We start from the raw sequence: 101,943 nt of genomic DNA on the forward strand, positions 1-101,943 counted from the left end.
TTCCTCTTTATGTATTGCTTTGCTGTAGGACCTAGGATCATGTCTGACACATAGTAGGTGCTCACTAATTTTTTTTTTTTTGAGACGGAGTCTTGCTCTGTCACCCAGGCTGGAGTGCAGTAGCGCGATCTCGGCTCACTGCAAGCTCCACATCCCGGGTTCAAGCCATTCTCCTGCCTCAGTCTCCCGAGTAGCTGGGACTACAGGCACCCACCACCATGCCCAGCTAATTTTTTTGTATTTTTAGTAGAGATGGGGTTTCACCGTGTTTGCCAGGATGGTCTCGATCTCCTGACCTCATGATCCACCCACCTTGGCCTCCCAAAGTGCTGCGATTACAGGCGTGAGCCACCGTGCCCAGCCTAATTTTTTTTTTTTTTGAGTCAGGGTCTCACTCTGTTGCCCAGGCTGGTGTGCAGTGGTACGATCATCGCTCATTGCACCCTCAAACTCCTGGGCTCAAGCCATCCTCTCACCTCAGCCTGCTGAGTAGATGGGACTATAGACATGCACCCCCACAGCTAACTGATTTTTATAGTTTTTGTAGAAACAAGATCTTGCTATGTTAGGCTGGTCTTGAACTCCTAGCCTCAAGCGATCCTCCGGCCTTGGCCCCCTAAGGATTACAGGCATAAGCCACTGCATCTGGCCCTCAATACCTTTGTTGAATGAATGAGTGACCTGAAAGGTTAGCCCAAGAAGTGTTCCAAGGGCATTCCATGCAGAGGGAGCCATGTGTGTGAGGGCTTAGAGGTGAGGAGCACTATTGTGTTGAGGATCTGTAAATAATTCTGCACAGCCAGAGAGTGGGGGCCTTAGGGATGGAGAGGGGAGAGGAGGAAGCAAGAGAGGCAGGGCCTCAGCAGCCAGACATCCAGAGAGGGATGGGGTGCCACCTGAGAGGGACATGACCAAACCTGCGTTTAAGATAAGAATTTTGCCTGGGTGCCGTGGCTCACGCCTATAATCCCAGCACTTTGGGATGCCAAGGCAGGCGAATCACTTGAGTCCAGGAGGAGTTCAAGACCAGTCTGGCCAACATGGTGAAACTCCGTCTCTACAGAAAATACAAAATATTAGCTGGGTGTGGTGGTGCATGCTTGTGGTCCCAGCTACTCGGGAGGCTGAGGTGGGAGGATCACTTGAGCCTGGGAGGTGGAGGTTTCAGTGAGCAGAGATCACACCACTGCACTCCAGCCAGGACAACAGAGTGAGATCTCATCTCAAAAAAAATAAAATAAAAGTTAAGGATTTGGAAGCTGTACTGTGGACTGGTGGAGAAACTGTGAGGATTCAGCATGTGGATGAGCATGAGCCATGCAGAAGAGACAGGGACTAGGGACAGGGTCATGGGAAGTTTACAGCTCCACTGTCCAAAACAGTAGCCACCAGCCACATGTGGTTATGGAGCCCTTGACACACGGTTGGACAGGATTGAGATGTGCTGTTAGTGTAAAATAACACTAGATTTAAAGATGTGGTATGAAAAATATATGTGTATATATACACATACACATATATGTATAATAGCTCATTAAAAATTTTTGTATTGGCCGGGCGTGGTGGCTCAAGCTTGTAATCCCAGCACTTTGGGAGGCCGAGACAGGTGGAATACGAGGTCAGGAGATCAAAACCATCCTGGCTAACACGGTGAAACCCCGTCTCTACTAAAAAATACAAAAAACTAGCCAGGCGAGGTGGCGGGCGCCTGTAGTCCCAGCTACTCGGGAGGCTGAGGCAGGAGAATGGCGTGAACCCGGGAGGCGGAGCTTGCAGTGAGCTGAGATCCGGCCACTGCACTCCGGCCTGGGAGACAGAGCGAGACTCCATCTCAAAAAAAAAAAAAAAATTTTTTTTGTATTATCTGTTAAAATGATATTTGGATATATTATTATTACTATTTTGTAGAGACAGGATCTTGTTTTGTTGCCCAGGCTGGAGTACAGTGGTACAATCATAGCTCATGGTACCCTTGAAATGGGCTCAAGTGATCCCCCTACCTCAGCCTCCCAAGTAGCTGAGACTACAGGTGTGAACCACCATGCCTGGCTAACTTTTTTTTTTTTTTTTTAATTTTTTTTGTAGAGAAAGGATCTGCTGTGTTGCCCAGGTTGGTCTTGAATTTCTGGGTTCAAGTGATTCTCCAGCCTTGGGCTCCCAAAGTGCTGGGATTATAGGTATGAGCCACTGCACCTGGTCTGGATATATTAAAATTAGTTTCACCTGCTTCATTTTACTATTTTTACATACTGAAAATTTTTTTTTTTTTTTTTTTTTTTTTTTTTTGAGGCGGAGTCTCGCTCTGTCGCCCGGACTGGAGTGCAGTGGCCAGATCTCAGCTCACTGCAAGCTCCGCCTCCTGGGTTTCCGCCATTCTCCTGCCTCAGCCTCCCAAGTAGCTGGGACTACAGGCGCCCGCCACCTCGCCCGGCTAGTTTTTGTATTTTTAGTAGAGACGGGGTTTCACCGTATTAGCCAGGATGGTCTCGATCTCCTGACCTCGTGATCCGCCCGTCTCGGCCTCCCAAAGTGCTGGGATTACAGGCTTGAGCCACCGCACCCGGCCGAAAATTTTAAAAAATTTTAAGTTTTCAGTAGCCACAGAACTTCTATATTGGATGGTGCTGATTCAGAGGTAGAACTGGCAGGGTTTGGAGGCTGGAGTACTGTGAGGGTGAAGGGGACCCCGGGTCTAATCGTAAATCTCTCTTCTCCAGTTTCTCCTTTCTAATGAGACCACTGTGGTCCAGAGGCCACAGGGGAGAGCCTACAGAGTGAGTGTTCAGTTCAGCATAAGCACACACACTCATATCTTCAAAGTAAGATCTATCTAGACATGAAATAGGCTGACTGAATAGACAGTGAGTTCTCTGTCTCTGCTGGTATGTAAGAAGAAAATTAAGCACCACCATTAAGCAGAGGAAAAGCTGGCTGAACTAGATATTTTCAAAAGATAGTCCCTGGGCCAGTTGCTGCAACATCCCCTGGAAACCTTTTATTTTTATTTTTTTATTTTTTGAGACGGAGTCTTGCTCTGTTGCCCAGGCTGGAGTGCAGTTGCACCATCTCTGCTCACTGCAAGCTCCACCTCCCAGGTTTAAGCCATTCTCCTGCCTCTGCCTCCCGAGTAGCTGGGACTACAGGTGCCCGCCACCACGCCCAGCTAATGTTTTTGTATTTTTAGTAGAGACAGGGTTTCACTGTGTTAGCCAGGATGGTCTTGATCTCCTGACCTCGTGATCCACCTGCCTTGGCCTCCCAAAGTGCTGGTATTACAGGCGTGAGCCACCGTGCTGGCCTGGAAACCTTTTAGAAATGCAAATTCTCAGACCCTATCCCAGGCCTGAATCAGAAACTCCAGGAGTGGGACCTAGAATCTGTATTTAAACAAATCCCACGGGACTAGGTGATGTTTCCTGCCACTTAAAGGTTTAAATGCGGCCAGGCACAGTGGCTCGCACCTGTAATCCCAGCACTTTGGGAGGCCGAGGCAGGTGGATCACGAGGTCAGGTGATCGAGACCATCCTGGCTAACACGGTGAAACCTTGTCTCTACTAAAAATACAAAAAATTAGCCAGGCATAGTGGCAGGCGCCTGTAGTCCCAGCTACTCAGGAGGCTGAGGCAGGAGAATGGCGTGAACCTGCGAGGCGGAGCCTGCAGTGAGCCAAGATCACGCCACTGCATTCCAGCCTGGGCAACAAAGCAAGACTCTGTCTCAAAAAAAAAAAAAAAAAAAAAAGGCTTAAATGCCTGCCACATAGTAGGTGCTCCAAAAAAACTATTCACTACCTTCTGTTTGCCTCCTACTCCCAAGTTCAGGTACTTCCCTCCCTGAGCCTTAGTTTCCCTCTCTGCACCTCCTACAGCATCTGATTATGTGTGTACCTGGTACAGGATGGATGAACCTCAGGGTGTTTCCTACCTCTTTGCCGTGGGCAGATCTCGGGGGACACGACAGAGCTGCCAGAAGTATAAGGCAGGCCCCAGCTCAGCTCCATCCTGAGGTGACCTCATTGCCCTGAGTGTAGTGGGTCATTCATGGGACAACCTCCTACTGTCCTGTGAGCACAGCTGACAGCCCAGGGGAGCCAGCTCAGCAGCTGAGCATGGCATCCAGCTTCCCTGCATTCCAGAACTGCCAGCGGGGGACTGCCTGACTCAGCAGGCATGTGTGTTCTGGAGACAACAGTTAGACAGCTCAGCCTCAGTCTCTCCATCCATAAAAATGGGGAGACACAACCCCTATCCATGGTGAGAATATTTGTATAAAGTGGTTAAGGCAGCGCCTGGCACACGTCAGCCCCTGCTATACCTTGGTGTTCTTGTGATGAGGCCATGGGGTCCTTCAGGCTGACTGGAACTCCCCAGTGACTTCCTAGGTCTGAGAACAATGCCCTGTAAGTGTATGGAGAAAAGAATGTTTACCTACTATGAGCACCTGGGAGCCATGAGGTTTTCTGTGTTTTTTTTGTTGTTGTTTTTTTAGACAAGAGTCTCATTTTGTCACCCAGGATGAAGTATAGTGGCGTGATTTCAACTCACTGCAGCCTCCACCTCCAGATTCAAGTGATTCTCCTGCCTTAGCCTCCCAAGTAGCTGGGACTACAGGCACCCAAAACACCTGGCTAATTTTTGTATTTTTAGTAGAGATGGGGTCTCACTATGTTGGCCAGGCTGGTCTTGAACACCTGACCTCAAATAATCCACCCGCCTCAGCCTCCCAAAGTGTTGGTATTACAGGTGTGAGCCGCCATGCCCAGCTACATGAATTTTTTTTTTTTTTTTTGAGACGGAGTCTTGCTCTGTCGCCGGGGCTGGAGTGCAGTGGCCGGATCTCAGCTCACTGCAAGCTCCGCCTCCCGGGTTCACGCCATTCTCCTGCCTCAGCCTCCCGAGTAGCTGGGACTACAGACGCCCGCCACCTCGCCCGGCTAGTTTTTTGTATTTTTTAGTAGAGACGGGGTTTCACAGTGTTCGCCAGGATGGTCTCGATCTCCTGACCTCGTGATCCGCCCGTCTCGGCCTCCCAAAGTGCTGGGATTTACAGGCTTGAGCCACCACGCCCGGCCTACTACATGAATTTTTATTTAGTCACCAGAAAGATGTCTGTGAGGGCAGCACCTGCCTTAGTCATCGTTGTTTTTTTTTTTTTTTTTTTTTTTGAGATGGAGTCTTGCTCTGTAGCCCAGTCTGGAATGCAGTGGTGCGATCTCGGCTCACTGCAAGCTCCGCCTCCTGGGTTCATGCCATTCTGCCTCAGCCTCCTGAGTAGCTGGGACTACAGGCGCCTGCCACCACACCCGTCTAATTTTTTGTATTTTTTAGTAGAGACGGGGTTTCACCGTGGTCTCAATCTCCTGACCTCGTGATTCGCCCACCTCGGCCTCCCAAAGGTCTGGGATTACAGGCATGAGCCACCGCGCCCAGCCCGTCATCTTAAAGCATCTGTTAAATGAACTCTAAATTGGAGAGTATTGTGCCCATTTCATGGATGAGAAAAATGAGATTCAGAAAGGTTAAATGATGTGCCCAAGGCCACATGACTGAGAAGTGGCTGAGTCAGGATTTTTACCCGAGTCTCCCTGACTTGAAACCTGGGACTCTTTCTATCCCTCCATGGAGAAACGCTAAGTTAACTCACAGATTTGGAAGCTCCTGCATGTGCCATTTAAATCCGTGTTTGAAGTGTTAGCTTCTGGTCCATGTTGGAATCCTTGCAATCTATGGTCTTAGAGAAACAGTGGCTGTAGCTGATGCCATTTGAGATGGAGCTTAAAAGATTCCTAAATCTAGATTAAGCCTTACTCACCCTGGGCCTCTGGGTCTCAGTTGTTTCACCTGTAAAATGGGTATAATGAAAGCTTGCCTTGGCTGAAGGCAGAAAGTTGGATCTTGTGATCCTGAGGGCTCTCCTAACCCTCAGATGCCTGTGTCCATGCACCTACTTTAAAAGGCAAGGACTAAAGTTAAATTTAAAGTTAAAGTTAGGCCGGGCGCGGTGGCTCAAGCCTGTAATCCCAGCACTTTGGGAGGCTGAGGCGGGTGGATCACGAGGTCAGGAGATCGAGACCCTCCTGGCTAACACGGTGAAACCCCGTCTCTACTAAAAATACAAAAAACTAGCCGGGCGCGGTGGCGGGCGCCTGTAGTCCCAGCTACTCGGAGGCTGAGGCGGAGAATGGCGGGAACCCGGGAGGCGGAGCTTGCAGTGAGCCAAGATCGCGCCACTGCACTCCAGCCTGGGTGACATAGCGAGACTCCGCTCTCAAAAAAAAAAAAATAAAATAAAGTTAAAGTTAATTTAAAGTTAAACCCGGAGGCAGGTTTACATATTTTAATATTTAAGTTTGTTTGTTTGTTTTCAGACAGAGTCTCACTCTATCGCCCAGGGTGGAGGGCAGTGGCGCGATCTCGGCTCACTGCAACCTCCACCTCTCAGGTTCAAGCAATTCTTTTGCCTCAGCCTCCCAAGTAGCTGGGATGACAGGCACCTGCCACTATGCCTGGCTAATTTTTGTATTTTTAATAGAGACAGCGTATTGCCATGTTGGCCAGTCTGGTCTTGAACTCCTGACCTCAAGTAATCCACCTCCCTTGGCCTCCTGAAGTGCTGGGATTACAGGCATGAGCCACCGCGCCTGGCCTGAAGTTAAATTAAAAAAATAATAGTAAAGAGAGAGTAGAGGAAAAGTTAATCCTAGTTCATTCTGATAAGTGCAAAACTAGTGATTTGTACTCAACAATCTTCTTATTGTTTTAAGCAGAAAAGTCTTTTTGACAAATAAAGTTAAAGAAATCTTATCTGATCAAAGTGGAATTTTTTTTTTTTTTTCTGCTTGAAGTAGGAGCCATGGGCTGTCGATGGGAACACCGGCCCAGCATCACCTTGGCCTTGCAGGCAGCCCTTGGGGTGCCAACGAAGAGCCCAAGGGTGCCAGAGAACCCAGTTTGACAATCACTGGAGGGCAGCAATACAAACAAACCATTGCTGGAGATCTGTTTGAAGAGAGACAATAAGGTCCACTAAATGGTTGCTTTGAGTTCTAAAGAAAAATGGTTCTGTTTGATTTTTTTTTTTTTTTTTGAGACGGAGTCTTGCTCTGTCGCCCAGGCTGGATGGAGTGCAGTGGCGCGATCTCGGCTCACTGCAAATTTCACCTCCCGGGTTCCCGCCATTCTCCTGCCTCAGCCTCCCGAGTTGCTGGGACTACAGGTGCCTGCCACCACGCCCAGCTAATTTTTTGTATTTTTAGTAGAGACTGGGTTTCACCATGTTAATCAGGATGATCTCGATCTCCTGACCTTGTGATCCACCCACCCGGGCCTCCCAAAGTGCTGGGATTACAGGCATGAACCACCGTACCTGGCCTCTTTCTTACTTTTTGAAACATGGTTGCCCAGGCTGGAGTGCAGTGGGCACCATCTCTGCTCACTGCAACCTCCACCTTCTGGGTTCAAGGGATTCTCCCACTTTAGACTACTGAGTAGCTGGGATTACAGCTAATTTTTTGGTATTTTTAGTAGAAAGAGGGTTTTGCCATGTTGTTCAGGCTGGTCTTAAGCTCCTGGGCTCAAGCAATCCTCCCACTTCAGTCTCCCAAAGTGCTGGGATTACAGGCATGAGCCACCATGCCCGGCCAGCTTGTTCCTTGTTATTGCAGAGTAGTGTGGATGTTCAGATTCTATGGTGTGGAGAGGCAAGTGCTGCGTTGGCCATTTACCCAGTGAGGGGCATCTGATTGTTTCCAGTGTGGGTCTATTATGAATAAAACTGCTATAAATATTCATATACAGGGCCGGGCGTGGTGGCTCATGCCTGTAATCGCAGCACTTTGGGAGGCCAAGGCAGGTGGATCACGAGGTCAGGAGATCGAGACCATCCTGGCTAACACAGTGAAACCCTGTCTCTACTAAAAATACAAAAAATTAGGCCGGGCGCGGTGGCTCAAGCCTGTAGTCCCAGCACTTTGGGAGGCCGAGACGGGCGGATCACGAGGTCAGAAGATCGAGACCATCCTGGCTAACACGGTGAAACCCCGTCTCTACTAAAAAATACAAAAAAAAAAACTAGCCGGGCGAGGTGGCGGGCGCCTGTAGTCCCAGCTACTCAGGAGGCTGAGGCAGGAGAATGGCCTAGACCCGGGAGGCGGAGCTTGCAGTGAGCTGAGATCCGGCCACTGCACTCCAGCCTGGGTGACAGAGCGAGACTCCATCTCAAAAAAAAAAAAAAAAATTAGCCGGGCATGGTGGCGGGCTCCTGTAGTCCCAACTACTCAGGAGGCTGAGGCAGGAGAATGGTGTGAACCTGGAAGGCGCGGCTTGCAGTGAGCTGAGATCACGCCACTGCACTCCATCCTGGGAGAGAGTGAGATTCCGTCTCAAAAAAAAAAAAAAAAAAAAATTCATATACAGGTTTTTGCATGAAAATAAGTTTATATTTCTCTAGGATAAGTGCCAGGAGTGCAACTACTGAGTTGTATGGTAGTTGCATGTTTGGTACTTTAAGAAACTGCTATACTCGATTGGGCGTGGTGGCTTAGCCTGTAATCCCAGCACTTTGAGAGGCCAAGGTGGACGGATCACCTGAGGTCAGGAGTTCAAGACCAGCCTGACCAACATGGTAAAACCCTGCCTCTACTAAAAATACAAAATTAGCCGGTCGTGGTGGCACATGTCTGTAATCCCAGCTACTTGGGAGGGTGAGGCAGGAGAATTGCTTAAACCTGGGAGGCAGAGGTTGCAGTGAGCCAAGATTGCACCACTGCACTCTAGCCTGGAAAAGAGAGAAACTCTGTCAACAAAAAAAAAGGAAGGAAGGAAGGAAGGAAGGGCCATACTCTTTTTCTACAGTGTCTGTACCCTTTTATATTCCTACCAGCAATGTATGAGTCATTTAGTTTCTCCACATCTTTGCCAGCATTTGGTGTTGTCACTATTTTTTATTTTAATCATTCTGATTGGTGTCATTGTGCGTTTTGCTAATGGCTAATGATACTTGACATCTTTTCATGTTCTTATTCACCATCTATCTATACATATCGTCTTTGATGAAATGTCTGCTCATATCTTTTGCCCTTTTTCTAATTGGATTGTTTGTAGTTTTGCTGTTGAGTGTTAAGAGTTATTTATATATAGCAGATAGTAATCTTTTGTCAGGTATGTGGTTTGCAAATATTTTCTCCAGTCCATGGGCCACCCTTTGACAATGCTGAACAGTCATTCTCTTACCTAGTTCACAGGACTCTGAGATACCAGCTGAACAGGCTTTCTTGAGGACAGTTCGCAGATGCAGAAACACAGGTCTAGAGGATAAAAGGACTTTCTCACAAATGCACAAGTTTAGGGGCAGAAGTGGGACCAGAAGCCAGATCTCCTGACCCTCAGCCTTGTGATCAGACCAACTTGTGGAACGAGATGTCCTCCCTTTCCCTCCCCTCTCATCCTGAATGGATGCTCACCACACAGCCACAGCTCTAGTTGAGCTTGCTGAAGCCAGACAAAGGAGAGGGATGTCTGCTCCTGGGGAAGGGCCAGTCTTCCAAAAGGACCCTATGTCCAGAAAATAGGCACTTTCCTCCAGGTGAGGGAAGATCTGACCCTGGAGCAGCTACTACAGAATGAGTTTTGTGGGACACCTTGAGGCTGGGGAGGTTAAGTAACTTGCTTGAGGTCACACAGTGATTAAGTGATAAAAGTTGGGGGGTCAGATACCAAATTTTTACAGTGCCTTCCTGTCAGCCCTGATACTGGGTTCTATAGGGGAAGGAAAATAGAGTCATCAGATGTAATCAATGGGTCAGAGGAATAAAAATTTGGCCTCCAGGACAGCAGGGGGAAAAGGCTCTCCTTGGAGAAGAGCAAGTGGGGACAATGATGGTGAGGGTGGGAAATGTCCTCTTTCCCAGGGGACTGTGGCATCGATGGAAGAGATGGGAAGAAGCAGCAGGTCAGGAGCTTTGGTCCACTTCTCTACAGTCAAATATGAGCTCTGAGGTCCTTAGGGTTTGTTTTACCTGCAGATCAGAGAATTGCGGTGAAAAGAGAAATGAAGTAACGTCCTTATCAGATGGGAGTTTATCTGAGTCCTAGGTCCCTACAGGCCTGGCTAGATAGAAATGTTCTCCATTCATAGGGCAAAAGAAGCATGGGCAAGACTCCTCTGAACTCCCCTCTCTGAGCAGGGGCCCCAGAAGGTGGTCTCCAAAGGGACGGGAAAACAGGACGACTAGGGCTGATACCCCACCCACACTTTTGGACTTAACAAAGAGGCGAGGAGGGTCAAAGGTCTGGTCTCATCTTGAGGATCTATTGTGAGCTAGTTTGTGTCCAGCATACAGTTGGAGCTTTTAGGGAGGAATATGGTGCAGCTCCTGTCTCCACACCCCTTATAGCTTGTCCAGGAAGCAAAACTTGTGGAAGTGTCATAATTACAGACTCAAGAGCCAAATGGAACACTAAAGACCATCATTGCCCCTCAGCCAGACACTACAGGAGCCACCCGTAGTTAAACAAGTTAAAAAAGCTCCACCTTCTGGAGCAAGAGGTGAGAGTGGAGGGGTAATAAAATGAGGGTGAGGCTGCAGCAGGGTGGAGGGGCTCACACCTGTAATCCCAACACTTTGGGAGGCCAAGGCAGAAGGATTGATTCTGGCCAAGAGTTCAAGACCATCCTGGGCAACATAGCAAGACACTGCCTCTACAAAAAATTCAAAAAGCATTAGCCTGGAGTGGTGGTGTGTACCTGTAGTCCCAGCTGAGATGGGAAGCTGAGGCAGGAGGAGTTGCTTATGAAAGGGACTTAGAGGTTACCCCATAGGCGTGGGTGTCCCCAAGCCAGCCCCTCTAATTCCTGGTGGTTCAAGAGATAATCATAGCTAGTACCAATAATACTGAATCACATAATCAGAAAGAATTTCCATTTTCAACGTGTCTGGGCCCTTCTGATTAAGAATAACATGGTGTTTATGACTCTGGAACCAGACAGCATGGATTTGGATCCTGACTATGACTTACCAGCTGTTTGACCTCAAGAAAGTTACTTAACCTCTCTGAGCTTTGGTTTCCTCATCCATAAAATGGGGATAGCAATTGTACCTACCTTATTGGGTTGTTATATTAACTTAGGTCACTTAAACGGCATATTGGTGACTATTACATCTAGGAGAAAGTCTTTGTGTACTGTTAAAAGTGTTTTTAACACGCTTTGCCCATTTTGAGCCCACGCTCACTTTTAGTAAAGTAATAGAATGTATCTCTGTGGAGATACACTCTAAATTTCAGCAGGCTAGTATCAGATTAGGATGTAATAATAACCTTGTTCCACTTTCTTGGTATTTTGTCTTTTTTTATAGTTATTTTCAATTTACGGCAGATAATACTGGCTTTCTGTCTTGGGTAGTAACATAAAGTTTCCTTTAAAAATAAATTATTTTCCCTGTTGGCATGGGGAGGGAGAGCATCAGGAAGAATAGCTAATGGATGCTGGGCTTAATACCTAGGTGATGGGATGATCTGTGCAGCAAACCACCATGGTACGATGGGGTTGTTTGTTTTTTTCTTGTGTATTTGTTTGAGTTCTTTGTAGATTCTGGATATTAGCCCTTTGTCAGATGAGTAGGTTGCAAAAATTTTCTCCCATTCTGTAGGTTGCCTGTTCACTCTGATGGTAGTTTCTTTGGCTGTGCAAGTACACATTTAACTTGCACATCCTGCACATGTACCCCTGAACTTAAAATAAAAGTTGAAGATAAAATAGTAATTATTAAAAAAGAAAAGAAATTATTTTAAGTAAAGATGTGAGTTTAAAAGTTACAATGTAATATTAAAACCTTAAATATTCCCGGGTGCAGTGGCTCATGCCTGTAATCCCAGCACTTTGGGAGGCCGAGGTGGGTGGATTACCTGAGGTCAGGAGTTTGAGACTAGCCTGGCCAAAATGGTAAAACCCTGTTTCTACTAAAAATACAAAGATTAGCTGGGCATGGTAGTGCATGCTTGTAATCCCAGCTACTTGGGAGGCTAAGGCAGGAGACTCACTTGAACCTGGGAGGTGGAGGTTGCGGCAAGCTAAGATCACACTGCTGCCCTCCAGACTGGGTGATAGAGTGAGACACTTGTCTCAAAACAAACAAACAAAAACCCTTAAATATTAAAATATGTAATAAATAATACAGGTGGTTATAGATGTGGCAAAAGTTCTGGAAGTGGTATGTGAATGAATGAAGTTTGGGAGCTTTGTTGTTGAGAGAAATCCTGGAGAATCCCTGTGGAGGTTTGAGCAGGAACACTCAGAAAAGAGCTGCACTATAGGAGGCCTGTCTCAAGTGGGGCCCAGCCTACTCTAAAACAGAGACAGGAGGCAGACAGTCCTCTGTCCTGCCTGGGGCTGAGATGGGCCAGGGACAGAAGGGAGGGGGAAATTCAGGAAATTTTGTGAATACTCATCTTTCAAACAAATTGCAAATAGACATCTTTGACACAGTCTGAACACTTTGAATATAGGGCATTGAGTTATTTGAGGAATTATTTTTGTTAGGTATGAAAATGGCATGGTGGTATGTAAAAAACAGACTGGGCGTGGTGGCCCATGCCTATAATCCCATCACTTTTGAGAGGCCAAGGTGAGCGGATCACCTGAGGTCAGGAGTTCAAGACCAGCCTGGCCAACATGGTGAAACTCCATCTCTACTAAAAATACACAAATTAGCCAGGTGTGGTGGAGCATGCCTATGGTCCCAGCTACTGAGGAGACTGAGGCACGAGAATCACTTGAACCCGGCAGGCAGAGGTTGCAGTGAGCTGAGATTGTGTCACTGCACTCCAGCCTGGGAGTTAAGAATGAAACTTTGTCTCAAAACAAACAAACAAACAATGTCATAAATTGGTAATGCAGGCTGAAGTGATCACTTGTGTCTAGGATTTGTTTTGAAGCACTTGAGCAGCAGAAAAATGTGGAAGAGGGAGAGATGAAGCAAGACTGGCTAGTGTTGGTCACAGTGGAAGCTGGGTGATTCGCTATATTATTGTGTCTAACTGGGTATATATGAAAGTTTCCATAATAAAAGTTTCCAAGGATGCAGTACATCACTGGATCCATGTTCCATGGCATCAGAGAGGCAGCACTGTTTTCAGAAATGTCAGGACTGTGAATTCCGTATCTTTGTTTAAACCCAGAATGAAAGCACTTAGTGACTGGACACCAGGACACTCCTTGCTATAAATGTTATGGAATCTCCGGTTGTGATTTCCTTTGGGCCTGGTGATCCCTTTCTAGAGCTGTCGGATCTACCAGCATAGTTCTCTTCTTTAGGAGGGTTCAGTAGTCTCTGGCCATAAATAAGTGGGGGTTGTTGACCTTTATGACAAATACAGGAAGGGAGGGAGGGAAGGAGAGAGAGGGAGACAGGAAGGAGGAAGGGAGAGAGGGAAGGAGGAAGAGAGGGAAGAGGGAAGGAAGCAGGAAAAGAGGAGGGGAGAGGGAAGAAGGAAGTGTTACCAAAACACCAGGGATTTGGTCTAGGCCCTGCTGCTTGCTGCACAGAAAGCCAATGACTGAGACAAGTATTGCCAAGGAATGAAGCTTTAATCAGGTGCTACAGCTGAGGAGATGGACGCTCAGTCTGAAATCTATTTTCCTGACTGACTAAAACCAGGGGTTGGTATAGTAGGCAAGAAATGTAACAATGTGTAAGAAAACAGGAACTTGGGAGGGGCAAGGAAGCAATCATGGTGAATGAGGGGTCAGGCACCTAGTGCAGTCACCTGGTTTCAGTTCTTTGATACTTTTTGTGAGAGGCCTGAAGGTCCTTTCCTGAGGAAGGAACTCAGATAAAACAAATGTAAGTTGCAAATTTTAACAGCAGAATGGTCAATTTCTATGTTTATCCAAAAACAACTGTCTGTGGGATTCTTGGGCCCCTTTCAGAAGGAAGAAAAGGAGCAGGAGGAAGGAAAGAAGATAAAAAGAAGGCTCTTGAGATCATCTTGAGACCTAAGCCCTAAGTGTTTGGAATGGGCTCAATTCTGTTGGAAGGAGACAGTGCCTTCAGTCTAGGGATTCTCCCAAGAACTCTGGGAAGTAACTCCTCTGAGCAGTCTGAGCTGAGCTCAAGCCCAGGCAGATGTCACAGGACACATTTGTCCCACCCACCCAATGACAGGAGCCTGAGGATGTGCACATGCAAGCATGTGCGGCGGGACTCCTATCCACTCCTCTGCCTGGAGAAAGCAGCTCCTCCTCAAGGCTTGGTTCATGAGTCCCCTCTCCCCCTTCCCTCTTCTGTGTTCCTGTATTAGTCAAGGTTCCAAGAGAAACAGAACCAATAGACTTTATGTAAATATACAGGAAGAGATTTATTGTGAGGGATTAGCTCCACAATTATGAACGCTGAGAAGTTCCATAATCTGCCATCTGCAAGCTGGGGGTCCAGGAAAGTCAGTGGAGTAAGTTCCGGTACCAGGAGCTCTGACATCAGAGGACAAGGGAAGGTGTGTATCCCAGCACAAGCACAGGCAGCAAATTTGCCCTTCCTCCATCTTTTGGTTCTATTAGGCCCTCAGCAGATTGAACGATACTTACCTGCACTGGTGAGGGCAGATTTCCTTACTCAGTCTACTGCTTTAAATGCTGATCTCTTCTGGAAACAGACACACCCAGAAATAGTTTTACCAGCAATCTGGGCATCTCTTAGCCTAGTCAAGTTGACACATCAAATTAGCCATCAGTATCTCTATGATTCTTCCCTCAGCCATAGCACACACTGCACTGTGGTAATTATCGGTCAGTTAATGTCTGCCCTACTGGGCATAACAGTAATAAAAATAACAACTAACAGCTACCATTCATAGCAGGCTTGCCCAGCTCTTTCTCACAAAGCAGTTGTTCTTAACCACATTTCTAACCAGCTTGCCTCTAGCTCCCCCTGTGCCTAGCGAATGGCTGGCTCTTTGGTAAACGTTTGAAGAAACACTCATCTCTCTGACTCTTGACTTCCCTCCCAGTCTGGGGAGCCTGCCACCCTCCCCCAGCAACTTGCCTGCCTCATTCACTCCCAAAAGGTGTGATGGAACGAGAGTTCCACCTTGCTCATGTCAAGCTACAAACATCTTTCTCCATCCCAGAGAGAAGTGGCTCAGTCTTATAAATAGCCCTAAGCTGGGAACTGAGAGACCCCATTTTGAGCTCTGGCTCTGGCTGTGTGATCTTCACAAAATCACACAACCTCCATGAGCTTGGGTTTCTTTGCAGGGCAAATGGAGAAACCCCTCGTCCCTTAGGGGAAGGCATCTGACAGTACTCAGCAAATGTTCCTTTTTCAGTTCTCCAGGAGGGTTAAAGAATTCTTTTGGCATCCTGCTGAGGTAGGCTGCGGTGTCACACACACAGCACCAGGCCCTGGGCAGAAGCCTCTGCCAAGACCTGGACAGAAGCCTCTGCTGAGACCCAGGAGGAAGAAGTGGGGCCCAGAGGGAGCAGCCTGGTTCCCCCACAGGGCCAAGCAGATTGACTTCTGGAGCAAGGGGCTGCATCTGGGGGGCTTCTCTTCAGGCAACACCTGAAGCCCTGACCATGGGCCAGTATAAATGAGGAGGATGGTTTGTTAGCCAAATCCACCTTCAGACACCTGCAGGATACCTACCAGCTGGAGGCTCTGGGAGTGAGCCAGCCCTGCCCCTCACTGTAGGGGTGGGAGATGATAGAAATGAACCTTTATTCCCAAAGTCTACAAAACACTGTCACAGCCATAGCTTTCTTGTATTCCTTGCTCCTCACCACATCTCTCAGTTCAGTCACTTGCTCGAGCGTCTACACTGTGCCAGGCACTGTACCAGGTGCTAGGTTGCAGGGAGGGTAAGTACCATTGCATTTAACAGCAAGGGGCCAAGCAGTGAGGCCAGAAGTTGAATGCAGGGACTCTGCTCTTAAAACCCCACTTCTTCCTATTACTAACTGTCTTCCACCCAAAGAAGGATTTCTCAGTCAGCCATGGAGACAGAAAACACAGCAGGAAGGGAAATTGAGAGTGAGACAGAGGAGACACAGGAAAAGGGAGTGATATGGTTTGGCTCTGTGTCCCCACCCAAATCTCATCTTGAATTGTACTCCCATAATTCCCACATGTTGTGGAGGGACCTGGTGGGAGATAATTGAATCATGAGGGCAGTTTCCCCCATACTGTTCTCGTGGTAGTAAGTCTCACAAGATCTGATGGCAAGGGGAAGACTGTTTTGCTTGGCTCTCATTCTTTCTCGTCTGCCGCCATGTGAGACGTGCCTTTCACCTTCCACCATGATTATGAGGCCTCCCCAGCCACATGGAACTATAAGTCCAATAAAACTCTTTCTTTTGTAAATTGCCCAGTCTCAGGTATGTCTTTATCAACAGTGTGAAAACAGACTAATACAGTGAATGAGAGGAGAAATCCACGAAGGCCTCCAGGAGGCTGTGACAGTTGGTTTTGAAGGTTGGTTGGGGGTTGTTTTTTGTTTTGTTTTATTTTTAATAACTTCTCCCACCCCCTAACAGAAGCAGCATCAATTCCTTACAGCAACTTGAGTAAAATACTGGTAAACAAAGAAATCAAAACAAAAATTTCCTGGAATTCCCACCATCCAGAAATAACCACTGTTGATATAGATGTATATATCCCTTCATCTTTTTTCTATCCACAAATACTTACTTTGTTACGAATGCGAGCTCAGGCTGTACAGTCTGCTTTATGAGGTTCTAGTTCAGGTTTCCCCCAGAAAGCCGGCAGGCTAAGCCTTCTTGCAGTTTCTTCCTAAGAGAGAAGGAGGGAGCAGCTGATGGAGGGGGGATATGTGAAGGAACCACACATACTCAGACCATTCACTTGGGTGGGGATTGCTTTCTGCCCTCCAACATCTGGAGGGCAGAACATGTAGACCAGACATGTTCTCTAATCCGGGAGTGCTGAATTAGTAAGACTTATGGGGCGGGTGTCTAAAACCACTTTCTCTAATCACCCTCCTCTCCATCTGTCTGCCTGTCTCTGTTTCTCAATTCATTCCACATTGTGAAAGGGAAAGGGGCTGTTGTTTATTAACACCCTAAATTGAAATCACCAAATAGTATAAAGAATTTGACATTTTAGTCAGTTTTTCTTAACAACTTTTTAAATGGCGGCTTTATATAGCTGCATCATAGTTTACTTGACCATTCCCAAGTGTGGACATCCAGGCTTTCTCCTCAGTCTTTTGAAATAAAATTAATCCTGTTAATCTGTGTGAAAGATGGGAGTTAGAAGGGCTGTGCGGAGCAGCTAGGCTCAAGGCTTGGCAAACCCTTTGTGTAAGTGACCAGAGATAAAGTGTTTTGAGCTTTGCAGGCCAGGCAGTGTCTGTGGCAGCGTGGTGGCGGCGGGGAAGCATTCTGGACACACAACATTGTTCCAGAAACCTAATTCTCTGCAAGTCCGGTTGCTGAAGCTGCCTGTGGTAACTTGATAACAGTTTTATCTGTAAGTACTGAACTTGTCATAACTCTAGGACTAACTTTGCCCACCACTATTGCTCACCAGCCAGAGCTTGCCAGCAGTTCCCCAGAACCTTACTGGTGCCAATGAACTTTTTCAAAGAGCAATACGATTCTCCTTTTAAAAAACACCTCCAAAGACTACCCAGGCTGTGTGTATGCCCCAAATTGCAGTTCTTTCTTCACAACTAAGACAGTTTAATTTCAGATATTTGTTTCTGCATTTTTATTTCCACTTTGACAACATTAATAGCAAATTCTAAATGTGTGGCTGTATTCCAAAAACAGGTGGCAGGCTAAGTTTGAGCTGTGGGTCACAGTTTGCCAAACCATGAACTACAACAAAGGTGGGAAAGAGCAGGATGTGTTGGGGAATAGAACATGAGAAAGCACAAAAATATACTCTGCAGTATGTATGTAGGGCAGGAAGCAAAGAGAGACCCATTGATGTCCACTAAAGAACTAGGTGGTATTAACTCCTTGTGGCAGAAACCGTTTCCCCTTCTCCATAGTAATAGCTGGGCACATGGCTACTAGAATATAGACTACACTTTCCAGTGCCGGAATATACACTACATTTTCCAGTGTGGCCAGTGGATTGTAACTGAATTATCTAGTGACAGCTTCTGACAATGTTGTTTAAAACACATCTGGCATATGATCTTTGTCCCTTTTTGCTCTTCCTCAGTCCAACTAGCTGGAAGCTAGTATAGAGAGCTCACAGAATGCAAGGTTATTATATGAAAGTCAGTTGTATTCCTTTTTTTTGTTTTGTTTTTTGAGACCGACTATCGCTCTGCCGCCCAGGCTGGAGTGCAGTGGCGCGATCTCGGCTCACTGCAAGCTCTGCCTCCCAGGTTCACGCCTTTCTCCTGCCTCAGCCTCCCAAATAACTGGGATTATAGGTGTCCCCCACAATGCCCGGCTATTTTTTGTTATTTTTAGTAAAGACAGGGTTTTACCCTGTTGGCCAGGCTGGTTTTGAACTCCCGACCTCATAATCCATCCGCTTCAGCCTCCCAACGTGTCCGGAATTGGTTCCTTCCGGTGGGTTCTTGGTCTCGCTGACTTCAAGAATGAAGCCTCAGACCCTCGCAGTGAGTGTTACAGCTCTTAAAAGATGATGTCTCCCAAGTTTGTTCCTTCAGATGTTCAGATGTGTCCAGAGATTTTTCCTTCTGGTGGGTTGGTGGTCTCGCTGACTTCAGGAGTGAAACAGCAGTGACTGTTACAGCTCATAAGGGTAGTGCGCACCCAAACTCTGACCAGCAGCAAGACTTATCCCAAAGAGCAAAAGGATACAGCTTCCTCAGTGTGGAAGAAACCCCAACGGGTTACCGGGGCTGGCTGGGGTGGCCAGCTTTTATTCCCTTATCCCCTGCCCACGTCCTGCTGATTGGTCCATTATACAGCGTGCTGATTGGCCCATTTTACAGAATGCTGATTGGTCCGTTTTTACAGAGTGCTGATTGGTGCATTTACAAACCTTTAGCTAGACACAGAGCACTGATTGGTGTGTTTACAATCCTTTAGCTAGACAGAAAAGTTCTTCAAGTCCCCACTGGACCCAGAAGCCCAGGCGGCTTCACCTCTCACCAAAGTGCTGGAATTACAGGTGTGAGCCACCATGCCCGGCGTGTTGCATTCTTATATACCAATAGTGTATAATTATAAAGTATATATGTGTATGTATATATATGTTATTTATTTATTTGAGACAAAGTCTCACTCTGTTGCCCAGGCTGGAGTGCAGGCGTGCAATCTCAGCTTACTGCAGCCTCTACCTTCCAGGGTTCAAGCAATTCTCCTGCCTCAGCCTCTCTCATAGCTGGGATTACAGGCACCTGCCACTACACCTGGCTAGTTTTGTATTTTTGGTAGAGATGGGATTTCACCATATTGGCCAGGCTTATCTTGAACGCCTGACCTCAAGTGATCTGCGTGCCTCGGCCTCCCAAAGCGCTGAGATTACAGATATGAGCCACTGTTCCCGGCATATATATAATGTATAACATCACCTATAAAAAGAAATACTTAGGAATAAGCCTTACAAAATGTGTATAAGATCTGTATATGGAAAACACCCTGATGAAAGAAATCAAAGAAGATCTAGATAAATGGGGAGATATTCTGTGTTCATAGGTTGTAAAGACTTACTATTGTTAAGATGTCAGTTCTTCCCAATTTGATCTATTGGTTCTATTGGTTCAACACAATCCTAATAAAATCCCAGCAAAGTATTTTGTAGATATTAACAAACCGATTCTAAAACTTCCATGGAAAGGCAAAAACCCTAAAGTAGCTAGCACAATACTGAAGAAGAGCAAAGTCAGAGAACTTACACTAGCTGATTTCAAGGCTTGCTATAAAGTTATAGTAATCAAGACAGTGTGATATTGACAAAAGAAATGAATAGGTCAATGGGAAAGAATAGAGAACCCAGAAACATCTACAAAAATATAGTCAAAGTTGGGCATAGTGGCTCACTCCTGTAATCCCAGCACTTTGGGAGATCGAAGCAGGAGGATTGCTTGAGGCAGGAGTTCAAGACCAGCCTGGGCAACAAAATAAGCTCCTCTGATTTCTAAAAATATTAGAAAAAAATATAGTCGACTGGCCAGGCACGGTGGCTCACGCCTGTAATCCCAGCACTTTGGGAGGCCGAGACTGGCAGATCACAAGGTCAGGAGATGGAGACCATCCTGGCTAACACGGTGAAACCCCATCTCTACTAAAAAATACAAAAAATTTGCCGGGTGCAGTGGCAGGCGCCTGTAGTCCCAGTATTTGGGAGGCTGAGGCAGGAGAACAGCATAAACCCGGTAGGCTGAGCTTACAGTGAGCCAGAATCGCACCACTGCACTCCAGCCTGGGTGACAGAGCGAGACTCCGTCTCAAAAAAAAAAAAAAAAAAAGAAAGAAAAAGAAAAAGAAAAGTTGTACTTTTTCTGCAAAAAAAAAAAAAAAAAAACTACACACAGATCTTACACCTTCCAAAAAATTAACTCAAAATGAATCACAGGGCCTGGCACAGTGGCTCATGCCCATAATCCCAGCATTTTGGGAAGGCTAAGGCAGGTGGATTGCTTGAGTCCAGGAGTTCGAGACCAGCCTGGCCAATATTGTGAAACCCCACCTCTGCTAAAAATACAAAAATGCATGCGCCTCTGGTCCCAGCTATTCAGGAGGCTGAGGTGGGAGGCTTGCTGGAGTCTGGAAGGCGGAGGTTGCAGTAAGCTGAGATCGCACCACTGCACTCCAGCCTGGGCAACAGAGTGAGACCCTATCTCAAAAAGAAGAAATAAAAATCATAGACCTAAATGCAAAACATAAAACTATAAAATGCGTAGAGGAAAATATAAGAGAAAATCAGTGTGAGCTTGGGTTTGGCGATGAGTTTTTAGATACAACATTAAAAGCATGATTCATGAAAGAAAAAAGTTGGACTTTATTTCTTTTATTTATGTATTTATTTATTGAGATGGAGTCTCACTGTGTTGCCAGGCTGGAGTGCAGTGGCAGGATCTTGGCTCACTGCAACCTCTGCCTCCTGAGATCAAGCGATTCTCCTGCCTTAGCCTCCTGAGTAGCTGGGACTACAGGCATGCACCATCACGTCCAGCTAATTTTTGTATTTTTAGTAGATACGGGGTTTCACCATGTTGGCCAAGTTGGTCTCGACCTGTTGACCTCATGATCTGCCTGCCTTGGCCTCCCAAAGTGCTGGGATTACAGGCGTGAGCCACTGCACTCGGCCCAAGTTGGACTTTATTAAAAGTAACACTTACTGCTATACCAAAGACACTGCTAAGAGAATAAAAAAATGCAGGGGCCCATTGAAAACAATATGCTAAGAATAGATAAGGCTCAAGGACAATATCTCTAGCTAGTTACACTTTTAATAAACTCCAGTAGTCAAGGACAGTATCTCTAGTTAAACTTTTAATGAACTCTAGTAGGCGCCAAGAAGGCAGACAAATAAGAAAGAGCTTAGAGACAAGGAACTAAACAGAAGGTTACATCTGGGTGCAGAAAGTTTGTTTTACATTGTGTTATTTTTGCTGACGTGGGGTTTATGGAATATAAATAAAGTGAGGCGGAGGCTCTAGGCGCGGCCGCCATGTTCTCTGTTTGTCTTTGTCTCTTGTGTCTGTTCATTCTCCACCACCCCCAGCGCGGTCCTCAATAAAAAAAGAAGGCACAGACTGAGAAGCAATAATTGCAAATTACATTTCTGGTAAAGGACTTACATCAAAAAATATACAAATAACTCTTAAAATTCAACAACAAGAAAAACAACCCATTTAATAATGGACAAAGATCTTAACAGATAGCTCACCAAAAAAGATATACAGATAGCAAATAGGCACATAATAATACTTAACCTCATTTTTTTTTTTTTTTTTTTTTTTTGAGATAGAAACTCTCCCTGTTCCCCGGCTGGAGTGCAGTGGCGCGATCTTGCCTCACAGGAAGCTCTGCCTCCTGGGTTCAAGCAGTTCTCCTGTCTCAGCCTCAGCGGGGACTGCAGGCACATGCCACCACACCCATCTAATTTTTGTATTTTTAGTAGAGATGGGGTTTCACCATATTGGTCAGGCTGGTTATGAACTCCTGACCCCAGGTGATCCACCCACCTCAGCCTTCCAAAGTGCTGGGATTACAGGTGTGAGCCACCGTGCCCAGCCAACCTCATTTGTTTTTAGGGAATTGCAAATTAAAACAACAATGAGCAATCACTACACACTTACTCTAATAGCTAAAATCCAAAAAACTGACACCACCAAATGCTGGTAAGGATGTGAAGCAACTGGATTCATTGTTAGTGGGAATGCAAAATGGTACGGTCACTTTGGAATACAGTTTTGGCAGTTTCTTATAAGCTTACCATATATATAGCTTTACCATAACTTCCAACCAGCAATCGCATTCCTAGGTGATTATGCAACTGATCTGAAACTTACCTCCACACAAAAGCCCGCACGTGAATGTTTATAGCAGCTTTATTCATAACAGCTAAACACTGGAAGCAACCAAGATGTCCTTTGATTGGTGAATGGGTAAACAAACTACGGTACATCCATAAAATGGAATATTCTTCAGCAATAAAAAGAAATGCACTATTGTTGATGATAAACACAGCCAGACATTAGTTAGAGCAGTGAAAACAGATTTTATTCAGTAACTACTGACAGCAGGGGAAAGAGCTGAGCTCCGTTCCAATTTGTGCAGAGGTGATTTGGATGTTTTAAAGGGAGAATGAGGGAGCCAGGAGAGCGGGTCTCTAGAATCAGAGAAGTGAAAAATTACAAAGGGTTGGTCAGTGCAATTAGGCCAGCTCTGTTTGTTCTATCCTCCCTCAGAGAGTGGGAGACAGAGGCCCTAACATCATGAAATGTTCCTGATGATTACATTTCAAAGGAATGGCTTTCAGGTCCTTGAGAAAAACTCTTCTGAGATATAAGAGTAACATATTCGCAATTGTAAGCTGTTTCTAGTACATGCTTTAAGAAAGGGAGGTCAGAGGCTTATCATGAGATATTGCCTAGAATAGACAGTAAGTTCTCCAGGCAACTTGAACTTTCTCAGGCATTTTAACAAGGTCTGGAGTCATTCTAGGGATATGTTCTTATGGTCTAATCTCTTAGTGCAGGGGTTTAGATGGATTGTTATATGCCAAGAGTTCTGTCTACCTCCCCTCCCCTCCCCTTCCCTTCCCTTCCCTTTTTTCTTTTCTTTTCAGACCGAGTGTCTCTGTGTTGCCCAGGCTGGAGTGCAATGGCATGATCTTGGCTCACTGCAACCTCCACCTCCAGGGTTCAAGTGATTATCTTGCCTCAGCCTCCCTAGTAGCTGGGATTACAGGTGTCTGCCACCATGCTCAGCTAATTTTTGTAGTTTAGTAGAGATAGGGTTTCACCATATCGGTCAGGCTGGTTTGAACTCCTGATCTCAGCTGATCCGCCTGCCTCAGCCTCGCAAAGTGCTGGGATTATAAGCATGAGCCACTGCACCTGGCTAAGTTCTGCAGTTCTCGTGGAAAGACATAGATGAATCTTAAATGCATATTACTAAGTAAAAGGTGTCAGTCTGAAAAGGCTATATCCTGTATGCTTCCAACTATACGACATTCTGTAAAAGGCAAAATTATAGGCCGGGCGCGGTGGCTCACGCCTGTAATCCCAGCACTTTGGGAGGCCAAGGCGGGCGGATCATGAGGTCAGGAGATCAAGACCATCCTGGCTAACACAGTGAAACTCCGTCTCTACTAACAATACAAAAAATTAGCCAGGAGCGGGGGCGGGTGCCTGTAGTCCCAGTTACTCAGGAGGCTGAGGCAGGAGAATGGCATGAACCTAGGAGGCAGAGTTTGCAGTGAGCCAAGATCGTGCCACTGCACTCCAGCTCGGGCGATAGAATGAGACTCCATCTCAAAAAAAAAAAAAAAAGGCAAAATTATAGAGACAGTAAAAAGGTCAGTTGTTGCCAGGGGCTCCAGAAGAAGGAGGGAGAGGTGACTAGGTAAAGCAGAGGGGATTTTTTAGGATGATGAAGGTATATACAGCAACTATATATAATACTCTAATAGTGAATTCACAACACTATGCATTTGTCAAAACCTATAGAACTTTACAGCACAAAGGATGAATCTTAACATCTGCAAAGTTTCTAAAATCATTTAGGAGGTCAGGGGATTTCGGGGTGGAAAGTAGAATGTGATGAAACAATGCAACTGTATTATAAATGTATGCAACAACCTCACTGAATGCAGGGTGGGAGAAAGGTGCTGACCTAAGTAATTCAGGCAGATCCCAAAACCGGGGCTCAGTCTGGGAGGGTTCTTAGCTTCACTCAGGAAAGATTTCAAGAGGGAGCCAACAGTGAAGAAAGCAAGTTTATTCGAGCAATGTTGTACAGCAAAATGGCTGCTCCACAGACAGAACAGGGCTATCTTTTTTTTTTTTTTTTGAGATGGAGTCTCGTTGCCCAGGCTGCAGTGGCGCTATCTCGGCTCACTGCAAGCTCCGCCTCCCGGGTTCACGCCATTCTCCTGCCTCAGCCTCCCATGTAGTTGGGACTACAGGTGCCCACCACCGAACCTGGCTAGTTTTTTGTATTTTTAGTAGAGACGGGGTTTCACCGTGTTAGCCAGGATGGTCTCGATCTCCTGACCTCGTGATCTGCGCGTCTCGGCCTCCCAAAGCGCTGGGATTACAGGCTTGAGCCACCGCACCCGGCCCCTAACAGGGCTATCTTATAGGCAGAGTGGCCTAGAGTAGCACTCCTGGATTGCTGGCTAGCTCTATTTATACCCACACTCAATTATATGTGAAATAAGGGGTGGGTTATTCACAAACTTTCTGGAAAAGGGGCGGGGCATCCCCAGAATCATATAAGGTAACTTCTGGGTCGTTGCCATGGCAGCATTTGTAAACAGTCGTGGCACTGGTGGAAGTGACATGCCAATGGAAATAAGCAGTGAGGGTAACTAGAGGTTGCTTTCATGGCCATCTTGGTCCTAATTGGTTTGGGCTGCCTTCTTTGTAAATCCTGTTTAGATAAGGAGGGTTGTGAAAAGAAGTCCTGTCGACCTCCTACCTCATAAGTAACTTTGGGAATGAATGGAATCTGCAAAACTAAAGACACAAGAAGATATACACAAGCACCATCCTCTAGTCTGTGAAGTTGTTTCCCATGGGGTACAGGTTAGCCATTGTGATATCACTATATATTCTCGTTGTTGGAGTAGGAGTTATAGTGAAACAAGGGGAGGAAGCTAGAATTATCCATTGGATAATGGATTCAAATTGGACACATCAGTATAAATTTGTGTTTAGCTTAATAGAGATACAAATAATTACATATAGAAATATATATAGATATGTGGATATGCATGGATTAGTATACATACATCTATCTCTTTGTCTATCAGCTGAGAGAGTCTACAAGCAATGACACCCCAGTAGGAACAATTATATCTAGCAGCCAAAACTTGATACCATTCTCCAGTAAAAGGAACCAGGGATACTTGGAGAAATGGCTGATTTTCAGGAAATATGCAAGATGAGCCTGAAGCATCTTCTAATGCCAGTAAATAAGGAAGTGCTCAAACACACACACACTCACATGCACACATGAGATCAGGATATGTCAAAGGAACACAGGAACCAACTGAAAGAGTTCCCAATGGCCAAAACTGGAACAATTAAAAAAAAAAAAAGTAAAGTAGTATTAGATTAGAACTCGAAGTATAAAATATCCATAAGTCCATACTTATATAAATAGATGGTTAAATAAATAAATGTGGGAGAATAGATGAATATCTGGTGCAGAACAATTTCAAATAATTTATGTAGATAATCCTCCCTTAAGGAAGTGGAGCATAACACCCCACTCCTTAGATGTGGGCTGCACGTAGTGACTTTCTTTTGAAAAGTAGAGTATGGAAAGGGAGGTGGGGGAAAGGAATAACATTATAGTGAAGAAACCTGACAAACACTACCTCAAGCTAGGTGGTGAAGGTTAACATCAACAATGATAATTCATGCTGATATTATGCACCCCAGATATGTGATGAGAATGATGATTTACCTCTGTGGTCTTCCTTGCAGGAGCTCATTACCCCAGGCTAACTATAATAAAAACATCAGACAAATCCCAGCTGAAGGTCATTCTATAAAATACTATAACAGTACTCCTCAAAACTGTCAGCATCATCAAGAACAGGGAGAGTCTGAGAAACTGTGATATGGTTTGGTTTTGTGTCCCCAGCCGAATCTCATCTCCAATTGTAATTCCCATAATTCCCACATGTCAAGGGTGGGACCAGGTGGAGATAACTGGATCATGGGGGCGGTTTCCCTCATGCTATTCTCGTGATAATGAGTGAGTTCTCACGAGATCTGATGGTTTCATAAGCGTCTCGCATTTCCCCTGCTTGCAGTCACTCCATCCTGCCACTCTGTCAAGAAGGTGCCTGCTTCTCTTTGCCTTCTACCATGCTGTATAAGTTTCTGAGGCCTTCCCAGCAATGCAGAACTGTGAGTCAACTAAACCTGTTTCCTTTATAAATTATTCAGTCTTGGGTATTTCTTCATAACAGTGTGAGAACAGTCTAATACAAACTGTCATAACCAAGATGAGCCTAAGGAGACATGACAACTAAAGGTGGTATCCTGGAACCAAAAAAGAACATTAGGTAGCCAGGCGCGGTTGTTCATGCCTGTAATCCCAGCATTTTGGGAGGCTGAGGAGGGCAGATCACTTGAGGTCAGGAGTTAGAGACCAGCCTGGCCAACATGGCAAAACCCCATCTCTACTAAAAATACAAAAATTAGCCAGGCATGGTGGCGCATGCCTGTAGTCCCAGCTACTCAGGAGGCTGAGGCGGGAGAATCACTTGAACCCAGGAGGTAGAGGTTGCAGTGAGGCAAGACTGTGCCACTGCACTCCAGCCTGGGTGAGACTCTGTCTCAAAAAAAAAAAAAAAAAAACCCAAAAAACAGACAAAAAAAGGACATTAGGTAAAAACCAAGGCAACCTGAAAGAAATATAGTCTTTTAGTCAATAATAATGTATCAACAGTGGTTCATTAATTGTGACAAATATACCATGTCAATGTAAAATTGTTAATAATATGGGGAACTGGATGTGGAGATACAGGAATCTTTCTATTGTGTTCACAATTTTTCCATAATTGTAAAACTGTTCTAAAATTAAAAGATTATTTTAGAAATGTGAGGAACAAAGAACTAAAAACTGGATAGAAAAATGGGAGAAAGATATTAATAGATAATTCACAAAAAGATATAAAAAGGGCCTCCATACATTTGAAAAAAATCACACTCATAATTAGAGAAATGCAAATTAAAACAACACTGAGGCCGGGCGCGGTGGCTCAAGCCTGTAATCCCAGCACTTTGGGAGGCCGAGACGGGCGGATCACGAGGTCAGGAGATCGAGACCATCCTGGCTAATACGGTGAAACCCCGTCTCTACTAAAAAATACAAAAAACTAGCCGGGCGACGAGGCGGGCGCCTGTAGTCCCAGCTACTTGGGAGGCTGAGACAGGAGAATGGCGTGAACCCGGGAGGCGGAGCTTGCAGTGAGCTGAGATCCGGCCACTGCACTCCAGCCTGGGCAGCAGAGCAAGACTCCGTCTCAAAACAAAAACAAAACAAAACAAAAAAAAAAAAAAAAACAACACTGAGATACCGTTTCTCACCCATAAGATTGACAAAGACTAAAATGCATGACAACACATGCATTTGCATAACACATAGGCTGTGGGGAAACAGACGTTTTCCTACATTGCTGGTGAGAATGCAAACTGGTGCAGCCCTTGTGGAGGAGAATTTGGCAGTAGCTAAGAAAGCTACAAACGCATTTACCTTTTGACTCAGTAATCCCTCCCCTTGGAATCTACCTGAAGATAAAAAACATGAGGCCGGGTGCAGTGGGTCACACCTGTAATCCCAGCACTTTGGGAGGCTGAGGCAGGAGAATTGCTTGGGAGGTCAAGTGTGCAGTGAGCTATGATCATGCCACTGCACTCCAGCCTGGGTGACAAAATGAGACCCTGTCTCAGAAGAAAAGAAATAAAATGCATGTTTATAAGGCTATTCATTGCAGCATTATTTATAATTACAAAATATTGGAAAAAAACTTAAATGTCCATAGATAGAAGAGTGGTTGAATAAACTATGACATCTCCAGCAATGGAGTACTATATAGTTGAAAAAATGGAGGAGATCTCTATGAGTTGATATGGGGTGATTTCCATATATACAGTTAAGAGGGAAAGAAAGCAAAGTGCAAAAAAGTATCCGTAGCATGCTACTGGTCGTGTAAGAAAGAAGAGGTTATAGGAAAATACACATTTCTGCTCACTTGTGCAAAAGAAATCTAGGAAAGGTAAACCAGAAATTAAAGAGAGTGGCTACCTACAGGGGGTATGTTGGAATGGGGTGACAAGAAGGAAGGTATGGAAGCGACACTTTACTGAGTATACCTTTTTTTTTTTTGAGGCGGAGTCTCGCTCTGTCGCCCAGGCTGGAGTGCAGTGGCACAATCTCGGCTCACTGCAAGCTCCGCCTCCCGGGTTCACGCCATTCTCCTGCCTCAGCCTCCCAAGTAGTTGGGACTACAGGCGCCCGCCACCTCGCCCGGCTAGTTTTTTGTATTTTTAGTAGAGATGGGGTTTCACCATGTTAGCCAGGATGGTCTCGATCTCCTGACCTCGTGATCCGCCCGTCTCGGCCTCCCAAAGTGCTGGGATTACAGGCTTGAGCCACCGCGCCCGGACAGAGTATACCTTTTTGGTTAGCCTTGACTCCAGGTACAATAGTAATGTTTCACATACTTCCCAGATAAAGAAACAATTAAAACCAACCAGAACGTTGGGAAAACCCAAGCTGGAATACAAACACTAGCAAATAAACCTAACTTGATTCCAAATGACTAACAGACCATACCAAAGGGACAGAAAAGACCTAATTTAAGTAACTGTGGAATATATAATTTGAGCTGGATTCTGTAAGGCTACAGACAAAAAGAACTGCATATAAATACTGCACTCTAGTTAGCAAATTTGTTTCTCACTGGGGTATGGGTTAGCAATCCTGCAAGTAGTGTATATGTATACTAGGATTGAACAAATAAGTAAATATAGATAATGAGAACAAGATTTATTACTGTAAAAAAAAAAAAAAGTTACAAATGGCCGGGCGCAGTGGCTCATGCCTGTAATCCCAGCACTTTGGGAGGCTGAGGTGGGTGGATCACCTGAGGTCAGGAGTTCAAGACCAGCCTGGCCAACATGGTGAAACCCTGCCTCTACTAAAAATACAAAAATTAGCCGGGCGTGGTGGCGTGTGCCTGTAATCTCAGCTTCTGGGGGGCTGAGGCAGGAGGATCACTTGAACTTGGGAAGCAGAGGTTGCAATGAGCTGAGATCATGCCACTATACTCCAGCTTGGGCAACAGAGCAAGACTCTATCTCAAAAGGAAATAAAAAGTTACAAACAAGAAAAGATAGAGGGATAGAATGAACCCTTTGGTGTTGGGTTGAAATCAGAGATCTCAGTATGAACTTGTGGGTTTTTTTATAGATAGAGATGTATGTGTATGAGAGTTAGTGTACACATACATATTTTATAGCTTTGTCCTCTGAGAGGACCTAGAAGAAATGACATCTCAGTAGCAATGAGCATAGCCAGAACCCAGATACTGGTTTCTAAGTATCACTTTCCAATAAAAGGAACCAGTGCTCCTTAGAAAAGTGGATGGTGATTATAGGGTTAGAACAGGGGAAATACAAGATAAGCCTAGAATATATTTTGTTATAAAAAAATAAATAAAAGAAAGAAAGGAAATGCTCCAAAAAGAATGGGGGCTTGTCAAAGGAACATAGGAGCCAACTTGAAGGAGCTCTCAATGGGCAAACCAAGAGCAATTTGAGGAACAAAATAAATAGTAATGTTATTGGATTGTAACCCAAAATACAGAATGAATATACAGGAGACCACATGTTTATTTGTTGATTTTTAATTTATTATTATTATTTTACCTCTGAACTTTTTATTGGCCTCCTGCTCCCCAAAGGGTACCCTGCTTCTGCTGGCTTAATGTTTCAGAATTTTGGCGTCGTTGGTCTCAGACACCACTTTGTCATCAACTATCTGGTGGGTGGTGGTTTTCTGGATGGTTTGCATGGAGTTGCTGCTGTCCAGGGCATCAAGATTGAAGTCCTCACCATCTTCCAGCAAGCAGCAGTAGGTGGCAAACTCAGCCACCAGCTTGACCTTGATGTTCAGCAGGGCCTCGTACTCCTGGGTCTGGCTGTCCCTCTGCCCAAGTCAGTTACTAGCTCTGACTCCAGGTGCAGCAAGATCCCATTGAGCTGCTCTATCTGCAGGGTGTAGCGGGCCTCCACCTCCCTCAGGCTGTTCTCCAAGCTGGACTTCAGATTTCTCATGGAGTCCAGCTCAATCTCCAAGGACTGGACTGTACGTCTCAGCTCTGTGAGCATCATCTCAGCAGCTCCAACCTCGGCAGACTACGTGGTGACCACTGTGGTGCTCTCCTCAATCTGCTGAGACCAGTACTTGTCCAGCTCCTCTCGGTTCTTCTGAGACAGCTTGTCATATTGGGCTTGGATATCTGCCATGATCTTGGTGAGGTCTTGAGATTTGGGGGCATCTACCTCCACGGTCAGCCCAGAGCTGGCAATCTGGGCTTGTAGGCCTTTTACTTCTGCCTCGTGGTTCTTCTTCATGAAGAGCAGTTCCTCCTTGAGAGCCTTGATCTCTGTCTCCAGCTGCAGCTGAGTGACATTGGTGTCATCAGTGACCTTGCAGAGCCCATGGATGTTGTTCTCCACAGACTGGCGCATGGCCAGCTCTGTCTCATACTTGACTCTAAAGTCATCAGCAGCAAGATGGGCATTGTCGATCTGCAGAACGATGCGGGCATTATCCACAGTATTTGCGAAGATCTGAGCTCTCAGATCCTCGATGGTCTTGAAGTAATGGCTCCAAGTCTCTGACCTGGGGTCCCTTCTTCTCCAGGTGCTCCCGGATTTTGCTCTCCAGCCTCTGGTTCTCGGTCTCCAGGCTCTGTCCAGGTAGGAGGCCAGGTGGTTGTTCAGGCTTTGCATGGTCTCCTTCTTGTTCTGGATGCCTCCCATTCCTGCCAGATCCCCAGCCAAACCTGCGGCCAGGCCCCCGGACCCTATGCTGCCCTGGAAGCTGGTGGAGCGGGACACAGAGATCCAGGAACCAGAGCCCCCAGTGCCTGCACAGACGCTGACCATGTTGCTGACCAGCTGGGCGCCATAGCTGGGCACCTGGACAGAGCCTGGGGACCGGCAGTTGGTGGAGAAGGTGGAGTGATTGCTGAAGCTCATGCTGTTCGGGGAGGAGGACGAGAGGACAGGACTCAGCTTTGCCGACTACCTATTATTATTATTATATATATGTATATATACATATATATTTTTTTGAGTGGAGTCTCGCTGTGTCCCCCAGGCTGGAGTGCAGTGGCTGGATCTCAGCTCACTACAAGCTCCGCCTCCTGGGTTTACGCCATTCTCCTGCCTCAGCCTCCCGAGTAGCTGGGACTACAGGTGCCCGCCACCTCACCCGGCTAGTTTTTGTATTTTTTTAGTAGAGACAGGGTTTCACCATGTTAGCCAGGATGGTCTCGATCTCCTGACCTCGTGATCCGCCCGTCTCAGCCTCCCAAAGTGCTGGGATTACAGGCTTGAGCCACCGCGCCTGGCCCTATTATTATTTTTTAATAGAGATGGGGTTTTATCATGTTGTCCAAGCTGGTCTTGAACTCTTGAGCTCAAGTGATCCTCCTGCCTCGACCTCCCAAAGTGCTGGGACTACAGGCATGAGCCACTGTGCCTGGCCAGAGACCACAGATTTAAATAAATAATTGAAAAATAAATAAATGGGGGAGAAATGACCATATCTTCCTTCCAGAAGAGTTTTAATTAATAAATGTAGAAGGAGACTGGATGCAATGGTGCACTCCTATAATCCCAGCACTTTGGGAGGCTGAGATGGGAGGATCCCTTGAGCTCAGGAGTTTGAGACCAGCTTGGGCAACACAGTGAAACCCTATCTCTACAAAAAATTAGCCAGGCATGGTGGCACAAGCCTGTACTCCCAGCTACTTAGGAAGCTGAGGTGGGAGGATCACTTAAGTCCAGGAGATCAAGACTACAGTGAACTGAGATCGCATTACTGCACTCTAGCCTGGGTAACAGAGCAAGACCCTGTCTCAAAAAGAGAGAAACAGGGAAATAGAAAATCACCATTCAAGAGTAATATTCATAAAAGAAAGATCCACCAATGGATGCTAAAATTAGTAGGTGGAATTTTGAGGAGAAATAGGATATTTTGGTCATCTCAAAAAACCTCCAAGATATTTATTCGGTGCAGTTTCTTAAGTTAATAAAATTTAAATACAAATTTACAAAAAGTATAAAATTATTAATTACAAAGAGAAACAGAGCAACTTTATAGTAGAGAAACTCAACCCAGACGCAGTTTAGCTAAGTGATCAAGATTAACACCAGCAGTAAGAAGACTTAGTGACATCACAAAGCCCCTGCTCTGATGCACTGAAGAAAGCATAACACTGCTTATGCTGTATTCTAGCCAAAAAATGCGTAACTTCAATCTAATCACGAGAAAAGCCTTAGACAAACCCAAACTGAGGGACATTCTGTAAAATAGCCAACCAGTTCTTTTAAAAAGTATCAAGGTCATTAAAAACAAGAGAAGGTGGAGAAAGAGTCACAGATTGGAAGATACTGAAGAGACCTGGAAATTAAATATAATGAGTAACCCTGAATTGGATCCTTCTACAGGAATAGGACATTGACGGAAAAATTGGTGAAAACAATTTTTTTTTTTTTTTGAGGCAGTCTCACTCTATCCCCCAGGCTGGAGTGCAGTGGCACGATCTCGGCTCACTGCAATCTCCGCCTCCCAGGTTCAAGGGATTCTCCTGCCTCAGCCTCCTGAGTAGCTGGGATTACAGGTGCCTGCCACCACGCCTGGCTAATTTTTATATTTTTAGTAGAGATGAGGTTTCGCCATATTGGTCAGGCTAGTCTTAAACTCCTGACCTCAGGTGATCCGCCTGCCTCAGCCTCCCAAAGTGCTGGGATTACAGGCATGAGTCACCACACCCAGCCCACACCTGGCTGATTTTTAAAAAATATTTTTGTAGTGAGGGGGTCTCACTATGTTATCGTCCAGGCTGGTCTTGAACTCTTGGGCTCAAGCAACCCTCCCATCTAGCCTCCCAAAGTGCTGGGATTACAGGGATGCACCACTGCACCTTGTTTGTTTTTGAACTTCATACAAATGGAACCACATATAGTATGCACTCCTGCATCTGGTTTCTTTTGGCCAATACAATATCTTTGAGATTCATTCATGTCATTGCACATGGCAGTAGTTCATTAATTTTCATTGCTATATAATCCATTTTATGAACTACCATAGTTTGTTTATTCATTCACCTGTTGATGAACACGTGGGTTGTTTTCCAATTTTTGGCTATTCAGAAGAAGGCTTGTCTGAACTTTTTTTTTTTTTTTGAGATGGAAGTCTCACTCTTGTCACCCAGGCTGGAGTGCCATGGCGGGATGTTGACTCACTGCAACCTCCGCCTCCGGGTTCAAGTGATTCTCCTGCCTCAGCCTCTGGAGAAGCTGGGATTACAGGTGCCTGCCACTGCGCATGGCTAAGTTTTGTAGTTTTAGTATAGATGAGGGTTCACCATGTTGGCCAAGCTGGTCTCGAACTCCTAACCTCAGGTGATCCACCCACATTGGCCTCCCAAAGTGCTGGGATTACCGGTGTGATCCACCGTGCCTGGCCTGAACATTCTATTGATGAACACATATCCATTCATATATCTTGAATATATGCCCTAGAGTGAAAGTGCTTATCTGAATACATCAAGGTAGACACATGCTTAGCTTTTGTAAATATGGACAAACAGTTTGTACCGATGTAGTTTTACCCATTTAAAGCTCCCACTACCATCATATAAGACAGTTCTGGGGCCAGGTGTGGTGGCGCACTCCTTTAATCCCAGCACTTTGGGAGGCTGAGGCAGGTGGATTGCTTGAGCTCAGGAGTTTGAGACCAGCCTGGGCAACATGGCAAAACCTGTCCTTACAAAAAATACAAAAATTAGCCAGGTGTGGTGGCTCACACCTGTAGTTCCAGCCACTTGTGAGGCTTGAATAGGAGGATCGGTTGAACCTGGGAGGTCAAGGCTGCAGTGATCTGAGATCACACCACTGCACTCCAGCCTGGGTGGAATGAGACCCTGTCTCAAAACAAAACAAATAACAAAAGAGTTCTGTTTGTCCTGCATCCTTGATAACCTTGTACACTTTTATTTATTTATTTTTTTGAAACAGAGTCTCGCTCTGTCACCCAGTCTGGAGTGCAGTGGTGGGATCTCGGCTCACTGCAAGCTCCGCCTCCTGGGTTCACGCTGTTCTCCTGCCTCAGCCTCCCGAGTAGCTGGGACTACAGGCACCTGCAACCACGCCCAGCTAATTTTTTTTTTTGTATTTTTAGTAGAGATGGGATTTCACTGTGTTAGCCAGGATAGTCTCGATCTCCTGACCTCGTGATCTGCCCTCCTCGGCCTCCCAAAGTGCTGGGATTACAGGCGTGAGCCACCGTGCCCAGCCTGTACACTTTTATTGCTTTAAATACTTCCTCTGTGTGGAGACCTTCCCCCGTCTATATCTCCAACCAGGAATTCTCCCCTGATGAAACTAATGCATTCAGTTGTCAACATGGCATTTTTCTTGGATGTCTAGTAGGTAATTTCAAGTTAACAGATCAATGTAGTTTTCAAGTCCTCCTTCCCATCAAAAGGTTTCTTGTCTTGACTTCCTCATCCCCATAAAAAGCACCACCATCTACTCAGCTGCTCCAACTAAAAACTCATAATTCCTCCCTTTTCCTTACCCATAAAAATATATGACTTGTAAAAACATATGCACTGACTCATAAAATTATTACAAAACTATTATGAAATAGGAAAAGACCTATTAAACTATGTATTTATTTCATTTTCTTTTCTTTTCTTTTTTCTTTTTTTCTTTTTTTGCTCAGTTTTTTGTGGTTCTTTTGCCCAGGCTGAAGTGCAGTGGCATGATCTTGGCTCACTGCAATCTCCATCTCCCAGCAATTCTCCTGCCTCGGCCTCCCGAGTAACTGGGATTACAGGTGCGTGTCACCACACCTGGCTAATTTTGTATTTTTAGTAGAGATGGGGTTTCACCATGTTATCCAGGCTGGTCTCAAACTCCTGACCTCAAGTGATCCACCCACCTCAGCCTCCCAAAGTGCTGGTATTACAGGCTAGAGCTACCAAGCCCGGCCTATTTCCCTCCTTTTTATTGAGGCAACAGTTACATATAGCAAAGTATAGCTTGATTAATTTTTACAAATATATACCTGTAATCATCACCCCATTCAACAGTGTGGATTCAATTAGCCAGGCATGGTGGTGTGTGCCTGTAGTCCCAGCTATTCAGGTAGCTGAGGCGGGAGGATGGCTTGAGCCCGGGAGGTGGAGGCTGCAGTGACCAGTGATCATGCCACTGCACTCTAGCCTGGGCAACAGAGTGATACCCTGTGTCAAAAAAAAAAAAAGTGAATTCAATCCTCAAATGAAACTGCTATATTCTATTTCCACGACATGACCTGAATCTTCCCATCTTCAGTACCATTCCCTCAATGCAAACCATCCTCATTCTTTTTTTTTTTTTTCTTTGAGATGGAGTCTCGCTCTGTCGCCCAGGCTGGAGTGTAGTGGTGAGGGATCTTGGCTCACTGCAAGCTCTGCCTCCCGGGTTCACGGCATTCTCCTGCCTCAGCCTCCTGAGTAGCTGGGACTACAGGCACACACCACCACGCCTGGCCAGGTTGGTCTTGAACTCCTGACCTCAGGTGATCTGCCCGCCTCGGCCTCCCAAAGTGCTGGGATTACAGGCATGAGCCACCACGCCTGGCCCAAACCACCCTGATTCTTGATTGTGTGGACTGTTCAGCACCAAAGAGATCTTTCTAAAAAACCAGGCCGGGTGCAGTGGCTCACGCTTGTAATCCCAACGCTTTGGGAGGCCTGAGGTCAGGAGTTCAAGACCAGCCTCCTGGCCAACATGGTGAAACCCTGTCTCTACTAAAAATACAAAAATTAGCTGGGTGTGGTGGCACGTGCCTGTAATCCCAGATACTCAGGAGGCTGAGGCAGGAGAATCGCTTGAGCCCAGGAGGCAGGGGTTGCAGTGAGCTGAGATTGTGCCACTGCACTCCAGCCTGGGCAATAGAGCGAGACTCCATCTCAATAAATAACTAAATTAATTAAATAAATAAAATAAACTGATCTGGTTGGGCGCAGTGGCTCACGCCTGTAATCCCAGCACTTTGGTAGGCCGAGGCGGGTGGATCACCTGAGGTCAGGAGTTCAAGACTATCCTGGCCAACACGGTGAAACCCCGTCTCTACTAAAAACACAAAATTCTGCCGGACGTGGTGGTGCATGCCTGTAGTCCCAGCTACTCGGGAGGCTGAGGCAGGAGAATTGCTTGAATCCAGAAGGCAGAGGTTGCAGTAAGCCGAGATCACACCACTGACTGCACTCCAGCCTGGGTGACAGAGCGATACTCTGTCTCAAAAAACAACAACAACAACAAAAACTGATCAAGTTACCTTCTTGCTTTATGCCCTCCAGTGTCTATTTAGTGCTCCCACATAAAATATGAACTCCTTGCCTTGGCCTGAGAGGTTTCAAGTAATCTGGCCCCTGTCTGCCTCTCTGTCCTCATTTCCTTAGTTGAAGACTGATCTCATTCCATTCCAGCCATAGCCTACCCTTCCTTCTTCCCTCCCTCCTTCCCTACCTTTTATTTATTTATTTTTTTGAGGTGGAGTCTCTCTCTGTCGCCCAGGCTGGAGTGCAGTGGTATAATCTCACCTCACTGCAAGTTCCGCCTCCTGGGTTCACGCCATTCTCCTGCCTCAGCTTCCCGAGTAGCTGGGACTGCAGGTGCCCGCCACCACACCTGGCTAATTTTTTTTTTTTTTTTGTATTTTTAGTAGAGATGGGTTTTCACCATGTTGGCCAGGATGGTCTCCATCTCCTAACCTCATGATCCACCCGCCTTGGCCTCCCAAAGTGCTGGGATTACAGGCGTGAGCCACCGCGCCCGGACCTTCCCTTCCTTTTTTTTGAAACAGAGTCTACTTTGTCACCCAGGTTGTAGTACAGTGGTGCGATCACAGCTTACTGCAACCTCTGCCTCCCAGGCTCAAGCGATTCTTCTACCTCAGCCCCCCAAGTAGCTGGGACTACAGGCATGTGCCACCACACCCGGCTGATTTTTGCATTTTTTGTAGAAACAGGATTTCACCATGTTGCCCAGGCTGGTCTTGAACTCCGCAGCTCAAGCGATCCACCCACCTCAACCTCCCAAAATGCTGGGATTACAGGCATGAGCCAATGCGCCCAGTCAGCCACAGCCTTATCTTTTTCTTTCTTTTTTTTTTTCTGAGATGGATTCTGTCGGCCAGGTTGGAGTGCAGTGGCGCAATCTCGGCTCACTGCAAGCTCCGCCTCCCGGGTTCAGGCCATTCTCCTGCCTCAGCCTCCAGAGTAGCTGGGACTACAGGTGCCCAGCACCACGCCCGGTTAATTTTTGTATTTTTAGTAGAGACAGGGTTTCACCTTGTTAGCCAGGATGGTCTCGATCTCCTCACCTCATGATCTACCCACCTTGGCCTCCCAAAGTGCTGGGATTACAGGCCTGAGCCACCACGCCCGGCCACCACCTTGGGACCTTTGCACCTGCTGCTCCCTCTGTCTGGGAAGCTCTTCCCTCAAACCTTTGCCCAGCTGCTTCATCTGTTGAGGTTTTAGCCCAAATGTCTCCTCCTCAAAAAGTGCCCTTCCTGACCTTTGCTAAAGTTGCCCCTCCACGCTCCAGGAACTGTCTATTTTATTTTCTGAAGAGCTCTTATTTTCCTTATCTAATCACTTTCTTCCTTCATGCTTATTTCCTCCACTAAAGTGTAAAGCCCCCAGAGGGCAGGGGCCATTTGTGTCTAACACCCTGCCGCATTGCATCCCTATTGTATAGATCTGCACTGTCCATTATGATAGCCACTACCCATAGTGAGCTATTTAAAGTTAAATTAATGAAAAATAAATATAATTAAGAATTTGGTTCCCCAGTCACACTAATTCCATTTCAAGTGCTCAATAGCCACATGTGGCTAGTGGCTATCATATTAGATACTATACTGCAGATGTAGAACATTTTCAACATTGCGGTGTTCTGTTAGCTTTGGTCTAGAACCTAGGCACCTCATAATAACAGGTGTTCAAGGGGGGTGTCAATTTAATAAAGATTTATTTTATCCTTATGAGTGAGAAAAACATAGCCCAAAGAGGTTGTTTCATTATCCCAAGATCACACAGCCAGGAAGCAGCCTAGCAGAGATTTGAAGCCAGGCTTGTCTGGTTCTGAAACACAGAATCCTTTTGTAAGGACTGTTGCCCAGGATATTAAGGGATCTGCAGTCAATCCTGACTCCATCCCAGATTCATTAGCTGTGCGACCCTCAGCAAATTCCTTTGCTTTTGGCCTCAGTTGCATTGCTTTAAAAAAATGAAGAAACTGACCCTGCCATCCTGAGGGTTGGGGATGGCAGGCAGGGAGCCTTGTGTGACTGAGTTCATTCCCCAGATCCTGTCTGGCTCAGGGGCGGGCAAGCATCGTGGGCGAGGGAATTGGGTGAGGGGTCCTTTGGTTGGCCTGACCAACTTTGGTTGATAGCTCCTGTTTCTTTTTTTTTTTTTTTTTTTTTTGAGGCGGAGTCTCGCTCTGTCGCCCGGACTGGAGTGCAGTGGCCAGATCTCAGCTCACTGCAAGCTCCGCCTCCTGGGTTTCCGCCATTCTCCTGCCTCAGCCTCCAAGTAGCTGGGACTACAGGCGCCCGCCACCTCGCCCGGCTAGTTTTTGTATTTTTAGTAGAGACGGGGTTTCACTGTATTAGCCAGGATGGTCTCGATCTCCTGACCTCGTGATCCGCCCGTCTCGGCCTCCCAAAGTGCTGGGATTACAGGCTTGAGCCACCGCGCCCGGCCGATAGCTCCTGTTTCTTGAATGCCCACAGATGAGAAAGCCGAGGCTCAGAGAGGTAAAGTAACTTGGCCAAGGCTACACAGCAGAAGAGGCAGAACTGGGATTCGAACCTGGGACTCTCTGATATCATGTCCTTGCCGCAAGACAGAGCTGGCACTTAGGAGAATAACAACGAGGTGGTGGCCAGGTAGTGAGCTCCCCATCTCTGGGGGGTGTGCAAGCCGGCGCTGCACTGTCAGCTGGGCAGGGGCGGGGGCCGGGGCCAAGACCACCGAGTCAGGCCCAGGCCCGCCCGCCTCCCGCAGCCGCCATGGCCAAGGCGTGAGCACGGGGCGGGGCGGGAGCTGCTATTTCTGTCTGGTGAGCACAGCCCGCGCAGCTGGCGAGGGAGGGGGCGCCCGCGCCGCCATATTCCCTCCCGCCGGCCAGCCCCGCGGCGCGCAGCCACCATGAGCACCGCCGCCTTCCACATCTCCAGCCTCCTGGAGAAGATGACGTCCAGCGACAAGGACTTCAGGTGCACCCCGCCTCTGGTCCCCCGCCTCTCCTTCCCGCTGTGAAGCTGGGGGCCTTCTTCCCCTCCCGAAGTGCCAGCCCATCCCCCATGACCATGCAGCCCCCTGCCTCTTCTCTCTTCTCCCTGCATTAAGCTGCGCCCCCTCCCCACAGACCCACTCCTGCCTCGTGGTCCCCACTGAAGCTCCGGCCGTTCTCCCCTAGTGGCGGTCCTGCCCCTCCGCGACTCCAGTCCCTGCTTCGTCTCCCACCGTGAAGGGTTCAGCCCTGCCTCTCATCCCCCATCAGAGCCCCAGCTCCGCCCCTCTGCACCCTGCCTCGGCCTCTCCTCCCTCTGTATGTCCGGCCCCCTTCTTCCCCTGCAACTGATGCCCCAGCGCCCCCATCCCCCGCCACCTTCAGCAAGTCCACAGTGAAGCCCTCCGCCTCTCTCTGGGGACCCCAGCACCTCCCTCTCCTCCGCATTGAAACCGGACCCTTCCCGGGACCGCTATCCCCTGCTGACTTTCTCACTGGCACCGTCAGTGATGCCCGCTTCTCAACATCACCCGGACCCCTCCCTCCCACTCTCCCTCCCCTCCTGGGGATTGTTCAGACCCAGCCTCAAGGAGGGGGCTGGGCTGAGTCTGGCTTTCCAGCCTCAGGTAGGTGATGGTTGGGGTGGGACCTTCTAGGTTTTGTGTGCCACTCCGCTTCCCCACTCCCTTTTTCCGTCTTTCCCCTCTCACAGCATCACAGAACTACAGGAATAGAGCTGAAAAGAATGGTGGAAACATCTGGTCCAATGAGTTTCCACCTGCATTCTCCGGGGAAACTGAGGCCCAGGGAGGAAAAGGGATTGGCCAGTGGTCTCATGGCCAGTTCTGGCCCCTCCAGCTGAAAGAAGACCTTGGAGACTCTGAACACTTTTTCACTCTGTACCCATTTTACAGATAGGGAAACTGAGTCTCAGAGGCATGAAGGGTGTAGGTTCAGTCACAAAGCCAGGAAGTGGGAGACTTAGTCCAAATCCAGGCCAGTCTAATACAGATGCCAAGATCTTAGTGAGGTCCTCTGATTCCAGCCCCCTGATAGGTTAGGAGACTGAGACCTGCTCTGGTAGTCTGACTCCTACTCTTCTCCTGCAGCTCATTCCTCAGTACCCCTCAAGAGTCCCCCACATGAATAGAGCCTGGGATCCAAGGTCTTGGCTTCAGATCCCAGCTGCCATCACTCACTGGCTGTGTGACCAAGGACAAGTAACTTAACCCCCATGAGTTTCCCTGTGCTTTTGTTTCTATAAAACGAGGGTAACAGAACCCATCTCTGAGAATTGGGGTAAGGATGAAAAAGATAGTACATGTGAAATGCTCAGGTTCATGGGAGGCACTGGGTCGGTGCTTAATAAATCGGCACTGCTATGATTCTGTGCACATTCAAAATCTGCCATGCCCTGTCCCCTCTCTAAACCTTCACTAGGGGGATTCTTTGCTCTCCCTTGACCTCCTCCCTTCATCTGACAGCTCCTATAATTCTCTGGGATGCCTCTTGACCCCAGGCAGGATTAGGCACCTCTCCTCAGCTCCCATCATGCCTCCCCTCATGTTTCTGCTAGATCACTTCAGCCCTGGGAGACCCTGAGCTCCTGGGCCACTGGGAGTATGCACTTTCTCTTAGTGCCCCAGCACCTGTGCTGGGTACACAGTAGGTGCTTAGTGAATGTTCACTGGGTCCCAGGCTCCCTACTGTGCACTCCACATGTAATCTCAGTCCACCCATGGGTGGTAGTGATTGTTCTTCCTGTTTTCCGGAGGCTTGGAGGAGTGCAGTGACTTGCCCAAGGTCACATAGCTGGCTAGTGGCCTAGGGGATTTGTGCTACTGTCTCTCAGGCCTCAGGTCCAGTCTCTGGGAGAGGGAGTTGGCCCTGCCAGCTAGAGCCCGAGAAGTCCTTTCAGCCTGTCTCTGCCAGTGACCTGGAGAACACTTAAAACCACCCCAAGCATGTGAGAATGGTGTCTATTTTTAAAGTCCGAATACCAGGGTGCTGGGTCCTGCAGACCAGCTGTCCAGGCACCCGTGTGGCCAAGGGTTTCAGCTGAGTTGCCTCTAGGGTTTCTCTGTAATGAAACAGACTATGTCCTCTGGTTCCTGGAGGGGGGCAGTGACTGCAAATGAGGGTCCCAGGTTGGGTGGAGGAGACCTTTGATTCCTGTTCTTCCTGGGCCCTGGCTGTATGGGCAGGAGGTGCCCCTTTACCACAGAGGCTCCAACAGTCAAAACGAGTACACTTGCGGGTCTTGTTCTTGAAAACACAGTAATAGTGATTGAGAAGCCAGGAGACGTGTGGTGGGCTGGTTTTCCGCCCAGTTTGCTGTTACCTTAGGCAGTTTGTGCAGCCTCCCTGAGCCTAGTTTTCTTACTACCTCATGCTAAGAGCTGGTTGTCCTATTGAAACCTCCCAAGGATACTATGAGGTAGGGCAAAGAAAAGTTCCCATTTTGTATATAGAACATATGAGGCCCAGAGAAAAGGAGGTAGTTGCCCAATGTCACCTAGTTGATAAATGGCAAGACCAGTATACTCACTTAAAGCCAAACTTCGGTGCTCAAGCTCTTATCCACCAAATTATATACTTTTCCTTCCCTCTCCCATCCCTGCACACATAACATGTATAAAATATGGCTTGCTTTCTCTGAGAGCTAGTGTCTGCAGGAACCAGGGGTGTCTGAAACGCTGAGGCATGCTTCAGAAGAGTTGGTTTCTGAGTTCCGGCTATCTGGCTGTAAATTCTGTTAAGGGCTAGCTCTCTTACTACCTCTACTCCTGCCCTCACCCTCCCCGACAAAGCCCCCTGCAGACCTGTTCTTTGTTGAGCCTGGAGTCCCAGAGATAAACCTGATGGGCCTCTGCCCTCAGTGAGTGTACAGTCCAATGGAGAAGATGCTCTGGTGGCCAGACTTGTATTGCAGTGTGAAAAGTGCTATAAAGGAGGGATGCAGAGTGCTCTGAAAGGATCCTGTCAGAACACTGTGTTTAGGGGCTGTGAATGTGGGGGTAGGGCAGGGTGGTCAGTCATCCCTGAGCTGGACATTGGAGTGCTGTGGCACGATCTTGGCTCACTGCAATCTCTGCCTCCCAGGTTTGAGTGATTCTCCTGCCTCAGCCTCCCAAGTAGCTGGGACTACAGGCGTGCACCACCACACCTGGCTAATTTTCCTATTTTTAGTACAGATAGGGTTTCCCCATGTTGGCCAGGCTGGTCTCAAATTCCTGACCTTAAGTGATCCGCCGACCTTGGCCTCCCAAAGTCCTGGGATTTTACAGGCATGAGCTGCTGTGCCTAGCCTGGAAGTCAGCATTTTATTTTATTTTATTTTATTTTATTTTATTTTATTTTGAGACAGTCTCTCGCACTGTCACCCAGGCTGGAGTGCAGTGGTGCGATCTCAGCTCACTGCAACCTTCGCCTCCCAAGTTCAAGTGATTCACCTGCCTCAGCCTTCCCAGTAGCTAGGATTACAGGTGCTCACCGCCATGCTCGGCTAATTTTTGTATTTTTAATAGAGACAGGGTTTCACGATATTGGCCAGGCTGATGTAGAACTTTTGACCTCAGGTGATCCACACGCCTCAGCCTCCTAAAGTGCTGGGATTACAGGTGTGAGCCACCATGCCAGGCCAAAGTCAGTATTTTTATGTCAACTCTCCCAGTGTTCAAATGTTGACAAGTAATTTAAATTTTTGAAAACACGTTTGCAAGCTGGACATAGCTGAGGGCTACTAGTTTCAGACCTCTGCTCCTACCCTCTTAATTTTGGCAGGAATGGTGCCTAATAATGGCCCCAGCCTCAACTTTCCATGGCTTCCAGCTTAGACTCCCACTGCAGTTTCAAATGCCTGGAACGGCATCAGGATTTATGGGGCCTGACACCAAAAGCCTGATTTTTCTGGGTGGGTAGCCCTTGCCTCTGATGCCCACCCTAGGTCAGTGAGCCAGTCAGCTATTGGTGCTGGTTTCCAAAATATGCCCATGCCCATCAGCATGGTGTAGGGCAGTGGTTTTCAAACGGTGGTCCCTGACCCTCAGCCTCATCCAGGAATTTGTTAGAAATGCGGATTCCTAGGCCCCAACTCAGACCTGCTGATTCAGAAACTCTGGGAATGGGGCCTAGTATTGTTTAATAAGCCCTGCTGGTGATTCTGATGCTGACTATAGCTGGAGATCCACTGCTCTAAGGGCAGGGACTGAGCCAGTTCTCTGAGGTGGGAGTGGACAGGGCTCGCCTTCCTCCATCTGTTTGGTAGGCCTCTAGCTCTGACTTGGACACAAGGTGTCTGTTCAACCTTCTGGCATCCCTTGGCCGGGCGCGGTGGCTCACGCCTGTAATCGCAGCACTTTGGGAGGCCAAAGTGGGTGGATCACGATGTCAGGAGATCAAGACCATCCTGGCTAACATAGTGAAACCCCATCTCTACTAAAAATACAAAAAATTAGCCGGGCATGGTGGCAGGTGCCAGTAGTCCCAGCTACTCAGGAGGCTGAGGCAGGAGAATGGCATAAACCTGGGAGGCGGAGCTTGCAGTGAGCTGAGATTGCGCCACTGCACTCTAGCCTGGGCAACAGAGCAAGACTCCATCTCAAAAAAGAAAACAAAACAACCTTCTGGCATCCCTTTGTCAGCTGTTGTGGGATGTGGATGATGTCATTATAATAATGGCAGTGCCATTTACTGAGCGCTCACCATATGCACTTAAAACCCCATGAGGCAGATACTAGTCTCATCCCCGTTTTCAGACAGGTAAGCTAAGGCTTGGAGAGGTGAAATGACTTGCCCAAGTTCACACTGCATAAATGGTCAGCAGCCACCGACCCTGAAGCATTATGCATTTAGCCAGCATGCTGGGCCATTCCTAGTCTGCCACCATGTGGCAGTTGGTGTCACACATGAGGGTCTCCTTGTAGCCCAACCATACCCACTGCCCAAATAATCCACTGTCATGTGGCACTTAACGACAGGGAGACATTCTGAGAAGTGCATCGTTAGGCGGTTTTGTCCTTGTGTGAACCTCATAGAGTGTGCTTACACAGCCTAGATGGTAGAGCCTACTACACCCCCAGGCTATATGGTGCGGCCTGTTGCTCCCAGGCTACGCACCTGTATTGAGTACTGTAGGCAGTTGTAACAGAGTGGTATCTGTGTGTCTAAACATAGAAAAGGTACAGTAAAAATAAGGTAGAAAAGATTAAAATGGCGTGCCTATATACGGCAGCCTCACTATAATCTTACGGGACAACCATCATATATGTTGCCTCTCATTTACCAAAACATCATCATGTGACACAGGACTGCATTTGACCTCGAATCTTTGTATTAAGGTCTACTTCTAGGGGAACCCTGAGGTACTGCCCAAATCCACCAGGGCCCAGGAGCTGCTCAGCAGTCCTCCTCTGCCCTCCCTGCACAGGTTCATGGCCACCAGCGACCTGATGTCAGAGTTGCAGAAGGACTCCATTCAGCTGGACGAGGACAGCGAGCGCAAGGTGGTGAAGATGCTGCTCCGGCTCCTGGAGGACAAGAACGGTGAGGTGCAAAACCTGGCTGTCAAGTGGTGAGTGTCAGCCTTGGTGGAGCAGGAGAAGGGGCCCTACCTGGTGTGGGAGCATTCTGGGGACCCCTGTCCCTTTGGGGTACAACCTCGCAGAGGGGACCTGCTGAGCAGCTCTTGTTGAATGGTACCTTAGTCTTGAGTTTCCCCAGAAGAAGATGCTGAGACAAGGATTCAAATCTATGTTTATTTGGGAGGTGATCCCAGGAAACATGGTGGAGGAGTAGGGAAGTGAGGCAGGAGAGGGAAGAGGACCAATCAAGGGTACGGTACAAAGCAAGTGACCACAGTGGGCCCGATGAACTTAACCCCATGGGGACCTCCGGGACACAGTATAGGACATGCCCCTTGGACTTTTCCCACTTAAAGGATGAGGGACCTGGGGTATTAGTCCACCAGCTCCCTGGTAGTCATTGGTTAAGGGCTGCTTCTGGGGTAGGAGAGGGTTGTCCACTTTCTGCCACCTCCAGCCAGAGAAAGCCCTCAGACAGATGTAAATGCTGGGAAGGTCAAGCTGATACACATCAAGGTGGTAAAGGCTTAAAGGCTGGGCACGGTGGCTCATGCCTGTAATCCCAGCACTTTGAGAGGCCAAGGTGGGTGGCTCACCTGAGGTCAGGAGTTCGAGACCAGCCTGACCAACATGGTGAAACCCTGTCTCTACTAAATAATAATTTTTTAAAAAATTTGCTGGGCATGGTGGCGCATGCCTGTAATCCCAGCTACTTGGGAGGCTGAGTAAGGAGAATTGCTTGAACTCAGGAGGCAGAGATTGCAGTGAGTCGAGATTGTGTCATTGCACTCCAGCCTGGGCAACAAGAGCAAAAACTCCATCTCAAAAATAAAAAACAAAAAAGGCTTAGGGCACACGGGATTGGGAGAGGCCCTAAAAGCCCCAGCCTTAGATCACTGTGAGGCTGTGATCCTGAGATGTTGGCAACTTATCTCCAGAGTAGAAAAAAACAAGACAAGGGTATGTGCAGAGCACGTGGGGATGCTTGGGTGGTAGGGTCATTCTCACACCCACACCTGAGAACCACTCGTGTAGGGCAGAGGTTGTCAACCTTGACTGCAGGTTAGCATCACCTGAGTAATTTTCAATAGAATGCCAGGGATCAAGGATCAACAGGGTGAGAGAATTGGGCGCTGTCTCTTCAAACCACTGTCTGCGAGCTGGGTCCAGGCATTCTTCTGGGGCATGTTAAAGAATTGCCCCGGTGGAGCAGGAGAAGGGGCCCTACCTGGTGTGGGAGCATTCTGGGGACCCCTGTCCCTTTGGGGTACAGCCTCGCAGAGGGGACCTGCTGAGCAGCTCTTGTTGAATGGTACCTTAGTCTTGAGTTTCCCCAGAAGATGTTAAAGAATTGCAACGTGATCCCAAGAGCAGAGGGAATTCAGTAAAGGGTTTTCTGTAGGAAGGTGACATGGACAAGTTTATGAGTTGGGAGTGTCTTTCTGGTCATGGAGTAGACTTAGGATGGAGTGTGGTTTCCCACCGGCAGAACCAATACCTTTTTATAACAAATCGTTTGTAATACTGTTTTCCTATTAGAAAATGAAATTTGTACATTATAAAACCTACGGCTACACATAATGCCCTAACCTTAACCATAAAGGCAAACTAGAAGGAATGTAGCTTATAGTAAAGTAGTGTGTGTTTCCGTGTATGCGTGCTGGGCACTGTGATGGTAGAAGTGATGAAGTCACGAGAAGCCTGCACCTGCATGTAAACTCATCATGAGTACTCATCATGAGTACAGATACCAGATACAGACAGGGGGTGTTGGGACTTAGGTTTCAGAATTGGAGGCATTGCTCTTAGTGGCTAGATTTTCTTTTTTCTTTTCTTTTTTTTTGAGACAGAATCTCACTTTGTCACTCAGGCTGCAGTACAATGGCACAATCTCAGCACACTGTGACCTTCTCTTCCCAGGTTCAAGCAATTCCCATGTCTTAGCCTCCTGAGTAGCTGGCATTATAGGCACATACTACCACGCCTGGCTAATTTTTGTATTTTTAGTAGATGCGGGGGTTTCACCATGTTGGCCAGGCTGGTCTTGAACTCCTGACCTCAAGTGATCTGCCTGCCTTGGCCTCCCAAAGTGGTGGGATTACAGGCGTGAGCCACCGCGCCCAGCCAGGATTTTCTAAAGTGAGTGACCATCTCCCAATAAAGTTTCCCAGAAAACAAAGTACACTTTTCCTTCTATTTACCTGAAAATTGCATTCTTAGAAAATCTAGAATGCGGTATATTAAAAGAATGTAAAAATATTTTGTGTCTATGTATAAACTGAAATGTTAGACTCAGATAATTAAAGGCCTTTTGCCTATACAAATGCCTATTGGGATGTTAGAATCTCTTGCGGGGCATGGGCAACGCTTTGTTTTGCATTGTTGTCTTTCTGTGGTTCCTGCTCCCCACTCCCTTAAAGGCCAGAAGTACTAACTCAATAGTTATGATGACCAAGGACACCCATAAATTGCCAAGGCGGTATTACTCCTAGTGGGAACCAGTGCTATAGGAGGTAGGTTGGAGGATTCCATCATTATGTGGATAGAGGAGCTATGGAGAAGGAAGCCGAGAGAGCCAAGGTTTGAAAAGCATGGTGCGCATGCCTGTAGTCCTAGCTATTCTGGAGGCTGAGGCAAGAGGATCACTTGAGGCCAACGCTTCAAGACCAGCCTGGGCAACATAGCAAGACACTAAAAAAAGAAATTAGCCAAGCGTGGTGGCTTGAATATGTAATCTCATCTATGTAGGAGGATTGCTTGAGCTCAGGAGTTCGAGGCTGCCATGGGCTATGATCACGCCATTGTATTCCACCCTGGGCAACAGAGCAAGACCTCATCTCAAAAAAAAAATCAAGAAAAAAGAAAACCATTGTGCACTGCAGTCACCTGAAGCCCTTGTTGAAACTCTGTATTCCCTGCCCAGGGATTCAGATTCAGGGGATGGAGCAGGGAGGGAGCTGGGGCAGAGGATGAGACTATAGCACCCTGGAATCTGCGTTCTGATGCAACTAATATCTGAGAACTACTCAGGTAGGGCAGAGGTTGTCAGCCTCGACTGCATGTTAGAATCACCTGGGGAATTTTAAAAGCCCGCCCTCCTCCAGGGCGCACGTGAAACCAATTAACTCAGACTCTCTGAGGGCATTTTTCAGAGGCCCAGGTGATGGCAACTAAGACTGAGAACCCAGGCGTCTAGTGCAGCTGTCTTTACACTTTCCTGTGCATTGGAATCACCTGGGGACCTTGTGGCACTACAGATCCTAGCTCAGTGGATCTAGGGTAGGGTACGGCCTGAGATTCCACATCCTGAACAAGCTTCCGAGTGGTGTTGCCGATGCTAAACCACTACCAAACTTTCAGAAGCAAGCCTCTAAGGCAGCGGTTCTCCAAGTGTGCTCCCTGGACCACCTACACTATCAGCCTCAACTGGGAGCTTGCTAGAAATGCACCCTGTTAGGCCCCATCGAGAAAGCCCTCCTGACTCTGAAACTGGGGGTGGGGCCCAGCAATCTGTTTTAACAAGCCCTCCAGGAGATTCAGATGCACACTCAAGTTTGAGCACCCTTGTTCTGGGGCACTATTTGGCCATTTTCTGAGATGTAAAACAAGAAGAAATGTAGGTTTGGGAGGTGCCAGGAACAATTTTGGCATAGCCAGAGAGTACCTCTTTCTGGCCAAACAGGGGCTCCCCTGGTGATCTGAGGCCTTTTCCTCAGCACATGTGGTCCCAGGAACATGAAGGGACATAAAGGGGCAGCCTGACTCAGGCTGAACCTTGGGACCTTGGACTCACCTTCCCACTCCCTGCTCAGCCTGGGTCCTCTGGTGGGCAAAGTGAAGGAGTACCAGGTGGAGACCATCGTGGACACCCTGTGCGCCAACATGCGGTCAGACAAGGAGCAGCTGCGAGACATCGCCGGCATTGGCCTCAAGACCGTCCTCTCGGAGCTCCCCCCTGCAGCCACAGGTACCCAGGTCCCCAGGACTAGGTACTGTTAGTATTTGTCCTAGTTAATGGTAAAAAACAAAAAAACACTGAGGCACAGAGAGTTGAAGAGACATACCTGAGGTCACTCAGCTGGTAAGCAGGGCAAAGAATTCAGGCCCAGCTCTGTTTAAGTTCATGGTTCTGTGTCAGTTAGGAATGCTTTTAGCTCAAGTGATGAAATCTAACCAACGGCAGTTTAAAGAAATCAGGGGTGGTTTTTCCTCACATGGCAATCCTGGAGGAATCAGCCACTCCATTTTTGTAGCAATTCATTTAGTAGCTCAATATTGACAGGGTTCAGGTCTTGCCCCATGTCCCCTCCCTTTATAGGGAAAGCAGACGTTTTCCCAGAAGCCCGCAGACGACTTCCACTTATATCTCACTGGCAAGAGCTGGATCACCCAGCCACTCCCAGCAGCAAGGGAGGCAGGAAAGGAAGTGTTTAACTTTCCCTGCCTCCCTAGAGGAATGGGGAAAAGGAAGAAGGGTTTGGGTGTGTGAGTGCCACCGAGCAGTTCGGCCATTGGCTCTGCAGCTCCCCTAGCTGTCTCCTTTACTTTGGCCAGACTCTGGGTCAAACCTGGGACCTCTGGAGCCCTGGCAAGATTCCCGGGGATCTGGGCTCAGGAATACAGCCAGAGCAGAGGCAGACCAGTGGTAAAGGCTGCCTTTCCCCCAGGCCAGGGCCTCACTGTGCCCACCTTGTTCCCTGTGCAGGCTCCGGGCTGGCCACCAACGTGTGCCGGAAGATCACGGGCCAGCTCACCAGTGCCATTGCCCAGCAGGAGGATGTGGCTGTGCAGCTGGAAGCCCTGGACATCCTCTCTGACATGCTGAGCAGGTGTGGGAGGCCACCCTGGGTATTGAGGAAGAGTGGGTAAAAGGGGACAGGAAGGGACTCAAATCACAGAGCTAGCACCTACTGCACAACAAGCCCTGTGCTCGGGGCTCCTTAATCATACCAGCAGCCTCGTAAAGGAGAACTCAATTGTCACAACTTTACAGGCTCTGAGAGGTGATGTGGTCACATGGTCAGTAAAACCTCCCACGACTTGAACACCTGCTCTAACCAGAAAAATGTCAAGTGCTGGCCTAGTGTTCGGAACATGCGGTTAGATCAGTCTTGGTTGTTCCTAGGGAGGAGTTCACAGACATGTATAAAACTGTGAATGGAGTAAGCACAACAGTTAAGGATAAGAACAGGACTGATGGGAGCTCAGAGGAGCCCCCAGCCCAGCTGGGAACGAGGAGCCTTCTTTTTTTTTTTTTTTTTTTTTTTGAGGCAGAGTCTCGCTCTGTCGCCCAGGCTGGAGTGCAGTGGATCTCAGCTCACTGCAAGCTCCGCCTCCCGGGTTTACGCCATTCTCCTGCCTCAGCCTCCCGAGTAGCTGGGACTACAGGCACCCGCCACCTCGCCCGGCTAGTTTTTGTATTTTTAGTAGAGACGGGGTTTCACCGTGTTAGCCAGGATGGTCTCGATCTCCTGACCTCGTGATCCGCCCGTCTCGGCCTCCCAAAGTGCTGGGATTACAGGCTTGAGCCACCGCGCCCAGCCGGAACGAGGAGCCTTCTAAAAGAGGGTGCTGCTAGAGTTGAGCCTTCGAGGAGGGGCAGGACTTAGCTGAGTTTGGGCAGGTATAAGGAGGATGCTAGAGGGGAGACTGCCCGCAGTCCGGAAGGCAGAGACAGGGGAAGACTTGGGGTCCCAGAGTCTGCCAGGGGTCGTGGGGCAGGCTGTAATGTGGAGAGGTGGGTATGGAGAGATGAGGTGGAGGGCTGACCAGGAGCCATGGGGTAGGGGTGAGTATTTGTGTGTTCCACTCTGATCTTTCTCTCTGCAGTGGAGAGTAGATGGGAGGGGATTGAACAGGCAGGGGACTGGTTAAAAGGCTACTATAGGGAAAGCAATTCGGGTTGTATTCAGGAGGTAGACTCCACAGGACTTGGAGTAGGCAAGAGAGGCGGGGACTGGAGGCTGACCCCTAGTGTTCTGCCTTTAGTAATTGGCGGGGGCAGACAGAGGTGCTGTGATGGGGTGCACTCGGAGCCAGGAGCAGGTGTGTGGGGAGGAAGGTGATGGATTCAAGCTGGGGCATGTTGAACTTGAGGTTCCTGGGAGGCACCCACTCAACCACACACTCCATGAGGGCAGGTCCCGGGAACAGTCTGTCTTGTTCACCCTGGCTTCCAGCACAGTCCCTGTCACTTAGCAGGTGAATAGACAAATGAAATCCAGGAGAGAGGGTTGGGTAGGGCATAGAAATAAGGGAGGGTGAGGTCAGTGTGTTTGTGTAAAGTGAGAAAAGGTCTCAGGATGTTTATGGGACAGAAAATGCACGGGCCTCGTTTGAAGTTGTGGATAGAAGCTGCTGAGGCAGGCAGGGGCTGTGCTGTGTGTGCGGAAGCCATTCTCAGGTGGTGCCTCTTGAGCCCAGAGCTCAGCGTCTCCAAAGGCACTAGGGAGCCATGGAAGGAGTTAAGCAGAGGAGTGACCAGGTTTGAAGTAGATTTTATACTGCTCTGGTCTCAGCGAGGAGGATGGACAGAGGGGGTTGGTATTGAGGCAAGGCCTGGACTTACAAGAAATAGGGACAGCCTTACTCGATCCTCCATGCTTCCCCCATCAGGTCCTTCTCCCTGGTCTGGGAGCCAGGCTTTGTACTGCTGAGAAGTACCTTTCTCTCTCCGCTTTCTCTCATGTAACAAAAGTAATTAAAATAATTCCTCCTCACAGTTGCAGGGCACCTCTTTTGCAAGGACCATTGAGTTGCCATAATCCTGGGAAGGAGGCCGGGAGAGAATGGGGAGAGGGGCGGAGCCTGGCCCAGGCTGCCCGCGGGGTGCGACCGGCCTGATGCCCCCTCGTGTTCCCCAGGCTGGGTGCCCCGCTGGGCGCCTTCCACGCTAGTCTCCTGCACTGTCTGCTGCCACAGCTGAGCAGCCCGCGCCTGGCGGTGCGCAAGCGGGCGGTCGGAGCGCTTGGCCACCTGGCGGCCGCCTGCAGCACTGACCTCTTCGTGGAACTCGCTGACCACCTACTGGACCGGCTACCCGGCCCACGGGCGCCCACCAGCCCAGCTGCCATCCGCACCTTGATCCAATGTTTGGGCAGCGTCGGCCGCCAGGCCGGCCACCGCCTCGGTAAGGGGGCGGGGAGGGGCAGGGCCTGGGATGGCATGTTGGGCGGAGCTTAGGGGCGAGCCAATGACTCGATAAGGGGGTGGAGCTTGGGGCGCCGTGCAGCGCGGGTGTAAGAGTGGATCGCCTCCTTGGTAGGGAGGATGGGGCGGGGCCTGGACTGACGTGGTGGGTGGGGCCTGGGGCGCGCTGCTTCCTCGGTTAGCTGGTGTGGCTGAAGCCCTTGGAACGCAGAGGTTGGGGCCGGGCACGGCTTGAGAGGTGCGGGGCGGGCCCTGAGTTCCTGCCTAGTGCAGATGGTTCAGAGAAGGGGGTTGGATCAACCACTTCTGAGACCTGGGGACTGCCTGGTAATTACAATTTTAAGTCATGCCACTAAACTGTTAGACAATATTCTGTTCTCCCACTTTGACAAAGATACCTTAGTAACAGCCCGTGAGCCAAGTTTGAATTTTTAAGAAACAATTTAATGTGCATACAATAAACCGCACTAAAGTGTACAATTCAGTGTGTTTTGACCTTTGTGTATATCCGTGAAACATTTCCATCACTCCCAAAAGCTTCCTTGTGTCCGTTTGCAGTCCAGCTCTCTCTGCCTTGTCCAGCCAGCCACTGGTCTGCTTTCTGTCACTATAGATTAGTTTTTTAGAAATGGAAAGCTGCAATCAGGTTTGACTGTATCCTCAGACACCTTGGAATTCTGACTATACCAAGACAGTTTGGATAGAACTGGCCTATGGTCAGCCTCTCCTAACCCCTGGCTCTCTCACTGCAAGCGGCCTTGCAGGCACACATGGGGACAACCCCAGCTGACATGGCCACACCCTGTCCCATTTCTCCCAAACAGCAGCCAGCCCTCAGCCATCCTTGGTTGCATGGACCCGGGGAAGAGGCCTGTGCAGGCTCGGACAAGGGGTCAGGATCCATTGGGCGGGAAACTCTGGGGTCCCCAGATACCCACCCAGACAGAATGGAGTCTAGGAGTGCTGGGGGTCTCTAGGTCAGCATGTCTCTTCTTGTACTGTGAGGAAGGATGTGGCTGGAGAAGGGCATGAGTGGGATGCTCTAAAACCTAGAGACCAGGCAGGAACAGGAACCCCTCTTGCCTGGTCTATTAGGGCAGTACCTGCCTCCCATTTCTCCTATCCAGGGACTTACAACCTAGTGAAGGAAATTAGGCCAGGACATGAATAATGGTTTTGATAACAGATACTACCTATCGAATGATTGCTTGTGCAGAACCTAGACTAAACTTATTTATTTATTTTTTTGAGACGGAGTCTCACTCTGTTGCCCAGGCTGGAGTGCAGTGGTGCAATCGCGGCTCACCGCAACCTCCACCTCCCAGATTCAAGCGATTCTCCTGTCTCAGCCTCCAGAGTAGCTAGGACTACAGGTGCACGCTACTGATACCTGGCTAGTTTTCGTATTTTAGTAGAGACGGGGTTTCACGTTGTTGGTTGGCCAGGTTGGTCTTGAACTCCTGACCTCATGATCCCGTGATCTGCCTGCCTAGGCCTCTCAAAGTGCTAGGATTACAGGGGTGAGCCACTGCGCCCAGCCTTGGACTAAGCTTTTCTAACTTTTTTTTTTTTTCAGACTGAGTCTTGTGTCTCGCTCTGTTGCCCAGGCTGGAGTGCAGTGGCACAATCTCTGCTCACTGTAACCTCCACCTCCCAGGTTCAAGCGATTCTCCTGCCTCAGTCTCCCAAATAGCTGGGATTATAGGGGTGCACCGCCACACGCAGCTAATTTTTGAATTTTTAGTAGAGATGGAGTTTCACCATGTTGGCCAAGCTGGTCTCGAACTCCTGACCTCAGATGATCCATCTGCCTCAGCCTCCCAAAGTGCTGGGTTTACAGGTGTGAGCCACCGCGCCCAGCCTAAGCTATTTATTTTTATTTTTATTTATTTATTTTTTTGAGATAGAGTCTCACTGTGTCCCGCAGGCTGGAGTACAATGATGCTATCTTGTCTCACTGCAACCTCCATCTCCCAGGTTCAAGCAATCCTCCTGCCTCAGCCTCCTGAGTAGCTGGGACTACAGGTGTGTGCCACCACACCCAGCTAATTTTTTGTATTTTTAATAGAGACAGGGTTTCACCGTGTTAGCCAAGGATGGTCTCGATCTCCTGACCTTGTAATCCACCTGCCTTGGACTCCCAAAATGCTGGGATTACAGGCATGAGCCACCGCGCCTGGCCTAAGCTTTTTATCTTTTTCTTTTTTTTTTTGAGACGGAGTCTCGCTCTGTAGCCCAGGCTGTAGTGCAGTGGCGCAATCTCGGCTCACTGCAAGCTCCGCCTCCTGGGTTCACACCATTCTCCTGCCTCAGCCTCCTGAGTAGCTGGGACTATAGGCACCCGCCACCACGCCTGGCTAATTTTTTGTATTTTTAGTAGAGACGGGGTTTCACCGTGGTCTCAGTCTCCTGACCTTGTGATCCGACCGCCTCAGCCTCCCAAAGTGCGGGGATTACAGGCGTGAGCCACCGCGCCCAGCCAGCTATTTATCTTTACATAATTTTTCTTCACAAAATCTCTGCCCAGGAGGCATTGTTATCCTTGTTGTGAAAATCAGCTAAGGTCAAAGAAATGTTGTGACCTGCCCAAAGTCCCATAGCAGTTGGGTGGCAGAGTCAGGGCTAGAACCCTGAACTATGAAACCTCTGAGTTGAATCTGCAGTGGTCAGGGCTATAGGTGTGGCAAGGCTGTGGGTGCGGGCTGGGGGAACTCCATGAGAGTGTCTGGCTTGGGTTCAGTGACCCACCTGGCCCTGCAGGGGCTCACCTGGACCGCCTGGTGCCCCTGGTGGAGGATTTCTGCAACCTGGATGATGATGAGCTCCGGGAGTCCTGCCTCCAGGCTTTTGAGGCCTTCTTGAGGAAGTATGTATGGTGGGATTGCCTGGGGACTTCTTTGGGAAGTTGGTGGGGATGCTGGCCTCAAAGCAGTAAAATTTCAGGACTCCCGTTGGGCCCTACCCCCTACTCCCATCCTGACTGGATCCAGCAAAGCATTCCTCATCCTACCCCACAGGTGCCCCAAGGAAATGGGCCCTCACGTGCCCAACGTGACCAGCCTCTGCCTCCAGTACATAAAACATGACCCCAACTACAACTACGACAGTGATGAGGATGAGGAGCTGATGGAGACAGAGGATAGTGAATTCAGTGAGCAAGGTTGGTGGATAGCCCATCGTTGGGGTTGGAGGGTGGAGGTGAGCACAGCCTTCCTGGGATCCTCCAGCCAAAGACAGTGGTCACATTTGATGCCCCTGTCCTGATGCCAGCTCTTCTTCAAGCTCCAGTCCCACCTGCTGTGACTGCATAGACCACAGTAATGATAGTAGTCATTGCTGTCATTTATTGAGCATTTGCTGGTTGTGTTCCTCACAATAACCCCAGAAAAACAGATATTATTACCCCGTGTTGCAGACAAGGACACATACTGAGAAGAGAGTGGCCTGAGATAACACAACTAGGAATTGGCATAGCTGGGCCTTGGAGCCAGGTTTGTCAGACTCCCCCACCTCGGCACTGCCACTGTGTACCCTTTTATGAATGGCTTTCGGGAGATAATGTCTTTAACCCAGCAGAGGAAAGCCCTGATGGTGGAATGGCAGGCACTGGCAGAGGAGTGAGATATCTCAGTGGGGGTGGACTTGATAGCTTCTTTCCTCCTGTGCCTCTGGTCCTGTCTGTCATTCAGATAGATTTCCAGGGCAGAGATGCCGCTAGGCCTGAAGGCAGGGCATAGATGGAGACGATGGATTTAGAGCCTGATGGGGTACTTGGAGCAAGATGGGATGGTAGATGAGATTGGACAGGCATGTGGGGGCCTTGAATGCCAAGCCAGGGAGGTGGGACACTTGTCAGTAATAGGAAGCTAAAGATGTGTGTTCATGGGTGGCCTTCTGTGGGGGTGACAGTGGTCCATCAGAGGGGATGGCTGCTGAGCTGCCCGGTGGCTGTGGCCCACTGTGGCTGCCCAGACACCACCCTGTGGGTCCAAGTGGTCCACAGAGTGGTATGGGCAAGGCCATGCTGGACTCTGAGCCTGTGCCTCGGGGCGCTCCCAGGCAAGACTGTCCTCCTCTGAGCCTCCCGAGTGCCTCCCCAGGTGATAGGGCTGGGCCTCGTGGGCCTGAATCTCAGCTCTGCTGTTTCTCGCTGTGTGCCCTGAGAGTCTCACCCCCTCTGAGCCTTAGTCTTGTCATCTGTAAAATGGGGCTCGGCACTACCTTCACTTCTGAGGTGATGGTAAAGACTGCATGAGCCCTTGACTTTCAGGGAGATTGTGGGGTAGAAAGCCACACAAACCCAGCATTTCCTCTTTATTAGTCCTGCCTGGAAGCCTTTGAAATCGGGACCCTTGAGAGGCAGAGATCAGGCGAGAGAAGAGGCCAAAGGGAGGCTCTGTCCCTTCTCCCTTCTGGAGTCCCAGTAAACGAAGCATCACATAGCGAAACCTGATGCCAAAAGATGAGTTTCGTGCCCCAAATTGATTCTTCAAGTCTACACGACGACTTGGAAGTCTGTTTTTTCCCTGGTACAGTCCAGACAATTAAGGGTCTGGAGGCAGGGAGGACTCTAGTTTAACTCCAAGTATTTCCTTAACTTGGAGCAATCCATTTCCTCTCTCTAAACCCCAATTTCCTCACCTCTATAATGGGGAAATAATCCCTGTCTCAAAAGGTCATCATGAAGCTAAAATAAGATTATGGGTTTGACACACTTAGCCCCATCTGTAGCACACAGTAGATGCCCGTTAAAAGGTAGGGAACGTTCCCCATAGGGTATCTATAAAAGCTGATCAGCAAAAGGTGAAGCACAGTGCCCGGCTTCCTCTCCTCCCCATCCCTTCTCCCCCGAGCCGCAGACCTGTCCTGGGAGACGAGGGTTCCACGTGTGTCTTGTTCCTGCCCCAGAGAGTGAGGATGAGTACAGCGATGATGATGACATGAGCTGGAAGGTGCGCCGGGCAGCTGCCAAGTGCATCGCAGCCTTGATCAGCTCGCGGCCTGACCTGCTGCCTGATTTCCACTGCACCCTGGCACCTGTGCTCATCCGCCGCTTCAAAGAACGCGAGGAGAATGTCAAGGCTGATGTATTCACCGCTTACATGGTACTGCTGCGGCAAACGCGGCCTCCAAAGGGGTGGCTGGAGGCCATGGAGGAACCCACCCAGACCGGCAGCAACCTCCACATGCTACGTGGACAGGTGGGTGTGCCTTCACCTCCACCCCTTACCCCCAATTTGCCCACCCAGCCACTCACTGTTAGTGTCCCTGGACTTGGAAACTCACCTGGGGAGAACACCCAGCTGTGGAAGGGAAGGGGTCCCCGGGGTGGGGGATGAGAGCCAGCCAGGCTTCTGGAGTGCGGTAGTGACAGCCAACCTGCCTGGGTGACCTTGAGCAAGTTGCTTGGTCTCTCTGTACCTGTAAAATGGATGTGGGAAATATGCCTACCCTCCAAGGGTCTGTGTGCAGTCACCAAAAGCCTGGCACAGAGTGAAGGATGAGTGCTTGGGAGATACCTTGATGCCGACATCCTCCCTGGGGATGTCTGGCAAAGCCTCCTGGTAGTGGGCAGCCTGGGAGGTTTCTCTGGTGGTCCCTGACCTTGACTTCCCCCTCCTGTCCACAGGTGCCCCTTGTGGTCAAGGCCCTGCAGCGGCAGCTTAAAGATCGGAGCATCAGAGTGCGCCAGGGATGCTTCAGCCTCCTCACCGAGCTGGCAGGCGTCCTCCCCGGCAGCCTGGCTGAGCACATGCCTGTGCTGGTATCAGGTAGGCTGGACTGCAACCAGGTATCTGCTGTTCTGGGCCACTTCCAGAACCCAGACCCCACCCCTGAGTTGAGCCTCCAATTTCTGAGAGAGTCTGGGACCCAGTCCCAGGCTCAGTCCCTGGTCAAGAGTCTCCAGTGGCCTCCCACTACCAGCAGTGAGAACAAGGCTGGTTCCAATGAGTTCCCTGGACATGTTTCCCTCAACCCTGGCCACTGGTCAGCGCTGACTTCTTGGAAACTTCTGTAGAAGAGTTTAGGTGCTTCAGTCCAGCTCAGGCACCTGTAGGTACCCCAGCCTTGCTTCCAGGGAGGGCCGCGTTGCATCAGAGGCGGTGGCCTCATAACCCTTGCACTCACCCTACAGGCATCATCTTCTCGCTGGCCGACCACTCCAGCTCCTCCACCATCCGGATGGATGCCCTGGCCTTTCTGCAGGGGCTGCTGGGCACCGAACCAGCTGAGGCCTTCCACCCACACTTGCCCACCTTCTTGCCACCTGTGATGGCCTGTGTGGCTGACCCTTTCTATAAGATTGCAGCCGAGGCCCTGGTGGTGCTACAGGAGTTGGTGCAGGCCCTGTGGCCGCTGGACAGGCCTCGGATACTGGATCCTGAGCCGTATGTTGGAGAGATGTCTGTGGTTACCCTGGCGCGACTCCGTGCCACTGACCTGGACCAGGAGGTGAAGGAGCGGGCCATTTCCTGCATGGGCCACCTTGTAGGCCACCTGGGTGACCGGCTTGGGGATGAGCTGGAGCCTATATTACTGCTCCTCCTGGACCGCCTGCGGAATGAGATCACCCGGCTGCCCGCCGTCAAGGCGCTTACGCTGGTGGCTGTGTCCCCACTGCAGCTTGATCTACAGCCCATCCTAGCCGAGGCACTGCCCATTCTGGCCTCATTCCTGCGGAAGAATCAGCGGGCTTTGCGACTGGCCACACTGGCAGCCCTGGATGCCCTGGCCCAGAGCCAGGGCCTCAGCCTCCCACCGTCTGCCGTGCAGGCTGTGCTGGCTGAGCTGCCTGCCCTGGTCAACGAGAGTGACATGCATGTGGCCCAGCTGGCTGTGGACTTCCTTGCCACAGTGACCCAAGCCCAGCCAGCCTCTTTGGTAGAGGTCAGTGGCCCTGTGCTCTCAGAGCTGCTGCGGCTGCTGCGTTCGCCCCTTTTGCCAGCCGGGGTTCTGGCAGCCACTGAAGGCTTCCTGCAGGCCCTGGTGGGGACCCGTCCCCCGTGTGTGGACTATGCCAAACTCATCAGCCTGCTCACTGCTCCTGTTTATGAGCAGGCTGTGGACGGTGGGCCTGGCCTGCACAAGCAGGTGTTCCACTCATTGGCCCGGTGTGTGGCAGCTCTCTCAGCTGCCTGTCCCCAAGAGGCGGCAAGCACAGCCAACCATCTGGTCTGCGATGCCAGGTCGCCCCACTCCAGCACAGGGGTCAAAGTCCTGGCATTCCTGTCGCTGGCTGAGGTGGGTCAGGTGGCTGGGCCAGGCCCCCAGCGGGAGCTGAAGGCAGTGCTCCTGGAAGCCTTGGGGTCATCCAGTGAGGACGTGAGGGCTGCGGCCTCCTATGCACTGGGCCGCATGGGTGCTGGCAGCCTGCCCGACTTCCTGCCCTTCCTGCTGGAGCAGATCGAGGCTGAGCCCCGACGACAGTACCTGCTGCTGCACTCACTTAGGGAGGCCCTGGGGGCCGCCCAGCCTGACAGCCTGAAGCCCTACACTGAGGACATCTGGGCCCTGCTGTTCCGGCGCTGCGAGGGTGCCGAGGAGGGTACCCGGGGGGTGGTGGCCGAGTGCATTGGGAAGCTGGTCCTTGTGAACCCTTCGTTCCTTCTGCCCCGCTTCCGGAAGCAGCTTGCTGCAGGTAGGCACACAGGTGTGGGCAAGGCAACCCAGCGCGGAGGTGGGCAGTTTGCCACTGAGCATCCAAGCAGCTGGGGCAGAGTGAGCTATTTCAAGTCATTGGGTACAAGAATCATGGTATCTATGCGACAGAGGCAAGGAAGCTACAGAGGAACACACAGTGATACCTGAGACTTAAAGGCTTCCTTCTATGGGACTGTGGGATAGAAGGGACAGAGTCCTTGATAGGTCCCTACCACAAATACACTTAAAAATCGCATGATGTTGACTAGGCATGGTGGCACATGTCTGTAATCCCAGCACTTTGGGAGGCTGAGGTGGGTGGATCACTTGAGCCTAGGAGTTTGAGACCAGCCTGGGCAACATGATGAGACCCTGCCTCTACAAAAAAAAAACAAAAAACCAAAAAACTCATGATGCCAACTTCATAATCCTTGATGTGGACAGTAGCTTAGTGCTGCACACAGAGGTCAACAAAAACAGTTTTCTGAGTAGCCATAGACTGCAACCTGCGGAGGGTCAGCTCTTTTTAGCTAGCCTGAGCTATGAGCAGATGTCAGTATGGACTGGGACAGGCTGACATGCCCCTGAGGCTTGGGGAGGGCTGGGCAAAAACCAGGAGGGGCAGGCGTTTTGGTTTGTCACGTTTTGGCACACCAGGTATCTTAGCTTCAGGAGGTGGAAAGCAGGCAGGTGGGGTCGTGGGGCTTCTAGGAAAGGGAGAGTCCCCAGAATGAAAGGCCAGTGGGCTTCAAGCTGGCCAGCTGGCCCCTTACGGAACCAGTGGATGCTCTGGTTGACAGAACACAGGTACAGTGTTTGGTACGCTGTGTGGTACCTACAGTAGTTAATACTGAGTAAGTTGAGAGCTGCTGCTGTTACTAGGTATGTTAGTGATTTCAGTTAAGGCTTTCTTGGGTTGCTGGGTTCATAAGAAGCAGTTGTCTGGCCTCATGACTGTAGATGGAAGAACATTGTTGAGAACACTATCTATTACATCACACAAAGAACCTTGACAGACGAGAGTCTTAAGATGCAGAGGAGCCCTGCTTTGCCTAAACACCTATTTGTTTCTGTCCCACGTATTCTGTTGAACCAGCCACCTGGTCACATTTCCTTTTTACCACCAACTGCTGGGAAGCTTAGAGCCAGATGAGTGGCCTGCTTCTAGTAGGTTCCTGGAACTTCCTAACTGATGCTGTCTGTACGTCTTCCTTCTAGTCTCCTCACCTCCCTGCCTTCAGTCGTCCTTGGCCTTGTTCTTGTTTTCAGTTCACTTAATCTTACTCTCTTGTGCCTGTCTTCATCAGCCACCCTAAATCTTCCTGGGAGCCAGTCAGGCTGGCAAGAGAAAGAGGTAAAAGCTAAAAGTCTGAGTTCAATAACTTCCATTCATTCATGCCTTAGCACCAATTGGTAAACGTTTCCTTGAGGCTGAACGTAAAGCCTGTGTAGTGGAAGCACCTTAGCCCGCTCGCTGCAGTGTGCTGGGGGTTGGGTGGGGAGCAAGGGGGGCAAGCCACTGAGGAGAGGTTCAGGCAGGTGGAGCATCCACCCATTTGTTTCTTTCATTAAGGGAATGTCCTCCCCCTCTTTATTCGGCTTCTCTACTCAGAAAGCAAGCAGCAGAGCACAAGTAAGCGAGCTCTCCATGACCGAGCCTGGAGATGATCAGAGTTCTGTTAGGCCCCCCTGACCACCAGCCAGAACGCAGGCCCAGGAGGAAGGGCCCAGCCAGGAATTCTGGATCTGCTGTGTGGCCTTAGACATGAACTTATCCTCTCTGAGTCTCTCTTTTCTCATGTGTCAAAGAGATTATTTTTATTGGTGATTTTAATACTATTTTATCATTATTAATTAATAGGATCATTGTTAGGACTCATTGAGATAACATGTCTGAAAAATCCCAAGGCCTGAGGGAAAGTCTTTGTCGGAGCAGTTCCTGTGTTGGTTATCGGTTCCGTGTTTGCAACCTGTGGTGTGGTTACCTAAGCACTGGCAGTCCTACTGTTTCAGCTGCAGCATGGAGGATTGAGGGGAGATTCAAGGCTGCCAAGGGAAATGGTAGAATCCACTTTCCCAGAGATGGGGAGGGGGTACAGGTCTGTCTTCCAGGGAAGCAGGGGGAGGAGCCTCAGCACCTTCTGACCTGTAAGCATCCAGGTTTGCCCCCTGCCCCTCACTGACTCACCTCCACCTCTTCTTGTTCTGCAGGTCGGCCACACACCCGGAGCACCGTCATCACAGCGGTCAAGTTCCTTATCTCAGACCAGCCCCATCCCATTGACCCCCTCCTGAAGAGCTTCATCGGTGAGCACCTCCCTGCTGCCTCCCCCACCTTGTTCAGTGCCCCCAACCAGTCCTTGAGCTTGGGCTGATGTTTCCTACCCAATAGCCAAGGGCAGTGGGAGACCCGGGAGGCATGCCCATGATGGGCAGCAGGGCCTGGCCCTCCAGTTAAAAGGCCTGGGTTCACATCCCTGCCTCCCTACTGCCACTAAATCATGGGTGGGCCTGGCATGTCCACCACACCTCTAAGCCTTGCTTTCCTCATCTGTCAAATGGACGTGAGAAACTCTTATTATCTGCATCTTCTAGAATTGTCCTGGGGGCCCATGGGCAACTGAGGGAGAAGATGCTTCATAAACATATAGACTCTTGGGAATGGAAAACCACCAGCCTCTCACATGCCTTAGCTTTTGTGGGCCCTAAAGTGGGGCAGGGAATAGTGCTCCCCCTGCCACCCTGCCCACTAGATCGCCTCTGTCTGAGGGATCTTCTGGCCTGAGGAGCCCAAGCAGCCTTCACTGTGAGGAGAGGAACTGAGACCTCCCAACACTTTGGGAGGCCAAGTGGATCACCTGAGATCAGGAGTTCAAGACCAGCCTGGCCAACATGGTGAAACCCCGTCTCTACTAAAAATACAAAAATGAGCCAGGCGTGATGGCGGGCACCTGTAATCCCAGCTACTCTGGAGGCTGAGGCAGGAGAATCACTTGAACCCAGGAGGCAAAAGTTGCAGTGAGCAGAGATTGTACGACTGCACTCCAGCCTGGGTGACAGAGCAAGACTCTCTCTCAAAAAAAAAAAAAAAATTAGGCATGGTGGCAGTGGGAGATTGCCACCACTAAAGAAAAAAAAAAGTGTTGATGCTCATCTGCCAGGGGCCTGTTGTGTGAGACCAAGGGGTCAGCAGATGTGACCACGTTCTGCACTGGAGAACATGTGCAGAAGTTCTAGCAATGTCATCGGCAGCAACTTTGTCCCTTGCCCTAGTGCAGTGGGCACGTGCCCCACCCCCCCAGCCTGATTTCCTCCATCATGAGGGAGCTGCCCTTGATGGGCACCACCAGCGATTTCACCTGGGGTTCCTGTTTGCTTTAGAACATTTGAACTGGTTTTTGAGCTCTCACTGTGTGTCACGTACCACATCGGACCCTTTAATATACCTCATCACAGTGGTGCTCACAGCTTCCTGCGTGGTGTGTAGGACTGGCCCCATTTTACATGTGAGGAAACGAACTCAGAGCGGGGATGTGAACTCGGGTCTTACCAGTTCCCCACAGCTGTGTTCTCACAGAGAATGGGGAACCTGGGAGCCAATGCGGCACCATTGAAAGGGGCCCAGAAGAGGCTGCTGGCTCTGAGCTTGCATCCTGTTCTGCTGGGAGCCTTCCTGCCCTTCCCAGTGTATCACATCAGGGGCACATGGAGGTGGCTTGTCCCCTGACTGGTGATGGTAACTTTGATCACCCAGTTCAGATGGATACTGCCAGGGTTTCTGTCTACTCTAAAGTTTCTCTTTTTTCCTTTGGAATGAATACGAATTTTTGAGTACATAAAATAAGTATTTTATATAAACATCCTTGTTCTCATCAATTTTTTGCCCACTAGGTTTAGCATCCACGGTTGTGTCTTGCCTGAGTCAATGATTACTGTGATATTTGCCAAATGGTGACTTTCTAGTTCCATTATTCTTTCCATAGTTATAGGTTTGCATTCTACTGTCTGGAAGAACTTTTTCTTCTCTTGCATTTATTTATTTATTTATTCATAAATTTATTTGTCATTAGACTCATGGCCTCTTCCTACTTCATTCTGTGGGTTATAACCTATTACTGTCTTTAATTTTGATGCTCAAGATTGTCTCAGATTTGGCCATTGGGAGCGCTTCAAGCTGGTTCCTATTTTCTATTGACATGTTTCCTTTTTTTTTTTTTTTTTTTTTTTTTTGAGAGACAGAGTCTCACTCTGTCACCCAGGCCGGAAGGCAATGGCACAGTCATACCTTACTGCAACCCTTGCTTCTCAGGCTCAAGCAATCCTCCCACTTGAGCCTCCCGAGTAGCTGGGACTACAGATGTGCGCCAGCCACCACGCCTGTCTACTTTAAAAATTTTTTTTGTAGAAACAGGGTTTTGTTGTGTTGCCCAGGCTGGTCTTGAACTCCTAGGCTTAAGTGATCCACTCACCTTGGCCTCCCAAAGTGCTGGGATTCTAGATGTGAGCCCCCGTGCCCAGCCTCCATCATTCTCTTAAGTGTATCCTTGCTTTTGGCACGATGAGATGCTCCAGATTCATCGCAAACCTTTTCTGCACCAGTCCTGGAATCAGCCATTTCTCCAAGGAGTCCTGATTTATTTTAGTGGAGAATGGTATTTAGAATCCAAGATCTGGACACTAGATGAGCCTATTGCTATTGGGGCCTCATTGCTTCTAGGCCCTCTCAGCAGACAGAACTAGAAAATGCACGTCTCTATGCAGAGACACAAACATGCACATGTATATCTGTGCTTCCAGATGCACATTCATGCACATCTTTCTTTGTCCCTCCTTCTTTCCCTCCCTGCCTCTCTTTCTGTCTTTCTCCTCCCTGTCTTCTACCTACCTACCCACCTATCTTGAAAACCTTGAGTTCATAGCTGCTTCCTATTGCAGTCTAGCCCCCTTTCCATATCTGTAACTCCTTTCTCTTACAGTAAGAAACCCAGCTCCCATTATCTACAAGATATTTATTTTCTTAATCCTGAAATACACAGAAAGTAGTCTGAGAATTGCTGACTCTTATCTCTGTGAAAATTAATATTCATGGGTAGTTTTTTTGTCTTCCGCTAGAGGGCAGCTAGTCAAAATACTCAAAGTGGCTTGGTTTGTTTTCTCCTTCATAACCTGGGTGGTTACGTGGATCATTTTAAATACAGTTTTGTTTGTTTGTTTGTTTTTGAGGACGGGTACGGTGGTTCACTCCTGTAATCCCAGCACTTTGGGAGGCTGAGGCAGGAGGATCACCTGAGGTCAGGAGTTAGAGACCAGCCTGGCAAAACCCCATCTCTACCAAAAAATATAAAAATTAGCCGGGTGTGGGCCAGGCATGGTGGCTCACGCCTGTAATCCCAGCACTTTGGGAGGCCAAGGTGGGTGGATCACGAGGTCAGGAGATTGAGACCATCCTGGCTAACATGGTGAAACCTTGTCTCTACTAAAAATACAAAAAATTAGCCGGGTGTGGTGGCGGGCGCCTGTAGTCCCAGCTACTCGGGAGGCTGAGGCAGGAGAATGGCGTGAACCTGGGAGGCGGAGCTTACAGTGAGCTGAGATCGCGCCACTGCACTCTAGCCTGGGCGACAGAGGGAGACTCTGTCTCAACAACAACAACAAAAAGCCGGGTGTGGTGGCACACGCCTGTAATCCCAGCTACCTGGGAGGTTGAGGCATGAGAATTGCTTGAATCCGGGAGACAGAGGTTGCAGTGAGCCTAGATTGTGCCACTGTACTCCATCCTGGGCAACAGAATGAGACTGTCTTTTTGATTCAAACAAACAAACAAATAAATAAATAAATACAGTTTTTTGCATTTTGGTTTTATATTTAGGGATTCCCCCATCTTTGATTTTCTTTCTTTTAAAGTATATAAAACATTAACAATTCTAAAGTGTTTCAACTATAATGGCTGGGCATAGTGGCTCATGCCTGTAATCCTAGCACTTTGGGAGGCTGAGGCAGGAGGATCACTTGAGTCCAGGAGTTCGAGACCAGTCTGGGCACCATAGTGAGACCCCCCCATCTCTAAAAAAATTTTTTTTCCCAAACCAACATGGCACATGTATACCTATGTAACAAACCTGCATGTTGTGCACATGTACCCTAGAACTTAAAGTATAATGATAATAAAATTTTTTTAAGTTTAAACTCTATATTATAGTCCCTTTTCTGTTACTATAGCAGAATACTACAGATTGGGTAATTTATAAAGAAGAGAAATTTATTCCTCACAGTTGTGGAGACTGGGAGGTCCAAGAACATGGCACCAGCATCTGGTGAGGGCCATCCCATGGTGGAAGGGAGGGCAGAAGTGAGTATGGGAGACAGAGAGACGAGATGGGGGCTGAGCTTCTCCTTTAACAGGAGCTCCCTCCCATGAAAATTGACCCACTCCTGTAGTGACGGCATTAATCCATGCCTCAGGGCTTCACCTTCACGACCTAATCACCTCTCGATACTATTACCATGGCAATTAAGTTTCAACATGAGTTTTGGTGGGCACATTCAAATCATAGCACTGTACAAGTCTGGGCACAGCGGCTTATGCCTGTAATCTCAGCAATTTGGGTGGCCAAGGTGGGTGGATCACTTGAGGTAAGGAGTTTGAGACCAGCCTGGCCAACATGGTGAAACCCCGTCTCTACTAAAAATACAAAAATTAGCCGGGCATGGTGGTGCATGCCTGTAATCCCAAAGTACTTGGCAGGCTGAGGTGGGAGAATCACATGAACCTGAGAGGTGGAGGTTGCGGTGAGCCGAGATCACACCACTGCACTCCAGCCTGGGCAAGAGAGTTAGACTCTGTCTCATAAACAAAACAAAAACATAGCACTGTACAAAAAGGAGTATCCTGAGAAGTGCTGGTGACTTGACCGCTCTGATCTTTAAGAACCTCACCTGCAATATCAAGTTAACATTCACAGAGTTCATCCTCTGTGCCAGGCACTCTGCTATGTGCCTTCAATGCATTACCACATTAAAATTTTTCTTTTTTTTTTTCAAGATAATGCTGAGGCACCACATTTTAAATTGTAAAAACAGTCCTATAGCATAGGTTCTATTATGACTCCCATTTTACAGATGAGGACATTGAGGCTCTCCAAGGCCCCACAGTTAATTAGTAGAGCTGGAATGGAAGCCAGGTCAGCCTCGAGCCCACATTCTTATCTGGTCTTTGAAGGGTTGTCTGTGCCTGGCACAAAGTGCATGTTCACCACTCCCAGCTTACCCCCATTCAGCCAGTTCTGCACATGCACAGTAACCTGATGGCCAGGGCGGTGAGGGGGGTGACTTTGTGCTGTGGCTATGTATCCCCCGCACCCCTCATGTTCTTCTGCCAGGAGAGTTCATGGAGAGCCTGCAGGACCCAGATCTGAATGTGCGCCGTGCGACTCTGGCTTTCTTCAACTCAGCTGTGCACAACAAGCCCTCGCTAGTCCGGGACCTGCTGGATGACATCCTGCCCCTCCTCTACCAGGAGACAAAGATCCGCCGGGACCTCATCCGAGAGGTGTGGAGCAGAGCTGGGGAAGCTGGGGGTGATGCCACCTCTCATGCCTCACTGGTAGGGCATTATTATCTCATCAGAGCAGGTGCTGGGGCCACATGCCTTGGGTCAAGTCCTGCCCTGACTCCCAGCTGTGTGACCCCAGCCAGGGCAACCTGATCATCTCTGAGCCTCAGTTACTCTTCGTGAGCACATGAGGGTGCTAACTGTGTCTGCATCGTAGGGTTGCTGTGGCAATTCGGTGAGTGAGGTCCTGTAAGTGTTTAGTACCACCGCAGGTGCACAACCAGCGCCCAGTAAATGTTGACGTTTGGCAGGTGTTCACTGAGCATCTGCACTGAGCCCAAGTGCCAGGACTTAGGGTTGAACTTGATTTGGTTTCTGCCACCAAGGAGCTCATCATGGCCCCCTAAAGGAGAGAGATGCCCAGTCTGCTGATTACAGACAGCCCCCTCCTTACAATGGTTCAACTTTACAATGGTGCAAAAGCAGTAGCATTCAGCAGGCTCCTCACCTTATGATGGGATTGCATCTGGAAACCAACTTATGATGGACCTATTGTGACATAATCCCATCATACACCAAGAATGCATTTAACTTAGAGCCCACCTGGTAAAGTAAGGATTCAAGGGGCAAAGGTTAAAGGTGATTTAATAAGTTTCAGCTATGGAATACTAGCAGCATTGAGGCCCTTTAAGCTGGGCTTTGAAGGGTGAAAAGGTGTTTACCATTAAAACAGGGCTTCATGGTTGAAAGCTTCAGAAAGGCCTGGGTGTCTTTTTTGTTGTTTTTTTGAGACAGGGTCTTGCTGTGTCACCTAGGCTGGAGTACAGTGGCACAGTCACAGCTCACTGCAGCCTCGACCTCCTGGGCCCAAGTGATCCTCCCACCTCAGCCTCCTGAGTAGCTGGGACTACAGGCGTGTACCACCACACCTAGCTAATTTTTTGTATTTTTTTTGTAGAGATGGGGTTTCACCATGTTGCCCAGACTGGTCTCAAATTCCTCCTGCCTCAGCCTCCCAAAGTGCTGGGAGGACAGCCATCATGCCCAACCTACCTGGATTTTAAATTCCAGTTCAGCCACTTACAAGCAGTATATCCTTAACCTGTCCAACTCAGTTAATTAACCTGCCCAACTCAGTTTCCTCATCTGTTAAATGGGATCAATAATATTTATTTTTGAGATGGAGTCTTGCTCTGTCACCCAGGCTGGAGTGCAGTGGCACGATCTCAGCTCACTGCAACCTCCGCCTCCCTGGTTCAAGAATTCTCCTGCCTCAGCCACCTGAGTAGCTGGGACTACAGGCATGTGCCACCACGCCCGGCTGATTTTTTGTATTTTTAGTAGAGATGAGGTTCACCATGTTAGCCAGGATAGCCTCAATCTCCTGACCTCGTGATCCGCCTGCCTTGGCCTCCTAAAATGTTGGGATTACAGGCGTGAGCCACCGTAACTGGCCAGTAACATTTACTTCTGATGGCATTTGTGATGCTTGAATGAAACGTCATCCATCAAGCACTCAGTACAGTGCCTACCACTCAGACAGTGCCTGCTCAGTGGATTATAAGAATAATTGTTCTTATTGCCACTATTATCACCAAGGGGAAAGGATACTGCAGGTTGAGCAAAGGCATGGAGACTTGAGAGTATAAGGCATGATTTGGGGCCGGCGTGCAGTGTGGAATAGAGATGTGGGGTTTATAGCAGAAACTAGAAGAGGTGTCCTTACACCCTGGGGCCATATCCCCAACCTTCATCCTTCCTGCAGGTGGAAATGGGTCCCTTTAAACATACAGTGGACGATGGGCTGGACGTGCGGAAGGCGGCCTTTGAGTGCATGTATTCACTGCTTGAGAGCTGCCTGGGCCAGCTGGATATCTGCGAGTTCCTGAACCATGTGGAGGACGGGCTGAAGGACCACTACGACATCCGGGTAAGACCAAGCCCCCTGCCAGTTCTATGTGCCCCTGTACCAAGTGATAGTCAGGCACCACTGGGGCCATGCTTATTTGTCCTTGCTCGCTACTCCAGGCACCCAGTGAAGATAGCTGCATTGTTGTTTTCTGATAAGAAAAGGAACCTGTGCCTCAGATACCTTTGGTGGGAGTCTACACTGGGCAGGCTCTTTGGAGGATGGTTTGGCAGCAACCAGAAAAAAAAAAATTGTCCAGGTGTGGTGGCTCATGCCTGTAATCCTAGCACTTTGGAAGGCTGAGGCAGGAGGATGGCTTGAGCCCAGGAGGTTGAGGCTGCAGTGAAACGTGATCGCACCACTACACTCCAACCTGGGCAACAGAGTGAGACCCTGGGCAACAGAGTGAGTCTCAAAATAAAATAAATAAATTAATTAATTAATTCCCAGATGAAACTTTTGACCCAGCAGGGCACTTTGAGCTGTGGAATACTAGCAGCATTGAGGAGCGGGCTGCATCTTTTCACGCTGTGACCTGAAAGAGCTCCAAGCCCCACTGTTGAGTGGCAAGAGCTAGTTCCAGAAGTCAGGGCCATTTTCTTACCAGAGAGAATGAGGCTGGGGCTGGTGGAACAGTGCGGAGACTTCAGTTTCTTCATTTTATATCTTTCTATATCATTTAAAATTTTTTTTTTTTTTTTTTTTGAGACAGAGTCTCGCTCTGTCGCCCAGGCTGGAGTGCAGTGGCCAGATCTCAGCTCACTGCAAGCTCCGCCTCCCGGGTTCACGCCATTCTCCTGCCTCAGCCTCCCGAGTAGCTGGGACTACAGGCGCCCGCCACCTCGCCCGGCTAGTTTTTTGTATTTTTTAGTAGAGACGGGGTTTCACCGTGTTAGCCAGGATGATCTCAATCTCCTGACCTCGTGATCCGCCCGTTGTGGCCTCCCAAAGTGCGGGGATTACAGGCTTGAGCCACCGTGCCCGGCCCATTTTTAAAAATTTTAAAGTTTATTCACATATATAATAGAAATCATTTCTAATTGTGGTGAAATATTAATAATACAAGTTACTATCTTCACTTTTTTTTTTTTTTTTTGAGACAGGGTCTTGCTCTGTTACCCAGGCTGGAGTGCAGTGGTATGATCTCAGCTCACTGCAACCTCTGCCTCCCAGGTTCAAGCGATTCTCCTGCCTCAGCCTCCCAAGTAGTTGGGACTACAGGTGCCCACCACCACACCCAGCTAAATTTTTTTTTTGTACTTTTAGTAGAGACGGGGTTTCACCATGTTGACCAGGCTAGTCTCGAACTCCTGACCTCAAGTAATCTGCCTGCCTTGGCCTCCCAAAGTGATGTGATTACAGGTGTGAGCCACCGTGCCAGGCCCCGTCTTCACTATTTTTAAGTGCACAGCGCAGTGGTATTAAGCAGATTCACATTGCTTTGCAGCCATCACCACTGTCAATCTCAAAACTCTTTTCTCCTTCCCAAACTGAAATCTGCACCCATTAAACACTATTCTCAATGAATTTGACTACTCTAGGATTCTGCCCTTGTAAGTGGAATCATACAGTATTTGTCCTTGTGACCGACTTGTTTCACTTAGTCTGATGTCCTCGAGGTTTATCCATGTTGCAGCACATCAGAATTTCCCTCTGTTGTATGTACAGACCACAATTTGTTTACCCACTCATCCATTGCTGGACAAATATTCCATTGCTGGACCAGAAGGTGTTCCCAGCTTCTGGCTATTATGAGTAATGTGACTGTGAACCTAGGTGTTCCAATATCCTTTGGAATCCTGCCTTCAGTTCTTTTCACTTTACCCACAAGTGAAATTGCTGGATCATAGGGCAATTCTGTGTTTAATGTCTTAAGGAACTGCCATACTACAACTTTATTTTTAAATTTTTATTTATTTGTTTGAGATGGAGTCTCACTTTATTGCCCAGGCTGGAGTTCACTGGTGCAATCTTGGCTCACTGCAACCTCCGCCTCCCGGGTTCAAGTGATTCTCCTGCCTCAGCCTCTTTGAGTAGCTGGGATTATAGATGTGCGCCACTACGCCTGGCTAATTTTTGTAATTTTTAGTAGAGACAGGGTTTCACCATGTTGGCTAGGCTGGTCTGGAACTCCTGACCTCAGGTGATCCACCCACCTCGGCCTCCCAAAGTGTTGGGATTACAGGCGTGAGCCACCACGCCCGGTCCCATATTACAACTTTAAAAAATGTGTACTGTAAGCATGAGTCACTTTTTTTTTTTGAGGCGGTGTCTCGCTCTGTCGCCCGGACTGGAGTGCAGTGGCCGGATCTCAGCTCACTGCAAGCTCCGCCTCCCGGGTTCACGCCATTCTCCTGCCTCAGCCTCCCGAGCAGCTGGGACTACAGGCGCCCGCCACCTCGCCCAGCTAGTTTTTTGTATTTTTAGTAGAGACGGGGTTTCACCGTGTTAGCCAGGATGGTCTCGATCTCCTGACCTCGTGATCCGCCCGTCTCGGCCTCCCAAAGTGCTGGGATTACAGGCTTGAGCCACTGCGCCCGGCCATGAGTCACTTTTTATAATGAAAAAGTAATACAAAGTAATCAAAAGTAACCCATACTTGTTTTAAAAGATTCATGAAAACAAATAAGCGAGTAATAATCATCCAAAAGCTTCCCCCACCCAGCGAGGCCTGCTGTCAGTATCAGTGTTTCCTGGGATGATGCATGTAGACCCTCATGCATCAGCCAACTGATAGTAAGTGGGTGCCACCACGCCGAGGTCAGTGTGAGAGGTGGGGTCCCTGCTCTGAAAGCCGTGGAGATGAGTGTATGAGATCTGTTTTCTAGAAATGGGATCACACCACACATGCTGTTTTTCCCCAGTCTTTTAACTTACATTTACTGTATGTTGTTTGCTTTGCTTTTCAGTATATATCAGTCCTGTCATATTTCACAGCTGCAGGAGTTCCCATTTCTGTTGCACTCACTGCTACACATGTAGATTGTTTGCACATTTTCACTATTTTTTTTTTTTTTTTTTTTGAGACGGAGTCTCGCTCTGTCGCCCAGGCTGGAGTGCAGTGGCGCGATCTCAGCTCACTGCAAGCTCCGCCTCCCGGGTTTACGCCATTCTCCTGCCTCAGCCTCCCGAGTAGCTGGGACTACAGGCGCCCGCCATCTCGCCCGGCTAGTTTTTTGTATTTTTTAATAGAGATGGGGTTTCACCGTGTAGGCCAGGATGATCTCGATCTCCTGACCTCGTGATGCACCCATCTCGGCCTCCCAAAGTGCTGGGATTACAGGCTTGAGCCACCGCGCCCGGCCGCACATTTTCACTATTACAGACAGTGCTGCTGTGAACACCCTGGTGCATTACTGATCCATGGTGTGATCGCTGGGCTTCTAGGGTGGAGTGCGTGCTCCTGCTAGAGCATCTGATGCGCGTGGTGAGGCTGCACCTCCTGCAGTGGGTGTTCCTCTGACCACTCCAGACTTGGAGCTCCGGGGATGCTCCTTCCTGCACTCCCTGTCTGCCTGTTTCCTCCTCGGCTTTATTATTGCTTTAAACTCTTGTTTCCCGCCAATCCCCAAGAAAGAGAGAAGAAGGTTCCAGCCCCAAGGTCTTGGTTGAGAAAGGGGGTTGGGTTTTCCAGTGTATGCCATGAGAACTAGTGAAAAATGATGGGGCACACAAAGCTGAACAGGACTTCCACCACAGGGTTCCGGGAGGCTCCAGGCGGGAGGGGTGTACTCAGCTTCTCTCATTTGGGTGTGCCTGGTATTAGGCATCTTGTGGGGCTCAGTAGATGCCCAAAACACCCCAGAACACAGAGTGAGGAGTTCTGGGCTGGCCCAAAGCTCCAGCTTCTCAGGATCGAGCAAGTCTGTTCTTTCTGTCCAGTCTGGCCATATCCTCTCATGCCTGCCTCAGGACCACAGGACAGGGCCTAGTCACCAGTGCAGCCTTGGAGCCCACTCTGTTGCCACCCCCTGGGGTGAGGAGGGTGGGTGTGACAGTTATAGAGCCCACAGCCTTGCATCATCAAGTCTTTAAGTGAGCCTTTAGAGAGGGAGTGACCACCACCCAGTTCACAGGGGAGACAGGGAATCTTGTCTAGTTCGAGGGCACAGGGTCGTGGAGGAGCCACGAGTCATAGCTCATGAAGTTCAGCACTGCTGCTCCTCGCTGCCGTGGGCTGGGCCTCTTCCTTTGCTGTAGGGTGTAGGGGTCAGCGTGTGGGGATGGGTAGGGCGTGGGGATTTCAGACAACCACTCTTTATGCTGTGCAAGGCTTCTTTGTGAGGACTTGACCATTTCCAAAATACATGACAGTTATTCTCCCACAGGCTGAATCTAGGCCTGCAGTCATGTTTAGTTGGTGTCAAAGTTTTTGTTCGGTTTTGAAATCAGGTGTCAACATTTAAAAATCGAGACTTTTGGCGCGGTGGCTCAAGCCTGTAATCCCAGCACTTTGGGAGGCCGAGATGGGCGGATCACGAGGTCAGGAGATCGAGACCATCCTGGCTAACACGGTGAAACCCCGTCTCTACTAAAAATACAAAAACTAGCCGGGCGAGGTGGCGGGCGCCTGTAGTCCCAGCTACTCGGGAGGCTGAGGCAGGAGAATGGCGGAAACCCGGGAGGCGGAGCTTGCAGTGAGCTGAAATCTGGCCACTGCACTCCAGTCCGGGCGACAGAGCGAGACTCCGCCTCAAAAAAAAAAAAAATAAATAAATAAAAATCGAGACTTTTTTTTACATGAAAATTGGGATTTCTTTTGAAAACAGTTCAGTGGCCCCAAGCCACATGTCTGCATTCCCACCTGGCCACAGTCAGCCAGAGCTGCCCCAGCAGCCCCCTTCACTCATCCCCAGCATCTGCCTGACTGAGTGCGCATCTGAGCTTGAGTACGACTCCCTTCCTGGTGCTTATCTGATCCTCCTTGGGTCAGCCAAGTGTAGTTGGCAAAGAAAGTGTCACCATTTGAGGAAACAGACCCAGAGAGGGAGAGACTCTATCTGGCAGGACTTCATGGTGGTCTGAACTCAGGCATCAGGTTTCGGGTGTGGGGCCTCTGCTCTTTCCCAGGGCTGGCTGCTGCTTTTGCTCCTGCACCATTTCACTAAGAACTGTCTCCTGTCTCCTTCCTCTGGGCAGATGCTGACCTTCATTATGCTTGCCCGGCTGGCCACCCTGTGTCCTGCACCTGTCCTGCAGAGGGTGGACCGACTCATTGAGCCACTAAGGGCCACCTGCACTGCCAAGGTAAGTCCCTGGCCCAGCCCTAGCCCAGGCCCTGGAGCACCTACTGAGTCCTCGGCCAGTTGTTCAGTTACCCCTTACTGAGCACTTCCTGCAGTGCAGGTGATACTGTGAAAGTGCTTCATTTAATCATTATCATTGCCCTATAAAGTACTTCTTACTGTCATTTTATACACAGGGGAACAGAGGCTTTGAGAGGTTGTTATTGGCCAAGGCTACACAGCCAGTAAATTGCAGAGCTGGATTCAGACCCACCTCTGTCTCTTCTTCCATTCATTAAACACTTCCTGGGTGCTGAGCCTCATGGGAGATACTAAAGATATAACATTGAGCCTGACAGGTTCCCTACTGTCAATCTCTCACCTCCTTGTTGGGAAGCTGGGTCACATGATTGATCTAGGGCAAAGCTGCCGCTAGACTGGAGTGCCTGAAGGGTCTGGAGGAGGGACCTGGAGTGGAAGCTCTCATGGAAAGCTGGTGTTGGGAGCAGAGCCTGGCACACCTAGATGGTACCTGGTAAATTACCTGTTGAATGGAAGAATACATTTGGGTTTTTTAAGAATGGGAATCATTACCAAAAGGAGAGCAGTGTTTTAGATTGGCGCTTAATGGCCGGGCGCGGTGGCTCAAGCCTGTAATCCCAGCACTTTGGGAGGCCGAGATGGGCGGATCACGAGGTCAGGAGATCGAGACCATCCTGGCTAACAGTGAAACCCCGTCTCTACTAAAAAATACAAAAAAACGAGGCGGGCGAGGTAGCGGGCGCCTGTAGTCCCAGCTACTCAGGAGGCTGAGGCAGGAGAATGGCGTAAACCCGGGAGGCGGAGCTTGCAGTGAGCTGAGATCCAGCCACTGCACTCCAGCCCGGGCGACAGAGCGAGACTCCGTCTCAAAAAAAAAAAAAAAAAAAAAGATTGGTGCTTAAAAAGGAGAGATACCCATAGAGTGGTGACTTTCAAAAATGAAATCTTCTGTGGATAAAACATTAAAATTGGTAGTTTATTCATAGAAACCTGCCTTGTAAGTTTACATTTTTAACATATGCTTACTATTGAGTCAATCCAAAAAAATGCTTCTATAGGGCCAGGCCAGTTTTGACAGTCTCTGTGGCCAAATCATTTCTAGTTTTCTCTGAGCTCTATGGCACCAAGAAAAGTCCCAGTTCTGGCTCTGTCACCCAGGCTGGAGTGCAGTGGCGCAATCTCGGCTCACTGCCATCTCCGCCCGCCTCCTGGGCACCTGCCACCACGCCCAGCTAATTTTTTGTATTTTTAGTAAAGATGGGGTTTCACCGTGTTAGCCAGGATGGTCTTGATCTCCTGACCTTGTGATCCGCCCACCTTGGCCTCCCAAAGTGCTGGGATTACAGGCGTGAGCCACCGCGCCCGGCAAAAAGTCCCAGTTCTTAAGAGGGGAAGTATACATGGCACTGCAGTGCCAGAACATTCTTGCAGTAGGATGAGGTGGCAGGAGAAGCTCTGCTCTGAGTTTCTACAAGAGCCACTTTTCTGGCCATGCAGAGGATGCTGTTGGGCATTGGGATGAGCGTGGATACATCCACACCCACAGTCCTTACCCATGATTCTGAATCTACCAAGCTCTGACAACCAAAAGCTTTTTAGGAACCTGTTTGTCACAAAACTTGAAGTGGCATGAGGCTATGATCTTTAATTCTCGCCAATGTACCACTTTTATACAAGGGACTTGAACATCTGAGGATTTTGGCATCCACTGGGATCCTGGAACCAAACTCCCATGGATACTGAGGGACACCTTACTACTCACAGTACTCATACATGTAGTAGAGTATTCATGTATTTGATTACACGGTATTGTACAAGACCCCCCGGGAATGTAATCTGCACAGTATTACCTTTCTAAAACCCACAATGTCCTGGATTCCAAAGCACATCTGGCTCCAGGGGTTTCAGAGAAGGGAGTGTGGACTTGTGTCAAGCTGTTTAATCCTCTTGGCAACTCTTATGAAGAGGCAGCTGTTAACTTATAGATGGGGAAATGAGGCTCAAAGACTAGTTACCTGAAGTCACAGCTCTTGGGGGCAGAGCCATTTGAATGCAGGACTCTGCAACTCCAATGCCAAGCTGTTATCCACTGCATTGAATTCTTTAGGAAGAGCCCAGCATAAGGAATTTGAACCTTAGTCCCTAAGCAGTGGAGGAACTGCTGAGCTCCTCTGCCTAAGTGGGAGATGGTGGGGGAAGAGGAAGCAAACTGCAGGAGGTAGTTTGGGGTGCTTACTCTCCGGCTGCATCTGTAGAACAGATTGGATTGCGGGGCAGGGACTTGAGTGCGGGGAGGAGGCTGCTAGAAGACCATCACAGTGATCCATTCGTTCAGTCTAGTCATATGGTGCTAAGAGCTGGTTTTAAGCACAGTATAGGCTGGATCCCTGCAGTCTGTAGGAGGTAAGTATGGGAACACAGTACTTGCCACTGCCAATCAACAAAAAGTGAGCACTTTAGATTGGCTGCTCTGAGGCCCCTCAGGCTGTACTGAAGCTGATTTGAATGGCAAAGAACCTCTGTGGGGAAACTAGCCAGTGTAAAAGCCCAGAGGTGGAGTTAGGACATAGCTGGTGAGACAGAAGCCTTGGGAGACCTCGCAGCAGGGATTTATGTTGGGTAAGATGATGGGGCAAAGAGGAAGCCAAAGACCGGTGAGGAGGCAGTGGTGCGGGCCAGGCTCAATAAAGGATGGGTGCTTCTGCTGTTTCCTACTTTAGGTCAAAGCTGGTTCCGTGAAGCAGGAGTTTGAAAAGCAAGATGAACTGAAGCGCTCTGCAATGAGGGCAGTGGCTGCCCTGCTGACCATCCCTGAGGTGGGGAAAAGCCCCATCATGGCCGACTTCTCTTCCCAAATCAGATCCAACCCTGAACTTGCTGCCCTCTTTGAAAGCATCCAGAAGGATTCCGCTTCAGCCCCCAGTACAGACTCAATGGAGCTCAGCTAGTTCCCCCAGCACCGAGGTGGGCCCCCACTTAAGAGAAAGAAGCCCACCCAAGCCCAAGGCCTCCCCATCCCCCACTGCAGGTCTCTACTTTTGCCCTTCCACCATCTCACAGGGCCCTGCCGCTCCTGGTCAGGGCTTACAGTGCCTTCTCTAGGGACCCAACTCAAAAGGCCCCCAGCTTGAGCTGCGAGGCTGCCAACAGTTGGGCCCCTTCCTTAACTCAGGACAGTCATCCAAAGAAATAGGGTGAGGAAGTTTTCCAGTGACTTCACACTGTATCCCTCCATAGTCTGTCTGGTTCCTTCAGAGGGTGTCTCTGCCTCACAAACTAGTAGCATTTAGAAATAGGCTGTGCTGTCAGCTGTAAAAGGTCAGGAGGCAGCAGACACCACTCTGGTTTCTTCACTGCACTCAGCAATGCCTGAAGTTAGTGCTCAGGCCGGGCATTTCAAAAAGAAAAGATACTTGAGTCATTCACATTTTAAAATTCAAAATGGTTCATTTCTAAGTGGCAGTGATGAATCAGAAATTTGGATGTTTCTTTTCCAGGGAGGAGAAATGGGTTGGGTAGGGAACTGGACAGGTTTGGACCTCGTTTCATTTCTAATTTCAAAACACTTATTAGCAAATTGGGCAACAAGGAATTACACATCTTCTATGCCACCACCCGGGCAAAACCAGTTGGTTTGTTTCCTTCTGAGGAAGGTTTCAAATGTGTCTAGTGTTTAGCATTGAGGACAAAGAAATGCAAGTAGCAGGCCCAAGTATTTTCTGTGACATCCTAGGTTAATAAAGATTAGATTCTAAGTTACTTTTCTCTACACAACTCGTGTCTAATTGTGAGACCAATATCTTGAATGCACTTGTCAATTTGTAAGAAATCCCAAAAATGAGGCTAGGTGCGGTGCCTCACACCTGTAATCCCAGCACTTTGGGAAGCTGAGGTGGGCGGATCACCTGAGGTCAGGAGTTTGAGACCAGCCTGGCCAACATGGCGAAACCCTGTCCCTACTAAAAATATTAGCTGGGTACGGTGGCAGGCCTGTAGTCCCAGCTATTCAGGAGACTGAGGAGATTCAGGAGAATCGAGTCGCCTGAACCCAGGAAGCAAAAGTTACAGTGAGCCAAGATCAAGCCACTGCACTCCAGCCGGAGTGACAGCATGACAGTCTCCAGGAAAAAAAAAAAAAAAAAATCCCAAAACACCAGTTTACATTATAAATATTTATGACTAGGTTTTGAACAGGAGACAATCTGTAAGATGCCTATATACTAGAATGAGACTAGACCTAGAAAAGCTTTGTTATAACCAGCACAGCATTTCTGGTAGTTGACTGGATGGTTACGGAAAAACATCCTGTAAGCATTTCTATCTTGTAAGTACCACATCCCGTATCCCTCATGACCCATATACACTACGTAAGGTGCCTGTAATCCCAGTACTTTGGGAGGCTAAGGAGTTCAAGAGCCTAGGCAACATGGCTAGACCATCTCTACAAAAAAACAACTTCAAAAACTACCCAGGTGTGGAGGTGTGCATCTGTAGTCCCAGCTACTTGGAAGGCTGAGGTGGGAAATCACCTGAGCCTGGGGAGGTCAAGGCTGTAGTGAGTGTGCCACTGCACTCTCAGCATGGGTGAGAGCAAGACCCCGTCTCCAAAAAAAAAAATCGGGGCCACATGTCACTAAATTCTAAGAGTACCAGTCAAGAGGCTCAATTGTCACCAGTTAGGTCCCCGCCTTGGCAAACTGCTGTAACATACCTGAAGCAGCAGCTGGTGGGAAGGTTACAGGAGACTGAAAGTGCTTTTCCAGTAACCGTGGTGGATTACCTGGAAGAGCAATTTGTACATCATCCTGTTCTTTCTGGACAGAAGTTACAGGATGCAATTTAGGCATCCCATAACAATCTGTTTAAGAAATTCATCTGGGTATTTCCATGCATATTTTCTCAATTCTCACAAGCATCACATGGAATAACCTGTCACCTAACTTTACAAAGCAAGGTTAAGAATGACTACTTGTGGCTTGGGACCCACAGCTTCTCCAAGTGTCTTAGAACCTACCAAGTCTGTGCCCCTCATCCCCAGCCTCAACTGTGCACTTGAGGCCACGTTCCCCTGTTCAAGGACCGAGTGTCCTTTACAAATCCCCTCCAAATGGGAGATTCCAAAGGGGTGTGAGCAAAAGAACAATCTCTGTGACCAACTAAGTTAGCCAAGAAGCTGAAGACTTAAAACTAAGGAAGGAAGATGCCAGATGGCAGTTTTTACATTTATTTAAACAGAAAACGTGCACACCAGCTGTCTACTCATTTTCTTCACTGCGCAGCCTGGCATTGGGGTTGGTTACTCTGATGGCCAGCTGGGCGGCTCTTTCCACGATGGCTTTGCGGTTCTTGGAGGAAACATTGTGAGCAATCTCGGCACAGTAAGATCTGTAAGAGAATCAAGTAGGTAAGGAGCAAGACAGCCCTGAACACACTTGGAAAATTCCATTAAGAAGGCAGTGAGTTCCAGCACCAAGCTAAGAGAGGGCTGCTTGGTATGTGGCTGTGGAATGACACCTACATGCCCCCAAATCCTGACTCCCAACTCTATGGTTCCCTGGTGATGACAAGAACACTTTCATTTACAAAGTACCCTCACTGTTCCCTGTCATCTAATCCTTACAGCAGCCTTGTAATCCAGGCATTACCTCCATTTTACAGATAAGGAAACCAAGGCCTACAGCAAGCAATGGACAGGGATCCAGGGTGAACCCAGGCCCACGCTCCAGGTTCAATGGTTCTCCCCCAGTTGCAGGGTGCTTTACCTTGCCCTTGAAGTTTCAGAACTCTGCAAAGTGGTCAAGAGCAGAACCCAAGAGTCTGAATGGAGCCAAAAGCACCCAGTTTGACCGCTGAGGATACAAAGCAAGTAGAAGCAACAATGCTTAAAGTCACCCAGTCATAGCCATGCCTAATACCTGAGGACTTGGTGTGCCAGATCCAATTCTAACCCATTCCTTACAACTTTTTAAGAGGCAGCTACACTGTGCCCCATTTGATAACCAATTGGCCTAACAAGCACACTTCAGTAAGGAGGTGATTTATGAAGCCACCCACAGTGGGTTAAGAACAGACATTCCACTCCTGAAGCATTTTCAGCAAAGCAGCAGCAGGACTGTGAGGAGTGATTACATGAGGCAGTGGACACACAGCTCTTTTCAAGAACCCTGCCTTAACAGCAAGACAGCAAATCCAGACAATTCTTGTTTTACATGAGTCCACTCAAATTCAAAGCAACTATGTTTTTAAATGTTTCTATGTTTCAAAGGCTTAGGTTTATATTACACTTCTCATCTGTCCTTTTCAAAAAACTCTCCTGTCCTTGTCCATCTACATATTTGATAATTACAGAGTGTACCCACCATTTTAAATGTGTCCCCCTAGCTTGGGCATTTTCCATACTACAACACTCCAATCATTTTGAATAGACCCACAACATTCTATCCAGCACTCTACAATTCTCTCATTATATTTTCAGTTGTTTCCAGTGGTACTGCTGCAATGACTAGCTTTTGTTTCCCTGCTTTTCCATTCCTTAAGGACAAATGCCCAGAAATGGAACTTAGAGATCAAAGGTCAGAGATAACAGAGTATTTCCATGGATCTTAGAAAGACTGCCAAGCTGCACTTACAGAGCATATGGCAACCAGCCAACATGGGCACTGCAACTGAGTAATCATGTTGGCCTGTTACAGTTCAACTGTGGTTTCAGTGTCCACCATTAATTCCTATGCCCATCTTTTTCTAACAGAAATTTTCAGCATTTCAACGCCTGGTTAAATTTCCAGCCTTGGAAGGTAACCACGTTAGAATACTGCTCTTGTTCATTTTTATTACTTATATCTACAACCACTGTAGATAAAAGATCTTTGTAAACATAAACATCCTAGTTACTCACACACACTCCATGTTCTTTCTAGTTTACTTAGGAAAATTCAGCTTTTTGGCTTTCATTTACCAATAAGTGAAGAAAATAAACTGTCACTTCCCATGAGAATTTTTCATTCCACTGCCTAGTTTTGGTCTAAGCAGGTCACCAAGTCTCTTATACACAGAGCTCACCAAGTGTCTAACTTACTCAAAATACCTAGAACTAGCTGGGTGTGCTGGAGCATGCCTGTGGTCCTAGCTACCAGGAAGGCTGAGATGGGAAGAGACAGCTTGAGCCCACCTTGAGTTTGGGGCTGCAGTGTGCCATGATCACAGCTGTGAATAGACACTGCACTGTAGCCAGGGCAACACAGATGCTGTCTGTCTCTCTCAAATCAAACCAGGCCAGGTGCAGTAGCTCATGCCTGTAATCCCAGCACTTTGGGAGGCTAAGGCAGGCAGATCACTTAAGGTCATGAGTTCAAAACCAGCCTGGCCAAGATGGTGAAACCTCATCTCTACTAAAAATACAAAAATTAGTCAAGTATGGTGGTGCACACCTGTAATCCTAGCTACATGGGAGGCTCAGGCAAGAGAAACGGTTGAAACTGGGCGCTGGAGGTTGCAGTGAGCTGAGGTCATGCCACTGCACTCCTGCCCCGGCAAGAGAGCGAGACTCCATCTTAAAAAAACAAAAACCAATAAAACCCACCTAGAACCAATGCCCTGCAAACTCTCCATGCGCTTTCACTTCTACACCTTTGTGTAAGCACTCTCTGCCTGCCAAGTTTCCTCCTGTTCTCCACCTAATCCAAACTTGGTTGGTTCTAAAGCCCTCCTGTCCCCGAAGATACCCCTTACCACAGCACAGACTAAAGGGTCCCTTAAGGCCTAAGGTCCATGTTTGATCTTCTCCCTACCCTCCTTGTAAGCCAAAAATAAAATTCAAAGGCCCCCAGCGACCATCTGAATGCACTCCCTCCTTGAATAGGGTACTTTTGGTTTCCACAACCTCTTACCATAGCCAAGACATTCCTTTCTAGTGATAACCAATTCCTGATGAGAAACAGAAAATCTATTCAAAACCTGGAACTGCCACCTTTCTGGACTAAACCAATGTATGCCTTAAGTGTATTTGATTGATGTCTCATGTCTCCCTAAAATATGTAAAACCAAGCTGCTCCCTGCCCACCCTGGACCCATATTCTTAGGGTCTCCCAAGGGCTGTGTCCCAGGCCATGGTCAACTCATATTTGGCTCAGAATAAATCTCTCCAAATATTTCAGAGTTCAACTCTTTTGGCTGACACCTTCATAAAGAAAGCAACGTTCTGGAAACAACAGCCAAAGGATATTGTAGTAGTGGAAAGTGGTTATTATTGCAGTGTTCACAAAGCAGTCTTTTCCTGGTCTTGGGTCTCTACACTTAGAAGACCAAGTCTCCTCCCTCCAGTAAAGGAAACACCTTGAACTCCCCAACTTCTTTACTCCCCAACAAGCATTCTCTAAAATCCTGCAAGGAACAACTTCAGATTCCCTCAGAAAATGTACAACCCCTCCCCGCCAAAATGCATCCCAAGAGTTTCTAGAGTTCCTGCCAGAAGTGCTCACACAGATGCAAACTTCGGATCCCTGAAAACTAGAGGTGGGCCCAACTCACTTGTTGCACATCAGCAGCACTTCCAGCTCCTTGACATTGTGGACCAGGAACTTCCGGAATCCACTGGGCAGCATGTGCTTTGTTTTTTTGTTGCTCCCATAACCAATGTTGGGCATCAAGATCTGGCCCTTGAACCTTCTACGAACCCTGTTGTCAATGCCTCTGGGTTTCCGCCAGTTCCGCTGAAGGAAATAACACACAGGTGGGTTAGCGTCTGTGCAGAGTGCCAACTCTTCCTTTGGGGAGGGCAAAAGGACCAGATGAAAAGGAAGTATGCCACACAGTAGTTACCTTTGGTGACAGAACTTCACTATTTCCTTACTTTTTTGGTGGGAAAAACCACGACCTCGTGGCTTTAGCCACTAGGAATGCAGGCACCCCCACCATTCCTACTCCCAAGCAATGGAGGAGGCACCAATGGGATGCGAGGGGACTGTGTAGATACTGAGATGGCGAGCACAGCTGCAGACACGGCTCTCAGCACCTCTGAGTTTTCCTGTCTATAAAATAGGGATCCTGCTGTCATAAGGCAACCCAAAATACACGACACAAATGCAAAGCCCTCTAAACACATCGAAACAGCCAAGTGTCCCTTCTCATTTAAATTTCACTTAACACATCAAGAGATGTTAAGTACCAGCACTAGGGCACAATGGGGGAGACCTGTATTTCTACAGAAAGCTCTTCCACAAACCAGTTCATCCGTCAAAGGTAATCCCGACTAGATGATGTCAGAAACTGACAGCCTGTTGGAAACTTCTTTCTTCACCCCACACCCATTTCCATCCCAGGACCACATACCTTAATTTTGACATATCGGTCTGACTGGTGCCGGATAAACTTCTTGGTTCTTTTTTTGACGATCTTGGGCTTCACAAGGGGTCTGAGGGCGGCCATGATGCCTTTTGGGAAAGAAGCAGCCCCTGGTGAGGAAGAATCCTGGAAGGAGGCTTGGAAGGAGGCTTTCCCGCCCAAGGACTGAACACTGTCGCAGAGTGTCTTCCAATCGCCAGCTATGGAGCAAGCTGGGAATGGAATGGGTGCCTCTGCCAGGCTTGCTTTCCCTCCCTTTCCGAAGCTGGCAGAATACTAGGCACTCTCCAGACGCGATCCCAGGAGGTCAAAGGTCAACTCAACCACTCAGAGCCCAAAGAATGCCAACAGCTGAGCAAACCAAAACCGACCCCAAGACACTCTCAATTTGCAAGGGGCAGCAAATCCCACCTCGCCAGTGTCCGAACCCCGAGATGGCCTTGTCCATCTACTTGGACCTGAGTCTCAGTTTCCTCACCTGTAGAATAGAGATGACACTGCACGCTGAATGCCTGCAGTGCCTGTCACAGGGTAAACGTTTAATAAAGAAAACCTTCTAATTCCCTAGGGAGCTGCTGCGCTACCACACCCTTAACACACACAAAACCATCATACCGTCTAAGATGCCTCAAACCTGGAGATCTTGCAGTATCAACTCACACCTTCCTCAGTGTGGTCTTCAGAGCCATTCATTTATTTCCTACAGCAGCAGCCCTTCTGTTCGCAGCCATCAACTGGCACAGAGTGGGTACTCAGTGAACCACGTATTCAAAACGACTTTGCCTTCTGGCCCATGATATCCTCGAAGGCAAGGTGGGGGCAGTTGCATCTTATTTCCAGAGATACTACCAGAATTTCTGCCTGCAACTGAACCAGCAGCCGCAGCAGCCCTAGGGCCAGAGACTGCAGCGGAAGAAGCGGGCCATGGCAATGAACGAATACACGTGGGCCGACATCGGTGAGCGCTGGGATCCACAGATCCCAGCTGACGGCTGTCAAGCTGGGACACCCCTGGTCGTCCCACGGCCCACAGGAGACCCCGCAGTCTGAGCTCAACTAGCACCCTCCACCGCCAAGGAATAAACAAGCAGCCCGCAGCTCTGACTACAAGCGGAGAGCAGGAGGCTCTGGGACGCAAAGCCCCATCAACCCGGGCTGCTTCGTTCTACTCCTGTACACGCCCCAGTAAGCTGACAATAACAACACCCAGAGCCACTACCGCGCCGAAGGGGAGGCCGCCGCACCACTGGGCGACGGGGCCAGATGAATCCCGGAGGAATGCGGATGGCCACGGATTAAGACTTACCGAGGAGGAGATGGCTGCCACCTCCGTAGGCAGCGCCAAGGAAGAGAGAAGGGACAGTGGCACGCAAGGGCCGATGGGACGTAACCCCCCTGGGTCCTGGCAGGGAAAAGGCAAGCACTTCCGGTTCGGCTCTTTCAAATAAAATAAAGACACGTTAAAAAATAATGCCGCAAAAAATTCTGAGTATACATGTTTTAATAGACCGTAATATCTAGGAATATGACTGAAAAATGTATTCTACCTATCCTTGGGTCTACGTAGAAATTTGGAATTCTTTCTGAGCGAATAAGACCTGGTGGAGGGAGGAACTTACTTCCGCCAGAAGTTGAAGCCAGTCCGCTTTTGGGCTATTTCCGCCCGCGTTTCTTCTACTCCGAAGTGCGCCTCTTAGTGGTCAGAAGAGAACAAGACAGAGACTTCCTAATAATTTCGTCACCGAATTTAGACAGTAAATATAGTAACGAAACTGTAACAGCTGACATGCGATGGAATTCACTATGCCTACCACAATTCTATAACTTACCCCTATTATGTCTCCATTTTGCATATGTGGAAGGTGAAATTTGGAGACTTGACTCCAAACTCCATGCCCTAACCATTATGCTAAATGGCCTAGTTTTTGTTTGTTCATTTTTTAGAGATGAGGTCTCACTTTGTTGCCCAGACTGGTCTCGAACTCCTGGGTTCAAACGATCCTCTCGCCTCAGCCTCCTGAGTAGCTGGGATTACAGGCACGAGCTACTGCCTAGTTGTTTTTTGTTTGTTTGTTTTGTTTTGTTTTTTGGTTTTTTTAGACAGGGTCTCCCTCTGTCACCTAGGCTGGAATGCAAAGGCGCCATCTCACGGCTCACTGCAGCCACTGCCTCCCAGACTGCCTAGTTTTTAAAGTTACTCTTGATTCGTTTTGCTTAGCTTTTGTATTTAAGATTATTGTGAAAATTGGCAGAGCATGTTTTCTGAACACCATGGTTCACACCTGTAATTCCAATACTTTGGGAGTCTGAGGCGGGAGATTTGCTTGAGCCCAGGAGTTCAAGAACAGCCTAGGCAACATAGTAAGACTCTGTCTCTACAAAAATAAAATAATTAGCTAGGGCTGGTGGCGCATGCCTGTAGTCCCAGTTACTCGAGAGGCTGCGCTGGGACGATCATGTGAGCACCCAGGGGTTCTAGACAGCAGTGAGCTGTGATAATGCCACTGCACTCCAGCCTGGGTGACAGAGCAAGGCTCCATCTCAACAACAACAACAACAAACCTATAAAGACAAATAACCCAATTGAAAAATGGGTAAAGAATCCAAATAGACATTTATCTGTGGCCAATGAACACATGAAATGATGATCCACATCATTAGCCATCAGGGAAATACAAACTGGAACTGCAATGAGGTACCATTTCACACTCACTAGGATGGAGAAATGGGAATCTCTGTACAGTGCTAGTGCAAATATGAAATGGTGCAGTCACTTTGGAAATGAATAGCAATTCCTCAAAATGTTAAATGTAGGGTTACTATATGACCCAACAAGTCCACTTTCAGGTATATGCTCAAGAGAAATGAAAACATATGTCCACACAAAAGCTTGTACATGAATAATCACAGCAGCCTTATTCATAATAGCCAAAATGTAGAGACAACCCAAATGTCCATCAACTGACGAATGGATAAATAAAATATCATCTGTCATTCAATGGAATATTAGTCAGCAATGAAAAACAAGGAAGTACCAGTACATGCTACAACATGGATGGACCAGACACAAAAGGCCACATATTGTATGTCTCCATTTATATGAATTATCCAGAATAGGCAAATCTTTAGAGACAGAAAGTATGTTAGTCGTTGCCAGGGCTGAAGAGAAGAAGGAATTGGGATAGACTACTAATGGGGTTTACTTTGGGGTGATGGAAAAGTTCTAGAATTAGATGGTGACGATGATTGCACAATTCAGTGACTATACTGAAAGACACTTAATCGTACACTTTTTTTTTTTTTAGACAGAGTTTCACTCTTGTCACCCAGGCTGCAGTGCAATGGTGTGATCTTGGCTCACTGCAACCTCCGCCTCCTGGGTTCAAGCGATTGTCCTGCCTCAGCCTCCCAAGTAGCTGGGATTACAGGTACCCACCACCACACCCAGCTAATTTTTGTATCTTTAGTAGAGACAGGGTTTCACCGTGTTGGCCAGGTTGGTCTCGAACTCCTGACCTCCAGTGATCCACCTGCCTCGGCCTCCCAAAGTGCTGGAATTACAGGCATGAGCCTCTGCGCCTGGCAATCGTACACTTTAAATGGGTAAATTGTACAGTATGTGAACTACATCTCAAAAAAGTTGTTATAAAGAGTAATAATACAGGCATAGCTGCAGAAAAAAGGACAATCTTTCAACTGAATAAATTCAGCTTTGTAAAAGACTTATTTATTTATTTATTTGTTTGTTTTGAGATGGAGTCTCGTTCTGTCACCCAGGCTGGAGTGCAGGGGCGCAGTCTCGGCTCACTGCAAGCTCTGCCTCCCGGATTCACGCCATTCTCCCGCCTCAGCCTCCTGAGCAGCTGGGACTACAGGTGCCTGCCACCACGCCTGGCTAATTTTTTTGTATTTTTTAGTAGAGATGGGATTTCACCGCGTTAACCAGGATGGTCTCAATCTCCTGACCTCATGATCCACCAGCCTCAGCCTCCCAAAGTGCTGGGATTACAGGCATGAGCCACCGCGCCCGGCCTGCAAAATACTTTTTAAAGAGATGGAAAAAAGAAGCTGAGGGGACCCATTGAGCCACAGCAATAACTATACGTGCAAAGGAGGGGGGCCTTTGGGAGCAAAACCATCCAGTCTCCATCTTGGCTGAGGAGCCCTGACACACTCGTGCGCTCCTGGAGCACTTGGGTAGGACTAGGGGAGGTGCCACTGACTCTAGGAGCTGAGGATTGGGCTGTGTGAAGGGGGAGTAGGGAGATGCAGAGGCAGAGAGGCCTGTGTTCACCGTGGGATGACACAGGAGAAAAGACTGGTCAGCTCTCTGTCTTCCCAACTCCCTCTGTTAAAGTTGGCGAGAAAAGCCCTTAATTGTATTGCATTGGCTATAGATTCGGAAATGGTTTTTCCCTTGGTGTGTGTTCTTTTTCCTCAGATTGGAAAGGATCGGGCACTGGACTTTGACCCCTGCTGCATCAGCTATTTTGCTAAAGGGGAGTACGTTTTGCTGGGGGGTTCAGACAAGCAAGTATCTCTTTTCACCAAGGATGGAGTGCGGCTTGGGACTGTTGGGGAGCAGAACTCCTGGGTGTGGATGTGTCAAATGAAACCAGATTCCAACTATGTGGTAAGAAGAGGAAGTTTGTTCTGTGGGGCCATGGCTTGAAGAGGCACTGAGCAGCTGCCATGTCTCGAGACATATCACTGGGGTTTGTGTCTGACAAATGGGAGTGCAGACTTTCTCCAGAGAGCTGGGAATTGACAGTTCTCTCACCCTGCAGGTGGTCGGCTGCCAGGACGGCACCATTTCCTTCTACCAGCTTATTTTCAGCACAGTCCATGGGCTCTACAAGGACCGCTATGCCTACAGGGATAGCATGACTGACGTCATTGTGCAGCACCTGATTACTGAGCAGAAAGGTAAGAAGCAGGTCTAGACCTTGGGAAGAGGGACAGGTGGAAGCAGGTGGAAAGGGCTGCTGACAGGGCACTTGAAATGACAGGAAAGGTTTCTCCTTGGCCTTTTGAAAACATGTTAGCCACTGGGTCTGTGTCTTGGATTTTTGTTTTTTTTTTTTTCGTGGGGGAAGTAGGGATGCCAATCTCCTTGACGATCTCATGAAAGCAATAAACCCTCTCTGAAAAATGTACCAACTCAAAATTTTGCACATAATTTCAAGGAGTATGTGAATTTCCTGAGTGAGGGAGGATGATTTATGACAGGTTGGAGCCAAGTGGTTGACCTACATGGGTCTTTGTGGACCTTTATCCTTTCTGGTCAGAGTCACTCAGGGGTGCTTCTCCCTCAGCCCAGTATCCACTTGCCTCCTGCTGGGTCCTTCTGCCAGAGATGAGCAGCAGAATTGGATTGGCACAGGCTTAGTCAGAAGATCAGGGTTCCAGGTCTAGCATAGTCATTCCAAGCCCTAAGACCGCAGTCTCTCCCTCTGTCCACTTAAGTAGCTGTGCTGGTTAAATAGGCTCAGAATCCACTTACTTCAGGTGTATTCATATCTGGATGTGCTGGCCTTAGTGCACTGCTGGGTGCCTTTGCAAGGGATTCAGGTGGGGGGTTGTCTTGTAGATTCAGATGAGTGTCCTTTGGTCCCCCAGGGGACCATATCTTTTTGAAGATTCTGGCTGTGGAGGTTGGGGCAAAGCCTCTTGGACAGCTCCACAGTGTCCCCCTCAGGGACATTTTCTCCACCTGGTCTGTAGTGGGAGTGTAGAGCCTGGTGTGTACCAGAAATTACATGTCTTTCCTGTTTGTCAAGGAGGTGGGCAGGGAGCGGCCAAGGTGAGGTCAGTTACTTAGGCAGGCCTCCGATCACCAGGGGCCATAGTGCTGTGCAGGGGAGTTTATATTTGTATCCAGCAAGTGATGTTAACAGTGAGTTCGTTCCTCCCTCCCTGCCTCCCTCCTTTCTTTTCTTTTCTTTGCTTTGCTTTGCTTTGCTTTTTTAAGATGGAATTTCGCTTTGTTGCCCAGGCTGGAATGTAGTGGTACAATCTCGGCTCACTGCAACCTCCGCCTCCTGGGTTCAAGTGATTCTCGTGCCTCAGCCTCCCAAGTAGATGGGATTACAGGCACCTGTCACTATGCCCAGCTTACTTTTGTATTTTTTAGTAGAGATGGGGTTTCACCATGTTGGCTAGGCTAGTCTCAAAATCCTGACCTCAGGTGATCTGCCCTCATTGGCCTCCCAAAGTGCTGGGATTACAGGCATGAGCCACCGCGCCCAGCCTAAAGATTTTACAATGAGAGTGTCTCACTTTAATTGCCAGTAGTTTAAAGTGATAGCTTTTTAATTTCTCTGCCTTCCATTTAGTTAACAATCTCTGGCTAGAACTAGATTTTTTTTTCTTTGACAGTTTAGATTAAATGCAAAGAGAACACCGAGAAGATTGCCATCTATAGAAATTGATTAGCTATCCAACTAATCCTCTGCTATAATTGTATTCAGAGGACTCATTAGACATGCATTACCAGGTAAAAGAAAAGATTGTCAAGAAGTTTGAGTGCAGCCTCCTGGTGATGTGTGCCAATCACATCATCCCATGGCAGGTGGCTGTGCATATATATATGCGATATCTATAGTCCCAGTATGACAAAGTGCTCTGCAATACAAAAAAGTATTCTCCAGTTTATGGCTTATGACATGCTAATAGAGTCTGGTTCCTCTAGATGTCAGGAAATGAAAGCCAAAGAGCAGCCACTTAGTTTGAGGAAACAGACTTGTTTTCTAGTGACCAGTGTTAAAACCATGAGGTGGGCGCCCTACTGTTGTAGCGAGCATGAATGGAATTCACCCCAACTCCTCCAACATGCTGCTGCCCACCTGGCAGAGGATGATAATGCGATTGGCACACACCACCAGGAGGTTGCACTCAACTTCTTGACCAGTTGGGTCAACTCCCCCAACCATTTTGGCACCAGGAATGGGTGGAAAACAATTTCTCCACAGATGAGGGGAATGGTTTCAGGATGACACTGTTCCACCTCAGATCATCAGGCATTAGATTCTCATGCAAGCTGGATCCCTCACATGTGCAGTTCGCAATAGGGTTCTCACAGCTATGAGAATCTAATGTTGGTGCTGATCTGACAGGAGTCAGAGCTCAGGCAGTAATGCTCACCCACCACTCACCTCCTGCTGTGTGGCCCAGTTTCTTTTTTTTTTCCTTTTTTGAGATGGAGTCTTGCTCTGTCGCCCAGGCTGGAGTGCAGTGGCCAGATCTCAGCTCACTGCAAGCTCCGCCTCCCGGGTTCACGCCATTTGCCTGCCTCAGCCTCCTGAGTAGCTGGGACTACAGGCGCCCGCCACCTCACCCAGCTAGTTTTTTGTATTTTTTAGTAGAGACAGGGTTTCACCATGTTAGCCAGGATGGTCTCGATCTCCTGACCTCGTGATCCGCCCATCTCGGCCTCCCAAAGTGCTGGGATTACAGGCTTGAGCCACCGCGCCTGGCCAGTGTGGCCCAGTTTCAAACAGGCTGTAGACAGGTACTGGTCCTTGGCATGGGGGTTGGGGACCCCTGTTCTTGACCTTGATCTTCTCCTTTACCCAGTAATGCATGTCTGGCGAATCATCTGAATATATATATATATTATTATATATATACATCTGAATATATATATTATATATTATATATACTATATATTATATTATATATAATATATCCTCTGAATATATATTATATATATATATATAAATTTTTCTAGAGATGGGGTCTTGCCATGTTGCCCAGGCTGGTCTTGAACTCCTGAACTCACGCTATCTGCCTTCCTTGACTTCTCAAAGTACTGGGATTACAGGTGTGAGATACCATTCCTGGCCAGCTTGTATAATTTTAGTGACTTAAAACATAAATTGGTGTTCCATGGCTGGGCACGGTGGCTCATGCCTGTAATCCCAGCACTTTGGGAGGTTGAGGCGGGCAGATCACCTGAGGTCAGGAGTTCGAGACCAGCCTGGCCAACATAGTGAAACCCCATCTCTACTAAAGTAACAAAAAATTAGCTGGGTGTGATGGCACATACCTATAGTTCTAGCTACTAGGGAGGCTGAGGCACGAGAATCACTTGAACCCGGGAGGCGGAGGTTGCAGTAAGCTGAGATCATGCCATTGCACTCCAGCCTGGGCAACAAGAGCGAAACTTTGTCTCAAAATAATAATAATAATAATAATAATAATAATAATAAATGAATCGGTGTCCCACAAAATGAAGATACTTTTTTTCTGATAAGAATATACACATAAGATTTATGTCAACTCAGTAATCATTCAGGAGGTTTTACTTTCTGAGAGATTTTCTTTAATGAAAAAATTTTCTCAAGTCAGATTCCTAGGGTGTCTAAGTCAACACCAAGAAAAGTTTGGAAAGACTTTGAGAGAAGGCCAGCCCGGCATCTTTCTTGGAAGCAGAGGTAGATTTGGTTTCACATAGCCCTGCTGGAAGTGATGAAAGGGAAGAATTCTTTAAGAATCACTGTAGTGTTTACTTTACATGCTAGGGACATAAATTTCTTTTTTAAAAAAGGAATCACTGTAGTGTAAAATACTATTAAAATTTCTCTAAAAGTCTAAAGCTGGGCTGGATATGGTGGCTCACACCTGAAATCCCAGCACTCTGGGAGGCCAAGGCAGGAGGATTGCTTGAGGCCAGGCATTCAAGAGCAGCCTGGAAAACAAATCAAGACCGCATTTATATATTTTTTTAAAAATTAGCTGGATTTGGTGGCACTCACTTACAGTTCCAGTTACTCAGGAGGCCAGGGCAGGAGGATTGCTTGAGCCAGGAATTGGAGGCTTCAGTGGGCTATGATGGCACCACTGCACTCTAGCTTGAGTAAGTTTCACCTGCTGCAGACCTGTCTGTGTCTATGCACACCTAAAGTGCAGGAAGGAAATTATCAGTTTTGTCATCCGAAAGGGGAAAAGAGATGGTCAAACCCGGCCTTCTGCTTACTTCACAGAAATGCCAGAAGAGCCAGCAGAATGGAAAGTGCTTGGATCTTTGGGGATAAGCCTTGTGGCTTGAGGAAGCATGTCACCAGAGAAGACAGATCGAAGGCTCCATGCCCAGGGCCTGGCTGGCTTTCTGCTGGGCTTACACCATTCTTTGCCTCTTTAGGGCTTTGTAGGTGGTCAAGGCTGGTTTTCTAGAATGAACTTCCCCCCAAAGTTGGAGCCCCTCCTGACTGGTTTACCTCGACTACTGCAGGGCTTCCCAATGTTACGGGAAGATTCGGTCCCCTTACTAGGCTCCTCCTTGTTCTCCGCAGCAAAATCGATAGTCGGAGGGGCCTGAAGTAGGGAGCAGCCTCAATTACAAGGGGTTACCTGGTGATATCGTTTGGCTGCATCCCCATCCAAATCTCATTTGGAATTGTAATAAACCCCAAGTGTCAAGGGCAGAGCCAGGTGGAGATAATCGGATCATAGGGGCAGTTTTCCCCATACTGTTCTCGTGGTAGTAAATAAGTCTCACGAGATCTGATGGTGGAGTTCCCCTGCACACGCACTTTTTGCCTGCTGCTGTGTAAGATGTGACTTTGCTCCTCCTTTACCTTCTGCCATGATTGTGAATTGTGAATAGCCATGTGGAACTGTGAGTCAGTAGCCTCTTTCCTTTATAAATTACCCCGTCTCGGGTATGTCTTGATTAGCATTACGAGAACAGACTAATACAGTGAATTGGTACCTGGAGTGGGATGCTGCTGTAAAGATACCTGAAAATGTAGAAGCAACTTTGGAACTGGGTGATAGGCAGAGGTTACTGGTGGAAGGTATCCAGGTTCTTGGCATCTTGAACAAATAATTGGACAAAATGCACAAACAAAGCAAGGAAAGCAAAAGCAGAGATTTATTAAAAACGAAGGTACACTCCACAGTGTGGGAAGTGGGCCTGAGCATCAGGGCTCAAGAGCCCCCGTTACAGAGTTTTCTGGGGTTTCAATACTCTAGAGGTTTCCCTTTGGTTACTTGGTGTATGCTCTGTGTAAATGAGAATGGAGTGAAGTTACAAAGTCATTTACTCAGAGTGTGTCCAATGTAAATGAAGAGGATGTTACTTGGCGTGTATGATCTACCTAAATAGGATGAATGTGAAGTTACAAAGTGTAAATGGAGAGGATGTTACTTGGAGTGTGTGGGCAATGTAAATGGAGATGATGAATGTGAAGCTACAAAGTGTAAATGTTGTAAATGGAAAGGATGAAGTGAAGTTACAAAGCCATTCACATTTCGTTTTTTTTTTTTTTTTTTTGAGATGGAGTCTTGCTCAGTCTCCCAGGCTGGAGTGCAGTGGCGTGATCTTGCCTCACTGCAAGCTCCGCCTCCCGGGTTCACGCCATTCTTCTGCCTCAGCCTCCCAAGTAGCTGGGACTACAGGCGCCCGCCGCCACACCCGGCTAATTTTTTGTATTTTTAGTAGAGACGGGGTTTCACCGTGTTAGCCAGGATGGTCTCGATCTCCTGACCTCGTGATCCACCCGCCTCAGCCTCCCAAAGTGCTGGGATTACAGGCGTGAGCCACCGCGCCCGGCCAGCCATTCACATTTCTGTCATTGCTGAAGTGCTTCCATTTGATTTAGTTCTAAGAAGTCAGCATGGATTGGCCTTATGTTCCCTGCCGCCAGGCCCTATTCTCCTGCCTCATTGGAACAGTTTGCAGGGCTCAGAAGATAGAAAAAAGTGGGAAAGTTTGGAACTTTACCTAGAGACTTGGAGGGCTCAGAAGACAGGAAAATGTGGGCAAGTTTGGAACTTCCTAGAGACTCGTTGAATTGCTTTAACAAAAATGCTGATAGTGATATGGACAATAAGGTCCAGGCTGAGGTGATCTCAGATGGAGATGAGGAACTTATTGGGAACCAGAGTAAAGGTCACTCTTGCTACGCAACAAGAATGTTGGCATTTTGCCCCTGCCCTGGAGATCTGTGGAACTTTGAACTTGAGAGAGATGATTTAGGTTATATAGGGAAAGAAATTTTTAAGCAGCAAAGTGTTCAAGAGGAACAAAAGCATAAAAGTTTGGAAAATTGCCGGGCACGGTGGCTCAAGCCTGTAATCCCAGCACTTTGGGAGGCCGAGATGGGCGGATCACGAGGTCAGGAGATCGAGACCATCCTGGCTAACACTGTGAAACCCCGTCTCTACTAAAAAATACAAAAAAAACTAGCCGGGCGAGGTGGCGGGCGCCTGTAGTCCCAGCTACTCGGGAGGCTGAGGCAGGAGAATGGCGTGACCCCGGGAGGCGGAGCTTACAGTGAGCTGAGATCCGGCCACTGCACTCCAGTCTGGGCGACAGAGTGAGACTCTGTCTCAAAAAAAAAAAAAATAAATAAATAAATAAAAAAAATAAAATAAAAGTTTGGAAAATTTGCAGCCCAATGAGGCAATACAAAAAATATCCATTTTCTGGGGAGAAATTCAAGCTGGCTGTAGAATTTGTATAAGTAAGGAGAGGCAAATGTTAATCACCAAGACAATGCGGAAAATGTCTCCAGGGCAAGTCAGAGACCTTCAAAGCAGCCCCTCCCATTACAGGCCTATAGGCCTAGCAGGAAAAAAATGGTTTTGTGGGCTAGGCCCAGGGCCTCCCTGCAGTGTGCAGCCTAGGGACTTGGTGCCCTGCATCCCAGCTGCTCCAGTGGTTAAAAGGGGCCAAGGTACACCCTGGGCTATGGCTTCAGAGGGTGCAAGCCCCAAACCTTGGCAGCTTCCACATGGTGTTGAGCCTGTGGTTACACAGAAGTCAAGAATTGAGGTTGGAAACCTCCGCCTAGATTTCAGAGGATGTAAGGAAATGCCGGGATGTCCAGGCAGAGTTGTACTGCAGGGGCAGAGCCCTCATGGAGAACCTCTGCTAGGGCAGTGCCAAAGAGAAATGTGGGGTTAGAGACCCACACAGAGTTCCCACTGGGGCACTGCCTAGTAGAGCTGTGAGAAAAGGGCCCCTGTCCTCCAGACTCTAGAATGGTAGATCCACTGACAGCTTGCACTGTGCACCTGGAAAAGCCACAGATATTCAATGCCAGCCTGTGAAAGCAGGCAGGATGGGGTGAGGGTGGGGGAGCTATACCCTGCAAAGCCACAAGAGCATAGCTTCCGAAGGCTGTGGGAATCCAGCTCTTTCATCAGCATGACCTAGATATGAGACATGGAGTCAAAGGAGATCATTTTGGAGCTTTAAGATTTGGCTGTCCCACTGGATTTCAGACTTGCATGGGGCCTCTTGTCCTTTTATTTTGGACAATTTCTCCCACTTGGAACAGGTGTATTTATCCAATGCCTGTACCCCATTGTATCTAGGAAGTAACTAACTTGCTTTTGATTTTACAGGCCCATAGGTGGAAGGGACTTGCCTTGTCTCAGATGAGACTTTGGACTGTGGACCTTTGAGTTAGTGCTGAAACAAGTTAAGATTTTGGGGAACTGTGGGAAGGCATGATTGGTTTTGAAATGTGAGGACAGGAGATTTGGTAGAGGCCAAGGGTGGAATGATATGGTTTGACTGTGTCCCCACCCAAATCTCACCTTGAATTATAATAATCTCCATGTGTCAAGGGTGGGGCCAGGTGGAGGTAATTGAATCATGGGGGTGATTTTCCCCATACTGTTCTCATCGTGGTGAATAAGACTCATGAGATCTGATGCTTTTATAAATGGGAATTCCCCTGCAAAAACTCTCCTGCCTGCCACCATGTAAGACAAGACTTTGCTCCTCATTTGCCTTCCACCATGATTGTGAGGCCTCCCCAGCCATGTGGCACTCTCAGTCAATTAAACCTTTTTTCTTTATAAGTTACCCAGTCTCAGGTATGTCTTTATTAGCAGTATGAGAACAGACTAATACACTTGGCCACCACTAGCCCAGAGGTGACTTCCCGTCAATTTCAACTCACTCGGTCCCTGAGAAAGTAGAATGGTTCAGGGGAAAGAGAGGGTACAGCGTTCAGGCTGACCTGGGCTTGGGTCCTGCCTGCATCCCTTACTGTGTGATCTTAAGTAAGTTAGTGAGCCTTTCTGAACCTTGATTTCTTTTCTCTAAAATGAAATTAGTAATTGCCCCTCACGGAATTGCTACAGGAATAAACAAGATACCATAGTACCTAGCTCAGTGCTGGGCACAAAACAGGGCCCAAAATGTTACTTCTTCTCTCCCCAGCCTCAACTTCCACCTATGGTGGGGGTGGGTAGCAGGCCCCAAATGTGAATCTGTCTGAGTCTAGAACCATATAAGTGTGGAAGGGTGTGTGCTCCACCGTCCCCACTGCTGGCTGTGTAGCAGGCTAGGGGAGGTGATTCTCAGCCCTGCCAGGAGATATTAGCATTCTCAGCTGCGACATTGCCTGCTGGCTTTTCCTCTTCTCCACTGCCCCTCCCGCTACGCATGAAGCAGCTATATTGCTTCTTTTCTCATTATAAAAGCAATCCATGCTCATTATAAAAAGATTCAGACATTATAAAATATCCTAGGTAGAAAGCCGTGAGCATCTGCTGGTCCCTGGGGCTCCAGGGCCGAGCAGAAAACTGAGGTACCCAGGGTGCCTCCCAGGAAAGCTCTATTTTCACAATGTGTGAACTGTAAATGCAAATGCAAGATATTCTTTTCAAATCTTACAAATTACTCACTTTTTTTTTCTTATAAAACACAATAGATGGGCTGGGCACAGTGGCACATGCCTGTAATCCCAGCACTTTGGGAGGCTGAGACGAGTAGATCAACTGAAGTCAGGAGTTTGAGACCAGCCTGATCAATATGGAGAAACCCCATCCATGTTGAAAATACAAAATTAGCCAGGCATGGTGGCACACGCCTGTGATCCCAGTTACTCGGGAAGCTGAGGCAGGAGAATCACTTGAACCCTGGAGTCAAGGTGAGCCAAGATCGCGCCGTTGCACTCTAGCCTGGGTTACGATAGCGAAACTCCATCTCAAAACAAAAACAAACAAACAAACCAAAAAAACCCACACAGATGTTAAGACAAAACAAATCCAGGCAAACAAAAAAATTATGCAATTCCACCTACCCAGAAATACTGTTAATCGTTTGGAGCATATTCTTTTTTTTTTTTTTTTTGAGACAGAGTCTCGCTCTGTCGCCCAGGCTGGAGTGCAGTGGCCGGATATCAGCTCACTGCAAGCTCCGCCTCCCGGGTTTACACCATTCTCCTGCCTCAGCCTCCCGAGTAGCTGGGACTACAGGCGCCTGCCACCTCGCCCGGCTAGTTTTTTGTATTTTTTAGTAGAGACGAGGTTTCACCGTGTTAGCCAGGATGGTCCCGATCTCCTGACCTCGTGATCCACCCGTCTTGGCCTTCCAAAGTGCTGGGATTACAGGCTTGAGCCACGTGCCCGGCCTGGAGCATATTCTTGTAAATGTTTTTCTGTGTATAGAGATGTATATTTCTTCTGTAATAGAAGTGGAATCCCTTTGCTGATTCTCCACTTTCTATATAGGGATTCATATTTCAGGAGAACATTTTTCAAAAGTAACGCTTGCTTACTGAAAAATTCCAAAAACACGCAGTTGCATGGTGGGGCTTGCCTCTGTTCATTTCTCTGTGGTTCCCTTTCCTCCTTTTCCCTCCATCCCACTGTAAGCAATTTAGTGGGATTCAGTCTTTAAGAGGATATTGGGCTGAAATGTGCGAGCACTGCCCAAGCCCAGGGTGGTTCTCACAGGATCCCCACCATCCCTGTCCCCCAAGAACCAAACGCCAACAGTGTGGCCTGGAACACCCAGTGTGAGGACATGCTCTGCTTCTCTGGAAGAGGCTACCTCAACATCAAAGCCAGCACCTTCCCTGTGCACCACATCCACCAGGAACTTGCTCTCCCTCAACTGCACCAAACCAACTCTGCTTATTCAAAGTTTTCTCCCAAGACTGCCATCCTGACCTCAAAAATAAATGCAGTTTGCTGCTCCCTGACTGTAGCCGGCCAAGAGGAGCCAAAGGGGTAGCCTGGGGCTGCCTCTGCCAGGACCTTAAGATTCAGCAGCAAGGCCGGGTCCGGTGGCTCACACCTGTAATCCCAGCACTTTGGGAGGCCGAGGCGGCAGATCACCCCAGGTCGGGAGTTCGATACCAGCCTGACCAACATAGAGAAACCCCATCTCTACTGAAAATACAAAACTAGCTGGGCATGGTGGCGCATGCCTGTAATCCCAGCTACTCAGGAGGCTGAGGCAGGAGAATCACTTGAACCCGGGAGGTGGAGGTTACAGTGAGCCGAGATCGTGCCATTGCACTCCAGCCTGGGCAACAAGAGCGAGACTCCATTTCAAAAAAAAAAAAGATTCATCAGCAAAGTCTTGCTGGCTGCACCAAAGCCGTCCTGCTGATACAGCAGGTCAGGACTGTCAAAAGTTAGGAAAGGCAGTCTTAAGACAAAGGCAACTCTGTCGCCTCTGCCTCCGGCCATCCTGCGGTTTTGGCCTGGAGAGGAGGGGTAAAGCATCAGATACAGTCTTGGAATTTTTGGTTTCCCTTCAAAATTTATATCATCTTGTGCAAGAACTGGTTTGTCAGGGCTGCCAACTAGGACAGCAAGCCCTAGGAGGGAGGGCTTCTCCAGGTGGTGGTGACTTCATATTTGGAATGCAACAGCAAGATAAAGTATAGCTCAGAGGGTGAGTGAGTCTCAGCGGGTGAGTGAGTCTATTTCTAAAATTCCACTCAAATTGTGCCTCCCAGAAAGTCCAAGTGTTAGCCATCCATCATATGCTCAGCTGTGATGTGCCTGTCTGAGTGCCTGCCCCACTCACGGGGCAGTCAGCATGGCAAGGAGTTGTGCGGTTCGGGGAAGGAGCACCGGCTTTCAGTCCTGACTCTGCCATTCAAACATTTGCTGAACAAAGGACCTGTCTAAGGCACTGCTAGGTGGTGTGGGGTGATGCTAAGATGAGGTACTTGTTTAATTCCTGGGTGTAAGGAGGTGACAATCTAGAGGGAAGACTTTAAATTTCATTCTGTGTCCAAAGCATACAACACCTGTTCTAGGGATTTTGTCTTCCTCCTTGCTGGCATTTCTGGGTGGGGCAGAGAGGGAAGCTCCCTCCATGGAGATGCCTCCTCCCTCCTCTGAATCTTACAGCCTCCTCCATCTCCACTTTCCTACACTGAGGACATCTAAAAATATAATCTAGATCATTGTTACACAACGATCACTTCCCTTGTTTAGTAATGGCTAGCATCTGCACAACCATCCCTGATTTAAATTCCCCTTTACAACATCTCAGTTAAGCCTCATGACTGCAGCGGGCATTCTCACAACCCCCATTTCAGAACTGGGAGGACTGGGGCTCTGAGGGAAGCGGCTGGCCTGAGGTCCCAGAGCCCCGTACGTGGCACAGCTGGTACTCAGCCAGGCTTCTTAGTCCTGGTCTGGTCCAGTCTCCTCTCTCTTCATGCCTACAAGTCTTGATCTAACCCAAGGTGGGCATCACATCCCTCTTTGCTACTCCTTCAGTATCAGCCCAGGAGTATGCACAAAGTGAGCAGCTCGTTAATTGACTGTGGGGAGATAAAGAGGGAAGGGGTAGGGGAGAGGGGGTTGGAAGCCATTCCTTCCTCCATCTCAGATTCTAGAGGGAAACACAGCTCAGGAACATACCTGGGCTTTTCTTATGTGCAGAAAGGGGTCAGATGTTTTCAGCCATCTCTCTAGCTTTCTTTTTTTTTTTTTTTTTTTGAGATGGAGTCTCGCTCTGTCGCCAGGCTGGAGTGCAGTGGCCGGATCTCAGCTCACTGCAAGCTCCGCCTCCCGGGTACACGCCATTCTCCTGCCTCAGCCTCCCGAGTAGCTGGGACTACAGGCGCCCGCCACCTCGCCCGGCTAGTTTTTTTGTATTTTTAGTAGAGACGGGGTTTCACCATGTTAGCCAGGATGGTCTCGATCTCCTGACCTCGCGATCCGCCCGTCTCGGCCTCCCAAAGTGCTGGGATTACAGGCTTGAGCCACCGCACCCGCCTCTAGCTTTCATAGACTAGGCCAAAGGACACAACGAATCAAGTCCATGAATCCCACCATGAAGGTATGTGGGAAGTGCCCACATTGCTGTCAGAATCAGAGACCTTGACCATCTTCTCCACTCTAGTTGACAGATGCTAAGAAAAGCAGCATTGTGTAATACGTGGCCAGTGATTACACCGATAATAAAAGCCGCCATTTACAGAGTGCCTATAATGTGCCAGGCTACTACCAGGTGCTTCCCATAGATGACAGCTAATAAGAGTGACAGCCAGAATCTGAGATGCTGCTCCTGGATCAGGCTTTACAGGCATCTTCCCACTCAATCCTCACAGCTTTGTCCAGCTGTGCAACAACTGAATTACAGATGCTTGCAGGGTAGCCTCTGCCCAGAAGCCTGGCCCTGCAGGATGAAAGGATGAAGTTACATTGTATTCCTCTTCAAGGCAGCCAGGGGCCAGGGGCTCGCTCATCTCCCCAGGTCTTTTTAGGAGGGAGGATGCCATAGAGCCAAGCAGAGGCTGCAAGTGGCCAGGGTTGCTCCACACTTTCAGTTCAAAGTGCTCCAGAGCTGCCGCTTCCTCTAGGCGTAGGTCAGCCCATTTCGACTGGGACAATCCATGTGGGCGCTCTTCTAGATCCTCATGCCAACTGAATGAGGCAGGTACTGTTGCTCTCTCTATTCCATGCAGGAGGAAACTAAGGCTCAGCGAGGCTATGCCACATTCCCATGGGTCCACAGCCAAAAGCTCAGTGAAACTCGAGCCCAGTCTGTTTCCTAAG

General features: G+C 48.4%; 3 protein-coding genes, 1 non-coding gene and 1 pseudogene across 11 annotated transcripts; 2 read left to right on the forward strand and 3 right to left on the reverse strand.

Annotated features, from left to right (window-relative positions):
- Positions 1-30,112: 30,112 nt before the first annotated feature.
- Positions 30,113-31,449, reverse strand: LOC117078126 (annotated as a pseudogene).
- An 8,124-nt stretch (positions 31,450-39,573) lies between these two features.
- On the forward strand, positions 39,574-78,591 carry CAND2 (cullin associated and neddylation dissociated 2 (putative)). The gene is made up of 15 exons (XM_033210748.1): positions 39,574-39,715; positions 45,161-45,304; positions 49,127-49,281; positions 50,020-50,143; positions 52,178-52,443; positions 55,224-55,329; positions 55,481-55,623; positions 57,372-57,664; positions 58,093-58,234; positions 58,600-60,102; positions 62,316-62,411; positions 67,484-67,653; positions 69,422-69,586; positions 74,705-74,812; positions 77,553-78,591. The coding sequence occupies exons 1-15, from the start codon at positions 39,648-39,650 to the stop codon at positions 77,778-77,780; spliced, it is 3,711 nt and encodes a 1,236-aa protein (XP_033066639.1). The 5' UTR covers positions 39,574-39,647; the 3' UTR covers positions 77,781-78,591.
- A 1,433-nt stretch (positions 78,592-80,024) lies between these two features.
- RPL32 (ribosomal protein L32) lies at positions 80,025-85,560 on the reverse strand. 8 transcript variants are annotated; one of them, XM_033210754.1, is made up of 4 exons: positions 85,478-85,560; positions 84,160-84,260; positions 83,359-83,540; positions 80,025-80,217 (listed from the first exon to the last, which is right to left on the reverse strand). In XM_033210754.1, the coding sequence occupies exons 2-4, from the start codon at positions 84,253-84,255 to the stop codon at positions 80,088-80,090; spliced, it is 408 nt and encodes a 135-aa protein (XP_033066645.1). In that variant the 5' UTR covers positions 84,256-84,260; positions 85,478-85,560; the 3' UTR covers positions 80,025-80,087. The 8 variants fall into 8 exon arrangements, with proteins under 8 accessions (XP_033066645.1, XP_033066646.1, XP_033066647.1 ...); XM_033210755.1 differs by having other exon boundaries at positions 84,160-84,371; positions 85,478-85,544; XM_033210756.1 differs by having other exon boundaries at positions 84,160-84,383; positions 85,478-85,521.
- Positions 84,342-84,480, reverse strand: LOC117084695. The gene has a single exon (XR_004437601.1). It is a non-coding gene; the product is annotated as a small nucleolar RNA SNORA7 (small nucleolar RNA).
- Positions 85,096-93,596, forward strand: LOC117078137 (intraflagellar transport protein 122 homolog). Its single transcript, XM_033201630.1, has 4 exons — positions 85,096-85,215; positions 88,613-88,804; positions 88,959-89,097; positions 93,156-93,596. Exons 1-4 carry the CDS (start codon positions 85,096-85,098, stop codon positions 93,218-93,220), a joined length of 516 nt encoding a protein of 171 aa, XP_033057521.1. The 3' UTR covers positions 93,221-93,596.
- Positions 93,597-101,943: the final 8,347 nt, after the last annotated feature.

The sequence above is a fragment of the Trachypithecus francoisi genome, unplaced genomic scaffold (genome assembly GCF_009764315.1).
Source record: "Trachypithecus francoisi isolate TF-2019V2 unplaced genomic scaffold, Tfra_2.0 Lachesis_group0, whole genome shotgun sequence".
NCBI classification, from domain to species: Eukaryota; Metazoa; Chordata; class Mammalia; order Primates; family Cercopithecidae; genus Trachypithecus; species Trachypithecus francoisi.

Bases quoted from the DNA above. Each gene is read 5' to 3' on its own strand.
- LOC117078137 (XM_033201630.1), top strand. From the start codon at position 85,096: ATGGCAATGAACGAATACACGTGGGCCGACATCGGTGAGCGCTGGGAT. The intron at 88,805-88,958 runs GTAAGAAGAGGA...CTCACCCTGCAG, and splicing joins AACCAGATTCCAACTATGTG to GTGGTCGGCTGCCAGGACGG. The intron at 89,098-93,155 runs GTAAGAAGCAGG...CTTACTTCACAG, and splicing joins CCTGATTACTGAGCAGAAAG to AAATGCCAGAAGAGCCAGCA.
- CAND2 (XM_033210748.1), top strand. From the start codon at position 39,648: ATGAGCACCGCCGCCTTCCACATCTCCAGCCTCCTGGAGAAGATGACG. The intron at 58,235-58,599 runs GTAGGCTGGACT...CTCACCCTACAG, and splicing joins CATGCCTGTGCTGGTATCAG to GCATCATCTTCTCGCTGGCC. The intron at 67,654-69,421 runs GTGTGGAGCAGA...TCCTTCCTGCAG, and splicing joins GCCGGGACCTCATCCGAGAG to GTGGAAATGGGTCCCTTTAA.
- RPL32 (XM_033210749.1), bottom strand. From the start codon at position 84,255: ATGGCCGCCCTCAGACCCCTTGTGAAGCCCAAGATCGTCAAAAAAAGA. The intron at 83,541-84,159 runs GTATGTGGTCCT...TATTTCCTTCAG, and splicing joins ACCGATATGTCAAAATTAAG to CGGAACTGGCGGAAACCCAG. The intron at 80,618-83,358 runs GTGAGTTGGGCC...ACCACTTTGCAG, and splicing joins GTGCTGCTGATGTGCAACAA to AGTTCTGAAACTTCAAGGGC.